At 41.3% G+C, this 101,903-nt stretch overlaps 1 protein-coding gene across 3 annotated transcripts; it reads right to left on the reverse strand.

Moving 5' to 3' along the window:
* Positions 1-9,184: 9,184 nt before the first annotated feature.
* Positions 9,185-52,853, reverse strand: SMAD1 (SMAD family member 1). 3 transcript variants are annotated; one of them, XM_071431497.1, is made up of 7 exons: positions 52,634-52,853; positions 31,744-32,367; positions 20,129-20,386; positions 17,347-17,463; positions 14,358-14,579; positions 11,948-12,204; positions 9,185-10,571 (listed from the first exon to the last, which is right to left on the reverse strand). In XM_071431497.1, exons 2-7 carry the CDS (start codon positions 32,141-32,143, stop codon positions 10,428-10,430), a joined length of 1,398 nt encoding a protein of 465 aa, XP_071287598.1. In that variant the 5' UTR covers positions 32,144-32,367; positions 52,634-52,853; the 3' UTR covers positions 9,185-10,427. The 3 variants fall into 3 exon arrangements, with proteins under 3 accessions (XP_071287598.1, XP_071287599.1, XP_071287600.1); XM_071431498.1 differs by lacking the exon at positions 52,634-52,853 and adding an exon at positions 52,401-52,523; XM_071431499.1 differs by lacking the exon at positions 52,634-52,853 and adding an exon at positions 52,397-52,517.
* Between the last annotated feature and the right edge of the window lie 49,050 nt (positions 52,854-101,903).

The following is a 101,903-nucleotide window of genomic DNA, read 5'->3' on the forward strand; positions in this document are numbered from 1 at the left end:
ACTGCTTCTTCAGTCTTGCTGCTCTGAGAGCAAAGACTCTGTGGGTTCCTGTTAGGAATATTCATAAGGTTCAGGAAAAGCTCTTTCCCAGATGGTCTTGTATGAGGCATTCATACTCCAGCATTCCCCATGATGGCTAAATGCTCATAGAGAACACACTCCTGAGCAGAAGTGAGGTTTGTTACTAGGATAGCTGTGCAAATCAATGCATTTTTTAGCTGCAGCTCATCCTTAACTACACAGGCATATGGAACAAGGAGAAGAGGGGGAAAATAGTTTTGCCAGCTTTACATTAAATCACTATGTCTCAGTAGGTATGAAAACATATTCAGGCATCCAAAGGTATCCTCAACATCTCTGACAGAATTTAGCTCTTCAAAGTTCAGACCAAGCCCTAAACACAGCACACAGCAGGAAGGCATCAAGAAGGCCTTTCCTATTCCTAATATGCATTTTTCTAACCTGCCATTGACAATCTCCAATGACCAACTCTCCAAAACCTATCCAGATAACTTCTTAGTGTTTAATATCTTAACTGACACAAATTTCTTCTCCCTGCCCCTAGTATTAGACTCAATTTTATTCTGTGCAGTTTAAGACTGCAAAGCAGAGAAAAGGAATTGAACTCTTCTTCCCCAGAGTGGCTACCTACACATGCTTCAAAACTCCAGGTTTGACCCTTTCAGTTAATTTTAAAGCACATTTTATTTACCATGATATTTTAGAACAAAACTTAGTGAGCAGGCAGCTTCCTCGCTTGATTCTGCCACCATGCACAAAAACACTCCTGCATTAGTTACTGATGACTGCAGTGTCTCAGAGGCTCAGACAGCAGGGCAGCAAGTAATTCAGCAAAGGTTACTTCTGAAAACCCTTTGGTCAGCTTTTCTGGAAGAAGACTACAAATACCTAATGCTAGTTATCTAACCACATACTTTCTTAATGAATGCATTCTAAATAACAAAGACCACATTTTAAAGTCTGACCTGTAAAAGAAAACTCTTTTTGTTCCTTGTGATCTAAGAAAAAGATGACAGCACATCCATTTTTTTTCCATTGAAATAAGACAAAATTTAAAAAAAAAACCCACCCAACTTTTGCCTCCTCACTTTAAGGCAATTTTTTAAAACAGTAACTCTCAGATGCTTCTTGGATAAATATTTTAACTCTTATTTAAAAAAGAACTGTGAATACTTAGCAAACAACAGTTTAAAGAGTTTTAGTGTTAAAAGGTATCAGAGTAACAGTCAAAAAAAGAAGGGGCAAGAACAAAAGTAATAGCTTAATCTAAGGGGGTAATCTTTGTCAATTAGTTTAACTAATCTTTTCTGAGCACCAATCTGGACATTCCACATGATCAATTTCCAGGAGATATAAAACTTAGTTTTAAAATTATTAAAACTTATAATTTTAATAAAAATTAAAAACATAATTTTTAGCTCAATTATGTAAGAGTCCTGAGATTAGGCCAACTTTTTCATAGAATCATTGCTCATTCTCACAAGAGCCTTATGAAAGCATCATGAAATGAAGAATGCCTCAGGATTAACAGGAAAACATGATGGAAACCCACTGTATTTCTGGTGGAGTGACAATCACTAAAGGCAAGTGCAAAAGACAATAAAAAACACACAGACATAATATATAACTATAAAGCAAACCCATTTTGTAGAAAGGCAAACTTTAACCAAATAGTAGAAGAAACATTCTAACTACAAAAGTGATTAATAAGTGGAAGAAGGTATGTAGAGAAGCTGCAAAATGCCTTCTAAATTTTACTTTAATCCTACAGAAAGCCCTTCTGACTATCCCATACACCACTGAATGGATGCACTATGCAGCCAAACCCTCACCTGGCCAGCATTTACTGCACTTCTGCATGTGCAGAACATGTACAAGGCTCAAATACACTTCTAATGCAGCATTCCTGAAAGAATTTCTCACATATCTTTATGCACCCAAAGTGATGTTTTAGTTTTTCAAAGTTATTTTCCCTCCCCTCACAGCCCTCTGGCTTTTAGATTGATCCTTTCAGAGGCAGAAATTCATAATTCATCTGAAGAACACAGCATCTGTTCCATTGTGAGATCTCTCCCTGTGGCTGGGTCAGCTTTAGCCAGAGGGAAACCACATGGAGCAAGTCCCTCCAGATTCTTCCCTTTCCTCCCATAAAACTACAGAAGAATAATTCATTTCAGGGAGGTGGAAGGGAAGAAAGTGAAGCAGATCCCTGTACTCCCCCACTGCAGGTATGAGAACTTAAATTTCTCACCTGTTTTCATCCAGCTTTCCAGAAAAACAAAACACAAAAACCCAACCAAAACTATTCCTTAGAAGTAGGAATATTATCTTACAGAATGTGTCTTCTATAAAAAAGGGATATTTAAATTATTTACAATTCTATAATTTGTACCTTAGTAACAAACCTGCAATACTAGCTTAACCATCTCAGACTTGTAGTCTAGAAGCTACATTTCTAAAAAACCCACAAAAAATAAACAGGATACTTCAAAAATGCCCAACAACAGAAATTAAAGTACCCCCCACACAACTGCTTGTTTTTCAAGGTATACACTAAGTATTTTCTCATGGTATCACATGAACTCATGCTCTACTTTTTTCAGTAACCAGCCCTTTTACTGTGCTCTCCAAAATTCTGTCAGTATGGAGGAAGAAAGGCTGTGGAAGGAGGGAGCAGGCCACAAGTACTGAGAGGTAGGAACTTCACAAGGAGCTTCTGCATTTGGAAAACTAAAACCAGACACAGGATATAATCCATAGCCCATAATTTGAAAAGATGGAAATTAAGAGTGCCTAATTATTACATATGCCCTAGGAGGATATCATCAGTCTACTGTTACATTCCATGGTGTTCTTTTGGAGGAAATGAGGCCAGCTCTCACAGACATACTAGCCAGCACTTAGAAGTACACTGCATTCCACCTCCTGACAACTGCATACTTAATTTGCTACCTTGCTGGTTTTTACTGCTTACTGTCATCAGAAACTTCTGATGACCAGAGAAACCTTGACCCAGGGTACAGGTCCAGCCTTGTTCCTGTGCAAACACCAAAACCTTCACATGTGCAGGCTTTCACCCACAAGTGCTGCAGATAGAACATTTGTGTGTCAGATGGAATTTAGAGAAAAAGAGTTGAATGTGTAAGGCAACATCTGGTACCAGCCATTCATCCCACATGTGGAAGCCAGTCACAACCACGTTTTCCAAACTTGTGTGGCACTGAAAGGTTCCCAGATGGAGATGTTACTTGGCTTAGGCTTTCAGCTACACTCAGTCCCTTACAAGGGCTGTTTCCTGTCTATGTGATGGGCAATGTCACATTTTTCAGGCATTTCAGATACAGTTGTAGAGAATGAATTTTGACTGGGCTTCTTGTATACCCCACCTGTGTCAGGCCATGGTAATTCTCAACACAAGGAGACACAGTAATGTTTTACAAAACACAAGGGGTGACAAAAACATGGACAAAAAGGAATAAAGCCCACATATTCTGCATATCCTTATTATCAAAGGAACAACAGTGCAAGAGCACCCAGACAACTCTGAAACAACAGTGAAATAAACACCAAATACAACAAGAACACTCATAGTGTGGTCAGGATCTTTTCCCCAGTTTTATCCAACAAAATGCTCACATTCAAGACCAACCTCCATGTTCACTCAGCTGCAAAGTTCCAGGTCTGACCATGCTTGGGATTGTTCCCTGTAATGGCACTGCCACACCCTTGTCACCCACCCACTGCTGCTGGCACAGAATTGGGCATTTCCTGTACTTTCTCAGGTGATGGTAAGAAAACCTGGCTGTGAACCTTCCCTTACCACTGTACACAATGGATCTTTTTCCAGTGCTTCTGTTGATTACTCACAGTATGGATTCATCTGGGGCTCTATGGTGCCAACAGATCCTAGGAGGGAATGGATGGCCCCTCATTCAAAGTACACACTGCCAAATCAGGCTCCCCAAAATTGAGGCTCCCACCTTGAGGTAACAGCTCAGACTGCTGTATGTGCCCTTGCCAACATTAAGATATCTCAGTGCTTTCCTAAGAATCTTTTTGAAGATGGTCAATTTCTAGAGAGTTTACTGGTTCAGTATTTTGATTGTAAGCTGCTTTCTATCAGTGTAAGATCAAATTCAACCAAAGATCTACCACTTTATCTGTTCAAACTTGCTCCTGTGACCTGGGGAAATCACAGGGACACCTGAGGCAACGATGCGATTCCTGAAAGACCAAGAGCAACACAGTGGGTCAGAAAATGGAATGGCCCCAGTGCCCAGAGTGTATTCTGAATTAGAGCCATATCAATCATTAGCAGTAGAGTTACAAAGAAACCCCACACCACAATTAAAAGCTACCCCATGAAAGAGTATTTACAGAACTGCTCTCTTAGCACAAGATAAAAACCCAATTCTTGAACTTTTGAGTCTCCAGTGCATGCAGATCAAGGTAGCTTCTTTCTGTGCTGCTTGAGAAAACAGCATGGCCCATTTCCAGCATACAGAGGGATCAAGCTGTGTTTGAGAGGTTTGAAAAGCGTTTGTAGTCAAACCATTGGCTGAATCATGTTCAAAATGAAGCCATGCTTGGATCCAGTTTCTAAACAGTGCTGTTGCCAACACTATGGCCTATGGTGATTTTGACTTGAGGAGACTGGTCCACAAACTGGGAGAAATATCTGATGGGACAGCAGCCATCTTTCAGTCTCCACATGTATATCTGAAAACACTCAGGATTACCAATCCCTAAAGTATCAACAGAAGGCAGAAGTGAAGGGCTCAGAGATGAGACAGACCCTGCTCTCCTGCCAAGAACCAAGTGCTCCAAAAAAATAGTAAAGTGTTACTGCAGCACTGCACACATGCAGTCTCATTCTCCTGCTTTTTCTAAGCTCTGCTCAGTAATCTAAAGGAACAGCAGACCGAGAAGTTCAAAGTTATATTAGGAGAAAGGGGAAGGCAAAGTTATGCAGACCATTTTTCTTTATAGAAAAGAATGTTTTTACATGTTACAGGGACATTGGGGAAAGCTGCAACAGGAAAATCAGAATATGTTTTACAAAAGCAAACTGTGCTCTCCCAGCACATCTAAGCAAGTGACCACTCCACATAAAGCAAACTCTGAGCAAAGAAAGCCTGTAATATAACTATAGGTCATTTTCTATTTACTGTAGTACACAGCTGTAAGTGGCAGGGTTTTAGCACTGCTATGAGATATCTTAACTCCTGTCTACAATCTGGAGCAAGTGACAGTGTTTACTTCTTCAAAATTAAACTACAGCAGCCTCCTCTGAGCTTTAAAGATTTAGAGTCTCAGATGAGCTGGCAGGATCATGAAGAGAACATACAGAACATTCAATTTATGCCTTAGTGGCAGGATAAAAAGGGGAAATCACAAGCCAATTCTTAAGAAAAATGATCAATCTGCACACAGTAGAATAAAAAAATCTTAACATTCCTTAAAGATGATTGAATCAAATTCCAGACTTTTGGACTGTTTGCAAAATTTGGGGGTTTGTTTGACATTACTTTTGATTACTTCAGTCACAGAAGATCAATTAACAACATACACTGAGGATCATTTTTAACTGCAAGGCATTCATCAGACCTGCACAAAAACTGTACCCATCTTGTCCATTCCCTGCAGTAGACCCACTCAGCTCTGTAACCACATCAAGCCCAGTGGATGTAAGCATTGTCAATTTTACTGGAGCCACTTCTGTGTTTGCAGCAGGCTTTGATCAGGAGGCTGCCTCTCCATCACACCTGCCTCATGAAAAACAGTTCACCACATACCCCAGGGGACACAGCCCTCCCAGCTGAAGGGACTGCAGGTGGGGTGGATGAAACAGGAGCCACCTGTCAGACACCTCAATTAAACTGAACAAAAGTGGGGAACCAGAGCCCTCTGCCTCAGCAGCTCCCAGCATATGAAGACACACAGACACATGACCCAGAGTGGCACAGGGACAGCACCTCCTGGGGATGACAAAAAACAATTTGCAGAGTTCAAAAAAGCAAGAGAAGTCATCCAGAATATGGAAGTCACTGAGGGAAGCTTAAGAGAAGAGAGAACATCCCCTGAAGGACAACATGGCAAGGGTGTCTCTCTTCACTGAGTTAAGTCAAGGACAGAGAGGGCCAGAGGAAAATACAAGCCATTTTCCCTTCCCTCCTGCACAGAATCACAAATGTATTGAAGAAAATGAACTGTGAGATGATGCATGTAAAAAATGTACTGCTCCACCACTGCTGGTGATGGTAGAGTTATGTTGTATATTTAGGCAAGCATCCAGAAAAAGGTGACTGCCAGTTCATGGCCATGAATCACAAATCTCAGGAGCACAGTAAGAGGCTACAGTGTGCTTCACAGAACCAACCAGCAGCAATTACTAAAGAGAGCACCAAATCACAGCTAACTTCCAAGGTGTCCATCAAAGGTTTAGTGTGGGATAAGGCTAAGGGAAAGTCAAGGAGATAGGCACACCAAGAAAGGTCCATTTCAATTTCAGACACCTCTACACTGATTTGTTGTCTTCAAACAATGATACTCACACCTGTATTGCTTAGAGGCTAAAAAAGACAACTATAGTTGTCCTAAGACAGTACAGGACAATAGCTACAGTCGCAAGAGCAGTGATTTAGCAGCAAATGGCTTTAGCAAAGTAGACAGCAATACCAGGTTAGCAAGCATTAAAAGCTCAGGCTCATGATTATGATACAGGATATGATAAAACATGAATTATTTTTTCCATACCTTCCTAAACCCATACAGGTAAGCATGACTACCTCTCTTAGCCTTCAACAAATCTTTTAAGCATTCACCAGATCCTCCTAAATAATTAAAAAGTCATCTCTGCTCAGGGAGAATTACTTGATTTTACAGCACTCAAAAGCCAAAGCAGAGATTTCAAAACACATTCAGCTCCATGGAATTATTTGTGTCCACATATACTGCTTTCCTCAATACAGATATCCCTGTCTTTTCAGTTACTCCTAACAGAGACTTGTCTTGGCTTTTAAGTAGCATCTTCTGTGTCTAACTCTTGTTCAAGGAGATTAAATGGAGCAAACTATGAGGAAATAAAACCAAATAAGCAACAGGAACTTACCTGGTTACAGAGCTGAAACTGTAGGCTCTGTCCATGTTTTTAGTTCTCAACATTCTCTGTTTTGTGAGAGGTCAGCAAGAAACTCTTTTTCCTTTCATTCTTGTCATTTGCCTTTAAAAGCTTTCTGACTCCAACTATACAAAGCAGGGCAGATCAGAAGGAAGACTTCTTCAAAATACTCCAAAAATTTTCACAGCAGCCTGAAGCCAGCAGTTGCTTCTTCCCAGGTAAGTTCTGTCCTACCTCCTCTGTTTCTGGCTGTTAGTCTGTTGTGGTTTAGCCCCAGCTGGTAACTAATCACCACTCAGAGACTGCTCCTTCACTCACCCCGGGTGGGATGGAGGAGAAAATTGAAAGGGTGAAAGTAAGAACACTTGTGGCTTGAGATATTGACAATTTAATAAGCAAAGCAAAAGTTGCACACACAAGCAAAGCAAAACAAGGAATTCATTCACCACTTCCCATGAGCAGGCAGGTATTCAGCCATCTCCAGGAAATCTAGGCACCATCACACATAACTGTAACTTGGGAAGACAACTCCATCACTCCAAACACCCCTCCTTTCTTCCTTCCTTCTTCACGTTTTACATGCTGAGCATGACTCCATATGTCACAGGATATATGCTGGGTCAGCTGGGGTTGGCTGCCCCAGCTGTGTCCCCTCCCAACTCCTTGTGCACCCCCAGTCTCTTCACAGGTGGGGTGGGAGGCAGAAAAAGCCTTGGATTTGTGCAAGCCCTGCTCAGCAGTAAGGAACTGTGTTATCAACACTGTCTCCAGTACAATTCCAAAACAGCCCCATACCAGTACTGTGAAAAAAAATTAACCCAGACAAAAGCACCTGAGAGTCTCAGGTGCTACTCCAATCCACTCATCTCATTTAATGAAGTGCAGCTGAGATATTCTGTGCCCTCATATGAAGGTACACTTTTTCCTTGCACATAATATCTCCACACCACAAGCAAAAAGCTGGAGAACAGATAATGAAAATATTATATACCCAGCACTTCAACAGTATTATAGAAAAATTGACAACAGAAGGAACTCAGAAAAACTGGGATCCTGCATGTCCCACTTAATTCAGATTACTGCTGAAAGTTTCTGAGGCACTGCAGAGCTACTATTTTCTAATTCTAATCCCTATTTAGGAAAAACAGAGAAGCATTACAGCCCAAAACATAAAAGACAGCAACATTCAAAGCAGCCACAACATAAAACTGTCTTTTCTTACTCCAACGCTTTTTCAAAGTTTATCAAAACTTGCACAGGATCATCCAAATAGGAAAACATCCAAGTAGAAACACTCCTTAAGACTTGCATGATGGAGGGTTACAGCACTAATTAAAAAAAAAGTCACTACCTCACAGCTGCATTCCATAAAAAGCAATGAAACTGTTGGGAACAGCTGGGAGTTTATGTAGCAGGGGCTGAAAATATCAAAAACAAAGACAGTGCCTGAGCAGCAAACAGCATTCTTCCACTTTTTGGTCATCTCTAGATTTTATTTATTTTTAAGACTTACATTTGCGCTATGACCACTTCTTTAAGAAAAAGATAAGTCAAACTGATTCTGAAAAGAAACCAAAAAACCTGTTCTTGGAATGTAAAAGCAGCAGGTTCTTCTCAATAGGGAACTTGTACATTATGGATTTTTTTCCCCTGAGCAAGGGGAGAACTTTTAATTTTTTAATTAAAAAAATGTATATACTGAGCCAAGCTGTGGAATTAACTTTAACAAAACCACCAAAAAAAAAAAAAAAGGAAAAAAGAAGAGAAAAAGGTAGCATTGACTCATACTCCAAAAAGGGCTATCACTCAATTACTCATTACAGAGACAGACAGGTGCATTCTGTGTCTGGCTGAACACACACTGAGCTCTGCTGCTCAGCCTCCCCTTGCTCCTGAGTTTAGCAGGGCTACTAACCTGTGCTAATCATTACATCTAAGCTCAGCACATCTTCATTTCTAGTTGTTCCTCCTCCAAGACCACACCTTTATCTGGTTTGTTAAGAGTCTGCTAAGAAGTGGACAAGACAAGGTTTTAATCAAATGTAAGCAGTAACAACAGGTTTTATTCAAAATTTCCAGTAAAGAGGACCCACTAGTTTCGGAATAAAAGTACTTGAAAGTACTACAGCTTACATGAATATAAAAGAGCAAAGAGAAGCAAATAAACCAAGCAGAAAAAAAAATTAAAAAAATATATATATTTTTTAAAGTTTGAAATAGACCCCCACAGGGATACTGAACTCCTCCAGACAATTAACAGTTACTAGGTTTGGCAAAACAAGATTCTCTCACAAAATTAAAAGCCTACTTTTGTTACATAAACTGTATAAAACTGCTCAATAGTTAAAGAGCACTCTGTACAAATTTGTCTTGAAATACATAGAGCTACAGCCTTCAAACTGCAGTAATTAATAATTTTGTCCTCTTCATGGGTAAAAGAAGCTGCACAATTGCTTTGGGGGAAAAGGAAGAGGCAAAAATAGTCAGAACTAACAAGATGAAGCCACTATGAAAACAAAATGCACAACAAAATTCAGACCTCAGTTTAAACTAACACGCTATGTTTACAACATATTCTACATTTCAGCTGTCATTTTCCCCTCCCACTCCCACCTCCCCCCATTCAAATATTCCTAATTTCTTTATGGTCTAAATCTAATTAATTTCTAAACTTTCAAATACACCGTACATACATTTAGCAAAAGAACATACCTAACATTCTTACAGCAGTATGGTCAGGACACAATTTCAGAGATAGCACACAGTTATTGAGATTAAACCTTATGCTTTCTTTTACTTTGAAAGAGAACAGCAGCCATCAGTGTAGTGTTTCCAAGAAGTACTGAAGAGAGGCTGCAAGGAGCAGACTTGGCCAACATCCACTCTCAGCTCCAGAGGACGTGGGGGGAACCAGTGAGTGCTGAATGTAAGAAAGGAGAACCTTAAGAGTGACGGCTGCAGGAAAATCCTTCGGGAACTCTGTCCAGCACACTGAGTTTGGCTTTGGCTCTGTTGTCCCTCTTGTACTAAGCCCTGTAAATCAACTCCACAACAGTATATTACAATGTAAACTAAAATTCTTTATACCAACAGTATGTCAAAGGGGTTTATTTATCTTTGTTTTCTGAACCCAGCAGTTGGTCACAGAAGTCAAGTGTTTTCATGGCTCTTTTTCAGCTGTTGCCAGCTGAGGGGGAAAAAAAAATAAAAACGTGTGTCTGACTCATACATCTTTCAAGTACATGCAAGGCTCAACTGTTTCCAAAATGCAGGAGTTTGGGACCTTTTAAGACACTGAAGAAATAGGATTATGAGGAGAGCCCATCTGAGTAAGTACTTTATCCAGCCACTGAAGGGGACCATGGAGATGTATCTCTATCCAGCATGGAGTGCTTGTTACATCCTGGCGATGATATTCAGCTCCCCAGCCCTGGAAACAGAATCATAAGTGGGGAAAGAAAAAACAAATCACCTTATATTATAATAATAAATACATGAAAAGTGTGCTTCCTACCAAAATAGCTTTCAACAGTCATTATCAGCAGGGTGGCACAGCACCCATAGGACCCACCAACTATTATCACATTTCAACAAACAAATCAGAAGCTAAAAAAAATCATAAATGTGGAAAAGTATCATTTCAGGTCTCTTGGAATGGAAGTCTTTAAAGACAAAATCTGTAGCAGTGCAGAATTTCCCCATACATCACTGCCAGCTGCCTGAGGTCCCTATAAAGCCTCTGAAGAGGGGGATATTCAAATCTTCTCTGCCAAGACTGAAAATAGAACAAATTGGGTGGAAATGCTGCCAAACAGATCAAAAAATTAAAAGATGAAGTGATAAGACTGATGTGGAAATGGGGGTGAGGCATCTGTCTGACAAGAACCAAAGTATCATTCTCAGGATGGGGATGATAAACTGAGCAGTAAGTCAGAATCATTCCTCCTTGGAGAAAGAGGGTGTGGTCATCCCCCATCAGGCTGTTTCTCTACTTAAGACAGGTTTTGTTTCAGCTCGTACCTGATTCTGTTACAGTAATTACCAAAGATATGAAGAGATATTTAAAAGCATTCAAAATTGTTTTGTAAGTGAACCATTTTTGGGGCAGATCTGAAGAGAAGACTATGACATCTGCAGGTACAGTTTGCTCTGCTCTGTATTAGTTTAATCCCTAATGAAGGGATTTCCCAGCTCCCAGCACAGCTGGCAGCAGCTCTGAACACTGTGCAGTGCAACTTCCAATGCACAAGAGTTCCTGTTTGACTGTTTAGGCAATGGATGCAGAGCTGTAAACAACCTATTTCATTTTAGGAACCCCTGTCTTACATCTGAAAGCTCTCATCCTCCCATCATGGAGAGGACTGCAGCATATCACCATCTTCATTTGATTACTTTCATTTAAGGACCAACCCTTTCATATCAGTACCTATGCAGACACTCACACAACAGCCACATCACAAATCCTGACCTTGCATGCCTTCCTAGAATAGAAGGGTATGCATATTATTCTAAATAATGACTGCAGCTCCTAATTTGGGAGTTGTTGGTCAAGATACAGAGGACTTATGTGAAGAAACATCTTCTGTAAGTCACCTCAAGCTTTCCGAGTATGTGGGTCAGATGGTTTTTTGTCCACAAATACTTAATTTCACTAAGAGCTGTCAGACTTAAGGAGCAATTCCATCCTTAAAATTAAACAGCCATTAGTAGGCTGATGAAGGGACTTACTGGACCATTCAAAATCACTGCATTAAAAAAAAAATTTACTTTGCTTACAAAATGATCTCAAGCAAATTGCCCACGTACCTTTACAAAACTCATCCGGAGAGTGCACATCTTAGTAAGCTCGTACACTGTCTCAAAGCCATGGTTCACAGACTGAGCCAGGAGCTGAGCAAACTCTTGATTATTGAAAATCTTCAGACTGCAGCCACTGGGGATTTTGCAGACCGTGGTGGGATGGAAGCCGTGATGGTAGTTGCAGTTCCGGCTTTGCACGAAGATGCTGCTGTCGCTCAAACATTCAGCGTACACCTCCCCTCCAACGTAGTACAGATGGACACCTGTGAGGAGAAGGTGGCAAATTCACACTCTGTATCTGTTTTCATGCTCTGTCTCCACAGAGATAGGTTTCTGTTCAAAGAGATAAACCTTAATTACATATCAGAGTATCATCTATCTTCATTTCTACTTTTCTCTTTCATCAGCAGGCAATCTGAAAGAAGAGTATGCATGTATGTATATATGTATGTATGTATGTATGTATGTATGGGGAATCAACATGTTGTATATTCAACAACACCAAACTAGCAAGCACAGGATTTTTGATGCCTTCCATTGGACAACCTGATCACTTGAACTTTTTCTCATTATATTTAAGTGAAGCAGTAATTGGGAGCAGAAATGCAAGCAGAGAGAGCAGAAACCTGCTGCATCATTTGTAGATACTGAAGAAGCCCCAAGCTCAATTCTCTGGAAAAGTCTTGGGTAATTTGGGTAGCCTGAGTTTTGTCAGCTAGCTTTAATTCCAGAAAGCTAGGTGGGAAAAAAAAGGCCTTTGTATTCCTCAGACCTATCTGCCAAATGAGGGTACACACCAATTTTACAGTCCTCTCCCCATCTAGTGCCTGCTCCTTCACCTTTCATCCACAGCAGCAAAGCCCCAAAAAAGTAACATACAGAGAACCTTTGTGTCAGTAGGAGTCAATTCTAAAGGTTTTGAGCAAGCAAGAAAATTTAACTTCTGTGTTTAAAAATTGTTTATTTGCTACTTAAACCTCCCACAATGTCACAAATCACAGAGGTGAACACGGAGAATTAAAAAACTCGACTGCAGTCCAGTAAGAAAGCCTTGACTGTGCTCTGTCATGTAAGATTTTGCCACTAATTGTGTGGGTAGATACACAGTCCCACCTGATCTGCAAAAACATTTATGGCTATGTCTTCAAGTTTGGGATTTACTCCTCCTTTCTCAAAGACTAACAGTTCTACATCACCATTACTTGTACACCTTTACTTATTGAACTGCATCCTTGTCTCTCCCACGCTCTGCTTTGGTACACACGCAGTTAAGTGCTTCAGCAGAACTCTGCCTGCAGCTGGGTTGCTCCTAACAGGAAAAATGAATGAGGTGTTAAATAAATATCCTGATACTTGGGAAGATGGATGGGGAGGAAAAGAAGGAAGAAGTATTAACACTTGAGTGGCAGAACACAGGTGTGGTGCACTACTGAGAGCTGCACAAGTTCTCATGAAAAGAAAAGCTCTCCAGACTGGGGGCTCAGACTTTAGGATCTGACAGTTCTCTTCAGCTTCAGTTTTTTTCTCCTCTTCATGAACTGGCACATCTACCCCACTGCTTAGGCATGCTGAACCCTCAACTGTCTCAGAAAATTTACAGTTTACCAAAAATGTAAATACCTAAAAAATGTGCCTTTTAGGAATGGTGCACTGCAGGGGGCAACCTCGGCTTTGCCTGCCATTTGCATTACAGGTGAGCTCTCAGAAAAGAGGACTGTATTAAATAGTCAGGCATAAAGGTGAAGATTTTCTCTTTTGCTGAGACACAGACACAGAATGGAAGCACAAAATTCCCACTGAAAGAATCACCAGCCTGTGAAAAATGCATTTGGAATAAACTGTTTTAGCAGGTTATCTCCCAAAATACATGTTAGGATAGCTAATTTATGTTAGAACTAAAGCTAGCTAAAACATTTGGTGCCAAGAACCACAATTTGGATTTCCATATATAGCAACAATCAAGATAAATCAAGACATTTCATTAGACAAACTGCCTTAACCTCTAATTTAGATTTCGATAGCCTTCAGGCAAATAAAAATTGATTAAGGGTAAAAGCTTCCTGTAATTACAAACCAGGTAGGAACAATACTTTGTTTATAAGACTAGGCCAGAAAATTATATGTTTACCAACACAAGCACCTCTCCCACATGCTAGGGAAGAGCAGTTTACTCTTGAGGGAAGTGGCCCAGGTTGGCCTGTCTCAGGAAACATCACCCCCACCAGAATGGATGGCCAGATGCCAAACTCACCTTTGCCAATGGATGGCCAGATGCCAAACTCACCTTTGCCAAAGGATGGCCAGATGCCAAACTCACCTTTGCCAATGGATGGCCAGATCACAAGCTCACCTTTGCCAATGGATGGCCAGATCCCAAGCTCACCTTTGCCAATGGATGGCCAGATCCCAAGCTCACCTTTGCCAATGTGCCGCCTGGTGTTCTCAATGGTGGAGTTTCGGTTGACGTTGGAGAGCAGCCCCAGGCAGAACCTGTTCTTGTTGTTGGAGGGGTCAGTGAAGCCATCCACCAGGATGCTGGTGGAGGACGCGTGGAACGCCTCCCCGACGCGGTTGTTCAGCTCGTAGTAGACGATGGAGCACCAGTGCTTGGGCTCTTCGTAAGCGACGGCCTGGACATCTGCAAAGCCACAATGGAAACCTTACAGCCCAAGAGTGCTGGAACACAGCCTTGAGGAGAAAAGAGCCCTAACCCAGCTCATTTGGACTACATAGAGTAAAATAACTTCAACTCAAGACTCAGAAGAGACAAAGGCCGGCACTAGGGATGAACAGAAAAGTATAGGAAGCTCATGGGCACATCCCAAGCAGTGCCCCAATATCCTTGCCCCATTTTCTTACAGTGACAGCAGAGAAATGCTGTAACTCTACAACCCAGCTTTCTTTCCTACCCATAGATAGATTTCTACTTCAGTTCATTTTACTAACTAACTACAAGTCACCTGTTTGCTTACTGCAAAGTTGTATAGCAACAGGAAGAAACAGCATCACAGTCTGCATCAAAGACCATCTCTCACTTTACAAAGTACAGCAAGGCAGCTTAAATATACAGTCAGCAGATCAATCTTTCAGCATTCAGAACATGACCAAATCTTTTTCCTGGGTTTTTTGGGAGAATGGTAGGAGACTTCAAAAAACCCGACAGAGACTGACATTTGTCTGCAGAACATGAAGCACAGCCCCAAATAAAAGGAGGCAACTGAGGGGTTGTGGTTGCTTTATGTGTGCCTTCTTTTAAATGAAGGACACTATTTCACTACTAAGACTAGAAAAGTTGGACTTGCTGCTGAAACACCAATTGTGCAGATCCCACTACAGGGCAAAGTGCTAAAATGAAAATCAGACTGGTAATATGGGAAAACTTGTTTTTTCTGGCCAGAGGTTTCCTTCTCCTTTCTTCCTACTGATATCAATCCACTAAGATTAGCGTTCATATTTTCCTCTGTTCACAGATCACACCACTATGAGTTTCTGTTACAAAAACAAAAACCAAAGTCCCCCTCAAACCAGAAGATACAAAAGGTGGCAAATAATCAAGAGCAGGATAACACATCCTACATCACTCAGTGGCAAAACTTCTGAGTATAGCATTTATTGCTAATAACTTCCTTTAAAACACTGGTAAAAAGCTGATCTTTCCTGATAATCTGGCATTTTTCTATCCCTTCACATCACTGTTGAAAAGGAAAAAAAAAGAAGAAAAAACAGTCTTTAATTATTAGTAAGAGGTTGCTACATTTTTAATTCCCATAAAGATGCCAGCAATTATCAAAGCTGCAGCTTTGCCCCAGTTCTCAAAGTCAGGAAGAAATCTTGCCAGCTGGCCATTCTTACAGAATTAATCATATCTCTCTCACACAGATTTCATACTGACTTCCTCACATTTGCTTTAAGTCATGCAGAGCAGGTGGGTTTAGTCTCTCTATTCCCAGCATGGGCCAACAATGGAAATTACCCAACTTCATTGACAGGATGCAGCTTGTTCAATCAAATCTCTTAAGACTAACAAATCACCATAAAGAACACGCTTCTACAAAGTTTGCAACAAAAAATGATGCAGTAAGTTCACAGTAAAAACTTTTCTTCTAGAACCTGCAGCAGATTTTTTTTAAGTCATGCTATCACAGCATACATATGTGAATAATAAACATGTGAAGGCACCTAAAAGTTTTTTCTTTTTAATGAAGGGACAGAGAGGAAAATCCATTGTACTAAACTACTAGGAGGGAAAAAATATCAATAGACAATTTGTATTTTGAAAGACTGAATGATAAAGAGCAAGAAGAAAAATGTAAACTCTTTTTTCTTTATCATCTCTCATGTATTAGAAGAATTCTATAATACACATTTTGGAAGAGGGACACACATGCACAAGTCTGCAGTTAGACAGGAAGTTTGATAAATTTATTTTGGGGCAGTAAATTTCTGGCCCAAAATTCCTTCATACTCATACCCTCAAAGTGTAGTCCGTGTGATCAGCAAAAAATGGAAGTGCTACAGACTGAGTTTATCACACGTAAAACTCATTCCAAGCAGAGAGTAAATAGGCTAACACAAAAGCCATCCAAATTGTGCTAAGAGGGCAGATATACTTCCTGAAACAAGACATTGAGCTTAGCAACAAAACAAGTACCAAAAAAAAAACCAAAAAAACAACAACCCAAAACCCAAAAAAACCCCACCAACACCAAAAAATCCAAAACACACAACAGTTTAGTTGTTCATATGCTTGTGATCTTGATAATCGTTCTGGCACAGCATGCAGCTTGCTGCTCTTTCTTGGCATGGGCCACAAGTGTGCAAGCTGAAGCGTTCTCTGAAGGGCTCATTTCTCACAAGGTGGTGATGAATGCACTGAACCCTTTGCTCAGCAGCCACGGCTGCTGCTGCGGCTTTAACAAGCAATGTGTAAAAAGATGTCTGTGTCACAGTACATAAAGCAATAGGCCTTTATTTCATACAGAATTTTAAAGTCTCTAGCAATGCCACACCTCAGGCAGATTACTCTGTGTTCTGCAGCCTCAGAGGAGTTCTTTCCATTCAGAGATTAGTGGAAGTTCCCAATAGAAAACATAAAATGACTTTGGTCTTTGAGTTGGCTGGGAGAAAGAAAGTAATAAACCCCATATATTTTGCATTTTTAAAGAGTCATAGGATGGATTCCTCTCTTAAATAAATATTTACATTTATAAATAATCTCCAGCTTTACTATTTCATCCCTTACAACAACAAAAGAAAAATTACATGGCCGGATTTTTTCTTTTCTGCAGACAAAAATTTTCATGAATAACATCCATCCAAAATTAAAGCTCAGTTATTACTCCTAAGTTCTGGAGGTTCCTTACTCTTAAGAAGCGAAGCAGAAAACATGAAGGAGGTGTTCTTACCTCCTCTGTGCACGTCAGGGGGCATTGCAGGTGCCATCATGTTGGTATCCATGGGCTGCGAGGTATCGTGTGTCATCGGATCTTCCGGAGGCAGGTAAGTGGGCGGGGGAGTATCAGCTAAATATAGAAAAGGCAGATACATGAGTGCTTTCCTCTCTTTAAAGCACATCTACATATCCACATAAACAGTTTGAGCCTGGAAATGCTTCCAGCCTGACTCAGCTATAAACTTCCACCCACCAGAAATCTGAAAAAGCAATCATGGACCTCGAATAAGGAAAGCAAAGAATTGCTGTGTATATTAAGCACAACTGCAATAAAAACAAGTCACTTCACCCTCACATAAAGCCACAAAAGAAAGCTCAGCTGTGTTTCCAACCCACGGTTCTGCAGGCTGAAAGTGCCACACAAACATCAGGGCACAAAGAGGTCTCAGGGCCCAGCCAGCACTAGATACTGAATATGTTAAGAGTGAACAGAAGCTTTTCTGTTTCCAACACAATTCTACCAGCAAATTATTTAAACATCCCAGCTATATCCAGGGCCTTATCATTGTCAGTGCAAAGTATTAGCTCTGTTTCCCTAGACTGGGAATAGCAGAAAGTGTTCAGGAACCCAAATCCTACAGAAGTGGCCTTGTGGGTCTGGAATTTCTCTGTCAGTGTTTCTGTCCTGTCCCATTCAGGGCTGCATCACCAGCACAGGAGCTCATGCACAATGCCCACACTCATTAACATATGTTAATGAGTGTCAGCTCTGTTTGGAGTGCCCCAGCCAGCACTGCCCTTCAGCTGCCTATTCCACTCCTGGGAAAGCTTCCCAAAAGATTTCCTACAAGATGCAGGAGGTTGCCAATGTCACCATTCCCCAATAGACCACAGAGGACACTCTCCTCCACATCAATTGCACAGAGTTATATCCAAGAGCTAGAAACCCTTGCCTGATCCCTGCAAGCTTTTGCTGCAAAAGCTGGGATTAGATTACCACTGTGATGTCTCTGCTGCTGCTCATCCCACATTTATTTCCATTACTAAGAGTATGGATTGCAAACTACCACAGCAAATAATCACAGGGGATTCCAAAACTCTGAAAACCAAATTAGCATCAACAAAAGGCAGGAGAATGCTCTGTAAGTTTGGGTTTTTTTTGTTTTTGTGGAGTGGTGGTTCTGTTTGGATTTTTAAATGTATTTTTTAAGAAAACATATGTTCATGAAATTTATTAACTAACTGATTGTTTAGCATGTATTTTTTATTTTAGATCTAATGCTGGCAGGTGCCTGGCTAATTCTCTTTCTTCAACACATCCAGGTGGATGAGAAAGCAGCAGAGAAAGACAGAGATGGCAATAAGGTTGCATTAAAAGCTTAACAAACTGCATTGGATTTTGAGTCTCATGTTTTACTAAGCCTTAAATGCTTGTGTGTGTGCAAACATGATGTTGGTCATGCACAAGATTCCAAGGCCACGGGCAACTAATTAAGCAGTATCTAGGAAGTTTTCAAGGCTAACTGTTTTGCCCCTTTGTTTTTGTATTTTCCAGATGTCAGCCTCTTTCCCCATTAGTGCAAGATGGACAACTGTCCAGAGCTAAGCATCAAGGACATCAGTATCCTGACCTCCCCTCTAACTCAATTTCTTCACTGCAGCTGCTGACATTAAGGGCATGTGGACAGAACAGACCTTCAAAGATCAAGTGAACTTCCACAAGCCAGCATTCAGGAAGACCTTGTTAGGTCTTTATCTCTGTTGGAAGAGCCCCAACCACAGCAATCATGTTTAAAAAAAAGAAAAAAGGAAAAAAAAAGACAGCTGGTTTCACAGCAAATTCTCACATATTTTAGAAAAGCCAATACAAACTCTTTCCTTCCTTCCAGCAAATTTGGTAGTTTTCACTCACAAGAGAAAAATTTGCAACAACTAGCAAGAGAAGAAATCTATGGATACTAATTTCATGTAATAGGAAACAGATTTTCACAAATCTGCTGCTTTGTTTACACATACCCTCCCCTCAGACCCTGAAGGAAACAGGCAAGCATCAGTAAGCATTTGTACTGCATCCTTCTCCCAGCATTTAGATCAAGAAATCCACCACAGACCGCTTCTGCAGTATTTTTATCCAGCTGCATGTAAAGAGCAAAAAAAGATAGCTTCACAGAATTTTCTACAGACACCAGTCAACAAAGGAGACTCTTCTCTGACTGTAGGTAGTAAAACAGCCTAGAGAGTTATTTTAAGGGCCTGTTTTTCAGTTGAAGCTTCTTGGAATTACACCACTATGAGAAGAAATTGTGTATCAAGTAGCAATAATGTGATCACCTTCAGAAATATGCCTTCTGATATGCCTTCTGAACTTCTGATCATAAGCAAGGATGATCTCTAGCACCACCACTTCTGGTGCATTGAACACTACACTTTGTGGGCTAAACTGCTGAACTGGTCCCTAAAGCATTTTGGATCCCCCCCACACACCTCACAAGAATTCTGCTGTAATGTTTTAAGTGTGTTTGAAAGAGGCATGATATTAAAGCCTTCGATATTACCAGACAAAGAGATTCTATACACTTTATTACCTTACATCTGTTAGTTTGCTATTAAACACAAGGGTTGGCTGATCATTTGGTGTTATTGAGCAAAAAAGCCCATGGCAGCAGTGATGTCCAAGCACCTTGTCCCTTCTCAAGGGAAGCTGTCCGTGCCTGGCATCTGGAACACCCTGTACACCTGACTGTGCCTGGCATCTGGAACATCTGTACACGCTTCTCAAGGGAAGCTGACTGTACCTGGCATCTGGAAAGGGCTTCCCGGGTCTGAGCTGGCTGGAGAATGTGGGTAGGTGCTGCTGCTGCTCCCAGGTGAGTTGGGGTAGCTGCTGCTGGGCGAGTGGGGGAACGGGTGGCTGCTGGGCTGCTGGAAGGAGTCCGGGAAGGTGGCGTTGTGCGGCATGTGGGGCTCGTTCTGCCCCAGGTTGCGGAACTGCGCCAGGAGGCTGTGCTGGGGGTTGTATTCGCTGTGCCTCGGCACCAGCACCGGAGGAAGAACTGCAAAGGCACAAAGGGAGAAAAGCCACAGCGTTAGAGACTCGGTCCTGAAGGTGTACAGGGGAGAAACCCCCGCATTGTTCCCCCGCCCCGGCATATCCGCAGGTGCCTCAGAAACAAGGTAGCCAAAGCCAGGAGCACATGTCCAAGCAAGAGCTCCTTCCTTCCCTCACATCCGGATAGTGCACAGCTCCAACCCGCAGCTCCCCGGATTGCCAGGTGGGAGCCTGCTTTCACAGAGGGCCAGGGAAGAGGAGCCAAGAACAAACCACAGTTCTGTGTTTCAGTCTCACTCGCACGAAGAGGTGCTGGGAAGAGCCTGACAATGCTGACATGCAGTTCCTCCTGCTGCACTTGTCATTTGACTAATCATCTAATGGCCTGTAACCCAAACCTTTGCTAATAAGAACACTTTTTTTTTTTTCTGAAGACAATACTAATAAGCCTTGAACTCAGTCTGTTCCCAACAGCTGTAATTTTATTTTTAACCTAGACTATGTTCTTACAAGTTTCTATTAAAACAGTTATTAACTCTTCAAGTCAGTTTACAAACTGTGCAATTTAAACAGAATTAGGTAGTTCAAAAAAACCAACTGAGCAGCAATTGAGCTGCAACTATGTGCCACTATGGGATCAGAGAAACATCAGAAAGTACGAGTCTCACCACACTTCTGAAGCCTTCTCAGCTGTGAAACAAAGGTCTCTTTCAAACTGGGAATATGAACATGACACCAGATACACTAAGATAAAAGAATCAATTCTTTTTCCAGTTCCTCAGCTTCTATCTTTGAATGCCTCACAGCAAAGTCCAAGCTAACTGAAGGATTAAAAGCTCTTCTTTCCACAGAAGTGTCTGGGTGATGGATAGGAGAGGAGAGACAAGGTCAGGAAGAGGGAGGTCCATGCAAAACATAGTGCAAGAGAAATAAAGAATCAAGTCCTCTTCACGTCGTCTCCCTTTAGAACCTGCATTTCCCAACTCCATGTCTGAGCAGGACTGGAAAACACCCCCCCTCAGATAGTCTGCCTTCAAGAGAGGGTGCCAAAAAGCCAACAAAACCCAGGAAAAACAAGCCAAGGCTACCATCGCCTCTCCTTGAGACTCCTGCACTGGCCTCAACACATGGGCACACAGAAGAGGAACAGGAGCATTTGTAGTCAACAAGCCTACACAGACATAGCTACCATTCAGATTAAGAAAAGTGTTTTGGAGACAGCTGCTTTATTAAAAGCCTGAATTACAAACTAATTGCCCAAAAAAAAAAAACAAAAAAAACCAACATTTTCTTCACATGACAAACAGGTTCTTCCAGGACACTGAGGCATCTTTACTCCTCCAGCACTTGGCTATTACAGAAGCAGCACTAAGGTATTTACTTTACTGTCCTGGAGTCCAAGAGTACCAGGATAAACACTCAACACATAGCCCAGGTCTGAGGTCTAGGTTCATGCTTAAAAGGGATATAAATGAATGTCACACTAAAAACTCACTCTCTATTCCTAAAGTCACAGATTAACTAAAAAGAAAAGAAGTAGGCTTTCCTTGCTCAGATTTTTTTTTGCATATGCCTAAGAGAGTAATTAAGCTCCCATTTTTGCCTGCTAGTGGCATTAATGCAGGAGCAGTCTGATCCCAGAAATCTTCATTGAACATACACTGAAAAAACCCCAAACCCTCACTACTGAAATTTAGGCTCCCCAAGCAGAAGCAGGTTTTAAGCATTTAATCTGATCTCTCAATTTCTTACAGCAACTTTACTGAGAGTCCAAGAGATCTCAAATATTTGAGGCAGATGTCACCCTTAAGTAGATTTGTTTAGATGTCAAAGAACCCAACTCTGCTTTACAAGGCATAGGCAAAGTTCCTAATTATGTGTTTTCTGAAACAAAACACATCCATCTGTCATTCTGTGGAAGTTCTCAATTGCAAAACACCCCAGGAGAAGCTGCATCTCCCCCAGCTGTGCAGACAGTTTCTTGCTCCAACACAACCATTCTGACATGCCACTGGAAAAGGCTATTATAAAAAAGTTACTCAGCATTCAGGTGGACATCACAAATCCCCTCATCCTCAACATATCAGAGCCAAGCTCTCTGAATATTAGGGTTTCTCAGAATTAAGCTTGTTCTGTTAAATCAAACAGTCCTTTTGCAGCTAGGTCAAGTACTATTTAATTGTCAGAGTCAACATTTGCTGGGATAATAAATTACCAGTGAAAAAATTAACAATGAGATCATGTGTTAAAATGTATTTTCCCTTTCCTGTCTTTATGATTCTTCCTTACTTTTCTAAGCATTAAAACAACACAGCTTTCCTATCTCTTCCTTTCCTGTGGATGAAGGTCAAACCATTAACTTTTATGGAGTTAATTTGTGCAGAAAGTACATCACCTACCATTCCCATCCCCTACCTCACATTAAACAATGACACACATGACATCAGAGGAAGCCAAATGACTTACAGCATTTTAAAATAGCAGGAGAACAGGATATTTTCTGTATGTTTTCTGTAATTAAATTAATGCAGTGCCAGATTTTCCCAAGGTATATATACATGTTTTCTCCTGTTGGGCAGAACCACTGGCAAAATTTAGAAGGACTTGAGATAAAAACAAGTCTCCTTTTCCCAGGTGTCCTTCATGCAAACCAATGCTTTTTGTCCAACTCCGCCAACCGCAAGTGATTAAACGCCAACTTCTTCAAAATGCACATGGAAAAGGGGGAAAAAGAATACAACTGGTATTGATACAACACAAATAGTCTCAAAAATATCACTGCAGAATTTATATTAAGTGCTGCCCCTAATTCACATCCCCCCTGCATACACAAAACCTTCAATGAGGAGGAAAAGCCCTGAAAGGCCACATCAGGTGGGACAGAGCCTGCAGTGCTCCAATTAGTCCAACTCCAAGTCACTGCCAGAACCTGATCTCTCTGCAGCTCCCAGCTTCTTTGCAGGGAAGCTGCTCCCAGTGGAGCCACAGAGGAGTTAATTTGAGTGCTGCTCACTCAGGAGTAAAGACATGAGCAGGGACTGGGCCCTTTGGAGCATGGAAGGCTGCCAGGAGCTCAAACCATACAGGGGGACACACACCCTTCTTGCTCCCCTCGCCCCTGTGTGAGGCGCTGAGCTTCTGCTCAGGTTGCAGCCCTCAGCCACATGGAATAACAAATTACTGAGGCTCAGTGCAGCAGGGGAGGAGGCTGATCTCTGCTGCAGCTGCCAGCTCCAGGAAGAGGTATAATTGAAGGGGAGAGAGCATGAGAGAGTTATTCGGTGCTAAGCCAGCACACCTGTTGCTATGAACTAATGAAGCAGTGCACATCTTTGCTGTGCAGATCTCCGCAGGATGTGGCTCTGACCATTTGCAAACACAATTCCTCCCTTCCTCTTCAGCGGAAGGGAATGCTGATACAATAAAAAATTAATTTTCTTTCTTTTTTTTTTAAATTTAACATCAATATCATCAGCATATATTTAAAGGAAACATAATATTGAATACACTGTTGTCTTAAAAAGCTGCTGCAACAGATTTGCCAAGTCAAGCTCATTAAAGTTAATGGAGTAGAACCACAAGTCATCCAACAGCTTGATTTCTGTAATTCTTCAAGCACCAGATTAAAAGGTTTTATGTGCTATAGTGTGGCTAAATTTTGCTCCCAAGTTTTTCTATGGATGTGGACCTGCAGCTGAGGACTAGTACCAGGAAGGTTACTAGTAAGGAAGAGGGGGACAAACCCACAGGAAGCAGGCTGGGTATGCTTGCGGAACTGCAGCTGAGATCCCGTGTCTGTTGAGCCAGTCTGGGAATCAGGGAGCTTGTTTTTACCATGCAAATAAGACCAAGTATGCTTGCACCAAACAAGAGGAGCTATATTAAAGAAATTAGAGCTACAGGGCAATTTAACCCACAGGGCTATTTCATCTAGGAGCCAAGAATGCCAAAAATACAGAAGATAGACCAAAGGCAACCTGGCTTTCAGATAAATGTTCTGACTAACGACGCCAAGGAAGAAATGCTTTTATGAAAATGTAATAGTGGCCCTTTGAAGAAACTAACTGATCTCTACTCTTTTTATCTCCAGCGTGTCACGCTGTTCTTCTTCAGAAAACTAACAGCTGTGCTATCCTAAATAAAGATCTTCTTACTTTTCTTTTTTGTTCTATTTTCACATTCCAGAGATAATGATTTTAGCAAACACAGAAAGTATCCAATTTATGAACATAACTTCTTTAAGTTTCTCTGTGAAAAACCTCAAACTAATCCAATCCAAAGGACCTGCTGTACTTTCAAAGAAGCATATTTTCTATCCAGATGGGTTTTGATTACACAAGGCCCAGATGACAGCTAGTTTCCCTCAAGGGCTCATTTTTTCCACACCCTTTGCATGTTATGTGAAAATTTGGGTAGGTATCTCTCTTTCCACGTATGGAAATTGAAAGAGCATGTAAGGAAATACAAGGGGCCACATATAAGAAAGCAGACTTTAATCCACTTTCCTTTCCAAAGTAGATTCTACTTCTTCTGTAAAAAAAAAAAAATTATAAAATAAATGAAAAAAGAAAAATATAAGCAATTAAGAACCACGACTTGGTTGACATATGTTCTGTAAAAGGGTTTGTACCACAACAGGGCCCTCAGTGCTAATGAAGACCTGACAACACTATCATTAGACAGAGTGCTTTAATTTCCAAGCATTACATAGCTGCATTTTCATCTGAATTTATGCAAAGCCATGTATGTTTTGCCAGAAAAACAGAACTGCAGGTTGGGAAGGAGGAAAATCCTAAACCAAAAGTTCACGCTATCTGGAAATAAGAAAATCCTGCAAAGACTAAATTGTAACAAAAAGGAAGAGTTAGGAGAAGGAGAAAAAAACAAAAGCAACAAACGACAGCAGCAGTGTTAAACTAATAAATTTGGACCCTCCTGAAGACTCCCAGCTTCATTTCCTGCCTTTGAGGTCACAGCAGCTGAAGCTGGCTGTGGCATCCTGATGAGCACTCCAGTCCCACGGTGGGAGGTGGGAACAGAGCAGGTACCAACACATGCTCAGCTGGACCTGCTGCTCTCTGCAGCACCAGGGAGTCATTCTGACTGCCAGGCCTTGCCAAGATCTTGCTTGTAAACAGTAAAACAATGTGTAGAGAGAACGCTTTTCATGTCATTAGGTTTTCTCATGTTGCCTGAGTAATTCTTGGTTAAAAATATAAAATTAATAAGCATTGTGTCAAAAGGAATCTCTGAGGATCGAACTCCTTAAAGCTCTTCCAATAACCCTTGGCTGTGGTATCTATCACAGCTTTGCTTTGCTGGTTTCTCAAAAGGAGAAATTCCAGTCTTTGAAACTTTCACTCCAAACCTCTGTTCTAGTAATTATAGCTATTCAGCAGTCTGTTTTGGGTGACAAAAAGACAAACTTTCTACTCCAGGAGAAAGCTGACAGCTGTCTTGTTTTCTCAACTCTTAATTTTATTTTGCAGTTCTGGGAGACCCCAAAGCTTGATTTGTCATTTTGCATAGTTACAAATGAAGACTGTATGTCTTGGAAAAAAAAAAAGGCAAAACACTTGTTACTTTACTGACTTTGCTTTTACATCAGACATCTGGTCCAAATGCATTTGACAAGTAATATTAGGACATTTCCTGCATTACAATATTCAGCTAACGTTAGATTTTATTTGCGGATGCTCTGATAAGCTGACATTCTGATTAAACTGACATTTGCCAAGGTCAATCTCAGAATTCAGCACTAATTGTATACACATTAGTGAGGCAGTCCTTGTAAGCAGATTTGGTGGAGGAGCAGTCACAGTGATAGTGTGTATTAACTCAGACATTTACACAGACCAGAGTTCAAATTACCTGTACCAAAGCCACAGTCACCATCCTACTGAGTAGGTTAAAACTTGGAAGTCTGGTCTTTCAAATCAGAAGAAACATCTGTGTCTGGTTAATTTTGAAGAAAGAAAACACACATAGAATACAACAGAAACATATCTTTCTTGACAACTTTTATCCCTCTACTGCACTTTCTTTTTCTGACACGTGGTGAGGCTAGACAAGGAAAGCCCTGCTGTTAGACCATTCCCTCCTTCCACCTCCTCATTTCAATTCCTCTCCCCCAGCTCGGCTCTGGTGGGGAATTTTAGAACTGAATTCTGCAAAGCCAAAATGAAGGAAGTTTTATTCTGCTTGCCAAGCAAACTGACAGTTGCTTTTGCTATTTTGGGGAACCATCCTATAATTGTGCCCACCTGTTGTAGCAATGCTATTTTTAAAGTCACACCCAAGTGCACACATGGCTGCACAGCAAAATTTCTCAGGGATGACACTGTGCTCCCTCACCCCCAGCCTGCAGAGGTGCAGAAATCCTGCTATGGGAATCATACAGGAACAAGGATTTTTGTAGCTTGGTTCTACATATTAACTCTGAAGGGATGCAGCAATTTTGCCCTCCCTTACACCCCAGAAGCAGCTTCCCATTCGCCTTTCCCACTCCTCCCCCTCCTCTCCCCTTCTCCCAGATGCCTGGCACTGCTGGCATTCTCCTCCACCAGGCCTGGATCTGTGGGAGCCTGCAGTAGGTGTGTTGCCTTTCAGAGCCTCACTGAGAGCAAAAAGCAGAGGAGATCAAAGACAAGTATGAAAATAATCATGTTAAAGTCATAGGCAGAGAGTCCACACCAAGAGCAAAAGCAGCATGACACACCTACCACTCTACTCAGAGCCTGGGGACCTGGCCTGCTCTTGGGGCAAAAAGCAGCTGTACATACAGGTAAAATGTTTCTGGCCAGCAACAAGCTTGCTGAAGCAGAAACACACTTTCATGGTTATAATTGAAAGTAACATCACAGTTTTTAGCTGTGAAAATTCAACTGTTATGAGACTCCATTTGTCTGCATTACCAAAAAGCCACCACTGCTTGCCCCCAGTTTGGCTGGAACATTGGCACCATCAGCTTTGTAAAGCCAGCTCTCTGAAGAAGAGAAGCTTAACAGAGGAAAACCATTCAGCCCTTTTTAGCTAAGTTTTATTGGTAATTGCAAAAAAAAAAAAATGGGGGATAGCCATCTACAGAAACACTGCACCTTCAACCACTTCCACATGTTAAACATGAAAACAAAGTTAATTTCTCTTCTGCCTCCTTGGTAACATATTATAAAGTCAGAACCTAGCAGGATGATGGGGCAAACACAATAGAGGCAAACACAAATCTGCATCAGAATGGAGGAGAGCTAGTGCTCACTAGCACTTTAAGAAAATTAAAAATTCAGTTTCTTCATCTTCCTTCCTTCCCCTTTAGCTAAGGCAAAAGAACCAAACCTCCTCCCCTAAAGCCACATTAGAGGTGTGACTTATTATTATTATTTTTAATAGTGGTGGCAATTTACACACCTCTTCATCCTCCCTGTTCCATACTCCATTCCTTTTGTTTTGCTCTTAGAAGAAACAGGATCCAGGCCCTTTTTTCCCCTAAAATCCTGAATGACAGCTTTCATCTGGTCCCATTGCCATAACTGAGGACAGAGGCAGCAGAGGCTGTATCTCCACAGAAACCTGAGGAATAAGAGAGTGGAAGGAAGTGTCTCAGGAGGGACACATGCTCCAGCAAACCCTGAGAGGTCATTTGTGGCATTTTCAGAGGGATGAGAAACATTGTGTCAGGGTTTTCCTCCCAGACTCTGTGTACGCAGTACACCTAATTATTCAGCAAGTCTTGATCATAGTTAAGGATAATCCCAACAGGTATCTCTAAACCAAAAAATAAAACTAAGGAGAAGCAGCAGATTCAGCCAAGCAAGCATCAGTTCAGCTAAGTGTGCCAATTTTTAAGAGGCATCAAATTCAGACCTTGCCCTCCTTAATTAAAAGCTTTGCCTTGCCAAGGGAGAAATCTGACAGCCATTAACTACCCTGCTCCAGAAATAATTCTGCACACAACAGACTAGGGAACAGCAGCAGTGAGCTACTTTAACCCATCTCAAGCAGGTATTTCCCCCTGGCACTCAAAGTGCAAGGCTGCGTTCCCACTCCCAGCAATAAGTCTCTACTTTCTCCTCTCATGTCCCTCCACCTCCACTCCTTCCCAGATGTTCTCCACAGGGCTGTGTTGGTACAGATGTTCCTGCAGCCAGAACAAAGCCCCTGTGCTGCCCTGATCAGCCTGGAAGATAACACAGCAGGGAGAGGACAAGTGCCTGTGATCTGGTTCAGCACAAGGGAACTGTGGGCTGGCACAACACAAGGAGCAGGAGCAGCCCATGCACCCCACCACAGAGCACAGCTCCATCAGCTCCCTGCTTCCAGGCTGGAAGAGTGTCACAGTGTCACAGGAGGGCCCCCCTTCCTCACCTCCACCCTGGGTCCCCACGCTGTTGTGCCCACGTGAGCGCACTGAGGGCACTGAGCTTGCCAAGTGCCCAAAAGCAATTTTCTGTGACTTTAGTTCTCTTGATTGACACACCACAGGCCCCTGTGCCTGTGCAGAGCCTCCTGGTCAGGTCAGGCATCAGCATGGTGCTATCATGTCACACCCATGTGCCTGCCAGATGCCACACTCCCCTCCTGTGCAGGGACACTGGGAGATTCCCTCCATGAGACTGCTGATAGTTTTCTGCCTCCTCTCACTGTTTACAACCTGTTCCTATCCAGGCTGCCTAACAGAAAAATCTCACTTGGGTTCAGGTGTAGCTTTGTAGCTGGCAGACACACCACAGAATGCCAGTTCTCATGCTTTCCAAGCTTATCTTCACAAGCTAAACAGTGAGGATGGAATAAGGTGTCAAGGTAGAAAATCCATTCATGCCTCTGGCACTGTGGAAATTGAGATGTATCCACAGCACTGACTTCCCAACAAAGAGCACTACCTTACTTTACATAGTTGAGGATTTACCACTAATCCATTCCTCAAACCTTGCACAACACTGAAACAAATCACACAACAATCAGCAGAGGAATGAAGGGATAGATGCCATCCCATGCACGGATCATACCCTACAGATCTCCAGTAACTGGTTCTGCACAAAACAGTTAAACACAGAGACCACGCTGCCAAGCAGAGCCAGAGCTTCAAGATGTACCTTGCACACAAACCATGTATCATACACAATCTGAGTTTCCAATTTTGCTTTGTCAAGAGAAAACACATGTCTAAGCCTTCTGGGAAACACAAACCTTGATATCTGCTTGAGTCCATAGATTGTTGTAAGTGGTGACTCATGCATGAATTCCCACTACCCATTAATCTCAAAGCGTAAGCACTTATGTGACAATAATGGTGTTTTAATGTCCAGGCAAAAATGGGAAAAAATGGTTAGCAGAATTTGGGAGTGACTGTCACAAAATGAAGATGAAGATCATGTTTGGAGGACAGCAAGAACAAGAAAGGGACAGGAAAAAAGAAGTCAGAAGTTATAGAGCACAGCTCTCCATGCCAAATGGGAGTTCAGCTACCCCGTTTCCAAAAGCTGTTTTCCCACTCAGCAGCATCCCTCAAAACAATCTGTATCTGACCAAACACAAACCCCTCCTACATTACGTACCCAGCCAAAAATGTACATTTTAGTTAGATATCTTTTGAAAGTTTTCTTCTGTCTTGCATAACTCATTGAAGTAAACACAGAATATGGACAGAGTCCCCAGCTGCACCAGCGGAGGTTTAGGTTGGGTATTAGGAAGAATTCCTTCAACAGAAAGGATGATCAGGGAGCTGATGGAGTCACCATCCCTGAAGGTGTTTAAGGAAAGACTGGATGTGGAGTGCCATGCTCTGGTTGACATGGTTGTGTCTGGTCAAAGATTGGACTCAATGATCTCAGAGATCTTTCCCAACCTAAGTGATTCTGTGACTCTGTGAAGTGACACGATATTTACAAACATCTGGTTTTAAATGTGACATGAATGGTCCAGATGAGAATGTTCTCAAACTCAGTAGTTGTTTTCAATACTAAAGCAAAGTGAGTTAGAACACGTAATCTGGCATTACAGTAAGAGCCCAACTGTTGTTCAGTCTGATATCCTGAAAGAGAGGTGTTTCAGGAATCTTCATTTTCAGTATTTTGGAATACTGAATGCAAGCAACCAACCCAGACATATGCACACAACTAGCAGTAGAAATACATTACTATTTTATTATCCCTCTTGTACTTAACATGAAATTGCTGAGATTTTTTTTTAATTTTAAATTTTTCCAGAGCTGAGTTCCTTTGTTCAAGCTGCTGCTGTGTAAATACATACATTATGGGTATTGCATCTGCCATTCACATGATTTCCAAGTTAATACTAACACAGCAAAGGGAAATATTTAACATCAAGATATGCACTGTGCATTGCAGATCCAAGACAAATGCAATTTCCATCCACAGCAAAACAATCTTGCAACAACCTCATTTCCATCATGGTTCTGTGTATCCTTGCCAGTCTACAGACAGCTGCAGAGTTTGTGAAATGGCTAACACTCATGGACTTCCCACACTTAAACCAGGGAAGTCCACCCATGCCTGCAGTGCATTTCTGCAGCTGTACACCCTCACAAACAGCTGGAGACTAGTGATGACACATCCAAGCACAGCTCATCTTAGTCCCTGCAAGTATTCCCTGATAATAAACTTGCATGAGTGAAATTAAGCACGGAGTTATCAAAAGAGGCTTGGCCCTTGAAGAGGAGACTGGACAGAGGATGGGTGGCACCTTAAGAAAAGAAGTGAGGCAGTGGGTAACAGGTAAGCAAACTGTGTTTGCAGAACAGCTGGCAGTAGAATTTCACATACAATCAAACAGTGCTATCAAAGTTCAAAATGAGAGGATTATAACCTGCTGTCTAAACTCAGAATCTTTTTAAAAGGCAACAATTGTGAGAGACACTATAAACAATATTATTTTCTGAAGAAACTGATAAATTGAAATAATAATTTCAAAATACTACTACTAATACTAGCAGTATTACTCCTGCTGTGAGTCAGAATGGTTTTCAAGCACAGATAATGCAAATAAATCATTTATGTTAGCCTGCAACGCTTCATACAAAATCACAGATCTGCACAGTTGAGTAAACAACAAATTAACAGAGGGATAGTGGGTACCAACATTCCCAGATGATACCAGGCCCAGCAGCCTGAGACACATACTAAGACTACCTCTGTGTAGTGCTAAAACATTTGCACAAGTGCAGCATTCATCCCTGTGAAAGGGAGAACTGCTAATTAATGCTTACATCCAGATAAACTGCAGAGGAAGAATCTGACATGTGCAAACAGCCACTTTTGCTTATTTAAGCCGATGAGTCACATAATTAATTGCCACACTTTGCATTGCTCAGATAAGGTGTAAAGGTACAAACAAGGAAGAACCTACCAGGACTTTCCACCCGCTTGTAGTGGTAGGGATTGATGCAAACCTCCTTCTGCTTTGACCCAAAGGGGAACTCGCAGCATTCCAGAGGTTTCAGTTCGTGGTGGCTCTGCAGGTCGGGCCAGCGCCACACTCTGCAGTAGATGACGTGCGGGAGCCCCTTCCGGTGCGACACCTGGAGCCGGCCGTCCAGGGAACGAGGGATTGTGACACAGTTGCTGGGCTGGCCAGGACAGCTTAGTGCTTTCTCCAGCTCCTCCATAGCACCTTTTTTCTTCTTCAGTTTTTTCACTAATGCGTCAACAGCTTTCTCTGCCCACTTCTCTTCTTCATCCCCTTGCTTCCAGCCCAACAGCCTCTTCACTGCTGGGCTGGTGAAGGAGAATAAACTTGTTACATTCATGGTGACCCTGCCGTGGTGATACCACAGAACCAAGCAGGAACAACTGCCCTGTTCTTCCACCACCACCAGGGTACAGCAGATTGAGTCAGCAGTCAAAAACAGCCTGGATCAAACAGTTCTGGTCCTTTCTCCTTTTCGATCCTCCAGTCCCAGGAAGGCAGCGCTGACATCCCCCCGTGATGGTCACAACCTTCTCATTATTCTAAATCCTTCTGGTTGACAACCTAAAGGAGAGTATCAGAAAGAAGGAAAAAAAGGATTTTACCTTTAGCAGTTAAAAATATCCCCCACCTCAACCCAGAAGAGTGGTGTGATCAAAAAAACAACTAACAACAAAACAACAACAAATGCTGACAACTTCCAGGACTGGACACAAGGCACATCTGATGAAAATTTAAGCAGCAGGACCTCCTGCTGAACCCAGTACGTCCCTATATTAGAAATGTAAAATCTAGCCTAAAACAGTCTCTTAGTTTAAATTTTTCACTATTAAGTGTGAGGGGTGCTACAATCTGCCTGTCAGCTGTTGCAACCTTAAGCAGCAAAACATCCCAAGGAAACAGTGCAGGATCACTAGTGCTTTTTTTATTATTTATTTTAGAGAGCAGCTGGAAGCAATATTCTTCAACAGCAATGTGCTGCCCAGCTCTCTAAAACTGCCAGGCATGAAGTTCAAAAATCACTGCACTAGACCTGAGCATAACTCAAATCTGAAAAAAACCCAAAAACAAACCAGTTCAGTTTCACCTACTTGAGGAACAAATTAAAAAAAAAAAAAAAAAGTGAAACTAGAAAGATCTTGTCCTTCACTCACTCACATGAGAAAGAAAACTGCGAAACTGCATCTGCCCACCCCACCCAAGAGCCCTCAGAGCTCCTGAGCAGCCCATAAGGGAAAGCTATCATGAACCTCACTGATTATCCACTGACCCTTCGTGCTGCAATGTCTGCCTGATATACTCAAGGACTCATGAAGGGGTGGGAAGGACAAGGAAGTCGTAAGAGGATTTTAGACAGCACAGTTGTCCTCAAGCTGGGAGACAAGGAATGGGACTGAAGAGATGGGTCAAGAGGGGGAGGAATGCCACATCTGCAGGAGTCCCAACAGTGTTTTGTCCTTGTCCAGGATGGAAGCAGGCAAAAGGCTCTGGCAAGGGAAACAGAAGAGACCCAGGACTGGCAGGGGGTGGAAAATGAGACAAAGAGCACCACACCACTGATTTTCAAATAGACAGACAAGACAGGAAACATATCCTGGACTGGATACCAACAGGTTGCAGAGGAAGGGGGAAGGGGAAAAGGATATGAATGTTTTTGTTGCCATCAGAACAACACAAAAAACACCCAACCAACCAGCAATCTATGGACACAGAGAATAGAAGGTGTCAGCACACCCACGTCAGACAGGAATTCACAGCTATACCAAGATTGTAGACCTGAAAACTGCAAATGCTATGGCACACTTACCCTCTTGACTGTCATACACTGCAATGGTTTCATAGTATTCCACTACATTTGAAGAATTTTAAGCTGAAAACCATCTACTTTATTCAAATTAACTTGTCACTAGAACAGTTACCTAATTGCAGAGGTTCAGTTTTACTAGGCTGACTGCAGAAACTACATTTATGGGAATAATGATTATGGACTAAGACACAGGCCACATCTACCTACACTTCAAACTGGTACATTTCTTTTATGCTAAGAAGTGGATTTGAAATAATAATGTCCATGCAAGGAAAGATTTGCATGAGCCTGGGGCAAATTTAAGAATTTGTTTTGTTACGTGGGCATGTGCTATACTGTTAAATGAACTGAAACTCCATTACTGTCACTGACTGTACTCCAGGTATACTTTATCCTTACATGCACTGTAAAGTGCTCCATTAAAATGCTGTGCTAATTTAAGAACTGAATTACCAGAACCCCAGTGCATGTGCTTTAAATGTTTGTAACTGAGTTGTTCCCAATTCATATATAGTCTGTATCTCAATCAATATTCTATGTATCTTTTTTTCTGCGCTTTTCAAACAAAAGATACAATTTCCACACACAAAAGTTACAAGTTCCAGTAGTTTATCAAGTAAAGCACTTCCATTTGAATTAAACAGAAGAGATTTAAAAGGCTTGAGTTGAAGCTCTAATAAAGGAGGAAGTACAAAGTCTACATTTTGACCCGAGCTTCATTCAACATCAGTAATGTTTGCAGATGTGGTTCTACCCAGGCCTGACCCATTTTTCACCCAGCTACTTGCTGTGAAAAAGGAAAAGTCCTGTCTCTTAAGACTGTGTGCTCATATCAGTGCCTGAAAATCCAGCCCTAACACGGGCTACTACACGGGCTCTGCACAGACTAAGATGACGCTCGGATGCAGCCCCAAGCAGTCAGACCAAAGGAACAGATTCTCTGAAGTCTTTGGATCAAATCCTGCAGCACACACATATTCCACTCCCACAATCATGCACTCCAAAACAAGTTTCACCCTCACCATCAAAGCTACGGTGGCATCTCTGTGGCAACAGCTGCTGGGAGCAGGAGGAACAGCATTAGGCACAGTGCTTGGAGGTGAGCTTGGGAATAACGCAGCTCAGCAGGACCCAGCTGGGCACCAGCCTCCAGCCAGGGATTCCTGCTCAAGTCCTGCCTCCAAAACAAAGCCAAAGCACACCCCAAGCCCTGAACAAGCAGCAAGATAAGGGAAGGGGGACAAAACTCACAGGCTGCTGTACGCTACTTTCTCTAAGCTCCAAAACCAATATTAACCTAAAAAAACCCAAAAAACAAACAAACAGACAAAGAAAAAAAACAACAACAAAACCAAACAAATAAAACCCAAACCACAATGTATGTGGAGATTTTTGTTTCCAAGAAGCAGAGAGCTTGTCTGCAGGGCTGAGCCCTTGCCAGTACATTCCATTTCCCTTTCTGCCACTCTTGGTTTCTGCACTGCATCATTTCCTGTATTACTTCTGCACAAAGTGGTCTTATCAGCTGGAAGTGCAAAATAAAGATTAAACCACGAGTCAGCAGATGACACAGTCTGTGTGTTTGTTCCCCAAATCCACGTGCCCTTCTGGGAAAGTGGGAGTTAGTATTTCCAACAGTTAAGTGACCACCAGCCCTGGAAGGGTCTGTTTATTCACGAGGTAGGGATGAAACAGAAACCTGGGCCAAACAACAGAACACTCTCCAAAAGGCATCTGGCATCAGTTTAAAGGAAATTGAGTTGTTACCCACTTATCAGACACTCTCTACACTTCCAAACCCATGCACTTTTTACTATGTGTTCTGTCTGCTGATGCATGTGTTAGAATCAACAAACTCCTTTCAAATCCTGATGTTGTTTTATTTGTCTTCCTTCACTGCTGTTGTCTTTTTTTGTAATTTTTGGATTAACACACAAACCTGTATGCAGCCTATAAAAAAATAAGTAAGCATTATATTTTTATATATATCTGTCCAGCCAGCCTTGTATTTAAACAAACATATTTAGGCAAAATGCCTAAGAGTGAAGTCCTATTTTTCTAGCCCTCAAAGAAAAGATAGTTACTCCATCAGCAACATGAAGCAGACATTAAAATATTCAGTGAGAGTGCTTTCAAATTCCCACAGGAGATCCCATAGGAAACTGTCCCACTTTGCATAAATGACTGTTTTTGATGGGTGGAGAAAGGGTTTGGACAATTAGATGATCCTCTCCCAGAGGGGTGGATGGGGGAGGAAAACAACTTCTAGCCCAAGTTTCAGGCAAACAAGAAATTACTCTAACTCTTCTACCAATTTCATTATTTGTATTACAGGCTCAGTGATGCAGGTAAAAAGGATCCTATTAAATATTTTTAATATATGCTTAGCACAGTTAGACATAAAAATGGGCAGGAACCACAGTGAGAATAATTGTTAATAGTGAAAACTGTCTAGTCTATGACTACATTTTAAAAATCCAATTTATCTTAGTCAACATACCTCTTCCCAGCATCCATTACTTAGTAACACTATAAAGAAATAATAAGCAGAGAGATTTTAATTTGCTTCTTTAAAAATATTTAGTCATTCACCCTCTCTGAGAGACACATATTTCCAGCAACTCATGTAATCAGTACAATATTTAGACCTTTTTTAAAAAAGAAACAAACCCAAACAGATTTTGGCATAGAAGGCAGGGAGCTGCCTCTTTATTCCAGCAGGAATAAATACAGTTTCCATGTATTACTAAAAGGCATGAAGTCTAAGCAGCTGCAATGCTAGAATGTGTAACAACATACTGCGCACTAACTTAATCTAGCTCCCTATTCTTGGAGCAAGTAGCAAAAAGTTTCAATTTCTTTCTTCAAGCAATGTCATTTGTGAAACAGAAGAGTCCGGAGTCTTCTGCTGAATTAGCCTTCTTTTAGTCAACAAATTCTTTCTTTGCACCTTCTTATGGCAGAAGATCAGATCTTGCTCAGCTTGGAAAAATGCACTAAATCTAGTAGAAACCTCAGTAACATTACAACACACATGCAAAAAGAAAGCACATCAGAGTGCTGTAGAACTCATTAGAGAGCTGACAACCTGACTTGGCTTCCTTTGTAGCTTTGGAAAACGACAAGAAGAAAAAGGAAAAAAATTAACTCTTTTATGTTCTCTTGGCATGGCACAAAGAATTCAAAAAAACACTGAAATATGTGATCCTGTGTTCTGATATACAACATATCATTCAAGGAAAGAGGAACACACTGGTGTTGAAAACACCTCATCGTACCTAACAGAGTAGGCAGAGTTTTTCCTGACCTGGACCCAGCAAGGGCCAGGATGGGAGGTTTTTCCTGATCTGGACCCAGCAAGAGCCAGGAGGATGGGTATCTGCAGCCTGTCCTGTGAAGTAACCTCTGTTACAGCCCAAAATACCCACTCTGTCAGAACTCCTCTTGAGCCATCCCTCGAGCTATTTGGCCGAGGCACTGCCCTTCCAAGAAAATCTCCCATGTATCACAGTACAGCCCTCAGGGAAAATCCTGCCAGATACCCACAAACACCCTTTAGTTCAGCAGGCGGGGGGAGAGCAAAATGAAACTGCAGGGGCAATGTAGGACTTACCAGTGGAGGGCAAGAGGCAACAAAAACCCAAAAAGCCCATTGCCCTGTTAGTCCAGAGCATGAAGGGATAACCTTATATTATCAGGATCTGACAGCCTCTTCCCAGTGCTCCCCAAAGTTCAAACCAAGAACACATTGTTGGGCCAGTTTCTACAGTGAGCCACAGCTTTTCTTCCACACACCTCCCCACTTGGCTTCTGGCAGACAAGGTACTGCTCCTTGCCCTTGAAGTCTCAACTATCATGATTACAGGAGTAAGATAACAGCAAATTCCTGCAGGTTTTCTGGATTTGAAGGTACTAGATTTGTCAGATTTGCCAGATTTACGGTGACTTTGCTATTGCTTCCCCAGAAAAAATACCCACTTTCTATAGACATGAGATACCGAATCCTGTGTTCCAATGTAACTAAAATAGCACAGAAGTCTTTCTAAGCAAGTATATCATTGTGAGAAAAGAACATGGCAAAGGTTCTTTCCCAGTTCTAACAGACATACATCAGCAATTAGATCTGCCCTTGTCCTGGTTTAGAACAGTTCTTCCCAATACCTTTGCAACTGTTTTGACCTACTGAAAACCATACTCATGAAAACAAACATAAACACCATATCCTTCATATGTTTTATCTCCACCATGTTTACAAAAAACACTAACACTATTCAGCCTCTTAAGTGATCACCAGATCCTCAAATCCTGTCTTTTTCACCAGAGATGAGAAACACACTGCTGAATTTTACTCATTCTTGCATTCAGGTGCATGTGAGATTCCACAAAGTCACAAAACACCAGCTCTTCCTTTGCCTCCTGCTGGTCTCCTTGCCGTGCTTATTTTATATATATTTTATATCGCCAAGACTACAGGAAAGAACTAAAACCAAGTTTGCCAAGATGGTTGTTCAGGAAGCTGGGTAAGCCTGGTGCACAGCAGGGCTAGTACAAGTAGGATAGATCAAAACATCCACCCAGGTGTGCACAAATCCCTTCTGGTGTCGGCGAGCAGCCGGACTGAATCGGATGTGCTTTCAAAGATTATCTCTAAAACCGCAGCCTAGTACTTTAACCAAGGTCAGGAAGGAACTGCAACTTGATGATTCAGTCAAAACTCTGGCACAAATGGGATTGCAAAATATGAACTTCACTAAAATAACCTATATGATGAATACAAGGCTGTGAATCACAAAACTTGCCAGAATAGTGTTCATAAGGTGGGTTTTTTTCCCCTAAATGCTATGCAGGAAGAGACTCTTCATTCTTCACTGTCTCCAAGCTAAAGGTCTCTTAAAGAAATCCTCAAACTATGACAAGACCTTCAAAAGAAAAACATATCCAAAGAAACAGTTGGCAAGAGACATTATGAATTACCAGCCATCACAGTGGGTATTTCATTGTGCATCTTTGGGGCAGGTTCATCCATTTCATTTGTGCTGTGTTGTACTTAAACTCCACACATTGTCCCACCAGGACACGAAGAGCACTCAGGACTACACAAGCAGCCAAGGATCTCAGTCAGCATTGTTAGATGACACAGACCAAATCCTGAAAAATGCAGGAGAACCTCTAAGACCAGTCTGCAGCACTGGCCATGGCTTTGTGAACACCCACCTATCAAAGTAAGTTAGAAGACCTTTTCTTAAGGGTGAAAAATCTGGGGAAAACTGATTTTGTTTTCCCCCTTTCATCATAAAACTCCTGTATAACTCCCTTTTTCCACAAAGACCATTCCCTTTCCTGACTTTTTAAACTGTCTTTAGAAAACAGGTGTTGTTTACAACAATAACAAACACACATCTGCGTGGGTGTGTTAATACACACAAAGGCAGGATAACTGAAACCTCTTCCTATATTTAGATCTGTCTGGTCAGCTCTAATTGCATAATTTAATCAAAACCCTCTCCAAGGGAAACACATCCATATTCATCACAGGCATCAAAGGAAACATCTTTACAAACTATATCCTTTTACAAACCAACACATGGTCCCACATCACTTGTCCAATTGTTGAATTCCTCCTTTGGGAAGGGCACGGAATTTTATTTCTTTTTATCAGCTGAAAAAAGCATTTCCCTCCAATTCATCAGCACAGGGCGGGAGGAACTTCCTTCACAGGTGAGATGCAGAAAATTTACTGACATGTCACTTTCAGGGGTTTTTTTAGGCAGTTAAAACATACATCTGCAGCATAAAGGAAAACCTTTAAAACAAAAAAGAAAGAAAAATGCCCATCACCACTCAGGCATCAAAATTTTTGACTGAAGCTCATAAAATGCAAGATGTGCTTTGTCTTCAGAGAATAGGACAGTCTAGCACAGACTGCATGAATTTAAAAAGGGGTTTGTGAGCCCCAGCCAGAGCAGTGCTCCAACAGGGTATATTTTAAGGAGGGGAACCCCACTAAATGCACTCCAGTTATGGTCAGCTGAGGCAAGCCACTGCTCCTACAAATGATTCATTTCACCAAGAGCCTGCACCAATACAGTTACATCAGCTGCATTAAACCACTTCTAAAGACTGTGACCCAGAGCTCATTTATCAGAGATTAAGTAAAGATGTTAAATTACAGCTCAAGATCCCCAGCTTTAAAGCAGAATCCTTCACCAAATCAAAAGATGAGAAAAACTGAGAAGAAAAATTACTTATTCACCAATAACAGAGTTATTGGGTCAAGTCTCAGCAAAACAGAACAAACTGATGAAAATTAAACCAAAAAAGCAATGCTGTTAAATTAAATAAATCTTTCCACAAATTAGTCCTCCATCCACCATTTATGCACCTTAAATAAGAATAGTCAGTTTGCCAACCCTGACGACATTTCAGTGCATTTCATGAGATTGCATGCTTTCTTTACTTTTTTAAAGGTTTCCTCCAGCTTTCCTCATTTTAAACGATTCTTCCAGCTTTCCTGGTTTTTGCCTTATCTGTAAAAATTAAAGAGCTATTTTTTTGCCTTTAAACAACCTTTAAAACACTGTACCTTCTTCATGTCTTTAAAATGTCCATGCTGAATTTCATCAAGTGCCCTGCAATTCACAACTACCATTCTAGACAGAGAAAGTGTTTAAAGATGACAAAGCTTTCCAAACCAAGTTTATACAACTCAGACACAAACACCAATATTTGCCAGACTTCCACCATCCAATCAAACATTATTTAATTACAGCATGACACGAGTGGCCCACTGAAAACCAGGACTGGACTCCAAATGACACAAAGTCCAGTGTGCTCCAGGTCCTCAGGACACTGAGGAGCACAACTCCATCAGCAAATACTCCCTGATAGCTCCTAGGTATTTATCAAGCCATCCTAAGTCACAGACCCTTTATAAATGGAAGATCACAGTGTTTATAGATGCCCCTTCAGCTTCCACACAAGACAATTAAACTCTTTAAAGTTTATGACTTACAGGCGAGTACAAATCAGGGATCCTCTTGAGACCAAGTCAAGGACACTCTGGGTTAAAAAAATTCAAAATACACCCACAAACACACATAAAGGGTTGATTGCAGCCTTTACCAGCAGTTGAGGTACAACTCTGAGTGTGTCTACACCAAAGATAGACCCAGAAGTCACAGACACACCTTTCCCCTCCCAAAAGGGCAAAACAAGGGTGCAGACATTCAGGAGGAGTCAGAAAGATCTAAAAAACTGTGGGATGAGGCAAAAGCAGCTGTCACAGCCCTGTGCCAGAACATCTGCAGAATCTCACGTCAAACTGTTTTCTCATATTCCTGAGATCAAGGCTTTGGAGCATTCTGTACAAAGGCTTCAACCCACAGATAGGAGCTGATAGTTAATGCAGCAGTCGGGAACAGCATAGCCTGAAAGGAAGTGGGAGATATCCTCCTACACTGCTTACTGGGAATACAGAGGTTTTACAACAGGAGAAAAGGGCTGTAATCTGTCTGACTCCCTGGTTATCTGTAAGCTTTTCATGACTTTTGGAAGAGGAACCAAGCCACATAAAGAATTACTCAGTACTCTTCCCTTATCTGCAAGCTTTTCTTCTTAACAGAGCCTGTATGATTCTGCATATGGCAATAAGACAACCTATTAATCACCCCAGTGTAATTTTTTGAGACCAGTTTGAAGTTTCAAAAGTCAGGTTTTGCAAAGCTGCAAGTCTCTTACAGCTGAGACACCAAAACACAGCATTTTCCAAACACCCCATGCTCTGCAAGGTCAGCAGCAGGCTAGCTTACAACAGCCACAACGCTTCCAAATTTTCCACTGCTGCCTGCTACTGAACAAACAGTCACAGCTGGCCTGGTACTGAGGATGGACAGAGGAACTCCAAGTTCCAAAGTCGCTTGCCAAGACTACTTACTTCTAGGCTACAAGCTACTGCAAGGAAAGAACACACAAAGATTTCAGACTCCTTGGCTTTTAGCTATTCCATAGATGTCTTTAATTCTGGGGCTGAAACCAGCACTCCCCAGCTCCCACTGTAAGAAGCCTTTAGGCTCAAACAACCCTGACTTCTGGCTGGCCTGGAAGATTGAGAGTCCTCATGTCCCAAATCAGTGAAAGCAAGAAAGTAGGCAAAGGTGTGACAGAAAACATCAGGAATATCAGACTTGAGCCAAAGCAGCCTGTCACCAGCACTGCCACTTGTCAACTGCTCCCTGCTCCCAAACCACAGGAGATGTGTTGGGTCTGACCATGAGCAAGAGTCATTCCTGATAAACTGGTGGGGAGAAGGGCAAAGGGAACAGCTATCCAGTCAAATGCAGTAAACAGCCCTGGAGCATTTATGCCGATGCTTTCTACAAAGAAGCCTAGCCAAGCCAGAGATAAAAATGAGAAAGATGTTACAGTCAGATTCCCATGTTCTGGAGACTTCCCCAGCACAGCAGAAGGCTACAAGGGAATTCAGTGAGTACCTCATTCCAGCACTGGGAAAAGTAGTAGCTCCTGCTACTAGGGAAATACCTACAGTTTGTATATTAAATCTGTAGATAGTCTAATTCCTTAAAGTTAAGAAATATACTACAAAGATGCAAGGAACAAAAATGAGTAAGGGCTTTTAAAGACATTTATCATATAGCACCAAAACAAATGCTTTCCAAATTTCTTTTGAGAAAAGTGGATCGAAAGCCAAAAATTTGAAAGTGATTTATGCAGTGGTGCAGAACCCAGGAAAGCTGCAAACACTGCACTGGCTCACAGCACAGATCAGCTTCAGGTGTCCCAACTGTCATCACTGGTAGTGATTTCTGGTAACACCAATCTGCCTATACAGAACGGTTTTTAGTGGATTTAGTATTTGCCTTTTCTCTGATTTCTTGATAATGCTGCTAACTGTACCCAGTTTGCCAATTGTTTCAAGTTATTTCATCCTCTAAAGAGGAAAATAAAGTTTCTACTACCAAGAAGTTAAACTTGGACATTCTTTTCCTCCTGAGGGAAAACACTTGTCCTGTCTCACACAGGACATGCACTAGATGTGTTCTGCTCATGCAGTTGCATTAAACTAGAAAAACATCTCTAAGACAGCTTGCAGTTCACACTAGCAAAACAACACTTGCCCAGGAAAGCTTGCTGAAGTGTTGCTCTCCATGGGTCCTCCCTCACCCCCCATAAAAGATAGTGCACCATTCATCACTGTCCTTTTCCTGCCAATACAGCTACACGGGGGCTCTGTGGCTGACGTCACTGCTGGCAGCCAAGTCTCTCTAATCACCAACATAAGTATCTGGGAAAAAACCCCTGTAAATTAGACCTTTCCTTGGCAAGCACTTTAAGGAAGTCTTCATCTGGGAGTGCTACAGCACTGCCTGTGACTGGCTACCTCCAGCAGCTGCCTTGGGCCAGCAAGGTCACAGGTCTACAAGCCAATGAGCAGCCCCAAGGGCTCGCTCCCACCCAGAGAGAAAAGGTTTCCCTCGACTCCCTTGTGCCAGCCTTGATACTGCAACACAACTTCCCCTCTACCTGCCAGTCAGTTCACCCTCCTAACCTGGCAGAACCAATATAAACCAAAAAACACCTTCTGCAGGATCAGCTCAGAGCACCAAAGTCACCCAGGCAGCCTACACAAAGAAATTCATGCCTGGGACTAAGAGAAACCCAGCTCATAAGAGTTCTTTCCATCTCAGGGAGCTGCCACCCTCAAATTTTAAGTGATATCCAGGTCAAAGATGAGCTCAAACTCAGACACAAGTACCTCAGCTGATTTGCAAAACCTGCTCTCATCCCCAGAGCAAGGAGCCCTGCCTTGGCTGGTTCTGAATAACCAAACACTCCAGCAAGCAATTCAACCCCCCTCTACTGCCACTGCCTTCTGCTCTAGTAACTACAGCAAAACAGGGGAAAAAAGAGCAATTTCATATCCATCTCTCCAAAAACACCACACACACTAGAGCCTTCTGCTCTAGTAACTACAGAGCAAACTTGGGGAAAAAAAGAGCAATTTCATATCCATCTATCCAAAAATACCACACACTGCAGAGTTCTAACCCAAGAGCATTCATAAAATATTTTCCACATGAAATATATTACGACACATTACAGAAACTATAGTTGCATTAGCCTAAGTTTTAAGCTAATAAAGACAAAGACTTTTCCTTTGGCTACTACATCCAAGAGAAAGCACTTAACACTGACACTAGCTAGCATGGATAATAAAGGGCCTGTTATTAAATATGTCAGACTGTAAAACCAGCAGCAGGCAAAAATGCAGAACAGGAAACTGCAACAGTCAAGATGGCAACCTATATGTAAGTCAGCTTTTCCAAGACATTCAGCAAGGTCAAAATTCACATTTTTCAGATTAGTATACTTCATCACTGCATTCACCAGGTAATTAGCAGAACTAAGATGATGACATAACCGAGGAATGTTCTATCTATCTATCTATCTATCTATCTATCCATCCATCCATCCATCTATCCATCCATCTATCCATCCATCTATCTTCTTGGTGATAAAAAGAAAAAGAAGTGTCTGACAAGAGCAAAGAGCAAGAGACTGTGTGAAGGGAGATGAAATTCTGGTCTTGAATGTTGGAGACTCATGGTAAGACCTCAGTAAAGCCACTCAAGTTGGGTCTCTGTCCCTCCCATCTCCCTCTTCCCTCCCTGTACAGGGAAGCAAGCACATGCTTTAGATGTGTTTGGGATTCCTGGAATACTACCACACATTTGAAATTAACCAGTGTAATGGCATTATGCATGTAGCAATCCCTAAAGCCATCATGTACATGTTGGCAGGTCCTTTGAAGTTGAAATAAATTTCAAATCTACTTTATTCACTGTTGGTACAAAACAATAGAGCAGTTGTCACACAACTGGAAAAACAGAAGTCATCCAGATATGGTCCTGGGCAACCTCTATGGCCATGATTGAGCAGGGGGCTGGACCAGATGAGCTCCAGAGGTCCCTTCCAACTTCAACCATACTGTGATTCTGTGAAACTCCCAAAACAACCACCAATTGTGGTTCAAGTGTGACCAATTAACTTGGTCACACTTCAGAAAAGCAACTGGTTTGAGAAAGCTGGGTAGAACTCCACTTGCCTTGGCACAACTACACCATCACATCAAGGGCTACTACACTGAGGTAGGGACTGAGCTCTGTGCACAGGCAGACACACAAGAAAGCTGCTTTCTCCCTGATTTTGACCACTTCAGAGAATTCAGAAGCCTTCTGAATTGCCTCACTCTTCCTCCCTTCATGCTTGTACCCTTGAAGTTTGGCTTCATGTATGGCCCTGTTCAATTACAACACAAATCCTCATCACTGTCACCTTGCTTCACATACAGCCCTGGTAAGAAGCCACTTTTCCACCCCATTTTTCACTCCTTGTGAGTTACTGGAAGATTCTGATCTACAGAGGTTCCCATCCCATGCTCATCACTATAGCATCAGATACCTTAAGCAACCATGATTAAGCCCTGCCATGTTCACATCCTGTTTGCCTGCCAGCCCATCTGCAAAGGCAGGATGGATTATTTTATTACACCTGGAATTAAGCCAACAGAAAAAAAAAATCATCTTGTAGTTTGTAGTTTTACTAACCTAAATAAAGCCCTTCCTAGATTAAAATTCCTAGATTAAAAAAATCCAAACCTACCTTCCCCAAGGTATATTTCAGCCCAGAAACCATAAAAATATGTCAAATTTCACACCAGAGCATTTAGGTACCAAAAGAAACAGGACAGTGTTTTATTGATGAGCCAGTTTTAGTAACTTCTCAGGACCTGGGAGCAGAATCTCCACTACTAAGCAGGTGCTAGTGTGTGGCCTAACTTGAAAGTAAATTTCTTGCTTCATGTAAGACAGCTTGGAAAACCTTGGAAAAAAGACAACTGGCCAACAGTGAGCAAGGGTGTTCTGCCAACTATTCTGTCCTACCAAACCACTAGCAGAGTTTGTTTTACAACATCTTGGGAGGGCTGGAAAGAAAAGGACAAGGAGTTAAAAAACAACAAAGAACAAAAAAAACCCAACCCATATATTTTTTGCTGTTCTTCAGGATATAATTCTGGATAAATCACAGGAACACCCCAGAGATTTAAACCATCAACTGAAAGACTAGGAGATATCAGTTCCACATCACCTTCCATGCTCACTCTTACACATATTAACATGTTAATCTTGGCAAAATTTTGGGAGCCCTCTCTCCCCTGCCACAGAAAATATGTCCAGTTACAAGCTACATATTTTTCCCTCAACAGATCAGTTGAATCAAAGTCTTTACAAAGTAAGATGCATGTAAGACAACAAGGGCACTTGATTAATTCCTCCCATATCAATATTCAAACGAAACCTAACAGATACAAAGGTGAAATACACTGGCAGAATGTAGTCAAATACACAGCTCATTAACAGCATCTGACCAAACAGCAGATGTTTCCTCCTCCTATCACCCTTAGGAACACATTTAAGGGGAAGCCACAATTTGTTGCAACATGATTCTCCAGTTATTTACTTCATCTTTAATTGAAACTGATTTCAAGCATTTAAACAGCATTTAAGTATTTATATATAAATAGTTATTACATACACAGACCTCGATAAATTTACAGTCTCTTCTCAACTATATATAGGTGTAGCCTACCTTTATCTGATCCAAACAATTTAACTTTCAACAGCAGTGATATTGTTTTAGGTATTCATTTGTGCACACACATATACAGCATGCCTATCCACTTGAAGGATCCTATATACACACCATTGTAAGACTAAAAATATCTTGAAGAGTCTCATGCCCTGGTTTCAACATGCTACATTCAGACAGAATGCTGATATTATTTTCAATGCCTTAAATTGCTTGAAATCACAAGTCTGAAATTATTTACAAGAAAAATAATCTCAATAATTTAATCTTTCATGTCAACACAGAAGAACAAGATACCAGTTTGCAGTGTTGGAACAAAGTGAGAAAGAAAACCAAGTAGAGGTATCATCAGCTGTGGTCACTGCATGCACCAATCAATCTGAACATACAAGATTCTCTGAATTCATGGGAAACTTCTCAAGCTGCTACAGAAGTGTCAAGTGTGTGCACATATGCTTTTTTTGCTTTCATCTACTTAGATATGCCCTTAAACATGTACATCAGTCTTGCCACTTCTGGAGAAGAAACTCTGTAATGCTGCAAACCCTGAAATCCAAGTTCTACTCAGGGATGAAATCTGTACTGAGCTGAAATCTATATTTTCACCTTCCCCTCAAACAAGATCCAAGTACTGAAGGAAGCAAGTCCATCAGTCAAAACTGGAGGGCAGATGAGATTCTTACACCCCTGCTGGTGAAAAACACAAGGAAACAGTGAAAACTCTCATGATTCTGTCTATAATCACTTCAGCACTACAAAAAATTTTAATGGGTATCTTATTTTCAAGTTACCCAATATTGGATTGATAGCCCATAGATCACTTTGATGTGGATTGGCATTTTAGTAGTTTTAATGACAAAAACATGCAACAAGTGATATACTTCTGAATACCATTAAGTGCTATAATTCAGACTGTCTACACTGGCTTAGACAGTCTCATCTGCTGCCATGTTGGGAAGAGTGTTCCCTTTATAAGTACAGAAATATGAAATAACGCTTCAGAAATCACTGGTGAACCACATTAATCATTTGCTTACATGCCAACACAACATAATAGTTGGGTTTGGATGATACTGCTTTGAACAGTGCCTAAATATAATGACTTATATAAAGACATGTTTAAAAATAATTTGTTTTCCTCCTTGTACTCTAGACTTTGCCTGTGCATGCTGGAGAAAGGATGAGGGAAGAACCAAATGGGAGAGACTGGTGACATCTGTTCTAATATCACTTCCCGAGTGGATAACACATATTGAAATAAAAGTGACGTAGTCCAGAACAATTACAGAATTATGTTAGAACAACCAAATTGTGCAAGTGTCCAGAACAGCTCTACTGGTCAGCTTCCCTACACTGGAAAGTCTAGAGACAGGAAGAAAAAAGCTTCAACTCTTGATCTACACTCAGCTTCTACAGTCTCCCAAGACAGCAGTCACCAGGAGAGTACAACTGAGGCAAGCAATCCCTGCTTGCAGAAAACCCTTTGGGATCTAATGATGGCACTACAGCCCCACAACCCTTCCACCAGAGCAATCCCACTGCCACAGCTCCCGACACATCCTTCCACCTTTCCCAAAATAAAAAAATAACACCAATGGACCCATCCCCACAGCTCGACGGAGTTTGGAGTTTCATTCATGGAACACTTGACCTCACAGTCTAATCAGGAGGACTGTGCTCAACCTTTGTTCCCATTAAACTGGGAGGAACTTCCAGTGCCAGCACATGCAGGTGACAAATGGATGCAGGGAAAGAATCCTGTATGATCTGGGGTCATTCTAGAACATGGCTTCATTCCTTGAAATCAGCACAATTTATGAAACGTCTGCCTTCTCCATCCCGTTAAAAACCACGTGGGGCATTTCCCACTCAAATACACAGCAACCCGAAAAGCTTCTGCAATGCAAATTACCATTTGTCTGAGGAGAAGGATAGGGATCTTTGTGGCAGCCATTAGCCAAGGGTGTCCTCACCCCTGAACCCACCCTCTGTAAAGCCCTCCACAGAAGGCCCAATCAAACATTTTCTCTGGTTATTTCAAATCTTGAAGAGTAGCAACATTCTAATGGAAATAGTTATACCTCAGACTGCGGGGATGCAGCACTAAAACTTTAAAAATATCAATTTACAATAACTTTCTTCCCACTCCAAGCAAAACCCTCCATTCTAATATAAAATTTCTCTGTGCTGTTCTACAGCTTGAGAATTGCAAGATGCCTGTGTAGATGAGCCTGTAAGTCACCAGCATTTCAAACCTCGCTTGCCAAGCTGAGGTTTGTATTTTAAACTCAAATTTTCCACTCAGTACATTTCAAAGGAAAACTTCTAGGAACTGCATATCATCTTTTAATTATTAGGACTGGTATGCATTCAGTTTTTTACTATGCACAGAAGAAAGGCCAGTGGAATAACGTTAGTCTGCTCTTACTACAGGGAAAAACAGTGAGTTTTTATGGACAGAACAGATCTTTCCCCACTCTGAAAGCAAAACTGAGTGAGTTTGTCATGAAAACCTAAACCAGAAATTAAAAAAAAACCAGAAACAAAACCAACAAAAAACAAAAGCCCCACACACCGGTAAGATCACTTCATCAACCATAAAGCAATTTGTGCAATCTGACTTTCATTTTCACAGATTTTATGGCTCACTCTCCTATATTGTAGTTTCTTCATCTGCACTGACACAGCAGAAGACAGCTCCACATCCACATTTTAAAAGCCACAGCACTCCAAAGTGAGCTTTAATTCTTTTATCTGCCACTCGAAATGCACCTTAGCTAAAGCACATACTCTTGAGGTGCAGCTGAACCTGGAGACTAATAAATCTCTTACCACTTATTTTGACCTTTTATTTTGTTTGCTCCACTTGCATGCCTCAAAATTATTTTTTTTACTTATATTTATGACTAAAAATAAGGTATGTTTCTTTCTGGGCTGGGAGAACCTCAGGAGATTAAAAACTCACACCGTTTAAGGTATGAGGAGCTGGTTTAAACACTAACAAATGCAAAACTCTCAAATCCCCAAGCAGCACAGACTAGCAGAAAGAAGAAAAAAAAAGTTGTTTTTGCAGGACTTTTCCCCAAACACATCAGAGTGATTTTAGCAGCAGAAACAGCAAGACCTAAGATGCTGAGTACTTAGCAAACATTTTACTACCTGTGGCATGCTGTTTTCTAGGGCTGTTAGAGGAAAACACGAATCTGAAGCCTCAGTTGTCTTCACTAAGAAAAGTGACCTATGCCAACTCATATTCAAAATTATAGTCTCTGCTCTAGAAGTTTGGCCATACAGCTCAAGAAATGACTAAAATGCTCTGTCTTATACAAGAGCTCAGATCTTCAGGAATGTTTCAACAGGCAAGTAGAAACTTCAGTAGGATAGAAATACTAGGGGGCAAAAATCCAAACAATTGGCTTGTTTGCCAATTGTTCCTTTGCTATCTGATAGCACAGTCTGCAGGTAAAGTCTAGCTGATCCTTTAAAAAAAGGATGTATAAATTTCAGAGATTCACTCAACCACTTCCCCACTCATCCATCCCATAGCTGCACGTGCCTTCATCTATTTCAGCTCCTAAAGACTGCAAGGAAGAGGTTGAGAGTCAACCTAAACTGGTTCAGCTTTTACTCTTCACAGGGCCACCAACTTTAATTCCAACTACTCTTTGCCTAACTTAAATAATACACACGGTGCTCGCTCTATCTGATTCTTCAAGCAGCTGTAGCTGAAGCACAATGGGACATGTCACAGACACTTGCTTCGCTGCCCTCATAATATGCTTTAATTATGATGACTGAACTAACAGGCTCACATCATAGACTTTTACAGGTTGACCCTGTGTCATCCTGATGTATCATTTTGCACCAGTTCAGTGCTGTAAATCAATTTAAGATCTCCAGCAGGTTGAAAAGGCTGGTAATGATGCTTTCTCTGCAGTCTCTGGGGACTCCACATTATACACAACTTACATTATTTATAAAGCTGAGATGATGCCTCCATTAGGCCTGTAAGACTACTCAAATGATATTTTACGCACACAGCTTGGGCTGCACAGAGCAGAATACTGGCAATATATAATAACCAGTGCATTCATGCTTTAATATAAAAAAAAAACCCAAACCAAAACAGTCTTAACCCCTTCATTTTTAAAATTTAAATCTTTATAGCAAGCAAACAAAATCATGGTTTCATCTGAATAATTTCCCAGTACTCAGAAACACATGTAGCACTTTTATTAACCTTTGTATTGTTTTTCTTCATGTTCAACTCTTTACTTCTGTTTTCAAACTACAGAGGAAAAGCAAACATCAAACTCATCAGTTTTCAAATATTTGATTTGATAGTTACTATTTATATGAAAACAGAAAGATCTCCATCTGTTTACTCAGTCACTTCTCTTAAATGTATCAGATTGTCACATCTTCAAGGGTACACAAAAAAGCAAGTTGAACAGAACAGAGTAGGAAAAAATGTATTTGATTACATACCCAATGGTAATGGGGTCAAAACAGATGCAAGGACAAATCCTTACCCTTAGGGTAACCTGATCATGCCTTGAACTGATCATTTCTCATAGCTGTGGAAGCCTTCTGGATCACCCAAATCAAGGGAAATTTCTCTCAAGTGCCTACTTACAGTCTGAAGTAAATTGCAAGACTTCAGCCCTAAGACCACAGCAAGGACTCCAAAAAGGGCCAGAATGCTCTCATTTTCATACTGATGTTCTTCCAGTCACAACAGAGAAGTGAGCACTCAAAACCTGCACTACGATCCAATGAGAACCTTGAAAAAGCTTCACAGCACTGCTCTCTGGTTTAAGGGGGAAATTAAGTATTAATCAGCTGCAACTAAAAAACTCAGATCTCATAATTCAGCCAAGTCATTACTCACAAGTAAAAGAAAAAAATAAGCCAAACTTAGGTTCCCTCACATGATTTGTTCCTATTGTTTAACATGACAAGCTGCATGCAGTCAGCCACATGAAGAATTACAGACACACACCTGCAAAGAAAAGTGTTCTCCATGGGCTGGGTAAGCTACAGTTTTAATTCTTACTCCTCAATGCTGCTTAAAAATACATATAACTATCGTAAGAAAAAATTTTAAACAAGTTTTCTTTTTCTGACTTCCCCTCTGTGTGCAAAACAGATTCAAACTATCAGCTATGACAGCTCTTTCCTAAGAAGCATGTTAGTTTTAAGGTGCAGTATCTTTGAACACTGACATCCATTAAACACTGACATGTTTCAGGCAATGAGCTTTTCCATTTGCCTAGATCTGAAATACACATCTACTTTTACTCCTCCCCATCTGGCTCTAACAATACTGTTTTTATTAACCTCTGTTGAAAATACTTCCCCAAATAAAACTATAGACATGCAGTGAGCATCATGTTATCCTAAAATACATCAAAATAACGATTAATTTTCAGAATAAGCTGTTGTTATCCAGATACTGTAAAAGCAAACTGTAAGGTCGGACCACGTACCTTTTTCAGATTGATCTACTAACAAAAGAGCAATCACAGCAACCCTGCTCGGTCAGAACTCGCTCTGACTTCAGTTTATATTAAAAAAAAAAAAAAAAAAAAAAAAAAGTCAGCATTTGGCCCAGATCGTTTCGAACGCATGACTGAATATTTCCACGCCAGTAAATTTTAATAAGCTTTAAAGATCTATATTCAGGATAAGGTTATTTGGCTGTACGAGTATATGAAGCAACTATACGAAGAGGGGGAAAATCTCAAGTATCCAAACCCTCTAACAGGGAAGAGAAAAAAAAAAAGTGAACTTTCCTTGACCTCTAAGCACAGATTTGTCATTAAAGAAGAAAGAAGGGGAGGGGAGGAAAAAAAAAACCAGGAGGGGAAGGGGCTGCGGAAAGAAAGGAAGGGGGAAAAAAGAAGAAAGCAGATAAATTAGAGGGAGAGGGACGCGGCCGGGCCGAGGCGGGAGGCGAAGGGCTGTTCCCGCACACACAAAGGCGGCCCCTGCCCGGCCGCCGGGGCTCCGCCGCGTCCCCGCGGGCCACGCTGGGGCCGGGGCCGGGGAGGAGCCGCAGGACGGCGGCTTCCCGGCAGGGAAGGGCTCTCCGCCCGCCGGGCCCGGCGCGGCACCTACCCACCAAGTTGGAGCCGGGAGCGGTGCCCGCCGGGCCGCCGCAGGGACGCCATCATGCCGGGAGGAGAGCGGGAGCGCAGCGCTGCCCGGAGCCGCTCCCGCCGCCGGGGACCGCCGGGCAGCGCGGGCAAGGAGCGGGGAGGAGGAGGAGGAGGAGGAGGAGAGGATGCGCGGGCACAGCCGCCCGGCCCCGGGGGCAGTGAGCGGGGAGAGGCGCGGGGGACGCGAAGTTGTTACCGGCTGGCGGGCGGTGACGGGCGGCCAGCAGGCAGCTCCTCCACGTCGGGGTCGGGATCGGGATCGGGATCGGGATGGATGTGGCCCGGCTGGCGTCAGGCGGCCGGAGCCGCCCCGCGCCGCTCACCGGCACACTCTCACACACACACACACACACACACTCACACACACACACGCACCGGCCCGGCCAGGGATCCTCCCCAAATTCCCGCCCCCGCCGCCGCGCCGCCGGATCCCGCTGGGAGCGCTGCGCCCGCCGCCGGAGAGCGGCCCCGGCACGGCACAGCCCAGCCCGGCACGGCACGGCCGCTGTGTGCCCTAAGCCGCAGCCCGACCCCCGCCCCGGGTGTGAGCCCCCTCCGACACCCTCACTGCGGCTCAAAAGGCGTTCCTGCCCCGCCGGAGAGGCTGGGGAGCTCCGGCAGCGGAGCTGCGGGGACAGCGGCAGATGCTGTCCGACTTGTTAAAGTCTATTCCTGATAGAATAGGAGTATGTCCTGCCGCTTGCCACAGGTGATTCAGCCTTGACTTGGTCTAGTCTTAATACTGAAGTAATTGCTGTAATACCTGCCAATGACAGAGCACTCTCTAGCCCCAGGTGTTTTACACGTGGACATCCTCCTGCCCATAGGTGTTGCTGCACTTAGTCTCTCTCATGCGAGTAAAGCCATTCCAGTGCGTGAGGCTTCTTGTGCAGCCCGAGCCACAGTAATGAAGCCTCACGCCGCTGTCCCTCTGACCTGAACTCCATTTGGACCCGCAAGTGTCAGCTCCAGAGTGGAACTGGCTGAAAGTTTGGAGCCCGCATGTGGAACGGAGAGCCTGTCCTGCCTGCTCGCAGGATCTTTGCAGTAGGCAGGTAAGTGTTGCGCAAGCAAGATTGAACTGAAACTGATTCTTTAACAAACACTTTGGCTTTTACCCAGTCATCGTTCCTGGAAGGAGATTTGAAGCAACAAGTGCAAGATGTTTGCAAAACATTCTGATACACCTATATGCATAATTATATCCCTATAATTAGGCCAATAAATTTTCACATGTATAGGCAGTTCTGGTGTGACTTTAAACTAATTTTAAAATCCAGCAACACTGAGGCCTGGAGGACTTAAGGCTCTGAGAGATGAACAGTTGTCCTGCCCACCCAAGTGCATTATGAGTCTGAAGACACAGAACTGGAATGGCTTGACCAAGGTCACAGAAGGAGCAGCAGTAAAAAATACCCAGGTCTATGCCTGTGAGGGTATCAGCACTTCTTTCTAACTTCATAATCTAAAATCCATCCATTTCTTTGCCACATAAATACCACATAAATTGCAAACAGGTGAATTGTACCGTATTGTTAGGTAGACTGCTACAATAATAGTAGAGGAACTCCCAGACAGGATGATGCCATAATATTGATGGGGAAAGCCTGGAATTAAATTACTCTTTTACTGCTTAAATTTTGAACCTTGGATGATTCAAGTAATCAGCTTTAATGTGTATTTTGTGCTTGCACTCTACACGACTACACTTAACAAGTAAACTTTTCTTTTTATGTGCAATCACAGATACAGTGCAGCACTGGACTGCAGATACAACTGGTAAAGTTTATCTCAAGACAAACCGAAAGGTCTTTAAATTTTGGCAGCGTAATGAAGACATTTGCAAGCAAGGTACAGAAGAAACATGAAACCGATACTGGCTTTTGTACTGTAGTAGTGCTTAATCTGGATCCAGGTGTCCTGGATCAAGAGTAGTGGATGCAGCAGTAGTATCTTCCCCAAGAGCTTGGCAGTCTAGGTTTCACACAGAGAAATAGATGGAAAAGGCCTTATGTGTGCTTGAGCTCTGCTCTGCACCCTGACTTGGCAGGCACAAGCTCCATCCACTGGATCCTGATTGCTGAAGTATCAATTCATGATTCAGAGTAAACAGATATGACAAGGAGATAATTAGGGAAGCACTGCAGTTTGTCAGGTGTCTTGTTAGAACCATGTTTTTACTGCTTTTGTTGTTGTTGTTAGGGTTGACCGGTGGGTTGGCTTTGGCATGAGAGAATTAAATTATTTTCTACTAACGTTGAGGCTTGGGGAGGACCACATTAATATGCTGCTTTCCCTAAAAAAGGCTATAAAACAGCCTAAGAGAATCTTTCTCTGATGTTTAATAACCAGAGTGGTTGTCCTGGAGAGGGCTGGGTAGCCTGGCTTCAGACAGAGCAGTGGTATGAGAAGGCCAGGGGACAAGGCAGAACAGTGTTCCCTGCCCAGATCTGCCTCAAGGCTTCCCTGGCTGGGCTGTTCTGGCACACACTGGCCAGAACAAAACTTCAAGTCTGCCCCCTGCTTTAGGATGTACAGGCAGAGCTGACTGCCCAAACCCCTTGCTCTGTGGGTGAGCAGTATCAGCAGTGTCCTACTGCACACTCACCACTTCCAACTCCATTGGCTACTTAAATACCCTGAATCATTAACTTCTTCCTGCCCTTTCTGAATAACTTAAGAAAACTGAAAAAAGGAGATCAGAGAGGTGTGTACACCTGGGTATCAACCTTGATGCTCCTCTGCACTGGGCTGTGCTATCTCAAGAGACAACAGGGAATGGGTTTTTTCTCTTTTTGCTCTGCAACTACGTGATCATTCGGACTAGTGCAAGGAAAACAGGCTGTGAGGCTGGGGCAATGAAGAAAGAGAAGAACCATTCCTTCTGTAAACTGCCCGGCTTTTCATCGGATTAGGTGCACAATCTGATGGCACCATCAGTCATAAGGCCTGTGAACCTGAATTTTAAAGGAGTTGGGGCACTTAGGCAGATAAATGTCTAATATGATTCTCAAAGGAAACTTTAATCTCACAGACACTTTCTAACACCTCACCAAGCACCTGCCCAATCACCTTTAAAATCTGTGTTTGGAAACCGATTATCAGAAGGCTGAGTGCTAAAAGACATTCATTATGCTGCATATTTTATACTCTTCTGTTATGTAACAAGTATTTAAGAAATACTACTACTACTACTAATGCTGTGGCTACAACCACTATTGGCTTTCAATCTTCCTCCAAAATCCAAGTTTGTATGTAGGTTATGATTTGGTATTTCTTGTTAATTTCAGCCAGGCTTCATCAGGCTTACTCAAGAGATTCCAGGGATGGAGAGTGTCTTCTGGAGATAGTTTAGCTCCAAAGTCAGTAACTTTGCTTTACCTTCATGTACACCATGTTTCTGCCAGAAATTAAGAGTTTCATGGATAATTAAATAATTAATTATATCAAACAGACAACTTATTATTTACATTAAAATCACTGGAGTAATTTTCTTTTCAGCCATGTATGTTGCCCTAGCGTGGGAAAATACCAACAATATTTTCAGAGAGAAGAGGCAGTTCTCTCAAGAAGAATAATAGCTTCCTAAGGATACTGGATTTCATTATTTCCTTCTTTCTTGGGCTGGCTGCTAAAATTTATCACCCTCTATCCTCCATGGCTTGTCTGCTTCGTCTTTGAGTAGGTGAGGTATTAAACAAGCCTCCCACCTCAGCATTATTAACATAGGATATGCAGACTGCTTAGCAACTACATACATCTGTTTGGGAAAGGTGCCTCAGGCAGAAGACAGCATGTGGGAGAAGGTAAGGAGCATTTTAAGGAGGTCATCATAACTGTGAAGCACTGCATATGGGTTTTCCAAGCCCATCTGGATACAAGCTCCTCTATAGGCACAGTACAAGCCCAGGAAAAAAGGAACTAAGTTGTGAAGGGCCTTGAAGGCAGCACTTGTGACACGAGGGCTCTCTGTAGTCCTGCTTTGGGGAGTCTGGCCATTGTCTAGAATGGGACCTGTGTGAGTTTGACTCTATATAGAGTCAAATATGTTCTTGGGACCTGCCTTAGTGTTCTGACTCACTGTCATAGGCAAAAGAACAGAGAATCCATTTCACTCTCAGAAGTTCTTCCTAAACTGGCCTACCATGATTAAGTGGGATTCCTATGGAATAAATGTAGAACTTGATAATTTTACAAGGTTATTACGTGTATAATACCTCTGTTATATTAAATAAGGCTTCTGCCATAAATCTATCTGCAGATACCAGAAAGGTCTTTGATCAGATTGAGTAGTCATTCATCTTTTCCACCATTGGGATGATGGGGATCAGACCTAAATTCATTACTTTCTTAAGATTAATGTGCCCAGCTAAAGCTGCCAAGATCCTTATTAAAAGTTACAATTCCAAAAGGTTTGGGCTGAAATAAAGTATTAAGCAGGGCTCTCGCCTATCTCCTTTATTGGTTGTTTTCTCATCAGACTCGGATGCAAGGACTTTGCTCCAGGAATGTTACATTTCTGGTAAAGAAGGGAGGTTGCCCTCTGTTCTGACAGCTCATCACGTGCTTCCATGAAGCGCAGTATTCCTGCTCACTGCACTGCACCAGTATTGTACTTTAGAGAGAATGGAATTCTGCCCTTGGATCTTGCCTGAATGCACGTAGAAGCTTTTGAAGGTAGTTTCACTTTCTCCTGGCTATCACCTCAGCAAGGGATAATGGACTCAGTGCAATCAAACATTATTGGTTCTTTGAAAATTAAATTTCTCTTCAGTCATTCAGCTTAAAAAGATTTACATAACTGGAATAACCTATCTCTGTTGCTGGTTTCTTGGAAGACACCGCTAAGATTAATCTTATCTCCCACTTTAATTACTGTTTTCAAGTTCTTACAGTCCTTGTCCCAGTTACATCTTGTTGCGAAAACCACCAGAGAATGATATATTAAAATTTATTCAGACAGGTGGCAGAGACAAAATTAAAGCTAATAACTCTATGAGAAAAGAAATCAAAGGTGGTTTGGCAATCCTGAGGTGTTATTTCTTGGTCCCTTGGTTGCTGTGGCTGCTCAAGCAGGGTCCAAATGCCTGGGCTGTGCGAGTGGCTGTGTGCCACAGCTTGCTGTGCAAGACTCAGGACTGCCACGGTCACCCAGCTGCGCTAGCATCCATGGGATAAGGAGCCTTGGAGCAGGACTGCTTGTGGCAATGTGTGAAGGCTGGAAAAACCATGGTAATTGTCTCAACAGAGGGTTCTGTCTCATTTATACCCAAAGAGGAGACCACTATATCACACCACTGGAAGACTGAAGAAATTGCACATACTGCATCTAAATGCATCCCTTCACTTCCATGTTTTTGTTGATGTTTTGTGACAAAATACTCAGCCCATTTTATACAATGATTAAAAACATAAAAGGAAAAGGCTCTGGATTCTAAGTCAGGTTGCCTGAGCTCAGTGTCACTCTTGGCTGAGTAAGTCAGTAGTGAAGCAGTCCCACCCTCCCTCCTCCACGAGGGCTGCTGAGCCCTAACCCCGTGTCACCCACCCGCGCCGTGCTGGCACAGTTGTTGTGCAGCTGTGAGCTGAGCAGGCCTAGGGAACTCAGATGGCTGGGGAGAGCAAATGTTTCAGGGGCCAAGCTCATTTTTAATTTGGATCAGTTTCCTGATCTGGCTCGTTGTGTGGTTGTCCAAATCCTTGTGCTGATCTTGTGCAGAGGCAGGACTGAGGTAGGAGGAAGGGTGAAACTTATCTTTTTGATTGTGCTGTTGACTTCAGCCAGTTTAAGGTGGTTATGAAACTTAGTGATAGACTAAGCAAACTTTTTATTTTTTTTAAACCGAGGAAAAATACTTTAATTTTGAGCATAACTGCAAAGATGTTTTTAGAACTGCACTAACCACATGCACAGGGCTCACTGGTGAATAACAAATGACAAGAAGAATGTGTGACTGGGCTGAGAAATTCAGTGAGCTGATGTGATCACTGCATATTAGAAAAGGCAGCTGTTGGACATTGCACTACATGGTAAAAAGAAAAAAACCTGCTGCTCTTCTGCCATTCATGAACCAACCAGAGGCCAAAGAATTGCAAGGATCCCACCAAAAATTATTAATTGACTCTTCAAAAAACAGTTATTCTCAGCTGTCTTAAAAGAAGCCGATAGCTCAGCACTGGGTATGCCTTCATGCCCATGGGTTTTTCCCTTTCCCATGTTCTCCAGAATCTTCCTTTGCTCTTTGCTTAAGGCGTGGAAGAAACTGAACTTTGGAGAGTAAGTAAATCAGATTTAATTAGTCATCACAAGGCAATGGGCTCCTAGTGAGTTCTCAATAGCAGGCAGCCCTGACAATGAATGTACGTGTATTACATTAGTTTCCTTTTGCACTTTGAGGAGGAAATTACCTTGCAGGTTTCAGACAACCTGGCAGTCCCACAAAGTGTTGGAAAAGATTGCCCACATGACAAAAGCTTTTAGACCAATTTCAAATGCCACTATTTTTTTGCTTCACCCAAAATTGTCAAATTTTTGACAAACAGGTTTGAGCAGCTTTTAAATAAAAACCCTCCACATTTCATAAAATGTTACACAAATCACATTGATAAATCCTCTGTATAAGTAATTTTTTTTTTTAAAAAATTAAGTTAAACACTTGAAAGTTGCAACCAATACAAATTAGCATTGCTAGTATAATCTTAGTTAAGAACTCAGTTTAAGTGCATCCTGGTACCTGTCTTTAATTGAGTGCTCATTTATGTTCCTTTCTAAAGACTCTGTCTTATTCAGTGAACAGAACAAATAGTGGTCAAATAATGGGAAATTATTTTGTTTTCTCCCCAGGTTCATGCTGGAGCTAGTCATTATGAATGCTGGTTTTGCAATATTTAGTTGCAAAACTAAGACTGCCTTGCAACTCACAGCTCATCCTCAACACAGCTCATCCCTCATCTTCCCTTTCCCTGCCAAATTTAAGCTCTCTTCTTGAGTGAACAGGAGCTTTAGAGCTTCTCAAAAAAAAAAATTTCTCTAGTATTTCCAGTCCTGATAAATAAATGCATTATTTTTATCCTCTTTTGAGATACACTTAAGCTGTTTCACTGACGTTCTACATATACTCTGCCCAAAGCACACACCAAGTACAATTAATGTTTGATGATGTTCTAAACACATAAAATCAATATAGTCTCAATGGGCGATGTACTGGGCAACTTGAATTACAAGTGATGATCTCAGTCCACTAATAATACAGTTTAAAGGACCAAAGCATCCAGTCCACATCCAGAGATCCTGCTGTTGTTGGAGGTGTCAGAGAGAAGGGAAAGGTATACATGGCTTTAAATACCACAGTCAGTGGCTCTTTAGAAAGGGGTGGAAATGAAAAAAAAAAAGGCCACATTTAAAAAAAAATAATAAGGCCCACTCTTCAGACAAAGAGTAGCTTTCAGTGTGAAGCATTTTATCTGGATGTCTAAAAGTCCCATATATACAGACAAGGATCAAACATTCAGTATGGACATTACCACAGAAGGCCCCAGAAGGAAAGTGCACGTGGCAAGGGATAGCAGTGGTGCCTTACTCTGTCTGAAAACCTGGGGTCAGAGGCCTCACAGTCCAGCTGCTACCATGTTCATTTGCACAGAACTTGACAGGATCTTGGGGGACCCTCCAGCTACTCCACCCTGCTTGTGTGCCCAAGGCTGCAGCACCTGGCAGACAGCGCTGATGGACCATGTTCATTTGTCAGAGAGCAACCAGATGGAGGATTGCAATTTATGGCCTGCAGCCTTGCACTGTGATCTAATCAAATCTTGCACAAAATAGGTCAAGGTTGGTCAGTGTTCAGATGAGATATACTCTAGGGAAAATATGGATACTGTAAGAAACAGTTTAGGATTCAGATTTAGGATTCATCTGACAGAGCTCCCAAGGCACGGTCCCAATTTCAGGCTAGATTCCCAGACGTCTGAGGTACCCAAACAGGTCCCTGGTCTGTTATGCAGAAGGGGCACTGTACTGCTGGAACCACATTTCTCATTTTTCAGACCAGAAATAAAATTACAGTCATGCCTTGTGATTAATTAAATAAATCATGCTTGTCTTTGCTTGTGGACATGACATTTTCAGAGGCAACATAAATGAAGAAAAGGAGCTTGTTTGGTTTCTATGATCCTAGTACAACCTGCTAGCCTTCTCTCTGCAAAATCCCATTTTAAAGCTTTTCAATACTAGGGCACCAGACTCAAGAAATTTAAATTCCTCTAAGACTGCAAACACCATGAGAACTTTTGAGCAAGACACATGCAAAATAAAGCAAATTATATCATCTGTTGCTTTACAGATACATTCCTTTTCCTTTACATTCACACTTCCCATCCATTCACACTCCCACCTAACAGTCTTTGACTCAACTCATTTCCCCAGACACTGGTCTAACATGGTTTCATTTTTTTAATGATTTTCAGCTCGTTGGTTTCAATTCTCTGTCTTTCTCTTTGTCTGAAAAATATAGTATTATAGTAGAATTTTATGGATAACTATTATTCTAAAAACAAATGCAAGTTCTTATCTCCAAATAATCAAAAATGATGACAAGTACGTTACTTGGGAGATTAAGTAGTCAGAATGTAACAAATCAAACTGAAATTTAGCCAGGACACTGAAATTACATGATGGGCTAAACAGAAATATGATCCTCAAAGATTTAGGTAATTTCAAGTGGTCAGGACTCACTCTGCTCTCCAGCTGCCCTCTCAGCAGAACACCTCCTGCATGCTGTTTGGTGCAGGATGCTGCAGAGTGAATGCTAAGTCCAAAATTAATTTATAAAGCATGCATTCTCTGTATGATTTTATCAGTGTACAAAAGAATTAATTTCTAGATATTTTTTTTAGTCTGCAAAACATCCTCACATTATGTGCTTTGTTGTGACTTTTGTTTTTCTTTGTGTTATGGTCATTCATCTTTGCTGAAAGAGAATCAGAGGAGCAATGCCTGCCTTATCATTGGTTTGTGGTGTATAATCATGTTAAGGACAGATCACTGGTCTCCTCCTTACTCTGGTGCCATTTATAACAGACAATTACCCCTGCATGGTGCAGTTGTCAGGATCTCAGGATTGTAAATGCTCATTATCAGCACAGAGACAGCTGAATGCAGTGTTTCTCTTTAAAGCTGACTGGATTTTCCAGAGCTGTCTGTCATCCTGGAAGTTTTTCCTAGTGCAGCTCAGTTTCCCATCTACAGCCAAGTAAGGTCCTTTTGGTGTGAAGCATGAGGGGCAGAATCTGGGTACTGCTCCTGCCTATTCCAGGGAATGACTGTGGTCCAGAGGAAAGAACAGCAGTGTGTCTGCACTGGGAGATCTCCAGCCAGTGTGTTGTGTGTTTAAAGTGTGTTTAAAGAACCCTACTAATGGCAGTGACCATGTGCAAATGTCCAAATGCCAAAATAAGGGGGGGGGGCAGTTTGAATGCAGTGGCATTGCCTACAGAAAGAAAACGTACCAAAGCACTCTAGATGGTTTTAAAATTAGGAGGGGAAGATGCAAGGAGTTCTAAGTCTTAATGACCTCAGTTCTGCAATTTGCCACTAATTAGTTCTACAATGAGTAACTGGGAACAAAACAAGGAGTGACAGACTAGGTCAGCCAGTGGTTTGCCAACCCCTTGTCTTGTGTTTCCTACTGGGGCTTTTATGTGATAATTCTTGATTGTGTATACACTGTCTTTACTAGTAATCAGGAGTGAAATTGCATGTGTTATACCCTGTACAAACACACACTGAAACACTGCACTTGCTCTTTGGTCCTGGAGAGCACAGCTAATATTTGTGCAGCTCTTTCTGGTGGGCATGCACATGGCTTGGGTTTGTTCCCTGCCAACCATCTCCCTGACTCCTGTTGTCCTAACCCAGTAAGCCCCACATTTGTTTCTTCTATGTCTCCTTCTGCAGCTTACATTTCCAGAGTTTATGCTCTGGAGCTACTTTTCTATGTGTATTTACCTCCCTGATCTCACCCTTAACATTTTGTTCTTTCTCTTCCTCCTTCCCACACAATGAAGATTTCATTAATTCTGTCAAAAGAGTATCTTATTTACTCAATTTACAATTTTTCTGCAAGTTAGCTATTTCTTCTCAGAGTGATGCACACATATACAGCATGCTGAAGAAAGATTTCTGGAAGCCTCGAATATTCTATCACTCCCAAATGCCTCATTCCTCCTTAAAATCCATCAGGCTTCCTCAGACCACATAGGATCTGTACTTTCAGGATTCCTGGACATGTTATTCTGTATCCAGAATTGCGTTTCTGTATCCAGAGCATTTGCACATACCCCAGTTCAGCTTAACATATGTCACAAGCAGTCAGTCAGCACTGAGAAACTGGAACACTATTGGTTTGATGAGAAAACTGTGGTGCACAGCTCCCACATCATCTGGAATTGTTTTGTATTCTGCTTGCTAGGATTCGCCATTTGAGTTTATCTTGGAGGGAGGTGCCTTTGTGTGCCTTTTTTTTTCCTTTTAAAACTCCTCAGCTCAGTGGCTACCAAGAACACAACTGCTGTAAAAAGGATATTAGGAGCACTGTGTGTTATTACATCACCAGGGATCTGGCAGATGCTCCCTCAGCGTCCTCACATTAATAGGCTGGATAGAGAAACATCCCAAACCCAGACCACTCCAGCACCAGGTATTATTAAGGTGTACAAGCTATCAAGAAGACAGTACCCTGCAGGTATGCAGGTGTTGCTTATGCAGGCGTGGGGCACAGCTCAGCAACAGCGTTTGGAAAAGGAGGCCAAGGCTCTTAAAGGGACCATGCTCCTCTCACCAGTGAAACAGCAAAACCCATTAGTCAGCCAGCCTTTTTTTTTTTGTCCATTAAAGGGATTTCCATAGGTAGGAATGCTGTAGTTCTCTTCACACCATTAGTCTTTATTTCGTTTTTGATAAGTGCTTTAATCAGCAGGTACCTGTTTACCAAGCTGTGGGGAGCTGGGAGGACTTCAGCCCTTTCATCTGGCTGGGCATTCCATAGCTCTCCTTCCATCGCTGTGGGGATTAGTCCCGTGTTCCTCCCCAGCACACACACACATTTTAGCAAGGTTAGAAAAATGCCAGCTTCATTCTCACCTCCTGGCCGTGCCTACAGAGGCACACATGCAGCACACACCCTGCTGACAGAACTTTTTCTCCCTTTTTGTGAGGAAAGCAGTGGTAACCTTCGAGCATCAACCTGTAGGAAAGTAGACTTGGTTACAAACTCTAGCCAGCAATCTTGTGAACCCAGAGCCTTGCTTTCAGCAAGACAGGCATGATAAAATCTTCCCTCTTTCTTCAATAACATGACTAATAAGTGTAGAAATTCCTTTCTCCTCTCTCCCTTTGCCAATATCTGTCTTATCTCCGGTTCTTCCTTAGACATAATTTCAAACATGAAAGACATGTCTATGCTATGAGCAGGCAGCCTTGATTCTGGCATGAGATCCGTGGCACGCTGCAGCTCAGTGCTGGAGAGCTGAAGCTTAGGATCTGGCATCTGCAAAACCTGGTGAGTGGAATTTCTGCTGCCGGGTGTGATCCTGCGCCTGGGGTCAGCCTGCTCTGTCTTGTGAGGGCAGCACCAGGCTCCACTGCAAATTTCTTTCCAAAGCAGGTGCACAGCTGAACAAACATGGCAAGCATTTATGAAATGAGCTCGCCATTAAACACTCTATCCAGCAAGTAAAGGGAGCCATCGTGAAGCCTTCCTGGAATTTTGGCAGCATTTCCAAGAGATCATCTGCAAATTGCTCGAGATGGGTATTACATGTGTGCTGTAGGCAATAAATAAGAGTGATTTTAAGGGGCAGTGTATATTGACAAAGTAACACCTCTCAGAATAGATCACAACCACTGGCACAAGCAGTAGAGACACACTAACAAAACCAGGATCTAGGGAGTGTTTTAAATGTGTGTCTGATAGCACAAATACCAGATAAACACCAAAGTCCAAAGAATGCAAAAGGTTACAACCACACTAAACCCACCCAGTTAACATGCTGGATTATTGTTACTAAAGATCACAGTAACTATACCTTAACTTAAGCACCCAGAATGCTCCCAAACTCCTGGGTGTGCAAGCCAGCCACATTACAGCCTTATCTGAGTGAGACAGATGCATTCATTCATCAGGCTCCCACTTTGCCTTCCACCACAGGGGGAGAAACACAGGCACACTAGCTGAGGGCATGCTTTGGCCAGACCCCTGGTCACTGAATTACAAACAGTAACACTCTACTCATATTTTTTCCCCAGATATGAATTTTGCAAAAACAATTTTTTTATTTTTGTTGTTGTAGTTGTTGCTGTTGTTTTCCCTTGAGACCATTTTCCTCTGACTTTGTCTCTTTGTTTCCAGTGCAAGTGGCTACAAGGAAGAAAAAAAATCCTCTGGCACTGCCTTAAATGCAAACACTGAACCTTTGTTGCACGTGGAGGAAAACCTGCAGGCAAAATTGGTAAGGAGCAGAAACAAAATAGCTGTTTCCATCACCAGGCATGAACACCACAATACTGTGTGTTGTGACACAAGTCATAGAATCACAGAATGGACTGGGTTGGAAGGAGCCTTTAAAGATCATCTACTTCCACCCCCAGCAATGACATCTTCAACCAGATCAGATTGTACAGAGCCCCATCCAGCCTGTCCTTGGATGTTTCCAGGGATGGGGCATCCACCACCTCTTTGAGCAACCCTGTCCTACTGCCTTCATATACCTGGTCTGAACCTACCCTCTTTTAGTTTAAGACCTTTGTCCCTTGTCCTGCTGCTACAGGTCCAATTAAAAGTCTGTTCCCAGTTGTGATCATGAACCAAGACTGAGATTCTCCTGTGAGGAGCCTAGTGTTTATGTGCCAGGTGAGGAAAGTTTTAGGACATATATTTAGGAGGCAGGTATTCATCTCAAAGCACAATTAATTTCTGTGTAATAGTACCATGGAAACTATAGCACTGGTACCATTCTTAGCCTGACCCAGTAGGTTATGACATTTCTTTTGGTACTCTTTTCCAAACCTGAATCAATTCCTTCCCAAATGAATTTCTCTTGCTCTGCTCCCAGAGGCAGTAGATTATTTGTTGGGACACTGACCTAATCTGATAGATCCCTTAAACACTGGACAATGTATGTGGGGTGATCTCTTGTAGGTGCAGCTACACAACCTGCTATGTGCAGATGAAAATTGCCCCTGATCCATGCTCCAAGATGAGCTGAAGTGCTTCAGCTTCATGACCATGGTACTGAGCTGGAACTAGTAAGAACTGCTAAAAGGGCCAGGTTAGGGCAGCTCTGTAACTTTGCTGGCTGGTGGACAGCAAAAGGCAGATGCCTGCAACATTCCATGTAGTGTTTCAAGCCTTCTCACTGAAGGTGGGATGCTTGTGCTTTTTGAACACCCAATGATGTTTGACAAAGGTGGGAAGGCTCCTACTAAACTCAGAAGGATGCCAGAAGGGATTCTCAGACTTTTGAATTACCTTCACTAACATAGAATCTTTTAAAATATGCTTTAAAATTTTAAAACTAACTTTTTCTTTTATGGGAAAGGCAGTTGTCCAAGCTAAACAAGATAAGTTTATGGTTTAAAAATAGCTTTTAAAACTGCATCATTACCCAGCCCACCCCAAATTTTAAAGTACTGTGCAACCACATTACCCTACTGTGAATGACCACTAGCTAATGCCAATGACTGCAAAGCAGCTATTTTATTTTGTATCTATCTGTTTACATTAAACAGAGTTCAACATGTGGTTCTGCCAAACCTGGGGTCATAGCAGAATGGCAATTTGGTAGGAATTTTAGATGGATCAAACGGAAGAGAAAAAGAGACATGAGTATTCAGAATTTGGCAATTAGAAAAGAGAAAAAAACCCCTAGAATTTATTTTCTGATTATTGTTTTGCCCTTCTGAGCAGAAATAACAAGATGAAAGGAGAGAGGAAATGGGTTTTGCAAACTCTCATAGATATAAAAGATCATAAAGCCTTGAAATTCTGCTGTCTCAATTTTTTAACCCAGTCTTGCTTTTGTCTGTGAATTAAGACTACTCTCCTTGCTCGGGAAAAGCAACTTCATGCTAGAAGAGGCCACAGATGGGGAAACAGTTTGATCAATGTGGGAGGGATCAGCCCAAAATACCAGTAAGATATATTATACCATCAAAAATGGCATGTCTGGAAGGAAAGTCTTGAGCACAAATTAATATTGACCTAAGCCAGAACAACTTGCTCTCTTCAACATCTGCAGCTGTGTGGTTACTAGGGAGTTATCTGGCATCATACGCTTTTTCACATCTGTCTACTAAATCAGAGATAGAAACACAAAAATCTAGCACTGAGGGACATTATATGGATTTGTGACACTCCCAGAGGGACTTAGAGTCTTTAAACGAACAAAGATATTACAATGGGACACAGGTACAATATTGGACTAACGCTGTGTCTGCCCCACTGTGCAATGGAAAAACTACGTCTATTTTCCTCTGATGAGCTCTCTGAAACTTCCAAACATGGATAAACATGAACTACAGTATATATGAGACAATAAGTTTGGCATACATATACGAAACTTCATACTTCTGGGATGAGCAAAATGAATAATCTCAATTTATATTAATTGCCTTACAACACCATGTGTGAGGGAAAGCAACAGTGGGAACAGAATGAGAGAGGACAAAGAGATTCACAGCTTAGTTCATATGGTATTTTCATCATTCTTCATCATTTTCAACCTCTCTAGCAACTTCCAAGGACTGAGCTGTGAAGCCTCAGTAGAAATGGGTATGACAAGGTTATTCACAAGGAGAAACAACATTTTTCAGCATGTTGCATGTGAGTTAGTGAAATGAGTGGTATGTTGTATTTTCCCTGCCTGCATCTTCTCAGGTTCTGTTATGGTCCAGTCTAAATGACAAGGTGGTGAAATTGCATAGGTGTAATGTGCCTTTATTTCAGCAGCAGGCATGACACAAAGTACTAAAATCCCAGGCTTGAATAATATGGATCTAAACTTTCAGGTGTCAGTGGGGTATTTGAATGTTATTGCCCCATGCTTGTAAAATATGGGAGTTGTTCTTAAATTATGTTCTGAGTGTATATAAAAAAGGTCAACCAAATAAAAATGCAATTACACTTGCCCTCATTTTGAATAGTGGAACTTTTAATTAATAAAATATTTGTATTCCTTTTTATCTTTATTGTAGTATAAAACTATATTTACGTTAAAAAAATAGGTGAGATTTCAAATGGGCAGTGCAAATTGATGCAATTAGAATGTACTAAGAGATTGGACAGCACAAAGCCATAAATAGGTAACCAATATCAAACAAATATATGCATGAACAAACATAAATTTAAAAAAAAAAGTAAATTTTTATTTATAGTCATTGGGCAAGATGAAGAAATGCCATGTGATTTCCTCTGGAGAGCTACCAATATAACTTGAACATTACAGAAATGGAATCATAGAATCATAGCAATCACAGAATCATAGAAAGGCTTGGGCTGGAAGGGACCTTAAAGATCATCTCATTCCAACCCCTCAGCCATGGGCAGGGACACCTCCCACTGGATCAGGCTGCTCAGAGCCCCATCCAACCTGGCCTTGAACACTCCAGGGATGGGGCATCCACAGCTTCTCTGGGCAACCTGTGCCAGGGCCTCACCACCCTCACGGTAAAGAATTTCTTCCAAACATCTAATCCAAATATCTCTTCTTTTAGTTTAAAACCATTTTCCCTTGTCCAAATAACATTTTCATATAGCAAGAAGAATTGAGAAGGGGATTATAGACACAAGGTAAGCAAATGTAGTGGTGACATGTTAGGAGTAGTAGAGATACTCCTTATGTGGCAGAAAACTATTGAATTTACTTTCTGCTGGATGAGCATAACGGGGCAGCTCAGACAGATGTCAGCACTAGTGCAAAGGAAGGGCTGCAGCAGCAAGATTGGTTTAGATGACTGAAAAAAGAGCTGCTGCTTTGAAGGAGATGCTTTTTAAATAGCTCTAATACCATGAAATATGATGTTCATCGTTATCATGAGTGATGTGATAATATGGGCCTGTCTCTTGATATTTCTTTCTGGAGTGAAAAAGTTCTTCTCTTCTTGCTTCTTACCAGATAGTGGACTTTGCCCAAAGATGGCCTGTTCCTAAAAGCATTTTAGAGCATGCTAAAAATCTGTGTACATGGCCAACCTGGCTCAAGCTGATATTAAATGGAATGCTCATGGAGTGAGTATTTTGGATTTGTATTTACTCACCCCAAGTTTTGACTGACTTATAATAATTTCTTGCATTTGGTGGTAACTATGGCTCTGACTCTCATAAAATACTTTTTAAAATACTCTGATCTCATCTAGCCTGTCATTCCAAGGGTTAATTTGAAAACACACACATTCAATTAATGGAGCAGATTACTTAGAGCAAGGGAACTCAGAATTGTAATTGCAGCACAAAAAAAATTATAAATCTAAAGTGAATTCAGATTTTAAAATTAGTTTTATTCATCTTTTGCTTGACCTTTCTTTTTTCCCCATGAACACTGAAGTTGCTTGTGTATGCATGTATACAGAAAGCAAATTTCAGTTGCAGAAGAAGCTCAATTTATTTTCACAGGTAGAAAGAGAATAGATAAAAGAAAATTCCTGCACATTAAAATAGCATACCTAGCTAATAACAGCCAGCAAACACTGGCATAAAGCAAATAATAAAGAGCTTTTTAAATGTGCAAGCAATGCAGTAAAGATGCTGTAATGTGGAAAAGTGAGGGTTTTTTTCCTCAATCATAAATAAAAAAGCAGTTGCCCTAAAAACATGTAAACAAGGCCACAGCTGGGGGTGAGGTTTCCCTGAAGGTGTTTGGTGGCAGCCTCAGCATAGTCTCACACCCTCCACATCACCATTACTCCCTCTCCCTGCAGCCCACCTACACATCCCTGCAGGTTACAGCCATACAGATGTTCCTTTCAGGGGCCCAGCTGTGGCACCATTCCTCCTCCAAGCCACATCATGAGCATTCTGTGGGGCAGCTTATCAGGGCTCTTCTTGGGGAAAAGTGTGATTGCGCATTCAGCCCTGCAGCCAATGCGTGAGCTACACTCCCATCGCCACTCCAGCTTTTCCATTTTTGGCTCTAGCCTCCTTAGACTTGTGTAATCTAAAATTCAAGCTTTTAAGCTTCAGCCATTACAGCCAACACTAAAACACATCCAACAACCTCTTAATATCTATGAAGTTCTTTCAAGTAAATCCAACATTTCTTGAGAAGATAAAACTGGATTGTTTTGTGATGATTTGGAACTGAAAACAGACAGCCTGGGTAACTGGAGCTTAAAAATGCAAAGTCGACAGCGAATCCAGTTTAGCTTTTGGCATTGCATTGTGTTTGTCTCAGCAGTAATAACAGTTATTATGTTTTAAAGCAAATATCTAGCAAACAAACAGTTAAGATGTTGTTCAAAAAGTGAAAGGCAGTGTATTTTTTTCCACTTGTTTGACAAGGTGATTAATTTACACACTCCTTACTAAATCATGGGGTGATTTTAACAGGAGGAGAAATTTGGGGTTGCCTGACATGGATAACTGGGTCAAGTTACCCTCTGGAAGAAGTCAGGGAACAAAATGTGAAACAGAGGAATCCACTGCCTTTACCCTCTGAGCTTCATGCAAATCTGCTCTGGAAACTCAGTTATGTCTCATTTTCTAGGGCTTAACCACAGTAGCAGGCCTGCAGGGATGTACTTTCACCAACACCTTAAGCAGCCTCTGCTGCTGAAATAAAACCCCAGAGTCTTTTCCTTGCACTCCCATGCCCCACTCTTCCTGCCTCCTTGCCATTCATCTGTGAAGCTGATCTTGGTTAGAGCTGAGCAATTGTTTGGCTGGTTTGGCTTTGGAGCCTGGCACAGCTCATCAGCTGGCTGTGCAAATGCTGGTGCTGGAACAAGGAGGGGGGTGGGGGGGGAGAAAAAACCAAGAGTTGTGTGGGACTGCAGCAGGGTTAGCTCTGCTTCCAGCTAGAAGAGGCAGCCAAGCTGATTTACTGGCTTGCTGCTGCCAAAAACATCAGTCCCACACCCTCCTTCCCCCTCTCCTCTGCACCTGTCTGCAGCTGTGGAGCCAGGTCCTTCTTGCTTGTGCATCCCTGAAGTCCAAGTGACCTTGCAGTGAGCCAGCTCAGCTCATTAAACCATGGGACACTGCTGATGTGTTTTCACTGCAGTGGAGCTGGAACAGCTCACCGAAGGAGCAGAGGAATACAGAGCCAGGGCAAGAGGAGTGGAAGGAGTGCATGGCCAGCAGGCAGGGAGACAGGCTGAGGAGAAGGACAGAGGAATCTCTCCCTTTCAGCAGCAATGACCTGTTAGTTTGGCTCAACTGGACCTTCTAATTCCACTCTTGCACTATTTTGGGCAGCAGTGCTGGCTTGTGTCAGCTAAAAGCATTGTGAAACAACATCCTCTGTCTCATTTCAGCCATGCAGGTAAACAAGACTTCACATAACTACAGTTAAGAATATGCTGATACACATTCTGCATTAAAGCCCTATCTTAGGAACCACATATACTTTCACAGGAAGCCCAACAAATGGCCTTCAGAGAGGTTTGCTGATCTGCATTTCAAAACTGTGGACCATTATGCCAGTAGTAGTTCTCTCCTGAATGATAGCTTTAAGCAGTTGTTATTGATTTAAATTTTGAACTAGTTTGTTTTGATTCAAAACATCATTACACCTACAACTTCATTTGTGCTGAGTTACTGTCCAAGCCTTCACATAAATTACTCCATCAGCTTGCCAGAAGTCCCAAGGCTGTGGTTCCCTGTGCAGACACTGAGGCTGCAGGAACTCCCAGCATCCCCCTTCTGTTTGTCCCGACCTGCTGCTGCATCTTGTTCCTTCAGCTTTGCCACTTTGTGGGACTATGCTGCAAAGTGGATATCTAAACTCAGGCAAAATAAAAATATTCCAGCTGCCCCCTTTTATTTTTGAGGGGAGGTAGTGCCCCAGGCTGTAGCTTCAGCAGTAGTACTGGTTTGTTGTGTAGCTGAGCACTACAATTTCCCCCTGCACACATACACAGAGTTTATACCTGTCCAAATTTCACTTACAGGATCTGTCCCCTTGTGCCAGTGTGCACAGCTGTGCCTGGGATTGGGAATGGGAATAAGGGACCTAATCAAGCTGTAAGAAAGGAAAAGAAACAAAGGCACTTAATTCCCTTCTCTGGTTCACAGCAAAGCTACACAGATAGTGTGATATGCTCATCTGACTGAGGCCATACTTAAACAGATATTTGAAGATATTTTCCCTACAGAAATCCCCACTGTTCTTTTTGCTTCCCCCCAGCATATTCCCATCCTTAAGCATCTTCCTGCATTGTGCCAGAACACAAGCAATTTGATTTCTGTGTTAAAGTCTATAATAGCAGATAACTTTTAGAAACAGAAATTCTCCGTCCACTTCACTATTTATGCAAGCATTTTGTATCTTAGCCAAGCCAAGGTTTAAAACAGTTCCAAAACTCACCCAAACAGTCACAAAACAATCAATGTCATCCAAATCTGTAGCAACGTTCTTAAGAAGTTCGTCCAGCATGGAATAGAGAAGCTACCGAGCAAGAGCAAAGCACCTTCTGCACTACCAACAGGCACAACAAGCTGTCCTGGGTGCCCCAGGCACTATTGGCTTTGGCAGAGCAGACCATGCCAGATCCAAACCAGTTAAACTGGCTCCAGAAGCAGCAAAGGAGCCCAAAGGCAGGTAGTTGTTCACCTGACTGGGACGGATACAGAAGTAAAACAGTGTCAGAGGTTCTTTCCCATTGCTGTTGTCAGTTTTGATTACTGGGGTTGCTGGGCTGACAAATAAGACTGGAAAGTGTGTGAGCCTCGGAGATGGCAATTCTGCCATGTCCAAATATCCCAGGCCAGTGAAATGTGCACTGTGGTAGGCAGGTTGTGCCTAGCACTGGTGAGAGCCGTGTCCCTGAGGATGAACTGGCCAGCAGTGTCTTGGCAGTGCGCGTGAGGAGAAGGGATTGCAGTTATCCCAGGAGCGCTGCTGGCTATGTTGTGTCTGTGATAGTTTTGCTGCTGATGAAATAGGGTTCCTGGTCTGATAAGGAAGAGGTGGGGTATGTAATTAAGCAACCAAGTAGCTGGGAGCAAGTCTTGGGGTATTTGTGTAATGGTTCATTGGGTGGACTGTACCTGTTTGGAAGAAACAATTTCTGTTCTTTATTAAACAAACAGTAAAGATAATTTACATGTCAACACCGTTAACTATTTCAGCAGTAGGCAGGAGATAAAGTCACAGACCTGCCCAATTAACTGTGAGCAATGTCTTATTTTGGTGCCACAGTTCAATAATATTTGGAGTTACCTTGATTTTTGTCCCTCTGAAGAAAAAAAGTTCAATGGAACTCAAAACATTTTCAAGACAAATCAAGATGCCCAGGCAAGCAAAGTAGCAACTCAACCTGCTGTCTTTTCATGACCCATGTGAATAGGGCTCAGTTTAGGAGAGGGCCTTAGAGTGCTCAAGTCATCTGTGGATTCCTCTGCTATCGGAAGTCTTTGCTTTGTTAAACCCTCCAAAATTGCTCAGTTGGTGGAAATGAAGTTCACAGCTCACCGCTGCTGCTCTCCTGGCCTCCCCAGTCTTCTCACAGCAGCATGAGCACTCTGCTTTCCAGCTGCACTCCTCAGAGCTTGTCAGACCCATCTCCTAGGCCATTCAAATCACTAATCGAGCAGAAAAAGGATCCAAGTACAGAAAGGAGGTGTCTATAGACTTTTGCTGGGCAAATACTCTGGACAAAGAATGTAACAGCATGCAATATAGATCAGAAGTGATTCAAAAGTGAGGGCATTTGAGACACATTTGAGAGCCATGGAAGTGGGGAGTTAGTTTCCAACAATTATCTTTCTACTGTCCGGAGCCTGTTAAGATGTAGGACTCCCCCTTTTCTTTTTATCACATGCCCCAAACTAGTCAAGTTTTGCCTTCAGTGCAATAATAGAGTGGTTATTTTGTTGCTTGTTGATGAGTGAACTCTAAAATGGTCTACATTTCTGATACTGACTGGGCAATTTCATTAGCATGATCGTGGGATTTAGATGATTAGCTAATATATTCTCAAAAATTAAGATTTTATCCAACTCTAGACAAGCACATTTGAAGAGTGAGTGATTCTAGAGACTCATATGCTGACTTTACCAATAAACAGGTGATAATCCACTGAGTCATGCTTTTGCATCCTCAGGCAAGTATTAGAAAGTGATCAGTGAAGGTGAGAAACGCAATTTGCAAATTCAAACTGATGTCAGTAAGAGGCAAGAATTTTAAGGAACTTGCAAATATTCTAAAAAAGCCACTGTAGAATAGGATCCTAAGTGATACAGATTGAAAGAACAATGTGGATTTTACAGAAACACAGGCATTAAGTTTTCCTCTGCTCCTGCCACTGACTGTTCCTCCCACACCACAGTAGCCCACTGAGGCAGTGGGATGTTTGATCTTTTTTAAGTAACACAAATGCAGATCTTGTCAGGTATTCCAAAAAGCTGCATTTGTTTACTGAACTGCCTCACAAGAAGGAGGGTGTCTTTCCTAACCACTTCATATCACTGAAAGACAAACTCGCAATCAAGACAAAGCCATTGCTAATACTGGACAGCAGGACACATTGCTTACATGAAAGGTTTTATGTTTAAGTACTTAAAATGACCAGACATAATTTCTGGAGAAACAAAGACACAGGAAATTCTTCCATCCCTAGCTAGCCAGAGAGATGTTCCACTTTTCATTCACGGTGGTATCTTTATCTCCAGCCGTGTTTCCCAGAAAAGTCTCCACAAGCTGCTAAAGCAAGAGAAAGTTCAAGGCTGATACAATGTTTAAGTAACAACCAGTTTAAGTAACTTCCCAGCTTTGGGAAATTTTCCAACTCCTATTTGTTGGGTTTTTTTAAGTATTGTTGCCATTTTCAGTCCTTCTGTCATCCTTCTTTGTTCCATTCCTGTTTACTCCTATCTTCACTTTCTTGCCTGTCCCAACCCAGGTGCTCCAGTTCTTCGAGTGAAACTCTGCCCACCTTCTTTTCTCCCTGCCCCAAGTCTTTGCATGAAAAAATATATAGCAGAGTATGTGCAGGCTTCATCCAGGCAGTCCTGCTGCCCATGTTCAGCAGGAGCCCCCAGCACCTCCAGCTGGTTCTCTGCACTCCTCAGAGCCTCATCAAAGCACTGCCTCCGGGCCCTTCCCTTCATTTCCCTAATACCAGCCCCTTCTGCTTGCTAAGGCACCTCCTGAGACAACCACCTCTTGCCCTGCAGCCTTGCCCTTCAGAGCTGCCTTCCTCAGCGGCCGTGCCCAAACCGGTGAGCCTGGGCTGGGGCAGCACAGGAAGAACCACTGGGCTGCCGTGGCAGCAGCGCTGCTCACCCTGGGCCAGCAGAGGGAAGGGCACAGAGGAGGAGAAGGAGAAAGTGGTTTGGATGCTCTTGAAAGCAAAGGCTTTTTCTGTGAGCCACATTATTCCCCAGTTTCAATTTACTGTGCTAACTGCTGCCATACCTTCTCCAGCCATGCCTTTCCCTCTTCTCTCTTCCCACTTCTCTCCCAGGATATGCATATTATTTTCTCTCCCCCTCTAAAGCTTCTTCAAATATTAGGCAGACCTCCCTGGAGAGGTGATACCCTGCCCAAAAGAAGTGCAAGACTGAAATACACATAATACCAGTGTCCTGCTGGGAGTATGCATTGGTGCCCTTAGCCAGACAGTGGCCTGGCCCTTATATCTATGAGATTGGTATCACTTTGTCATAATAATTTCCCTTTCATTAGCAGAAGAATATCCTTTTAAAAAGGTCCCAGTCAGAATCAGAAAAATTAAATAGGAATATTATTTTCAGTTACTAAAGAGTTTTCACTAAGCCAGCAAAATAATAATTCTGTGCTGGGTTAAGTGAAATGGAAATCACCCACCAGGAAAAGGCAATTGCTTCTGAAAACTCAAAAGAAACACTGCTTTTAACAAAAAATGCCCTCTACAGAACACATCTTTGTTACAAACACACTAAATTTACAGGAGTCAGACTCCTAGATTTCTTCATGGGTTGGAGGAGAGATGCTACCACGAGATTTGAAACCATAAAGGTGAATGCCAGGAAATGTATCAGTAATTAATCTTCCTTCCTTTCCTCCCAGGTTACAATCTCCTCTAGTTCTTCTGTGCCAGCTATCTTTGTGATGCTCCTAACAAACTTCTCCCTTGGTTGCATTTCTGTGTCCCTGCAGAACATTAACAAAATGTCACGCTTTTCCTGAGAACACTGTTAACAGTTAATTACTCATGATATGATAACTGCTAACAGAGTGAAGTGTTTGCTTTACTGGGCTCTACAAAGATACATTTTAAATGCTTTTGGATAATCTAGTCGCAAAGAGAAGTTTGTTGTTTGTCGGGGGCTTTTTCCAATCAATGCTAGAGTTTGGATGCTGTGGAATGCAATTAGGCAGATAGGTTTAGCCTGGTGAACAAGGAAGACCTGAACAGACTATACCCATTTCCCCAAGAAATCTATTTTTAAGGCAAAGAACTATGGAATGTTATTTCTTGTTAGAAATAATGCATATTAAATAAAAAAATTTAAGTCGAAATGAATCGTATATGCCCCTATTTTTCCAGCCCTATGATAATATTTTTCACCCATAACTGCCACTAGCATTGCTAGAAATCACAGAATTTTTTTGCATCTTGCAGAAAGTTACCCTCATAGGGCAACACTTCACAACTCTTACTCTGCAAGCCACCAATCCCATTCTACAAGACAGCAGTCACATTGATATCAAAAGTGTGAGTAAGACAAGCTTGGCTCTCCATTAACCACAAAAAACCCCACAGGAAAATTGTCAACTCCTTACTGTTCTAGCTCAGAATATATTCCCAAGTCTCAGTCCACTGACATTCAAAAATGTTTGCAGTATATAATGATATTGCCTGTAATACTGGTGAGATAAATTTTAATCCTTTTTTAACATAAGGAACATTCTTATAATGACCAAAACTCACACACAGCCTCATCAGAGGTTATTTCTGAGGTGAGATGTTATAAATGCAGCAACTGAAGTGGAAAGACCAAATGATTTGCCCACAATTATTCATTAAATCTGTTGCAGAGTTGGTGTTAGAAAATAAGGTCTTCCTGGGTCCCAAAAACGTCCTAATTACAAATCATGATGACCTGTCCATGTTTGTCATGTATGAATGATATAACCATGCAGATGTAGGAAGTCACTTTACCCTGACTGCAAAAGAAATGGAAGTAAACGTTTCCCTGGGGAGTTTTCAAATCACAGAAGTTTCCTCGTAAAGCTATTAATCCCTTATAGTTAAGAAAAAAAAAAAGAAAAAGAAAAAAAAAAGAAAAAAAAAAGAAAAAAAAAAGAAAAGAAACTTCATTTCCAATGCAACAGAAATACAGTTAACACGAACCTCATTCTGGTGACCAGGCTATAAACTGATGCAATGAAACCAGATCAGATTTATTTCCTTTCTGCGTTTTAATTTTTTTTTAAATATAAATCTTCCAGGTATTTTGTTCCCTCTCTAAAAGAGTTCTGATCTTTTCAGATTCTTATTCAAAAATCTCTCCATAATAACCTCTTGAATTCCATCTTTGCAATATTATAAACCAAGGTTTGCAGGAAGAGGTAATGTCTTTTATTAGAACAAGTGTTAGGGATGGGAAAATCATCCAAGATTTCACATATAAAAGACAGGACGTCTTTTTGATGTAGACAATATTATAATTGAGCAAAGGCTCCCAGGTGAGTATCAATGAGTTAAAGAAGGAATTAAAATACGTTTGTTTATTGAGAAGCCTCGAATTACGTTTTATTTTAGAAAGTTTGTATGTAAGCAAGCTTTCACAAAAGCATTAAGTAGTGTGAACTTTACCAACACTTTTTGTTAAACGCTTAATCCACACCCACATCAAAACAAAGACAGACGGCTGAGCTCTTTACATATGAGAAGGTGGCTTTTCACACATAGCCTTAACAGTAAACCTTTTGCCTTTTTTCACAGAAATACAAAGCTCCGAGATAATAAAGTTGTCTTAATTTACATTTCTCCCAAGAAGTGGAAATTACAAAACTACAGACAACAAACATTGGCTAATCAGTCTAGGGAAAAAGGTCCAAAGGGAAAACTCAGAAATGGGTTTGTTCAAAAGTTACAATAGGCAGCAAGGACGTTGAGCTTTTGTTTTGCTAATCTACCTAATGTTCTATTGAAAAAAAGAAATCCTTGAATGAATTATTCCGACTTTGTTCTAGTGTGAATTGAGTGGCAGCTTCTTAAAACAATTCCAATACTTAGTTTGTATTTAAACAATTCTTCCTGAAGACCTTTTTTCAAACAGGTCTCTATATGGGAAAAACAACTGTTGATTTTGTAGTCATCATGTGAGTAACTTTAATAAAAGTCAGCAGGGCCTTGCCTACTGTGAGATTTTTTTTGAACGTGTAACCCTTAATCAGGATTGCTGTCAGCTGTAGTGCCTGAGGAAGCTGCCATACAGACAATATTCAAATGGAGCGTGTTTTTCCCACAGCGCTGTTGGAAGGAAACCCTTTTTTGTCAGCAAAGCCTGAGATACATCGGGATGCTGAACTGGAAACAGAATGAAGAAGGGTGTCCCAGCCCGACAAACACTTTCCAAGTGCACTGTGTCCCCAGAGCTGGAGCTGCACACCACCAGCAATTTTGAAATATCTTTCCCAAATATAGGTTAGAAGCACTAAGAATTTGTGGGAAAGTTTTCCTTCGGAGTAGACCACGGCTTAATGTTTATTCATATGCTGTAGTAAGCAAATGAGAAACTAAGCACTTTGTAAATGCTGCATCATTTTGACTGCTTGATCCACTCCACTGACAGAACAGTTTGGCATAATTGCTGGCATACATAATATTTTCAAATGACAATTCTCCAAACAAGTCAGGGCCTGAGCTAACAGCAGTGAAAGGTGAGGTGATGCTGCCTACATGTTGAGCTGAATTCTAGACTATTAAATGCCGCAGACAATTAAGATTTATAGTTGATGTTGTCCACAACATAAATGCATTCCTCTGCCTTCAGAACTTTCAGTTCCACAGCAGGTACTGGTATCTGTCTTCAGCTGTAGTTTTACATGTGAAGGCTAATTTCTCTGCTCTACCCTTTCCCTGATATTGACCACAACTGTTTTGAAACAAGCTCCAAATGCTTTCAGTGCAGCCTCTGCCAGCAGTTTTGATTTTACATTGGTAGTACCACTCATGTTATTGCTTCTGAGTCACACCAGGAGGAGAGCAGCTTCAGCTCCGGGCTGTTGTGTATCTTCTCTTGTAAATCAGGCAGGATTACATACAGGGTTGCTTTCCTAATGAGAAAAACACTTCCTCAAGAGTGACTGGCAGAAAACAATGGACAGCACTTTAAAGAAATTCAAGAGACAACCAATTGTGGCCAATAAAGAAGGTCCAGGGCTTTCAGCAACCTTTCAGTACTATACTGATGCTAGGACACTGTCATGGGATTAGTATGGACATTTTCAATCATAGCCTGTTTTGTTTTGGCATCAGTGTTTGGCTATCAAATTCCCAACATTTAGCTGCCACTACAATTAAAGAGCATCTTTTGTAGAAGCAGCCAGACTAGCAAAGATACAGTGACAGCAACAATACTGATGGTAAGAGGGACCCACAGAGCAGAATGCTGGTCAATTCACCTGTAATGCCTGCAGGTACTCTGGCTCAGAAAAAAAAAAAACAACTACAGCTGAGTGTCAGCATGTCAGCTATGAGCAGCCTGTAGCTGCATGAGCAGCAGTGTGGAGCTGGTCAGAGTCCCTGCAGGGATGAGTTGCACAGACACCAGAGAAAGATATCTGTCTGTAAAAAGAAGCCTGCATAGCACAAATGATGAGCTGTTCCTAATGTGTCTGCTTATACCTGCTTTCAGAATAAAAGCTTGGTACTGAAAGTATTTTCCCTATCACCAGAAAGAAGCACTTTTCATTTTTGCCCTAAATCTTCTGAAGGTGTAAGGCCTACAGAATTTCCAATACATAAAACAGGTTCTGAAACCTTAACTTTTTTCCATAGTAGGAGAAGATCCAGCTTTCCTATCCTGTAATGCTCTTTGGAACAAGAAAACCTTGTAAGCAGTGATACCATAACACCACAATGCAACACATAATGCAATTTTAGGTCCTTTGAATGTTTCACCTATATTACATAGGCCAGCCAGGTAGTTCCTATCAGTGCTCTCTGCTCCACCTGGTAAAACTACGCCTTGTGTTATACCCAGATTATCCTTCCTGATACCTATTAGGGAGTTTGCCACAGGCTCTTGCTCTGGTTGACAGCATCACAGATTGCCTTCCCAGAAAACTCTGTGGCATACAGGTATGTTTTTCTCTCCAGATCTATGTTTCTGACAGAGAACCACAAATAACCTATTAAATCTCAGAAAAATCTGTGACCAGTCTTCCACCTGAGTGATTTTTTTTTAAATCATGCTATATTTTCAGGACATTCCTCATAAGAAAAAAGACCAGAAGTATTTTAAAATCTCTTTTATCTTCCAGGCCTCACAAACTGGAGAGGATAGGCAGTCACAGGCTTTGGCAATCTACAGAGTGCTAGCCTTTACTTGCAGCTGATACTTTATCTTCTTACTTTGACTACCAGCAAAGGTAATAGCTGTGATGCTAGTCGTAATGATTTTGCTGTCAGATGGAAAAAGCTTCCACAGCAGCACATCCAGTTTGAAGACCAATATGATCTAATCAATAATACATGAAAAAGATACCTATATGGCTAAAAAAAGACTAGGATTGACAACTTTTTAGAGATGTCTTCCAGACTGTATTTTTTCTTGCCCAAATTACAAATTAAAGTCATGCTATGCAGATATTTCTCTTAAATACACAGCCACTGACAGTGACACCTTGAAAAGCACTACCAGCACCCCTATACAGAGCTCAGAGCATGCACACACCCTCTTTGTTTACTGCACACCCACTGTGACTCCTAGGATTTAAGTACAAGGGAGGAATCAATGGGATGCACATGGAGCAGGGGTACTCCAGATGAGCAGCAGCTTGCTGGAATGCTGACACCTCCCACCTCAGCAATAATACATCTCTCCCCTCCCTGGGGTTACTAAGCTAAAGGCACAGTCTGGGAATGGGAGCTCTTTGTTTAAACACAGTGATGGAATTGTGGTTTCAGGCTGAGCCACCCTCCTCTGGTAAGCTGCAATTATTTTGTGACAAGTCCCATTTTGGAGAAGGTAAAGGACAGGGCTGCTGCATTAATACATACAAGATTTCCCCTTTATCATTAGGAGTTTTGGAAAGCTGAAAGGTTACCGAAATTCTTAAGAATAACTAATAAAATTTCTCTTTATTTTTTGTACTAATGGAAACAAAATCATTATGATCCCAATGCCTCCCTGCCCATCTTTCTGTCAACCTGAATACCTTTCACATCCATGTGGCTGGATTTGATAAAGCACAGATATCTCAAGGCAATCAGATTCCTACAAAGTTTTATGCAGAAAGGGAATGCACAAAGGGCAAACACTCTGAAAATATTTATCTGTGTATGCCTATCAGCTATTTTATGCTTCTGCCTATCAGGGAAAGGCAGAAGCATAAAATTATTAAACATCTGGGAATCCACAGAGTCCTCCTTTACAGATATTGTCCTGAGACTATGAGAAAAACAAAACTCAGTCAGACCTTGCACATTCTTGGACATTCTGTCAAACAACAAGATGCAAACCGAGTGGAAAACTGAATAGATCTCTAGACCAGCCCACCTCATTCCAACACTTGGCCTAGATGACAGAGTCCTTGTTTTCCTGGGTTTTGACCTTGAACAGTCCGGTTTATCTCACTGGGTTCCGTTTGGCCTTGGCACACCAGCTGTCTGAAAGAATTTCCAAATCCAGCCCGCAATGACTCTGTTTGTCCTGGCACATCAGACCTTGACCTGACAGCTGAATGGGGCAACAGGGGTGAACTGTTTAGCATGCTCTAGTACACTGATGCAAGGTCACCTGAATTTCCAGCTCCTTTAGAATGTGATGGCACACAAGCTCAGACAATTAACAAGCAGCTAGTACTGTCGGTGGGCTTATTGTCTTTATCCTAAGTGTTTCTGACTGCCCACTGCTGCTCCAAAATGGAAGTTAGGCTGCACAGATTCATGTGTCTTCATGTGAGCAGTTCTCATGTTCAGGTATTCTAACTGTGTTCTAAATTACTTCCTAGCTCTTCCTCAACCTCTAGTTTTAGCAACACTGTCCAGAGTCTGTGTCATAAGCTGTGGCCAGCCCTGGGTCCCCCAACATTAGAAGGCCATGAACGTCTTGGAGTGAGTCCACAGGAAGGTGAGGAAGATTATCAGAGGGCTGGAGCACCTCTCCTGTGAAGACAGGCTGAGAGCTGGGGCTGTTCAGCATGGAGAAGGCTCCAGGGTGATCTCATTGCAGCCTTCCAGTATCCAAAAAGGGGCTTATGAAACAGATGGAGTGCAACTTTTTACATGATAGTGATCAGACAGAGAAAAGGTTTTACACTAGAAGAGCAGAGATTTAGATTGGATGTAGGAGGAAATTCCTTACTCAGAGGGTGCTGTGTCACTGGAACAGGTTGCCCAGAGAATTGTGGATGCCCCATCCCTGGAAGTGTTCAGGTGTTGGATGGGGGCTCTGAGAAACCAAATCTAATGGGTGGCCTCCTTGCCCATGACAGGGGTGGGTGAAACTGGAAAATCTTCAAGTCCCTTCTCCCCAAACCATTCTACCCATGACTGATAGGTGCTTCATAAAAAATACTGTCACTGTATGTGAGGGTGGCAGTGAGGAGAGAAGCACCTTTCCAGAATGTCACTGTTTAAATGATCCAGGCTTTGAGCTAATATTTGTTGCTAGCATAAAGAGATAGGGACTTTCCATTAATATATTTCTTCCTTTTAAAATTTACTTTATGCAAGCAAGTAGAAGCTTTTAATCAGGCAAGGCAATAAAACATGGGCAAAGCATGGACAACACTGCAGGACTGCACAGGAAAAGCAAATAGTGCAGCTATTCTGGAATGGTGGTGTCAGCCTGGAATGACTCCCTACTGTGACATTTTTATTCCACAAAATCATTGATTTATTTTGGATGACAGTTCACATATGCACAATTATTCTGAAGAGCTATTCTGGCCAATGAAGCAGGATTTTCAGAGCCATAGGCAGTTTTATTGCTGTCCGGGTCACTTCAAAATCTGTGGGAAAATCATGGTTTCAGCCTCTCAAATCCCAACACAAGCCACAGCAGTGTAAAGTATTTTCGTTTATGTTAGCAGAATTTTATTTCAAATTCTTTAAAAACATAAAAGCTGTTCTAAAAACCTATTGGTTTTAAATGCAGATTAAAACCAAGAGAACATAAGATGGAAAACATTCACAAATTTTTCTCTTCATATTTTAACCAGCTAAAGAATTAATAAAATTTTTATAAACTTCCATTAATGTTTTATACTGAAAATAAAAGTGATTGTGTTTGTGCATGTGTGAAAGGGTACAGATTTTCAAGATCACCTAATTTTTCTGACAGTTTTTTTCAGCAGGTCCCTGAATAGGCGTAGAACCTTGAACAATTTTCAGCTGCTGAGCCACAAAAATGCTGGAACTTGTGGAATTCAAGATGTCTCTGGGTGGTTTCCAGAGGGTCATGGAGAGATAAGGAATTAAAACCAGCAAATGAAAGTTTGCTGGGCAGATAGCTGCAGTGCCATAAGGAATGTTTTGTGAATCTGCAAACAGGGAGGCTGATCTAGACTGTTATCAACAATTAAAAAGGAACCATCTGTGCTTGTACAAGGTCCATGTACAGAAATATCTGGAGAAGTTTGCAAAGTCATTGTTGTGTGTTGGCCTTGAATCCTATCAGTATCAATTAAAATATCAATATTGTTAGAGAGCTTATCACTACTACAGTTATCAGTTTTAGTCGGGACATAACCAAATTTTTTACTGCTTATTCAGGAAAGGGAACATTTTGGACTTTAACTTACAGGGTTTATTCTTTATAAGTTCTAACACCATATGGACAATGTGTTTTAAAAGCCACATGATTAAGTTAAGGGTTTAAGAGATAAAACAAACAGAAAAATACCTGTCATAAAAACTTATATGTTCAAGTTCTGGTATAAATGCATCTGTGGCCTCTGAGAAGAACATATATATATACATATATACATATATATATATATATATATATATATATATATATGTGTTCTTCTCAGAGGCCACAGATGCATTTATACCAGAATTTCTGTGACTATCAAACAAGTTTCATGTCTTTCACAAATATTTGCATTCACTGGTTTTGAAAAAATGAAATAAAGAGAAAAGGTAGTAGCAGATGCCAATGTCACAGCTAGGAATGAACTCCTTTGTACTTGGGAACATTTTCAAAGGTGCTAAGCTTTAACTTTAAAACACTAGAATGGTTATATTGTTTCCATTACCTGTGGCACATAACCAAACCTCAGCAGTAAGGTTAAACCTGTGATTGATAGACAACCAGGCATTCCAATATTTTTAGATGCACAAATGAAATAAAAATAATCTCAAAAATCTCTTACAAACAAGCAAAAAAAAAAAAAAGAAAATAAAACAACCCAAAACACCCCACAACCCCCCAAAACAACAATAACAACAAAAAGAGCTATCAGGAGTGTGGAAGTGGATTTTGCACAGGATTAACTGCTTAGAAAGGCTCAGAGTGAAAAGCATATTAATCCTAATGTAGCTAAGAACTCTGTCTCCTATTGAGCAAATAATTTAAAAAACCTGTCTGAGATCAAGTGGAGCTAATGACCTTAGATTTAAAATGCTTAAATTTATACTCAGATTCATATTGTTTTCTGAATTGGCATCATTGATAGCAAGGGAATTTGTTTAAAAGGGAGAGAAATAAACCCTATAATCTTTATGGATGCAAATCCTGTCTGCAGCTTACCTTTCACTTGAGCTGGATAAAGTGCAGAATAACCCAAACCTTATTTTATTGAAAGTGAGCAGTGGTATCAGAAACACACATCTAGAGACAGAAATAGCTGTCAAGTCATTTAGCTGTGTCATGCAGAACTCCTATACATACATATATATATATATTTTATTTTTTTTCATAATGATAAATATTTTTTGAAACTGCTTGTTTGGAGGGTAAGGGGAGACCTTGGCCCTTCTGATTCGAAACAATTTAGAAAGTCACTAGACTTTGTTTCCAGTTTCATGCAGCCATAGGAATAGCAATTGCTAATAATCTATTTTACTAAAATCTTTCTTGCAGCCACTTTGTGGTATTTCAGTCTATATAAGACTTAGATACTGTTTAAAGAAAATTTGTAGGTATTCTGGTTTAAAGAAAATAGCTACCATATACCATATCTGTATTTCTGGTTGTTTCCAGACTTGTCAATTTAGCTCTCTCCTCAGTGTAGTTCTTTTTCTAATAAACACTTCAGATCTTTATTTTATGGCAAATATTTTGCTATTCTTTAGCAATTATGTAAAAATTAACATTAAGAAAAGATACTGATAACTGGGAAGCATACCTTAAGACCTATGTACTACTGCCTCAAGCTACCTTAGCATTGGCTCTAAATGTCAAAAATTACATTACCAGTGTTAGTATTTTTACTAACACTGGTAATGTAATTACCAGACTAATTACTAATGTAATTACTAACTAAGATTTGTTATACATTGATTATCTGAGTAGAGTGGAAGCTACTGAAAGAGGAGTTAGAAAGAAATGTTATTGCATCTTGTGTAACTCATCAGCTTCCACTTATCCCTGCATCTCTTGACATGCAGAGCCCTGAAAAAGACAGTCCCTGTGAAGAAAACTGAGAACATATGTACATGGCACAGAGAGAGCAGATAAACTGAAGAATGATATAGTACTGTATTCAGATGGGAAAAAAAACCCCAAGACATTGTAGCACCTAGGCAAAGGAAGTTTTACAACCACAGATAACATACACCCACATCTGTGATACATCTAAACATTTGTTGCAGTTGCAGCAAACATTATGTTTGCAAGATAGAGAAGCTCCATGGAAAATTCAGTTTCTAAGCAATGTAGGCTAAGTACAAAAAACAAAAATGGAAATGGTATTGCTAGCCAGAATGTGTGGGGCTTGTGGTCTCTCTAAGACTTGACACAGCAGCAGTGGTGTTAAGCAGGGGGCTGTGATGCTCCCCATCACACGTAGGTTCCACTCACACGGTCACCAAAGTGACCTGCTCTGAGCTCTGGTTCTCCAGTGACACCAGCCAGGGTCTGGGTACCTAATACAGGCATCCTGATGGGAAAACCACTTCTGCTTTCTAGGTGTTGGAAAGGCTGAGCTAGGCCTTCATGGCTAGGTAGACATCCTTTAGTACACAACAGACTGTTTGGCATCAGTTATAAGAAAGGAAGTGTATGGATGCATCTTTTCTGAGTGACTTGTATATACGACAAATTCTGGTTTAACCCAAGTGCTCCTTCTGTTATGAAGTCCAGTTGTTTGTCTCACTCACTAAAGTAAGCTCTTGATTTTCTCCTGTTAGCCAAGACTGACTTGCAAGATACTTGCTTTATCACAGAATTATTGAAAATGCAAGATGTATGTTCATAGTCTTTTTTCAGAGTAGCAGCTGACAATAAGGAGTCAGAGAATTTCAGATTCTATTAGGTTGGAAAAGACCTCTGAGATCATCGAGTTCAACCTTTGAATACCACCATGTCAACCAGACTATGGCACCTTTCTTAAACAGCTCCAGGGATGGTGATTGCACCATGTCCCTGGACAGTTTATTCCAATGTTTAATCACCTTTTCTGTGAAGGAATTCCTCCTGGTGTCCAACCTGAATCTCCCCTGGTGCAGCTTGAGACTATGTCCTCTCATCCTGAATGAAGTAACCCACACAGGTATATTTAGTTTACCAGGTGTGTTACAAGCAACAATAATATACTTGCCAGTCAGCTCAAATATTGTCATTTTCCCAAAGGATAACCTACTCCAAGCATATGAATAAACTTCATGTTCAAATCTCAGTAATTATCACACAAGAGCTATGATGTAGTCACCATCACAGAAACAAGAAGAGAAAGCAAGGATATTGTCTATTTTGTTAAGGACACCTGGAAGGTCTGTTATAAATAAAAAATCAAAAAGCAAATTTTGAAGAAAAAGATTGGACTGATATCCTTGAGGGGGCCATATTTAGTAAGCAGCACTACCACAACCTCCTTTATCCTAACCAGCAGGCCTCAATTATAAAGATGAAAGCACTTTGCACTTTCCTAGACTCCAGCTACATCTCTCCTCTAACATAGTCTGTCTCCTGATGCGAGAAAATAAATTACCTTGTGCTCATGTGCTCAAGTGTCTCTTGACACTTCCTTAAAAGTTAAGCTTCAAGAGACACTTTATAGAGATAAGAGATTGCTAAAGAGATACTTACTGGGCTTCCCTCACAGCAGCAGCTCTGTCCTTCCACCCAAAACTATAAAAAGTGCTGAGACTCGTGTCCTGACCACTGCTCTGAAAGTGAGGCCAATAAATAGCCCCTGGGATTGGGTTCCTGATGAGGTAAACTGCTGACACACAGCAGCCCTCCCTCCCTCCCTCCCTCCTCACACTGCAGGGACGCACACAGACGGTGAGGCAAAGTGCTTCCAAATAGCAGCCTTGGGCTCACCGACTCCCTGCTTTTCAGAATCTATTTGCTCTCAAGAATAAGTATTTTTTTTAAATACTTGCAGCTTTTTTACTTGTAGGAGAGCATCAAGAAAGCCTGTCAGCTTTGTGAGGACAGAGGGGAAGAGAATTTGATTTTTCATAGCAGATTATTTATCACCAGTTATCGCACACACTTTATGTGCCGGAAGGTATCAGGCTGGAAACAAATTAGTGTTATTTTATCTCAAACAGACCTCAAACTCAGTTCCTTAACAATATGGCCCCAGTGATGTAGCTGCTGAGTAGAAGATCATGATTTGGACTGTGCTTATTAGATTTTTATATACAAGCAATTCAGGACAATAGGAGCAAAACCCTGCTTTTTGTACAGCTACTTGGTATTAGCTGCATCTATGCTTACAGCAGAGAAATTTGGCAGAGCAGTAAAAGCATATCAGTGTACATTATTCATGCACATTTATCTGTCAGCAGATACAGTCAAAATCCTCTCGATAACCACTTTCAATATTGATTAAAATAGTGTGCATGTTTTACCATAACTGGAGACAGTATTTTAGGCATTCAATAAGCAACACTTGATAACTGACCAGTGATATAGACGAGTTTATTTAAAAGACAGAGCAAAATTTTAGCTTCCTTGAAGTTCCTTTATGAGCATCATAGGAATTTTACTTCTAAACTGCCAAGGTGCTGCAGCTCTATATTGACAAGTCTTGTAATTCAAATTCACTAGACCTTATTTATTTGGTGTGCTAAAGGAGACTAATGGTTAAAGCACTCATGTCTCATTGTGGCTGAGGGAAAGCATCAGAGCTCGGTACTTCACAGATTTCTGGGAAGCTAATAAGATGTGTGGCTGAGGCTGCAAGCCAAGAAGTGGGCAAATGGTAGCAGAAAATCATTTCAAGTTACTTCAGGATCTTTGCTGAGTCATATCAGTTTCAGTGTCTGTGTGAGCAAGTCTGTGTGGATTCCACATCACACTAAAACTACCAGAAGGGATTTTTTGCCTGTCTTTAATATTTTTATAGATAATTTACAACATCTGCCTGAAAAAACACCACAACAGATTGAAAAATGCAGGCTCAGATGGTGTGTTTGAATATCTCATGTAGCCATGATTTGACAGATCCAAATCCAATTCCCTTGTACCATTACTGAAAAGCATTACTGAAAATCATAATTTTTGAAGTCTGTATGGTAGATGGTGAAATTATCATCAATACAGACAGAACCACTGTAGCATAAAATTTCTGCTAATTCCTTTCCATTTTTTGATGTAGCAGCTGATGAGTCTGTTATTCTCATCCATGCCTCACTTCTTTTAGGCCCAGAGAGTGGCTCAAGGCACTTCTCTTCTACAAGGTGGATGGCTGGAGTACAAACTGATTTATTTATCAGATGAAGCACTGAGAGGCACTTTCACACAGAGAAATGAGCTCTGGATCCCATTTTTCCTCCCTGCTCTCTTCACTGCTTTATGAAAGGAAAAGAGACCATGCCTACCAAACAGTAAATTATAATAACCATGCTCAGCTCAACAGTGTTTTATCATGGATTTGGTTGATAGATTTGGTCAAAAGGTCAAACTACTCCCATGGAGAACAAAGGTGGCAGCTCTGTACCACCTGTGACAGAAACAGACACAATTCTCACCTTAGCTTTGCCTGCTTCCCATGGGCCAGCATTGCCCCAGACTTATCTCTAGGTAGCTCTCACCTGTACTCTCCTTAACCAGACAAACGTTTCCATGGTGTGAAATGGACAGGGATAGACTTGGCTTCACTGGCACATCAAAGCAGACCTGCAACCCACCTTTTTTGCTGCAACGCTTTCAATACATTTCAGTTTATGCAGTTAATGGATGGACAGAACCAGCTCTGTCATTGATATGACAGAGATGTGTTATGTGGTCATTTACAATATCAGTTCTGTAGGGCTTTTTATTTTACTGTGAGTTTTTCTTTTTAAAAACTGGTATATTGAAAATTTATGCTTGGAATATAAACCACTTTATGGGATCATAATTTTAAGAGAGCCCCAAATAAAGTTTTGCCAATGGAAAAGAGTAAGTCTATCAGGGAGAAATAAACATATTTACATGTTCACTGCTACCATTTCTATTGTCAGAGAGCTTCCTATATCCCTTGATCATAAAGACATAGAACAATATAGCCCAGGAGTTAGTGGCAAAAAGATTTACTATGTCATCCTACTTACTACAACAGTGTGCTTTGTTCAGTCTAGAGGCTTCTTCCATTTCACTCAGAATATCTTGTGAACGAAAATAACTCAAGAAAAAATACTAGACTGTATGCTGCAGTTTATCCCATCTGTTTCTAATTTAATCATACTAATTAGCTGAGCTATCATAAATACATTCTCCTTCTGTCATCGCTGTTCACATTCTCCATATTTATCTGCAGATGCCAGGAGCACTTATTTGTTCCTGCTCCACGGTAAACATTGTTGTGTCAGGAGCCCTGCTGTGATAAAACTTCCCTGACAAACAGCCACCCTCAGGGAAAAAAAAACAGTGCCCAGCTCAGTAACAAGTGGTAACAGGCTATCAGGTGGTGACAAACACTCCAAGATTTTACATCTAACAGTTTGTCACACTTCAGCAGTTCAAAGCAAAGATTTTCAGGAGCCCAGGACTAATCTTAACTATTTTTAAAAATCTTTATTGGTGTATTCATTACGTGGTTTGATTCTGTGTTATCTATTACGTGTAGGGAAATAGCAAATGCAAGCAGGAATGTGATTACATATGGTACTATTTTGTAGCCAGGTAGAGAAGAACAGTGAGAACAGTACCCCTAAATTCTTGGGATCACAGACAGGAGCTGCAATCAGTCAGTCAAAAAAAAAAAAAAAAAAGGAAGAACAAGAGTACTCTTAAAATTCTGACTGTTTAAAATCACAATTCAGTGCCATCCAGTTTCTACACAACAACATGTCTTAAACATATGATTTGTTTGGATACAGCAGTCATAAAATTTAGCTTGAGAAACTTGACAGGAAAACATTTAATTTCTATTTCCTATTTTTCTGTTGATATTTCATAAACTATAATCAGGGTGCCATAAGGATGCCTGCTGTTAAAAATGGATAAATAAATGATTTAAATCAAATGTTCAATGTCAGATTTTGAGTTTTTATGCAGTCCCACTGTAATCCAGGTCATGGATTTAGAAGACACACTTTTCTAACAAAGAAGTGGATTCTGCATAATTTAGAAGAGTTTTACCCAGAACTATATTCTCAGATGGATAAAGATGGGAACTGATACCCAGGAGGGCAAAGCAGACAAAACAGCCCATCAGCAACTCAACCACATGAAAGACCACAAAGAAACTCCAAAGCCACCCACGCAGCTGCCTGAGGAGTCTGTCAAGGAATGAGAGGCTCTTGTTCAGCTCATGTTGCTGCTGGAAATGTGTTTGAAGAGCTTGGCAATACAGCTGGATTTTACAAGTGGCACACAAAGATGAGAAAATTGAAATCAGATTGAATTATGTGCTGCAGTACACTGGTGGTGTCACATCTCAGCTAACTAGAATGTAATTTAATTTACAAGATAATGGAACGATATCCTGCATTTGTTACTTCCAGAGGGGCAACTGACAAACATCCAGAGTGTAAGTACAAACTTAACTAGACAATCACCTAAAAGGCAAAGAAGATAGGATCCTTTTTCTAGTATATTAAATTGTATTTATTTTTTATCTATTCTAGATACCTAGAAAGCCTCCATTTACGAAAAATGAATACCAGGCCTTGAACATCAGAGATCTATAAAACCAGAACAGGAAGGGTGAAGAATCAATCCCTTTTTTTCTGCATCCTTCTGAAACTACCAGCACTTACTGGTAAAGTAACAGAATAACAGCTATTGTATCACTTGTTACTGCTTTCTACCTCTTTGCTTTATATAAAGCTGACAGAAATGCCCTATCTTACTGTCTTTCCACGTAGAAACCTGGAGATATCCCTTCTCAACGTTCTGCTTTCCTCAGTAAGGGAGAAAGATGGCAAGAGACCTAAATTTTCAAAATATTTGTCAATAACCATTCCAAATAACATATCTTAAATTTTGTTCTCTACAACACCAACATAGGTGCACTGAAATATGATGAGAGTTTTTAATGAGAAAACACTTATTTTAAACAAATTATTTTACATTCCTTCAGTTTGTTGCAAGGAGTAGAAGGGAAAATGAGGCAAAACCTGGAACACTGAAGGCATTTGTCTTCAACACTTGTTAAATGCCCCCTTGTTTTGTTCATGTTGTCAATCTGTAGTAAAATGACCAGAATCTTAAATACACATGGTGAAGACTGTGAACTCCTTATTCAGTCTCTGTTTAATCTTCCACAACACTTTTTGTTTAAATTCGTGAGTGACTCATAGCGGTGGCTTCAGCCAAGCTTAGCACAGACAGACTTTGTGCGTGCCCATACAAATACTGATGAGCCTGTTCCCATTGATGGCTTGTAGGGTTCCCACTATCACTAGCTTGAGATTTTTGGAGGAGAGATTATTCTTTTCATAGGCCTCTGCCAAAGTGTCTCTTATTCTGGTGTTGGGAATAGTTGGAGACAAAAGTGCCTATATGTTCATTTTCATTTATGACCTAATATTGCAGATTACTTTTTACATTAACTCAATTGAAATATTTGTCCTGTGAATTAAACTTTTATAGGCCTCTGCATAATATTCTTTTATTTACAGTGCCTTTTAAAACAAATTTATGTTGCAACAACATTCTCCAAAAACAGAATCTATTCACATGCCATTGCTCATTGTTCCACACAGTTAATGGACTCTGTGACTTCCCTCCTTATCAGACCTGTGCTCCAGACCCTTCCCCAGCTCCATTGCCCTTCCTGGGCTCGCTGCAGCCCCTCAGTGACTTTCTTTAGTGAGGGGCCCAGAACAGGACACAGAGCTTGAGGTGAGGCCTCTCCAGGGCCCAGAACAGGGGCATAATCCCTGCCCTGGTCCTGCTGGCCAGATTGTTGCTGATCCAGGCCAGGATGCCACTGCCCTTCTTGGGCACTGCTGGTTCATGGTGAGGGGCTGTTGAGCACCCACAGGTCCTTTTGCCAGGAGGATTTCCAGCCTGTATCTTAAAAAGCCCATATGATCATTATATGATACAGAAAAGATTCTACTCCAGCTCACTTTTATTTGGTGATGGATTCTTCTCTTCTAGTGAGATAGTTTTAAGCCACATCCATTTTGTCATCTGGCCTGTTTCCTGGCTGCTCTAATGCCCATGTCAAGCCTGAGGGAGGCTGTGGAAATGCACACCTCGGGGCAGAGTAGGATCTTTCCTTTTGGCACCAGCCCTGAGTTTAGATTAGTGCAAGTGATCCTGGCACCACACTTGAGGATTCTGGTGTGGATATCTCTGTTATTAAAGTGCACCAGCAGTAGTGAAGTGTCACAGGATTTACTTGTGCTTGAAGTTTCACAGCAGTTCAGTAGAGTGCTCTGAAACACTTTTATATTTAAAGGTCTAAGAGCCAACCAGTTCTTAATCCTGCCTTTAAAGTCTTTAAATATGCAAGACTGTGTCATACACTGAGGCACCAGGGGAAAGCACATACACTTTAGGATTGGGATAGGGTTAAATTAGCCAAATTTGACATCAAAATTGAGATGGGGAGTTGGCTATATTGCAATACCATCCTAGGAGCTTTTGCTTTAGTTTTGATGCAAACCCTGGGCCTTTTTACTGGCTTTCTATTGCATTGAGCTGCATCTGATAACAGGATACTTCTAGCTCAAGATCTGCCTCAGTGAAAAGCAGACTTGTTGAGTTTGTATTGAGGGAATTAATTAAAGTCAGGTGTTTTCCTGAAGAAACTTGGTGGTGACACCTCTGATTTCAAGTTACACATTTCAGGACTTTCTTCTTGGCATTTATGAAAGTAGAGTAGGGCTTTCCTTGTCTATAAGGAGACTACTATTACCCATAGTGGACTTGGAGAGTTGAAGGTTTTCCTGTGTTTAGATGCAAGATCTAAGGTAGACAAATTCTGAATTGGTAAACCTTAATTTCTGCTCCTTGTTTCACCTGTTTTTTTAAAGAAGGCATTTGTTTCTCAGACCTCACATAAGGCTACTATAATTATCTCCGTATTTACAAAGTCTCATTTTTTAAATCCAAGTAATTCCAGATAACCTTTAGTTAAAGTTCTTACTTAAAAATCCTACCCTTTGATTTCATAACCAAATCAGGCTGATGTAATCCTTTTTTTGTGCACAGCTGAAGACTCCACATGTACCAAGAGGTTCATTTTACAATTGACCAGCTAATTAAGATCTCTGAGTGTATGGTGTCAATAGATCAGGCTAGATCTCAGGGCAGCAAATATGACTCATTTCTCTTCTGATTATATCATACTTTTTCCTGTTTTCAGATCTATTTCTACAGCAATCTCATTGACAAATTGAGTAAAATAAGGGGGAACTTGGTATTACGTAAGTAAGTTTAAATACTACATAATGTACCATAATTTACAGGCAGTGACAGTCAGAGAAGTATCTGGAAAATCTGCTTAGCTCCTCCCATTTATTGTAATCGATAATGCAGTGCCAACATGTAAAATGAGAGGTGAAAGATACTGCTGCCCAGGGATGGAACTATTTCTTCTGTTCCTATTCTGGTGTAACCCATTAAACACCAGAAGAGAACTACAATTTAGATGCTTTTCACTGCCAGCTATGTTTGATGATGGTAACCAAAGTGGTTAATAATTATCCAATTCCTTTCCTAGCTGTTTTTGAAATAAATTATATAACAGATACTTAAATCTATCCTTTTATTTAAACATTTGATGAAATTTGGCAGTTTCCACATTGAAGCATCCTCCAAGCTTCTGAGCAGGCTGGAAGAAGTTCATAATACTGTTTGCTGCTAATGCTGTAACATGAAATAAGTTCTGGGCTTCACATCAGCTGTGATGTCTCATCACAACAATGGGGCCTAGTGAAAGAAGAAAGAAGCAGTTTCAAATAATATTTGGGTTCACATGATCTGAATGGCTACCAGATGGGGCTCTGAGCTGCCTGGGGATCTGCCTGGGGGGGGTGGGAGTTGCCCATGCACGGGTGCAGAGGGATGAATGGGCTCTCTGTGTCCCCACTGCCCCGAGTGGGAAATGCGGCTGATCACATCTGGTGAGAGCCCTGAGCTGGGCCACTGGAGGAGACATCAATAGGGAACCCATGGGCAGAGGGGCTGACAGTGCTTCCCAAGCTCTCAAGTTGTTCCTTAACTGTCCCTTTGACATGATTTATTAATTCTCTGGCACTAGGCAGCAAGCTTTGCCGCTGGAGAGAGGAGAATATTTTCAGTAGCTGCATGGATTTTAGTGCTATTGGCTTCAAAAATCCTTTCTCAGTCAGAAGTAGAGTTACAACAAAGGGAACGTGAAATGAAAAAAATGAAATGTATATATTTAAGTTTCCAATTATCAGAATACATAATATAAATAGAAAAGCACACCAGATTACTTATCTGTAATACAGGGAATTTTAACAGCAGCTACAAAATTTGTATTTTTGGTGTATTGAGTTTAGCCATGTATCATACAGCTAAAATTACAGCTAATTTTCTGATACTTTAAACATTTGTTCTCAAAGATGGCAAATGGATGTTTACCAGTAGTGAACTTGAGAATCAATCACAAATTTATACGTTAGGCTAAATAAAATCTATAAAACATCCTCTCTACAATTCATACATTAGTCATGAATCTCAAAGCATTGGAAAAAGTAGAACTCAAAGCTAATATTCACTCAAAGCTAATATTCACAGCTTTTGTGTGTGAAACCAGCTGTTCTAATAAGCTACTTCATTTGGAAATCAAATCTACTTTGTATTATTGCACAATTTGAAAAACAAGTATTGAAATTGAATTGAATTGAATTGAAATGTGATAATTTTTAGCTTGTAGAATGGTATGCAGTGTGTTGCTTGGTTGTTGTGAAATATCTCATTAAGTGTTTGCTATTTTGCTTCTGATAATCTATCTTATTGTATATTCCTAATAGTGGCATTGTGTTAAGAAGTCCATACTGGACAGGGAAAACATGGTGGGATGATTTGGAATGGTTCTCATGTGCCCTAGAGAGATGGTTGAGAAAATCGTGTTTCTCTCTCTGAGTTTCAGTTTCCTTAGGGCGAATACCGTTGCATGATTGAGCTGGACACTGTATCCCTTGTGTCCTGGCCTAGTGGATTCCATGTATGCAAGCAGGATACAGCTGGTTCCCTACCAGGAAAAGAGACAGCTTGTAGCACTCTGTGATTGAAAGGAAGATGAATAGGGACAATCTGGCCTGGGTAAATGTATTCCATTGAGCTGAACCTCACTTCTTGCCTAGCTGTCCCAGGTTTTGCTCTGCACTGATACCCAGTAACCACGATTAAGCTCAGAAGTTGCTGCCTTTTAACATTAACTGTTATGTGTAAATACTGATTTATCCTGAGTACTGTGTTCACTGAAACATGAACACAAAAGTTCTGACTCTTGTGGTATGTTAGGCACAAATGAAACAAGAAAGCACTTAAGTCATGCAAGATGTTGAGGTTTTCAATCTGATTTTCAAACGAAACCATTTCGATTTACTTCAGAAACTAATTTAATCTGGATTCTTACGGGGAAGAAATCCAGCTGAACTCATAATTTTTATGCTTGAAAGAACTTCTCTTTTTATAACAACACCAGAATTCCAATGAGTTATATTCTTTTTTGGACTGTCTTTTACTATGTAGTATAAGAGGCAGTAAGCAATTTGTCTCCTGAACAGACACTAACTCCAGGTTGCATGGCCGATACTACAATGTCAGATGCTCCTAAAGAAGCATGTCCTCATCACATGGTTCTTGCAAGTTGTTCATCAGTTTATTAAGCATTGACTCAAAAACATCAAATCAAAGAGGGAAAAAAATCCCTTTCAAGGATTGCTGCAGCTTTGAGAAAGGAAATGAAGCATGGCAGTAAATGCTGAAGCAGGACTGAGGGGTACAAAAGTAGCCTGACCAGTGTCTCAGAACACTGTACTTCTACCCCCATTCTATTTTCCTTACAGTAAAGAGTTTTATTTCTATTTTGCATTCGATTCACCCTTCTTGGGCCTGATTTTTTTAGTGGAACTAAGAAAATTTACAAAACAAGTGCTTTTTGTGAGAGATGTGGAAACATCATCCCTTTTCAACAAAGAGGTTTTATGTCTTTTCCTTACCTGCCTCACTATGGGAAACAAACTTCCATTCACTTTGTGCAAATTATAATCATCTCTACTCTTGTTTTACTGTGCCCATTGCTGCACTTACAGAAATTTCACATTCTCTGAAAAAATATATTGTAATTAAAAAATGCACATATATACATATATACTTCTGAATATTTTGCAGGCTGAGAGAGGGGAAAATTACTCACTGGCTTGTCAGTGTAGGGCCTGATGCTTTCACAGTGAAAGCATCAGCCCCTGCACTGATGCTTTTATCCTGCACTGCACAAGATAAAACTGACCTGTTCCAGAATTTATAGAAATATGTCTACACAGACAAAGACTAGACAGAAACAGTGAGGAAAAAACACTTGGACAAGTGAAATTAATAGGAGGAACCAAATATATTTTCCTCCATTCTATCTTATACTTTGGCATGGAAATGTTTATTTTGTTGGCTGATGTTTATCCACTAAAAATAGCAACAGACAGAAATTTTATAAGATGTGATATATTTGTATGAAGGTTGAGAGTGAGCTGAATAAATCAATGACTAATATAGTGATGAGGGACATAATGGCTTATTTCTACCCATACTTGACATCATGCATTAATTTTGTAGAATTATTCAGGTCTTGAAATAGGGCAGAGGAACAATCTTGATGCCTCTCAAAGGAAATGGTGAGGAGACAGCTAGGAGAAAGAGAGCTAATAGAAACAGAACATAAAAAATGTTTACGAAATGTGTCAAGGCAAGTATTGTAGGCTCCAATTAGTAAATCTAGAAGACACATCCATATCCCAAAAATTAAAGTTTAAAATGTTTTGTGATGGAAGTAATAGAAGAAAAATGTCCAGTTAAGCATAAGAGAGGAAGACAAAATGTCACTGCATTGCAATGAGTCCAGTTCAAATTTTAGTAAGCAAATAAGAAGTTCTACACATATGATTATACAATCACAGAATTGATAATGCTGCAAAAGGCCTCTAAGCTCATGGAGTCCCACTGTTAAGCCAGAACTGCCAAGTCCACCAGTAAACCATGACCCTAAGTGGCACAACCATATGTTTTTTGAACACTTCCAGGGACACTTCCACTACTTCCCTGGGCAGCCTGTTCCACTGCCTGGAACCACTGCCACCACCCTTCTGGGGAAGAAATTTTTCCTAATGTCCAATCTCAGCCTCCTCTGGCACAACCTGAGGCTGTCTCATCACTTGTTACCTGGGAGAAAAGGCCAACTCCCACCTGGCTCCAAACTCCTCTCAGGCACTTGCAGAGAGTGAAAAGGTCACCCCTGAGCCTCCTCTTCTTCATGCTAAACATCCTCAGCTCCCTCAGCTGCTCCCCATCAGACCTGTGCTCCAGAGCCTTCCCCAGCTCCATTGCCCTTCTCTGAACTCACTCCAGCACCTCAATGTCTTTCTCACAGTGAGTGGCCCATCTTCGACTAATGCCAATTGTTGGTGCTTCCTTCCCACAGATAACCACAGGGACAGATGACAGGCAATCCTCAAGCTAGGCAATCCTCCTAGGCTGAATCCAAACCGGGAACTTTTCTGTTAGCGCAGTCCAGCTGGGCAAGTCCTGAGGCTGGTGCAGGCCTCAGCACAAATGCGACAAGCTGCTCCAGCTTCCAGCAGGAGTCAGCTGGGAAGAACTCTCCACAGAGCTGCATATCTGGCCCACAGATCAGGCCAGCAGCTCACCGGCTTCACCTGAACTCCCAGGGACAACACAGGCTCACTCTGGGAGCCAGAGTACTATGGAGGAGTCAAGGTGGGCTGGGAGCTGGGTCAGTTCTTGTGACAATGGGGACATCAGTGTCAGCAGGGAGCAGCCTGAGGGGGCCATCACTATCCCTGGAGGTCAGCTTCTTAAATCTGAAACAGTGTAACTACTGCTTACACAAGGGTGTGCCTGTGTTCATGGGGACACACACGTGTAAGTCTAGCTTGGCATTTGTGATGACAGGTGGTGTAGCTAAGGGGGAAGATCCCAGTGTTTGGACCATATTTGGAAGAGAAATGGTTTTCAAGTTTCCTTTGAAATCCTTGATATATTTTTAGTTCAAAAATTTTTATGAAAATTGACTTCTCTAACCAATTTTATGAGTACAGAGCCAAAACACTGAAAAGAGAAAACTTTATTCTTACTTAAATGAGAAATTTATAGTTACCCATAGACACACACACTGCCAGCACAAAAAGGGAATCTGGTCTGTTATGTTCTGCTCCTAGTACTGCACTCAGCAAAACACATAGAAACACATGTCATTTTAAGCCCATGCTTAACCCTTTCCTGAATTGGAGCCTAAAATGTTCCCAGTATTCCTCCCAGCCGAGTACAATTACTGGATGAGATACATGAGGAGAACAGCATAAGGCAATGTGCCTATTCTATGGGACAGACTATTTATTTTAGACTTTCTACACACACTGTATTCTTCCTTGTCCATTCCTGCTTCATTAATATTAATAAAAGCTTGTGTATTCAAGACATTTGTAATACTGAATTACATTACTCAGTGGCTCTAATTATGTTATTTCTTGAGTTCCAAACTGACTCCCAGCCATACTCATATTACCAGGTATAAATAAGAATATGATTCATCATTTACAGAAAGCGCGTTACATAAGTCAGTTACACAGTTGCACAACTGAGCACACAGACTGTCTGCATTGAAGGTACAAACAGGAATAGGAATGGAAATAGAGCAGATTTTCTATCCTTAGTTTGAAATCAAACTCAGACTACCGTACTAATCATGTGAGCTCTGGCTGAAATAAGAAGAGAAAACATTCATCACATGTTTTAGATGTTTCAAACTAATAATAGTCTGGGACCGGTTTTCAAAGAAAGACATAGCTGTTCTTAGGAAGTGTGTGAATCCCAAGTACAACTGCTGTGAATAAAAGCTTTGTTTCTTTGATTCTGTCCGATTCCTCATGAGAAAAATTTACTCCATATGTAGTACATAGAATGGTTTTGCAATTCTAATGGAAAGTGTTAGCTACAGGCAGATTATACAGCATCCAAACTCTGCTGCATTCAGCAGTGTGCTGTGGCCTACAGATGTGGCTCCAATAATAGTAAGTGAGCTCATCCTTAGTGTGGAAGATTATTCATTAGGGAGAGAATAATGTAAGTGATATGATCATTACATCACCTTTTCCTGTACATTATTCTCACTACAGATGACAGGGACAACATTTCTCAGTCTAAAGTTACATTATTTTCAAATTTTGCAGAGTCTAGATAGAAGTGGTGTTTGAAAGTATATGTAAAGATTTATTTGATAGTAAAGAAGGGCTAGTGCTGCAGGGTTGAATTGCTTGTTCATTGTTTCTCTTTTTTTCATATAAAATAGTCATTCCATAGTGTTACATCCCATGTCTATCAACTGTAGCTATTGTAATTTGTAAAGGATTTTTAGAATTTTTTTAAGAAAAAGGTTTTTAAATCTATATGATCACAGAATCACAGAATGAGGGCTTTTAGTTGAAATAAAGGGCCAGTGTGTAAAAAATGTCTTAATGTTAAACTCAAAATTGCTGGAAATTATGATCTCAGGGAAAATTATGTTCCAATTGCAGCAATCACACATTTTGATGAGGATGGAGTCAGTGAAGAAATATGAAAAGATTTCTTAGCTTTTTCTGTGCTTTTGATAATAATTGTTTATATAGCTATAGTCAAGGATGAGGAGAGAACTACATTCATTATGATTGAGATAAAATTTGCCATGATAGTGTGTTTACTGATACTACTGCATAAAGAAGAGTAATAAGGTAAATCAAGAGCAGATATTATGCACATTTTGAAATTATGCATATTTTGGTCTTATTTTTCCAAATTGGACTGTTGTTCCACACAGTTCTCATCACCTGCCATCAGAATGAGAATTACTATCAAAAGTTTGTAAAAGCCTTAGCCTAGCCTATATTAGTACAGACATATACATTTGTATGTCGTGGCCTAGTTTTTCAAGTTTCCACTAAATAAGGACATTGTGAGGACTTAGAATGCCCCTGTGCAAATCTTAGTAAGCATTTCTAGAATTTAACTGATGTAGCAAAAAAATACCAGTTTCAAAATGCAAACAGTCATCCTATTTGTGCAGCAGACATTCTTCAGACAACTAATAAAGTTTTAAAAATAAAACCCATTCTCTCCATTTAGTGTATTTGATTGAACATTGAGGAGAGAAACAGGAACAGACTTTTCATTCAGTTCCACTGCTTTCCCTGATGAGGACCTCTTTGCATAACCACATGCCACTGTCAGTGTTCATAGAAAAGAAACATGTTGTTGGCTTAAACACAGGAGAGTGCAACTGATCCAAGTACCTTGCTTAAGGAAATCAGCACAAAATATTTACCCTGGTTTTGGCTTCTTTGCCATGGTATCTACCTCGTGCACTTGTTGCATTCACAAGGATTTCCTGCTGTTGTGTGGACAAAGCTGGTTTGCTGCAGGTGTTTCTGCTTCTGTACTATATTATTTTTCCTGTCCAAACAGTTACCAAGCAATGCAGTATCAGTCACCACACAGTGTAAGTGCTGCAACACCAACAGGCAAGTCTCCCAGATGAAATGAAATTAAATTCTGGAAACTTGCTCACAGAGAGAAAATTCCTTTTTTTCTCTCATTTCTCTCATTCCCAGATGTGAATGAAATAGAAAATGTTTTCTCTTTTTTTAAACTTGGGTATTTCATACTTGATAACTATGATTTACAAGTTGTCTTTAAATGGAAGATTTTCCTGATAGAAAGCTTTTAAAGATTATTACAGTGTACTACCAGTAACAAACAGTCTGACTGCAAAGGGGTCACTTCCACAGAAAAATGGAACAAAATAGGTATCATCTATATAACCAGAACACTTTGCCATCACCTCTCAGAATACTTGTTAGATTTGCACCCCTATATAAAAAATGACTGTTTAAAAAATGTTTGCTATGAGCTGGGGCAGGAGCTCCTGGATGCCACTGCTGCTGTCACGAGCAGAGTGCCTGGTGGCTGAGGGCTGCTGTGGTGAGGGAAGTTTCACCCAGAGTAATGGTTTTGTTTTGCCAGCTTACAAACTCGTGTGGGAACACAAGGCAACTTTGCTTGGAAAACTTCGTGGTGCAGCTGAGGGCTGAGGAAATGAGGCTCTCTGGTTCCAAGGCCACTTCTCACACGGGCAGAGCTAAGTGCTTCCAGCCCCCTTTCCTCATCCCTGATCACTTGCACGCCTGTGCCCACGCCCTGTTTGTTCTGCTGCGATTGTCTGTGGAGCTGAGTAACAAACCAGAGCAGAGAGCTGATCCAACATTAAAAGCTCCCCTCCCCTTTGTTTTCCTATTT

The sequence above is a fragment of the Agelaius tricolor genome, unplaced genomic scaffold (assembly GCF_023055355.1).
Source record: "Agelaius tricolor isolate 1412-34295 unplaced genomic scaffold, bAgeTri1.0.p SCAF_8, whole genome shotgun sequence".
Taxonomy (NCBI): Eukaryota; Metazoa; Chordata; class Aves; order Passeriformes; family Icteridae; genus Agelaius; species Agelaius tricolor.

What these genes read in the sequence shown, in the direction of transcription:
- SMAD1 (XM_071431497.1), bottom strand. Translation starts at nt 32,143, where the DNA reads ATGAATGTAACAAGTTTATTCTCCTTCACCAGCCCAGCAGTGAAGAGG. An exon ending in CAAGCGGGTGGAAAGTCCTG is followed by an intron (nt 20,387 to 31,743) that starts GTAGGTTCTTCC and finishes GTGCCTTTGCAG; the next exon opens with TTCTTCCTCCGGTGCTGGTG. An exon ending in AAGCCCTTTCCAGATGCCAG is followed by an intron (nt 17,464 to 20,128) that starts GTACAGTCAGCT and finishes TTCTATATTTAG; the next exon opens with CTGATACTCCCCCGCCCACT.